This window comes from Oxyura jamaicensis, chromosome 5 (genome assembly GCF_011077185.1).
Source record: "Oxyura jamaicensis isolate SHBP4307 breed ruddy duck chromosome 5, BPBGC_Ojam_1.0, whole genome shotgun sequence".
NCBI lineage: Eukaryota > Metazoa > Chordata > Aves > Anseriformes > Anatidae > Oxyura > Oxyura jamaicensis.
The window spans coordinates 11630306-11774484 of NC_048897.1; the positions used below are offsets into that span (position 1 = coordinate 11630306).

The 144179-nt window shown below is 36.4% G+C and overlaps 2 protein-coding genes and 3 long non-coding RNA genes across 5 annotated transcripts in view; 2 read left to right on the forward strand and 3 right to left on the reverse strand.

Moving 5' to 3' along the window:
• Positions 1-5005: 5005 nt before the first annotated feature.
• LOC118167868 lies at positions 5006-7909 on the forward strand. The gene is made up of 2 exons (XR_004751274.1): positions 5006-5165; positions 7120-7909. It is a non-coding gene; the product is annotated as an uncharacterized LOC118167868 (long non-coding RNA).
• A 13026-nt stretch (positions 7910-20935) lies between these two features.
• Positions 20936-29863, forward strand: LOC118167870. The gene is made up of 3 exons (XR_004751276.1): positions 20936-20946; positions 23787-23795; positions 29525-29863. It is a non-coding gene; the product is annotated as an uncharacterized LOC118167870 (long non-coding RNA).
• SCFD1 (sec1 family domain containing 1) lies at positions 28156-71797 on the reverse strand. Its single transcript, XM_035327737.1, has 25 exons — positions 71638-71797; positions 68862-68932; positions 68024-68112; positions 67035-67125; positions 66364-66486; positions 65106-65193; positions 62775-62864; positions 61546-61601; positions 60560-60645; positions 58618-58717; positions 55169-55308; positions 54181-54271; positions 53766-53839; positions 53117-53198; positions 47298-47394; positions 43546-43616; positions 42468-42547; positions 41809-41871; positions 40792-40867; positions 39843-39896; positions 34851-34903; positions 33847-33880; positions 32527-32592; positions 29336-29404; positions 28156-28367 (listed from the first exon to the last, which is right to left on the reverse strand). Exons 1-25 carry the CDS (start codon positions 71666-71668, stop codon positions 28338-28340), a joined length of 1905 nt encoding a protein of 634 aa, XP_035183628.1. The 5' UTR covers positions 71669-71797; the 3' UTR covers positions 28156-28337.
• Positions 71798-71942: 145 nt separating this feature from the next.
• On the reverse strand, positions 71943-91792 carry G2E3 (G2/M-phase specific E3 ubiquitin protein ligase). The gene is made up of 17 exons (XM_035327736.1): positions 91684-91792; positions 90975-91102; positions 89318-89373; positions 87684-87781; positions 85945-86046; positions 85304-85428; positions 84120-84285; positions 82850-82956; positions 82488-82604; positions 81419-81543; positions 81179-81311; positions 80362-80487; positions 78898-79208; positions 78112-78293; positions 77764-77936; positions 76730-76929; positions 71943-75952 (listed from the first exon to the last, which is right to left on the reverse strand). The coding sequence occupies exons 3-17, from the start codon at positions 89349-89351 to the stop codon at positions 75720-75722; spliced, it is 2232 nt and encodes a 743-aa protein (XP_035183627.1). The 5' UTR covers positions 89352-89373; positions 90975-91102; positions 91684-91792; the 3' UTR covers positions 71943-75719.
• A 40186-nt stretch (positions 91793-131978) lies between these two features.
• LOC118167866 overlaps positions 131979-144179 on the reverse strand; it is a 185397-nt gene continuing 173196 nt past the window's right edge. Inside the window, exon 6 of the long non-coding RNA XR_004751269.1 lies at positions 131979-133464. This is a non-coding gene — a long non-coding RNA (uncharacterized LOC118167866). The remainder of the gene's footprint in view (positions 133465-144179) is intronic.

The window sequence follows — 144179 nt, forward strand, 5'->3', positions numbered from 1 at the left end:
GTCTGGGAATGATGCTTAAGGATGTCTGGATTTATCTGGTGTCTGGTTCTGTGTACGTGTGAAAGAGTGCTTGGTCAGACTGCTTCACTCTGCTTGAATCAGCCAAAAGCAAGACTTTTACCACATGCATATCCTTTGCAACAGAGGTTAGTTTTAAACTAGAATGGTTCAGACCCCTCCTTAGTGAGGTTTATCATTTACTCTGTTTGGGCAGGTAACTGCAGGGCTACCACATGTAAGAGGACAAATATAAAGATGCCACCTAACAAGGTATGTGGGAAATGCTGGTTTCCTTGAAGTGTAACAGTCTCAGTTTATGTATGGACATAGACTGATTCTGTTGCTGAAATAATGTGTCTGCCTTTGGCAGCAAAACCTTGTTTTTCAGGGGAATGTTTGATACAAAGGCTACCTATTTTTAAGATCTCTTCAGGCTTTCCACATCTTATGCTCTATGGTCAGTCTTTCTTGCACTGTGCTAGCAGGATGTTGGTTTTGCCGTTTGTGAGGCTGCTCTTTGTTGGGTAGTGCAGGTGAGGAACAAGTCAGTTTGATGTACGTGTTGGTATAAGGATGGGCTCCTCTGTTTTCCTTTCAAAGAATTAAACTTTGAAAGGAGAGGGCAAACAATATGCTGGCTTCTACCTCTGCCGGTTTCAGTCAACTAGGAGAGGTGATTTATTAACTAAAGAGTATTCAGTATAGTGTCAGAGTGAATAATTAATTTATTTAAAATATATTCAAGTGAGTGGTAGTTGTGAGCCACTAGAGATTTCTGTTAGTCTGCTCTGTTTTTGTGGATATTTATTTCCTTCTTTTAACACTGTATTCTCTCTTGGTAAGTGGATCTTAAAAACTCATTCAGACCATGAAATCAAAAGAGAGGAAATACTTTCTTGTGCAAAAAATGAGAGACTAAAAGATAGAAAAAACAATGCTTCCTTTATTTTAAAAAAGGCTTACTGAATCGTGAATACATATTTTCACTCTCACAACAAGTAAAAACTTCTTTTTTTCCTGTCAGCTTTTAGTAGTTTGAATGAGATATAACATTTGGAAATAAAAATCAACGCAGAAATTAGGAGAATTCTTAAAAACAGGTGTTGCTGTAACCCTTTGCAATAGAAATCAAAGGTACTTCCTTCACATATAGATGGCATATTTTTTCAGGACTAGAATCGGACCACTGAGTTCAGAACATTTGGGAAACATCTTAAGAGTACTATGGGTTATGACAATGTTTACCTTGATGTCTCTGAGACTCATACCCTGTAAAAAATATTTAAAGGCCTTAAACTTGTACACTTTGTTCTTGGATTTTTGTTTTAATTCCTTCTGGTTTTATTGAGATTTATTTCCCTTTTGACACTGTTGTCTATGTTGGCTCTTAGAATCTTATTCAGATCATGATATCAAAAGAGAGGAAATATTTTCTTGTGTCTTCCAGCTTGGCAGGAGGACCAGTTAATTCTTAAAATGTGAATGTGGCATGGGATTTGAAGTTCTTATTTTATTACCTTAAGTTTTATCAGTCTTTTCTATCTCTGAATTACATATTCATTTCTATATATTGTTACTTTTACTACTGCGATGTATGTCATTTCTTTTTGTAGTAACAATTTTGACAGTGATTATAGTTAGAAGAGTAAATAATAGATTAATGGTTCATATCTGATATAAAATTGAAGCTTTTTATTTGCATTTGACCCCAAATTATTTTTTTCCACATCAACTCTTAATTAAGAAATAAATACAATTGCTTGTAGAGAATATGTAATTTTATTTTGACAACATCAATAAGAAATCTGTTTTTCTGAAATGAAACATCTGATTTTGACATGTTTTTTTTTAGTTAAAGATACCTACTTTTAGGTAAAGGTAGAAAATCTGGATCTTTTTACCAGATTTAATCTTACTTTGCAGAACATCTCCCTACAGTTCGGTTTTCTGAATAATCCACTATTCATAAAGCTTAATGTTCCTCAGCTATTTCTGCAGTTTCATGCATTGCTCATAGCTGTGAAATAAGTCCAGTAAGAAATATTTACGTATATCTGTCGATACCGCGGGTGATTCTAATGCCCAAATAAAAGAGACACGCTGAATTTTTAAACTCAGTGTATGTGAAGCAGTCAGTATTCCCACCCTGGAAAAACTAAATTGCTGAGGGAAGATTTGTTTTTCAGAACAGAGGACAACTAGTACGGACATACAAATTATCAGAGCTTTATATAGGTCAGAAGGGGCTTGTTGGACTCGGTGGAGTTGGACTGATTGATCCTTGTGGGTGCCTTACAACTTGGGTATTCTATGACTCTATGATTTTGTAACCATGAATGTAAAGATAGAAAAAATACATGATAGACAGGAAAATATGGATTAAATTTGACAGACCACAGGGTCTTGAGGTTCCCTGGTGTGTGCCCTCCCTTCACTTTTCCTTTCAAACAAGCTCAGGCCCTGCTGCAGGAGGCTGGCCTCCTGAACGTCCTGCTGTGGGGTCGCCGCACTCAGACACAGACTGACAGCATTTGGGATTCAGGGACCAGGCTTCATCTGTGAGGGAGGCTATCACTGTGCCTGCACTGGAGAAGCTGCTTTGCTTCTCTACTGGAAAATGGGCCTGGAAAGAAAACTTCAGGTCAGCCCTATTTGACATGGAAATGCAGAAGAACATGGTTTTTAGGCTGGTGTTGGCACAGTGGCTCTTGATCAAGGCCAGCCGTAAGCCACTGGGAACGTTGGTTAAGGTTGGATCGCAAAGCTCTGTTAGCAAGAAGATCAATGATCAGTGCAAACAGATTAATCCGTAGTTAACAACTGCGGGACCAAAGTGTCCACAAAGCCAAAGACTTTTTGTTTTTCAGCTGTCAATGGCAGGCGTGATGGTCCCACATTTTTTTGCATGCATTTGGCTCACCAAGTTATCTGCTTTTATTAGCAGCAGTTGATCGCTCTGTAATGAGGTGAGCACGTTATAGCTTTGTCATTTTTTTTCCCCAAAACAGTACTTCACGTTCAGATTTTCTGTTTATATCATACCATATCACAAAAAGAACTGCTGCATGCCTCAGAAGTTGATTTATTGCAAGTGTTTCATGCTGAGAAAGATTTTTTTTTGTGAATATCTACATCTTAACCTTTACAAAGGAGGATGACTTTATATTCTCCTCACTTTTTTATTTGTAATGCAGCAGTTTGATCAACATTCATTTGTTAAATTCAAATTAGGTGTCTTCCAGAAAACAATGCTAAAGAAATTTTAAAATGTACCTTTTTAATGTTTCTGATTTGAAAGGAGTCAAATGCGTACAATTTCTTAAAAGAACATTAGTAGGAAGTCTATTCTTAGTTTTATAAACATTTTTTTTTTTTTTTTTTGCCTCAGTAAGGCCCACAAGACCTGGGATAAGGCCAGCATAGACCAAAAACAAGTTGGATGTTACATCTGCAGAACTTAAGGCCAATATAAATGCATTTATGAAATGGACGTCTATAAAAAATCTAGGGAAAACAGTTTTAAGAAGACCACCAACAAACTGATCACACATGAACATTTCTTCCATGTGTTTGAAAGAGAATAATTGCAGAGAAATTTGGACAATTTTATTTGTAGATTGTCATTTACTTTAAGGCAGGCCAGAAAATGGTGGTTTAGTGCCACTGTCTGGTCTGACAGAAATGTAAAGAATAAACTACTGTGGTAAATGGAAACGTGCATATTATTAAAAAAAAATCATAAGGAAAGCTGTTGTCGGAACACAAGTAATATATATACATTTGTGATGTTACTTTGTGTTACATCAATGAAGTATTTAGTTATTTAGCAAATGCTTATACCTTAATGCTTAATTTGCTATAAGTGTAACTGATTAAATGTATTTAAGCTACCACTATGAATGCAGTACTTCATCAGATTTTAATAATGTATTAGGTGCATGAAAGATATCCCAAATGTAAGGAGAAAAGAAAACAAACTAACAAACAAAACGCTTCCATCTGATAGGTAGAAAATGTAAGTGTCAATAAAAGACCCAGGAGCTGTAAGCCATAGTCATGTTTATGTGAGTCATTCTGAAGTTCGTGACAGTAAGCACTGCTCTATGTTCGCAAGGGTTGCAGATTTTGACTGTTTATTAGGATTAATACTGTACTCCAACTTTCAAAGAGAAATGTCACGCTAATGCCAGCATTTATCGGTATCCGGCAAAGTTTAGAGACAGTGAGTCCTTGCTCTTTCAAAATCAAACACTATGTGAAGCAGTTCTTTCCCCAAAAGGGGATTTGATCTCATTGTCACATCTGGCATATGCAAAGCCACATGTAACTGTTTTTTTCCATGCTTCCAGGAGAAAAAAGCTCAACTGAAAAAAACCCAAACAAACAACCTCTCCTCACAACCCCAGCTACAAAAAATATATTGTGCTGCAGCTGTCCCTCACTTGCTGAGTTCCCTCTTCTGTTCTTTCTTGATAGAGATAATGCTTTCTTTTAATTTTGAATAATTAATAGATATATTTTTAATATTTTTTTCATAATGATCAACCACTAGTTTAGTTAAAATTCTCAGTTCAATTTTAATGAAATGTAATGCTTTTATTTGTAACCTTGTAATTCAACTGTCATGAGAAATCAAAATCCAAACTGGGGTAATTTTGTAGGTATATATGCAAGACTGAGCTATTTTTCTCAGTAGGAAACAGTGATAAGAGGTGATTTTGCAGATTGTTGAAGAAAACAGAATATTTATATAGTGTATCTCCTAGACTAAGTTTTGCCACATACCTCAAATACAATATGAACCCCCAGTGCTGTAAAGCCTGTCAAATAAAACATGCTAGCTGTGATGCACCTGCATGCCATTGGCAGGTAGAAGCTGGAATGATTGAAACGGGATTGCTGGCTAATACTCTATTGGGAATATTTATCATCACCTTATTTTGGACTGGAAGTTCAGCTGATAAGATAATTTAGAAGTTAATCACCTTTGGCTTCCTCTGCAGGAATAATACAGAAGACAAAACGCTACTAACAGTCTCATTCAGATGCACATCAGTGAAAACTGGAAACCAGGCTTTCTCTTGACTTGGGAACTCCTCACCAGTGTGGCTGGTACCTGACAGGGATGAAGGTGATTGAGGAGATGCCAGTCCTCTGTTCCGTAAGTAAGTGCCTATACTGGTCTTGTGCCTGTTAACCCATTTGTTGTTTCCTGCCATCCCTGTGGGTGACCCTGGGGTTCTGGTGCGTCACGAATACCCTGTTCTCCATAACTGGTGGGATGCAAAGCATGGATTTCCACTATGTGTAAATACTACTTTCGCACACCACCATGCATATGAATTGTGGAAACAGCAGTTCAGAGTGTGAGATGACCTGTTGCACTAGTGATAGGTCAGATGATAAAAGGTTAAGGAGCAGACAGGAAAATTACAGATGAATCTACAGATTTTTGGGTGTTATACATGTAACAGCAGATTGGAGAAAGTAGTCTGTTCATGTAAGGGTATACATGTGCATAGGCTTTTTGTGAGGGTGTTTAAGAAACCAATGGAAGTACTTATAGAAATATGCATATCTACACATCATATATAGACATGTATTTACGAAGTCTGGAAACTACAAGGCTAAATATGATGGGTTAGCAGAAGGCTTTCAGCATTTATATTTTAAGGATAAGAGACCAAATAGCATGCAGAGAAAATGTTACCACTGAAAACTTTAGGAGCAGAATTTTCCAAAAATATTAGCATTGTACATCAGGCCTGTTACTATAAACTTTTGCTGGAACAGCAGTTGGTTGCAGATGTTTTTTTTTTTTTTATGTCTGAGATTGCTGTGGCAACAAGATGTCACCAGGAGTTTGGAAAGAGAAACAGTGAACTGCTGGCAATGAGGGTGAGACCAAGTGAGGAAAGAAAATAAAATGGAAAAGGCCGAGAATGAGGTGTTGAAAAAAGATGACAAGTGAGATACAGCCGGAGAGTAGAGGCAGGAGAAAGATAACTGGCTGAATAGGCTGTATTTGTTCTTTCTTTTGAAGCCTTGATCTTACTCTACTCTCCTGAAATGTCTTAAGGCTTTTGTCCAACCAGGAGTTCCAAGGAGTAAGCAGAGGAGGTCAATATTTATTGACATAACTGAAGTATAATAGTATTTTCAAGGCAGAAGGTTTTTAGCAACATGGCAATGAATCAGGATTCAAGAAAACGTGGCTGAAATGTCAATCCCACATCAGTTTCAGAGAGTTGTGAAAGCATTAAAAAATATTTAAAAATAGATATTATAATAGCTACTATGAACATTCTGTTTAGGTACAGAAGCACCTTTTGAACTGCTTGTTCTTGCAGCTGTTTTTTTGCAGCCTGTTGTTCTTCAAACAGGCAGTCAGTGGTCTTATGATTACTGAAAAATGCATGGAAGAGCTGAAAGAAAATCCACTCCTAGGATGGGGGTTTTCCCTCACTGTTCCCTGACCTATGAAACTCTCTCTTCAAAAAATTCCTCATAGCAGCTAGTTCCCAAGAGCCTGGAAAGAGAGTGGCTTCTGAGAAAGATGGATAGCATTCATCTATCAATAAATAAACAACATAACTTCTTAAGAAAAAAAAATCTAATTTTTTCCAGTGTTTATTCAGTGTTTATTATGCAAGTGCATATACACCTCTTCGGTCTCTGTGGATAGATATGCAATGACAAGTCTCAAGCAAAGCTTCACTCCCCCATTTTTTAGAGCTATGCCTCTCTCTGTTCCTAATGGAAAGTGGCTTTTATATTAACTGTATGGCTTTTTCCTTTCTCTAATTCAAGCACTATTGCTCATCATTTAAAAAGTGATCTCTAAAATACTGTATTACTAGTACTGGAAGTAAGTGCTTCTGCTGTAGATAGCCACCATTCAGTGTCTTAAAAGAGATTTCTCTTGTGAATATCACTGAAACAGATTGACTTGGCCTTGACTGAGTTATTTGGAAAAAGTTTGGTTCAGTGAATTACAATGAGAGGATAAATAAAGTGAGCAGAATAGTTATTTAAAATTGCAAAATATCTTCTCTGTGTGTACATTTAGGGGCAGGCAAAAAGAAAGGAAAATAAAAGTATTTTAATGTTTTTTTTCAGCATTTTGGAACTTCATTGTTCTTCTTGAGTGTGACACAAAGACCTGTATTCCCTCTGCGTCATGCATCTTACAATTGTTAGACAAGGATGTACTTCCACAATACTCTGCCTTTAGGGGCAAAGCCAGATTAAAGGATCCTCTGTTCTCCCCTACTGTTCTGCTGGCAACTTGTTATCCTGTACTACTGTTCACCACCCCACGCACACAAAGGTTTGTGAGGCAATGCTTACATGATCTGAAGTGATCCATGTTAAAAATAACTCTCAAAAAAGGTTATTTTCAGTGATCCCATTTATCCTGTGCTCCCACAAACAGTTGTTGTGGAATAACTGAAGGCGGGAAGTCGCAGCGGAAAAGCTGGACCACGCAGCCGGAGGTGGGAGGGAGCAGCTGAAGCCAATGTGTTGTGATCCTGTGCTGGTAGTCCCAACAACAAGATGGACTCTGCTGCCATTAACACCTTTGCACATATGGTTCTGATCCAATTCCTTCCAAAAGCAGTAGGCTTCATTACGTTGATGTTAATCAGGGGCTCTAGGAAGGTGGTCTTTTCCTCACCTTGACTCACTAAAAACTGCAAAGGTTGGGTGATTGGCGTTGTTGTTTTTGTTTTTTTCTCTGAGAATGTTTTGCTGTATATTTCCAAGTTAATAATTCTGCAATTATGTAAACCACTCTTTTCCATATTCACTTACTGGATTGTTTGTGCTGGTTAAATATTCTCATGTTAATGATAAATCTGAAATAAAAAATGAGCAACTGAGTACTCTGCCATAAACCCATACAAAATTCATGTCTCATTTGAATGCATGACTAAAGCAGTTGTCTTTTAAAAATAATACAAGTTTTTGGATGTGTTTAAGATATTTGAAATCTCAGCTGAGTGAGTTTTTTATGTCAGCGATTTTTTTCCTGTTTCTGAAACAAAAAATAAACTAGATAAAAATAAGCTCTTTTTAAAAATTATTTCTTTTGAATATTTATTCAGTCACATGTATTAACTTGCCCTGTGTTTGGAATAGTTATTCTCCTCAGCTGGGACTGTTATGTCTTGCACGTCCCAAGTGTCACGCGACAGAGTATTTACCTAGTATTAAAATTGGAAACAATTACGGATATTCCATTTGGTTGGGAATGGAAAACTTGCAAATGTGTGGGGATTCACTCCTTGAATTCACTCCTTTTGAGTGGGCCCTTAGCAAGCAATGGGTGCCCTCCAACCTGACTGGCTAGACAAATTTAGAAACTGCTGTAAAAGTCAAAAGCATTGGTTGCAAAGAAAAAGAAGTAGAGGGAGATACATCTCATTTCATTCTGAGAATGAAAACATATTGAGTCTTTTAACTTTTCCCTGCTAACTCAGTAATGTAACATGAAAATACTGCTTCTATTAATCTGTTATAAATCAAGACCTGCCATAATTTCCAGCTCTTTCCCTGTCCCATAGTCCTGTGGTCTGGTTACACCTTCTATTCTGGACCACAACTGTATTCATTCTCAAACTTCAATTCATAAAACTCCCCTGAATCATTCTGATAACATCACACCACTTCTACTGTCTGCCCTTTATCTGCTGTTGAGAAGTTGCAGTCTTTCACAGACACATCCAGGACATGGATTCAGAGGGGCAAAATGCCCTCCTTGTGCTTGTATCAGCTGCCTCCTTCATGTTGAGCATCTTATTTCTTACGCAGGCTTGTCAGGTGACAGCATTTGCTTACTGCCCTTTGCTTACTGCCAGATTTGCCAGCTGGAGAACTGAAAGCATGCTCATCAATGCAACCTGTTCTGCATAGAGAGAAATTCCAGTGTCTCTCCCTATTGGCTTCAGGTTGTTCATGTCTGCACCATCAAATCTGCAACAGCTGTATCCTCTTTACATCTACAGAGCAGTCAGAAACTGATCCTGGGTATTAAAACAGTAGGCGTTGCATTTAGTAGGTCCTCACCTACACAGGGATGTATTTTCAGCCTTCTGACCACCTGTCATCCCATCAAGTGCTGTGGGAGTTACAAAACCTTACAGGATTTGGCCTAGGAACAACGGGAGTGATTTGTAAAATGGGAAGTTGAGATGCTTATACAGAAATTGATCATTATGATGTAAAACTGACTGTGTATCAGTGTGGTCATCAAAATATTTTCTGTGGTGCTTTTTTTATTTACACTGCTTTTCACTGTTTCATGTTTTAGTGTGGGACTTTGGGTTTTCCTGAAATTCCCTTTTTTTTTTCTAGAAAGTACAAACAAACAAAAACAAACAAACTCTAACCATCAGCTTCCCACAATCCTTTGAGAAAGTAGCTGGTGCTAAGGCAATCAGATGGGAATGAATACAGAGTTCATTGGCCAGGTTATTTTGAGTTACAAAGCTAAAAACATCAGAAAACTTTTCAGTACGAACACCTGACCTTTTTAATGTCTTAATGTCTAAAAGGTGTCAGTCTCACTTTTTTATTATTATTATTTTTTTTAATAAAAATGACTGACTAGCTTTCAAGAAGAACTAGACATGAAATGTTATTGCTATTAATGATCTCAGATACATACTAATAAGTACTTCCCTCAACTGTCTGTTAGACAGTCATGTTTTTCTTCTTCTCTATTTTCTTTACATACTGTGTTTGAAATGCACTTGTAAATGGCTAACAGCTAAATCCTGATCTCATTATTCTTCTTGTGTGAGCAATTTGTTCTACAGCTGAACTTGGTGACACCTAGTGAAGTAAGGATTATCATCATCTCGAACAAGGGTATCAAAATCTGCCTCATTTTTTGAATCTCCTTTTTACTTTCAACTCAGAAAGGTTATGTTAAAAAGTAAGTAGGAGAGCTCATTTTCAAGATTTCAGAATAGCAGCTGAGTCACTAAGCAAGGAAAGTCATCCAGGGGAAAAGAGAAGAGGAGAACAGAATGGGTCTAGTTCAAATTCAGACTTCACAAATCCAGGCAATAAACACAGATGAGGCTGCACTCCTGTCCACAGAAACAATCTGAACACATGTGGAAACACAGGTTAGTATAAATATGGACATATTCTGTATGTCTAGAAACCCAAATCAAATCTAACTTAAGAGAAAAAGGTTTACATTTCTCAGCTTATATAAAAATGTTCATACTTTCTTTTCAAAAGTAAAATCCACGGACACTTCTTTTCTTAGGATTCATAAACAGAGAGAGACTTGTATGCAAATGCCCTCTTGTAGCTAGTCCCAGAGTGCCTGTGTCTGCCAAACTGCCAGAACGTCACCCAACATCTGCAAGGCTTAGCAGAACAAAACATACATACATAGGTTTACAGAACGTTCTTCCATCCTGTTACTTTGTGGTCTGGAAAAAATGATGCTTGAAAGCTAGTGAAATGTTACTAAGAAACTCTTGACTTATCATACTGTACTGCAGTAATTAGAAATAATTTACAAAGTATTAAGTATGGTGTGTCATTACATTTCTTATGCTTTGGTTAGACGTACAAAGTAAGAGATGAAGTGATTTATTTGCAAGAACACTGAAAATTACCAGTTCTGGTGGTTCTCAGATCATCAGGACAAACTGTGACTTCTGACAGGGTCAGAGGGAGCTGCGGGCTGGGGAGGCCACATAGATCCTCATCCACAGCACGGGGGCCTCTCATCCTTGATGCCTTGTTTTCCTCAAGTCTAAAACAGGGATAATAATCTAGTGAGGTTGCTGTAAGACATTGGTATTTTGTCCATGTTGCTGATGTTATTATTTGTGAGTTTGGTACCAGTATGGTGGGAGTATCAACAGACCGAGAGACCAGGCAAAACTTCAGAACATCAAACAAACATTTATTTACGTTCAGCTGTTAAGTAATTTTTCTGTTACCTACTGAAAAGCAACCACTAATCAATATCTTAGTCAGGCCTTAGTATACAATACTGCAAGTCAGATGCCACGTTGCTGGCCCTGATAGCATGTGTTTGATTGTTCTTTCCGGTGAGGCTGAGCTCAAGGGCTTCTTCTTGAGGGAAGCTCTAAGATTTTCTAAGCTTCACCATGTAGCACTGATGTTTATGTCCACTTTTCCATAGGACAAAATCCGCCTGGCCCAAAGGGTTATTTTCTCATTCACGGGCCAGCCTGTGTTCTGGCCTGTTGAGGGACATGTTATCACCTGGGTGCCACAGCCTGGATGCCAGCCTGCTCCAGCTTGTTCAGAGCAGTGTTGCCTCTTGGCACGCTGCATGCCAGCTGATTCCTTCTAGTAGCTGTGTTATAATACTGTTCAAATTTTTCAATTGTAAACAATTTTTATGCAACTGCACCAAACAAGCAGCTATCACAGGATGCTTTGCTTTCCACTGTCTTACAGTAAGTCTGGGTACAAAACAAACAGAAATAAAGCACAAATAGTTATTATTCCTATTTTAGGCATCAGTCTTCGTGCTGCATTGAGATCACCTGGTGGAGACACTATAGAAACATAAAATGTTAGCATCTTAGCATAAAAGTGTAGCATTCTGAACAGGGACATAGAAAACCTAGTTTAAAAATACAATAGAAAATGAAAGGTCACTAGCGCTTCAAGTGGGATGGCATGCAGAGCTACGACACATCATCTTTTTGAGTACTAACATAGATACTTACTATTTCGTGAAAAAATGGCTGCACCTCTGCAGCTTTGATATCTGATGTGTGCTGTAGCCACATGTTGCTTGTGTCTGAGGCAAATTGTGAGTGCGGGCACTATCCCATCACTTGTTCTGTTTTCCCGCTGAAGGAAATGGAAGCGTGTCAAGATGGAGAAAGATAAAATACCCCCTAATTGATTTCCCTGGGCAATCAGCAAGCCAAGACTGTGGAAACACTTTCCCTGATGATGGGCTCTGCCCCCCCTCCCCCCCCGCACCCCCACTCTGTACACCTAAGTCCATGACTAAGAAACACTGTAGAGCATAGCAGGTTTATTTGACAGATACAGCCAGGGAGAACTGTATCCTGGAGAGGACTTGCACACCCCTTTGCTTCTACTAACTTGAATTCATTCCCCCTTCTTTTTTGCTTCAGTTCATGCACCCCCAGCATGTTGATGTAGAAGCTGATCCTTGCCTAGCAAAAGGGGCTGTAGACTGCTGGTCTCAGGACACGCGTCCTCAGCTGCCATAGATTGACATAAATGAAGTTCTAGTAATTTACTTCAGCTGAGGATCCAGGGTTTGTGTATGTTCCATTAACCTTTCTGTAGTTTGATTACTTTCTTTTATTTTTCTTTTCAGCAAAGTGAAATTCTCTACTCTCAGACTAAAGATTTGCAGCTCAAATGCCTTTTTTTTTCCTGCTAAAGAATTCTTTCTGCCTCTGAATGAGTTACCGTATGTGAGGATGTTGTGAAGATATGGATGTAACCACCTCACAGTAAGTTGTCTGTTTTACTTCTCTTATATTGCGTTGCACTAAATCTGTTGATATTTATTTTAAATGCACTTTTTATTCAAGTAGAATATGTAAAACACATACTCAAGCATGTGAGCTTCTTTATTCAGGTGTATTTTAATGCAACTGTGTACCTAGAAAAAAATAATAATGCTTGGTTTTTTCTTTCTAGGGCTACAAAGTAATGGTATTCTTTGATGCTGTTTCTGTTTTAATCACCTACAATTCTTAGAAAAATTAGAAGCTTATTCTGGAGGATACTGTAGCAGAAATATTCTTGTTTAAATGGGAATTTTGCTACATCCATAAGCTTGGGCATAGAACGATTCTCATGAGGGAAACTAAAATTCATGACTCTGATAGGTTGCCTGAGTCATCAGATGCTGGTTCCTCCAAAATGCTTCATGAAACTGTCAATCATATACTTAAAAAAAAGTACATTGAAGTTTTTTAGAAAAGAGATGAGAGAGCAATGTGGCAGGAGGCTGGATAATAAGGAGGACTGGAATAAACGAGCAATGTGAAAAGTTATGGGGTTAAAGTTTGGCACTATTTCAGTCACTTGTTTTGCTGATTTCAATTGTCAAAGTAATAATGAAGTTTTCTGTGAAATATTCTCTCATGTAAGCTTTATTTCTGGAGATGATTTGTTTTGTTGAGTAAGTGGTAGCTAGAATTATTGATGAGTCCTTTATGTGAGGAAGAAGTTCTTAAGCTGTGGTACTTGGGAAGACCAAGCCCAAAAAATGATAAAAAAAAAAAAATGTTGTGGAGAACTGTTAGCTTGTAAATGAGGAGACAGTGTAAATGGAGCTGTTTAATTTGTGTAGAGAAGCTGGGAAGGGACCCAAAACACACTCTTTAGTTGTTTTGAAAATGAATGTATTAAAATAATTTTTATTAGAACTACCACTTTTGGAAAACTTAATTAGTATGCAATCTGTAACTCTTTTGTTTCATAGGTTGGTAAAATAAATGGAGCATTTCAACAGCAGGGTTTACAAGTGTGTGGGAGGTGCTAGTGAAGAATGAGCAGTAGAGTACATCAGAGCTATCTTTAATCAGCTGTGTACTGTGGAGTTGGGTGGGAAAGAGTAAGCCTTGGTAAAGTAAAGGGAAAAGGAACATCCTCCATTTTCGGTGTGGCCTAGGTGTGTTGTCAGCATGCTTGAGGAAGCACTGGAGCTACTTTCTTCACCCTTTATTCTTGCTGAAGGAAACTTACCCTATCTTGTAGAAGGCTGTGGGGAAGAAAGAGGGTCATCTTAAAGGTAGCTGCCTTTCTTTCTTGTAGACAATGAATCCCCTACTGCTCCCTCTGAAGCAATTCAGCTCTACGTGTTCTTAAAGAGACAAATCCTGTTTCACCATAATTACATGAACAAAACAAAATGAATTATGTTTGTTATGCCTTCTAGTGTTAGAATATGTCTTTCACTCTTCAACTCTGTGTAAAAATCTTGCTATAAACCCTTGAAAACCACTTCTCTGGGGATGATTACCAGCTGTACTGTACCTTGAGGTACATCTGCTAGATATAACTAACCATCCCTCGTAATAAAAAGCCTGAATGAACATTCTCCTGGGAGCTAGATAGGTATCAGCAGAGCTGGCATATCAGAGTTTGCTTGAACGGATTTGAGATAAGGAAGAGTGGGGAGAGGCAGGCAGATGTCAGTCTTCTCTGATAAGAAAGAGAACTGCACCGTGTGGCAACTAAGTGATCCTGCAGAAACAAGGCAGCTTTATCTGTGACATACCATCTGCTTCTCAATTAGTATCATCTTCAAATTGGTTCTTGGTCATCAGATTTCATGCTGTCAGACAATTCTATGGAAACATGCATTTCCAAAGGGCTTACTACTTGAAAGTGATTATGTTGAAATAAAAATAAAACCATTACAAAGACTGTATTTTAAAGGGCATCATTATTTTGAAATTCAAGCAAAGAGGTGTTTTCAGGGGGGGCGGGGGGGGGGGTTGTTCATTAATGAGTGTGTTATGCTGTGACACTGTTAGCTATATGTTTTATTCTACTGCAGTTACGGCCTTCAGTGAAATTATTTACTTAACATCCTTAATTGAGGGAACTTTACACTTGGAATAAGAAGAAAATAACATAATGGAAATCTAAGACTAGTGGGACTGAGGGAGAGAAAAAAAATGAAAATTACAAAGTTTTCAGAGTTCCAGGAATTAAATCCAAACCAAAGTCTTTTCAGACCTTTGGCTCTGTGAGTCGCCTTTTGGAGGGTTCTCTAGAGTACCATGTCACCAATTATCTACTCTAGTTAACGTAGAGGTTGCCCCAACGTCAGTTGGTTTTTGGTACGTGCTCTGAAGAATGCTCCAGATGCTGAGTTTCTGAAGTAAGTGCTTTGGATTAGTTTATACCCTTCTTGGAAAGTCTTTTAGTGCTGATGGAAGTACTCTGCAGTGCACAAGCAAGCCCATAACTCCACGTTTTAACAACAAACCCTTGTCCAGCATTCACTTTTCTGCCTCTTTTGTACTTGTAACCACAGCAGCGTGTTAGAAGCAATTAAGCCTAGGAGTTTTCCAGACTCTTGTTCTCATTTACTGCATCCTCCTGTTGTTGCAGCTGGTTACTATTGTGGGGATTGCTTCATGGAGCACCCCTCAGAGCTGTTGACACCCTACAGAGCAAAGGGCTCTGAGTGATTGATGGCCTGGAGAGTGGGATCACTGATCTTGCCCTAATTGTAGACACTGAAGGCAGATATCCTTGTCCTGAGTCACCTCAACTCAGTCAGCTCCCTCCACTGCCCCCCCCCCCCAAAAAAAAAAAAAAAAAAGTTTTTTTTGCAGGCTTGATGTGCTGGCTGACACCAGCTATCTTTTGAGTAGCTAATAGATACAGCAGTGGAAGAATAGAGAATAAATATAGAGTGTGGCAAAGGGGAAGTCCTTTGTAATAACTGGAAGAACAGCATGTTGCACTTCTTTTCAGACATCCTTTGAAAAACTCAGGTCCCAAGGCTGAAAATTTCAGCTTTGTGCGTGATTATGTGGGCGGCATCTTTGCTTTATGCAGCCTACATCTCAGGAGTTTTCCTCGGCGAAAAGGTACAGACTGTGTAGTGCAAGAGCCACTGCCAGAGCCCTGTGAGGAAGCAAGAGGAAGCAAGTATTCCTCATCGTGTAGGCCAAGGTGCTCCGTTCCCCGCCGTTCTGTTGTTGGCTGTTGTCAGGAATGAATTGCCTGGGAACCGGAGAAAATCCGTAAGATAAGAGCTGCCAGATCATGTCAAGAACACTGCTTTGCCTTAGTTGTGTCAGGTAGGTAGAGTGGGTAGTGCTGCTGGGGGAACTGGTCAGAGCAGGGCCTGCATGGAGCAGCCAGTCTGCATGGGCAGACAGGTGGAATGGGAAGTGATACCTGTGTCTGTTATCAGGCTTGTGGTTTTGAGGAATGAAACTGAATGTAGGAGGAGTAGTTTTACTAGCATTTAATGTCTTTAAAGTGGCTATTTGAAGCTTGACAGGTGTGTATGTTCTGTTCCAAATGTAAGACTGACTCAGCTCGTCTATAATTGTGTACTCGCTGCAACGCTTACAGTTCACATAGTTACAAATCTTTCCTCCAGGTTGATGTCTATTCTCTGCTTCTAGGTTGTGTCAGGAGACACAGAGTAGTACACAAGCATTGCTGTGCATACTGCAGCTGCTGCTGTGCTTCTTAATGGTGCTCATACAGCACATTGTCCAAGGAACAGGGTATTGCTGTGTGCACCTCCCATCACTTAGTTGCCCATATGTGTGTATTGGAAACGATCAGGACACTGAGTGTCAGCTCTGGGTCAGACTTGAGAATTCCAAGGTCTCTTAAACATCTGGTAGAAACTGATTTTTCTAAAACTCACCTGATTCTTGATAACATTTCTGGAAGCTAATTTTATTTATTTATTTTCTCTCTCAAGAAGTTTGAAACAGCAAGAAATACTAAGAACATGAGTATATGTAATTCTTCAGACAATTTCTAGCTGATGCTTCTGGGGTCTACTGTGTAGATGAAGCTCTTGCTTTTGTTGGGCTGACAGTGCACAAACCAGTTGAATTATGCTCCTGAACTAGCAAGTGATTCCCAGGAGGCTGGCTGTTAAGATATACCAAGACAAACACTACAAAATTGTGCTTTATGGTGTATTACAAGGGAGAGGCTAGCTCATCAGGCCTCTTCAAATGTTGCAGCAAGGTCCTAGGTGCCAGTTTACTTTTGTCTTTGTCTATGTGTTCTAAATTAATCTTAAAACTGTTTCTTAATCTTTCATTTTTGCCTTATATAATGCTGTTTCAGGTTTCACGGTTATAATGTTAAATCAGGGCGGAGAAAAACAATGAATGAACCGGGGTGAAAGGACAGCACTTTGCATGGTGTGTGCAATAACAACAGAGTTTATCTGGAAACAGAAGCGATGTGAAAACGCTAGACTATACCCCCTTTTTTAATGTCCTCTGTTTATTGTTAATCCTATAAAACAAAGAAATTATGACCTTGTTGTAAGGTTGTTGAACTTATTGGGAGAGATAAGTGCAGGCATTTACATGAGTACAACTCCACTGTTGTCGATTTGCAATAGTTATTTTTTATATTCTGATCACTTTTAATGGCACGTAGCTTCACTGGCTGTTTGTGGCTGCAATGTTCCATGTGCATGTTATTTAAAAACTTACTGTTGTGCTCACTAAGCTTTAATAGAAAACAGAGTGTTTTTAGGATGTGGATAACTCCAAGTTAATAAGCAGCCACAAAAAAAAAATGAACAGTGAAAAATATCAAGTTTCAGGAAAAATGTAGGTGGTCCTCCAGACTTATTTCACTGATGTCTGTTTATTTGATTTTTGACTCATTTCTCAGCGAGTTTGTTTGAATTTTTAAATTATGTTGGTACAGGCTTCTTATTAAATTGCTAATCCTATCCAAACAAGTCATGAAGAATACTCACCTGACAGTCTCAACGATCACTTGTCCTCCAGCAAGAACTGAGCAAAACTCTTTCCTTTATTGTGGTAAATATCTACTCAGTAATTTCAAAGGAAATTTAAGAATGCTATTTAGTTTTCTCAAAATTTAGTAATATTTTTCCCCAGTCTTATTCCCAAAATGCTTCTGCTTTATTTTAAGGATGATTAAGTTTAACTCCCATTTGTCAGATATTATGAAGGGGATCTTTCCTTATGCTTTTAACCGAACAATTCGCGTTGCTCCTTAGTGCCCAGATTGGTTCTCTTTGTTCTCCACGGCAATTTCTTCTCAGCTTTGTTCTGCCCACTGAATTTTACCTTTCCTTTTGTTCTGCTCCAGGATTATTTGTTCTATATTTATCCTGGGCTTAATCTGCAGGGCTGACCAAAAAGGTCAGAGGCCCTGTGTATGCATCTGTGGAAGAGGAAGAAATAGATTTCCTTACTGACAAACACGGCAGCCTTCTGATTCTCCTCTTTCCCTAGCATGAATTTCCTGTGAGCTCAAGCTCTTGGCAGAAGAGAGTACCCAATTCTTGTAAGATTTCTTATTTCTTACCTAGTAGGAAATTAATCTCTTCTCTCTGTTATGAAAGAGAAATTTCTGTAGAACAATATTTTAGGTTTCTAAGTAAATTTGCTTTTGATTTTCTTCCTCATTCATTTTGTAGGAACTGATCTTACCTCCATGTTTAAATTTGGCTTTTCACTTTTCACATTCACTGATCTCATCATGGCCAAAATAGCTTCCCTGATACATCTGTAATCTCTCGCTAGGGTTCCTTTTTATTTTATTTTATTTTTTGGAAAATTGAGGCAAATTAGAAAAGGCATGTGGGAAGTTTTCCTGCCTCAGAAAAATAAGATTAACTCACCTCTTGAACATTTTTCTAACTCTCTTGGCTCGTCATGTCTCCAAAATAGCTTGATATAGAACTTCCAGATGAGTACATTGACTTAATCTGTTACCTTTGGCAACTATTAGTGGTGTTGAGTAGACTTTCTTCTTGCTGATAAGCAATTGTTGTTGAAATTACTTTGTTGTTAGAACAGTTTCCACATACATAAAAGGTTCATAAACAAAGCCAAGGATAGTAACAGTAATCTGACTTGAAGTTTTGTGGTACTATGTAGAAATTCTGGAAATTCTGCAGAAACGTCAGATAAATTCGTTTCAGTGTGTTTTTTTCATTATTATTTTTCAATTTAGACTGTCAACCCTTTATTGTCTAATTTGGACTAGACACTATTTTTAATATTACCCTTTAAATTTTTCGGATGTGCTGTAAGTTTTTGCACACAAAACTAACAGCCAGGAGAACTGGGGTCTTGGACAAAGCTGGATTTTATGGCAGCATCAGCACTGAGGAATGCCAGGGCTGCAGCCTGTAAAATCCAGCGGGCGTTACGGACAGAGTGTGAGGAGCAGAATCACTTGAGGGTCAGCAAGAAATAATCAGTCCTTAGCACTGAAATTTTACCTTTGACTGCTTTCTTCCATTGGAGGTTTTAAAATGTAACTTCTGAACTTCAGAGTCAATCCCTTGACCTTTCCAATATTTACGAGGGGAGGGGTATTCAAATATTCTTTTCTCCTGCCACCATTTATGGCTTCAGTACATCACTGATTTTCAGGCATCAAAAAATGCAAAAATCCTTGCTTTGCTGGCACTTGCTGCTCTTCAGATTTAAGTGTTGTTAAGCCAATTGCACATTAACCTTAATCAAAATTCCATTGAAACAAACTATTTTAGTGTGGAGTAGACTAGTCCCTCTGACAGCATGCAGGGCATCTCTTTCAACGGCAGTACAAAGAATTGTTGCAGAAAAATGTGGCGTTATATCTGCTTGCCTGCAAGACTTACTTGAAGGCAGAGGATTTATTTTAAGATTGCCATGTCAAATGGTTCCTATTTATATGGAACAGAGTTAAGATTCTACTCATGATTTAAATGAAAAATATTTGCGTTTGTGGAGGCTGATTTTTTTGGAGGGCTGGGGAAGAATTTTCTACCTGAAATCTCTAGGATTTCTCAGGGGGAGGCACCTGCCATTAAATAAAGAGTGATTTTTCTTTTTCCTTTTTTTAATTTGCTTTGATTTTTTTTTTTTTCTCAGCAGAACCATTCAGTTTCTTCTCTCTAGTTCTTGCTTTCTTGTCAAGATGGTTTAAATAGTTTTTAATCCTCTGGCTATTAATGATGCCCAGTGGTATTTTAGTGAGTGCCTAGTGGAGGTTTGTAAGTGAGAAAGAAAATCTGAGTGTGAGAAATACCTGACAGAGAGTAAGCAGAGAAGAGAAATAAGTGCTGAAAAAAGGACTTGGTAAAGAAGTAATTTGTCTAGAAAATATTAGCAAGTTAGCAATGGGTGATACCATTAGCATTAATAGTGAAATAGCTTTAGTAGCCTTCCTTAGTTTCACAATAAATGTTGAAATTATAAATGCCACAGCTAGGATTAAAAAGCATATGCAGTTTATACTTTCTAGAAAATAAAAGGACGATAAATATTTGCTTACATTCAAATTACGTATCTTCTCTGTCTGTCATGGAGGTGAACAGTACCTCTGGGACCTATTAGTGGTGGCAGCCATCGTTTTGGCTTGGTTTCCCACAGTTGTTGAAGAGTTTGATTTTTTTATGTTTTTATTTTTTATTTATTTATATATTTTTTTGAAGACTCATTTCTGCTCTATTCAGCCGTAAGGAAGTGAGAGAGGCATTTGGGATCTTGTATCCATCTCCCACTACCTTGTTTTGTGTGCAGAGATACGTATCGTACAGTTCTCGGTGTCTGCAAGTATGCAGCTCTGAATTCTACCCGTAGTTGGCATTGTGGTTTTACTTGGAGAAAATGTTTTTGTGCTTACACGTGTGTATTAGTTCGGGATTTCCAAGAAGTGCTCAAAGGGACTGTTGGACTGTTAACATTAAACCTGTGATTAAAAAATAAAAATCAAGCTAGCTAGGACACAGATGTTGTATCTGCAAAGCACTGATGAGATCAAACACTCTAATATGGTAATGTAATGATAAGGTTTTTGATTATGGCATGTGAAATATTGATAGTTTGGACTAACCTGTTGTGATTTGTCAATAGAGAGATGGAAAACAGCTAAGATAGTACTTACTGTGTGTGCCCTCTGATTTAATAGAGCCCGTTTTCCTTTCGTCAGAGGTACCTTTCTTGGCATCCTGCCCTTCTTCCTCAAACAAATGTCTTTAGCTACACATAGCTTACCATCTTAAAGGCGCTTTAAAGATGGTAATTTAAAAGTCCTGTATAGCCAAAATAGTTCTGTTCCGGAACTACTCACAGCATGGTCTTTAAAACAGAACACCCAGCTACTAAGCTGTTCTGTGTCACCTCAAAACATCTGCTGGAAAACAAGGCTATAATAGATGCATTGTTCTAAGATGCTCTTTTTTCTTTTTGTTAAGTCTCGTTAAATAGCCTGTAGTTCATTTCAGTAGAACAGGGCCCTTTTCTCTTGCAGCAGGAAAAACTTTCCTCCTTCAAGGATATTACTGCATGTGTGAGTGCCCGTACTTTCTTTTACTTCTTTTAGGAGACTCAGATTAGGAGCTAATCTAATTCAAATGGTGGCTATTCCATCCTCTTAGCAGTTTTCCTACCATGTGTATGGCTCCCTCATTCTTCCCCATTCCTTCAGTTGCACCTGCATCCTGACTCCTCACTTGCTGAGGAGGGATGGTGCTCATGCGCTTGGTCATGCTTCATTCTCCCTTGCTCTTATTTCTGTGACTCTAAACGTCTGTCACTTCCTAGGTTCTGTTCTTCATCCACAATCCTTGCCTTCGAAGTGTGTGTATTCCTTCTACCAACACCCTGCTGTTCTGCAGTCCGTGGCGTAGCCATCCTGCAGCGGAGACAGTCAGATGGGCTGGGTGCTGTGCGACAGCATCAGCCTCCGTCCACAACTCCTCTCCTTCCTCTCCTTAGAAACAGTGTGTGAAATAAAACTAAGTGTTCCTCTTCCACAGGGATCTTCTGCAGTTAATGTTAGGTCTACAGGTTTAGAATTCAGAAGTTAAAAATAGAAACTAAAGGTAGGTTTGTTACTCTGAGAGCTCGTAACCCGAGAGGACCTTTCAGAGGTAGTCAGTGGAGAAAGATATCCTGTGAAAGAATCTCCTGTGGCCGCTTTGTTTTTCATCCTTTGATCAAGAGTGTTTGCCTCCAAAATGGCAAAGTTAAAGGCTATCTACAAAAAGGTCTGCTATGAACCAGCCCCTGAGAAATGACTGTATCTGTAGGCAAGCTGGAAACAACATTTCCGCTGCCAGATGAACTTCTGGACAGTTAAATTCTGATCGCAGTGAGGAAAGGAAAAAGGAACACCAAGTAATGAAAAACACTTTTATTTAAAAAAATCTATGTGAAGTTAATTGCATTCCATTTAAAGTATGGCTCATAATATCCACATACAAGTCAGGTTCACTTCTAGCAAACACAATAACTTGATGTCATTTGATTAGTAACAATTTTATCTTAATTCACATAATCACATAAACTCTTCTCCCACTTCAAAACAACTGACTTACAGATTTCTTAAATTTAGATACATTCAGACCTTTTAACTGTCAGATACAAGAAAAGTACTTTCATAAAGAAGACAACACGTTCATTTAATTACAACTGGGATATGGAAAATGTTAAGATCCCTAAAAGGATGTTTTGTGTTTAATTATGAAATATGCTTTTGTCTTTATGCCCGTGGGAATATTTATTGCATGTCTGCCATTGTGCTATGTGAAGTACAGACATTTCTGGTGAGTTTTAATGAATTTGGGGATGAACAAAAGAACACACAAAGCATTAGTAAGATACTGCATGTGGATATTTCTTGACAGCTAGTCTTTTACTGTTTGTCAAGATTTGATCCAAACGGAGCCGCATATGGCTGTAAGAGTACCAGTCTCTCTCGAAGATAGGAGAAACTGATCATGAGCATGTCAAAGCAGCTGACATGCATAAACTCGTGTTTTCTTGTGCTTTCTTTCAAAATATCTGGACTGTTAGTTGGCACAAAAGGTGATTTTAGTTTTCTATAAACGTCTGTCTGATATCTGGGCCTGGTTAAGGTTGTGTTCCCTTTGCATCCAGGATTTCCAGTAAATGGCAAAACAGCAAGGTCAGCCTAAGAGCATGTGGTATCTCAGAGCCTGGTGTCTTGAACTGTCTTATTTTTGTGCTTACAGCTTCTGCTGACAAAAGATCTGCAAACACTCTTTGGGTAGGCAGCATTCATTTTGCCTGTGATTCAGGGCTGTGCCTAAATACTTACGGTAGTTGGTCTGTCTTGTGAAGAATGCCACTGTGTCACTAGTCCCATCCGTGGCTCAGCAGGATGTGATTCTTGGATGCCACACGTGGCCACCGGCGGCTCATGGCTCCACGTGAAGGAGAGAGGGGGTGCGGCCCCTGTCCTTGGAGCATCATGGCCGCCGTGGAAGGATTGGGGAGCCTGACCCAGTGTCTCTGTAGGTTTGCTGACCAATGGCATTTAGGAATATCCATAATTTCAATCTCCCTCTTGGACTCATGATGCCCCAAGCAGTCCTTCTATGATCTCTTTCCTCTTCAGCAGTGCTACTTGAGTGATCAGTCCCCCCTGCTGTCTTGGGAAGGGCCTGATTCTCCCCTGTCCCTTTGTGAGACAGGCCAAAACCCCTTTGGTTACATATCCTTGCCCATGGTCGTGCTGAATTTAGTATTTGACTGTTCCAGGGTTTTCAGTGAACCACATAAGTTCACAGAGCCCTGAGCTCTGCCAACCCTATAAGCCCTTCCTGCTGCTTGTATCATCCCAGTACCTTCTGATCTGGGCCTTCAGCTGGGACAAGGGGGTGGCCCCTCTGGAACTGGTGCTGGCTTGTTCCTAGTCCCTCCGGGTGCTCGCTGTGACCAGCCAAGTCCCCCAGCAACCCAGCAGGCAGCAACGTGTGCTGGGCTGGCTGGCATAGGCCTGCGGCACACGTCCTCCTCGCTCTTGCTGTTCCTCAAGCCCTGGGATTTGACCAGTTGTGGGAAACCTTATCGTAGAAAACATGATATAAGATACGAAAATACCTCGGCGAAGCTGAGATCCAGGCTGTGCGGGGCTGAGGCTTGGCATTCTGGAAGTCACGGGGCTGCAGACACAGCCAACGCTGTTCTTCAGCGAGCAGGGAAGTAAGATAGTAATTGAGATGCAGCTGCAAAGAGCAGTCAGTGCTTCCACCCCTTCCCAGACAGCCTCACCTCTGTTGTGAGGAGAAAAAAAATGTTTGAGAAGTTGGGCTTGGAAATACTGACTGCACTCGCAGACTTCTTCAGGAGGCTGCTGCAGAAGTGGGCCCGTTCGCACACTTAGAGCACTGTGCGTGGCAGCTGCATCAGGAAAACTCGAATACGGAGTATAGAGGGGGTATGTTTGGGGGGTTGGTGAAAACACCTGAACAAAAGGGAATTACTTTAATGTGGCAATTTTAAGTAAAGGAAAGGAGATGAATTTGGTGGTTCGTCAGTGAATGTCCTTTGAGGTCATTTAGCTTTTCTGTTGTCTTTGTGAAAATATAGCTGAGCAGCATCAAAATGATGGAGACGTTTGTCCTTGATTTCTTACTGTGAAAACTTCTGTATGTAAGTCAGCCAGAGCTGCATTTATTTTCTTAGCACTGTTTTCATTCCCGAAACGAGTGTTTATGAGAAATAGGTAACAGAAAGTAAGGTCATCCTGTGCCAAAAGATTCCTCTAAATCTGACACCAGTTTGCTTCCGGAACTTTAGATGTACAAACATTGCTGCGGGTTTGGGAAGGCAACTGGCCGTTTCCTTTGATCAGGTATCAATGTTAGCATTTCAGGGCTAAATCCTTGTCTCTGCTGAGACACTGGAACAGGTTTCTAAGGCCTTTACGGAATTCAGGGCTTGTGCCAGTGTTGATGAATGGACTTCTAAAAACTGTCAGGCTTTGTAGAAAGCCTGGCTAGGGTACTGGTGAGCTTGGCACTGGGAGCCCAGATCCTGACCAGATAGGAATTGTGTATAGGGAGGCCAGGCCAGGAGAATAGCAGAACAAATTACAAATGACTCCTAAAGGAAGAAAAAAAAAAAGGAAAACATCATGGATTTGGTGTTTGTGGGTTGACTGCCCCAATTATGAAACTACAGTTTTCATCAGACTTCCACTGACTGTTTGACTAACCTGGATCCTATCCTAAAGTATAGGAGGGACTGTGCTTTTGATCACTTGTACTCCTGTGACTTGAGGGGGAGAGGAAAGGGGAAAAAAAAGACAAACTTAATTCTAACTAATAAGAGAGCGATATATATTTTTTCCTCACAAAAAATAACGGATTTGCTCTGCAAATCACAGGGGTGATAGCTTTTTGGGTCACCTGTTTTCACGTTGGGCCTTGAGAAATTCAACTTTTCCGAGAGAAGTATGGGTAAGGCCATTAGCAGTGCCTCTTCTCCCTGAGAGCACTGAGCTGGGAACACCACTGCTTTTTCTTGCCCTGTGCAAGGCTAGGTTTACAGACCTGATTCTTCTCATGGTTTGCAGAACCATCAGAAAGGTAGTGACATAGCTAGCGAGGGGTTGTACAACTTCCCAGGAAAAGTTGCAGCACAATCACATAGCAAATGTTGAGTCTACAAAACAGGTATTCTTATTCTGACACTTCTGGAGGCTTTCTGCTTGTCGCTTGTGTGATTGTGTTTTGTTTTGTTTCCTCCCTTTTCTCCTTCAAACTACTGCGTTACCCCTCCTATGGGAAAGGTGACTTCCAGACCAATGGAGACATTTAAAAAACAACAAAAACCATACACAGAAAGTGGATTGTTTTTTCTGTGTTGTACTCCTGATCTTCACCTTACTTGCTTTCAAAGAACTCATCTGAGCATGATTATGCTCACAGGAGGCTAGTTATCGAAAACTTCTTTTCACTGGGAAGAAAAAAGAAAGAAAAAACAACTACTTACTGTGGCTGGCTGGACTTTTAGGAGTACATATCTTCCCTGTAAATTACTGATTCAAAACATACTTGATGAGCAGGTCAGCTCTATAATCAGCAAGCTTTGTATGCATAGCAGCATTCCCTTCGTAACTGTGAATGATGGGATCATTTCTGTTCTCTGTGTTTTTTCTAGTTCTGTGTTTTAAGAAAAAAGCTGGTATCTTGCATTCTGTTCACCTTGATGTAAACATCATTGATCTTGGCAAATATTATTGGGGAGGATAGGGAAGTTGTACTGATTTTGTAACAAGAGCGTTTCATTGGTAAGGACAGTTAAATCAAGTAGTTGTGAGAGGTTTATCTTCCCCATTCTGGTTGGGTTTTTGGTTACTTTTATAATTTTGGCTTTGGTTACTTTTATATTTTTTTCTAGAAAGGCTGTACAACACGGCACTAAACACAACGTTAATTCACAAAATATTCAGCTAAATATTCTAAAATGGTCGAGTTAAGAAGGAAAATGAGGGATTGCTGTTTCAAGCTGTGAATCACTTCTTTAATAACCATGGGTAAGATTTGACTACAAACGTGCCAGTTTTCAACAGCTGCAGGCTAGACTGCCTAACATCTTCCTGAGAACAAGTACGGTGTACTTGAGACTCAGTATTGCTCTGCTTTTCTTTAAAAGGAGACCATAGACCCCAGGGAAGACCTGCTAGTCCTGAGACTTGAAAACTGAGCGTTAGTGACAAAGACCTACTGTAACCTTCCTTGTTCCACGGAGGTGGACCATGTAACAGAAAACCAGCATGTAATAACTCAGGTTGTATTCAATTGGAGATTTTAATGTTCACTGAGATCTTTAAGACTTGATAGTACACCAAAACCCAAACATCTACTTTGTAGAGGAAAGAGAGGAATGTTTAAAGTACTGAAATTCTCTTCAGTCATTTACTAACACCTAATTAACTAGTGCGTGTTGACACAACAAACCTGAGGAGTCAGCTATAAGGGTGTTGTAAATTAAACCTGTCTCCAGACATAGCACGAAGACCTGCAAATGAAGTTCGTGGACATATCAGCTGCAGCGCCTTCTGATAGCTCTTTACATAGCTTACTGAAACCTCAAATGCTGTTATTTACTAGACTTTAATTGATGGTCCAGTGGTCCACCATATCACACACAGACTGCCACGAGTTCTGGAAAAAAAGCAGTCAGCAGGTGTTTTCAGAGCTTGGCTGTCAGCTGTGAAGTTAAAATGCTGTGTAGGAAGCATAGCTTTCTTGTGACTACGTTGTTTCAGGCTTCTGAAACAAATTCCCACATGAAGCAATAACTACCATAAATGTCTAAATGTCTTTGTTTGTTTTCCAAATGCCTTTGACATTGTCCTTAACTAACAAATACAGTGTATAGGAAATTAGAAGAATAATGACCTGTGTTTGGCACTAAGTCCTTGTCGTCTGATCTATGGGAGAACATTCACATAAAACAACTATTGTTAACAACACAATAAATATATTTTGAGTTTGCAAACTTAGAAATCTGAAGTAGGAATGTGGATTAGTGTACAATACTCATTTGAGATAATTAAGTAACATTATTAGTTTTGATAATATGGTCTAATGTTTGCATATTTTTATGATGATTTATTTATCCTTATTTTTAAGCAATAGACCAACTGCAATTTTTGTATAGATGTTCTGAAAACAATCTACCTGGGCACAATCTATTGCCTTTAAAGCAAAATTAGCAATAAACACTGAAGAACAGTACAAAAAGATGCTGAAAATTTTACAGTAAAACAGTAACTCTGATGATCTTACTGTTTGTTAATAAATCTACAGTAAGTGTTTCACTTCTGGAGTATTTATACCTCTTTTTGAAGACATATTATTGCTTCTGAAAGCAACAGTGCTTCTTTCAGAAGGGATGTTTCTGTAAGGCAGAGACCTAGCGCTATAAAGAAATGTTGTTGACTTCTCTCAGTTCTTGCACATGCTCCCCGGAGCTTTCATTACGGGTAAAAGTCAATTATGTTGTGAGATTCTCTGAACTACTGCCCACTCCTAATCTGGCTCTACCGAATGCAATTGTTAATAAGCATGTTTTAAATATGCAGTTAGAAAAACAGAGCTGTATGTAAGAGCTGTACTGTGCGTAGGGCTTGGTTTATTCCCAAACATAACAGTCAAAGCAACAGTGCCGAAGAAAATTACTGAAGGCTTTATAGTTTGCAACTGTGACTGTGTAGACAAGTAGATGAATGCAAACATGTAACCTGATGAGAAAAGCCAAATTACTGTATCAAAAACTTGTACTGAAAGTAACTTCCAAGTACATCTTTAGATCATCAAGCAAAGCCTGCACAAACGTATGCAGAACTACAAGAACTTCAGTAAAGTAAAAGCATAACAACTAGAAGCCAGAGTTCTTTTGCACTAAGGCTGTTTGTCTGTGATCCTAAAAGGCAGTTTTGTCCTTTTCAGTTTTGTTAAGTGAAGATAGCTGGCTTTCAAGAACACGTCTCCTAAAGACAGACTTGACCTTTACTTCAAACTATTGCTTTGTTTACTGTAACAGAAATTATGAGATCTTGAAAATGCTGTGCTTTTCAGACAGCTGTCATACACCACAGTTAATATTGCATTTAGAAATATGAAATTTACCCTCAACAAAAATGTATCAGGTTTTAAGGTTTATTTCAGAAATGTTGATATACATGGTATTAATTACAGTTATTTTTTAAAAGTTATGTTAATGGAATTGTTTTGAGTTTTAATATAATGACAAAATTATAGATATGAAGATATCTGAATGCTGTAAGAATTCTTTTTGTCACATTGCCATCCAGGTCACAGTGTTTCAGTCTTTTTTCTGGCCAAGCTGGGACAGCTGCACATGAAGAGACAAAAAACAGGTTGGTAACTTTATTCTTTCAGTGCAACGAATATCCTGTTTATCAGTAAACATTTCTGTCTGATAACCTCTGGTAATTTCTTACCTCCAAAAGCATGCTAGTAACAGAGTATTTAATGTGTACCTTCACAGGAGAGGATCTGGGTTTCATATATGATATGAATAAATTTCAGTGTTAAAGGAATAGCACATAATGCCAGTCTTGAAAGAACAAAGAAACCAATAAGCTGACTGAAGAGCTGTAAGCTGATAGTACTGTTTCGTTTCCTTTGAGTGCAACAAGAATGAATTTATTTCTTCAAAATGTACGTCTAAATAACAATTTATTCTCTTGTTGGGAAGAAGTAAGACCAGAGGTAGCAGTTGGGTAGAAGTAAAGCCATACTGGGCTATTTTTGCTGATCAATGTGAATAATACGTGGTTTTCATTTGTATTGGAAAGAGTGAGAGAAGTAATGGCAATGATAAGTTCATTAACAGCATTAAAAAGACTGATTTTAATATAGGTGGGGGCAGCCTGAAGTTCCCCTTATGCCCTTTGTAACAACATTTAGGACAAAAGTTTCAAGATCACAGTTGAGTAGCAATTTTAAGCTGGAAGAGATGCTAGAGTAGCTTGGGAAGACATGCTTTTTGTGGAAAGTATCAAGAACAGAGTAATATTTTTTTTCCTGTTAGGATTTATGCTAAGGCAATTACTGAGTTCATCTGCATTACTTGTGAACTCACATGGACAATACAGGCCTACAAAAGTTAAGGATGACTCCAACCCCCACACTACAATCAGGTGAAAACAGAGTAACGAGTACCTTAACTTGTCACAGCAATTTGTTTTTTGTAAACAAAACAAAAAAAGAGCTATAAAATTAAAAAATAAAAATAAAGCTTATGGAAATATTTGATACCGTAAGCAGTGTTACAATGGTGTTGTCAAAGGTACCTACCTGCTTTATAAATTGTGTAGCATTAAAAAGTTCACTGCAGCCATAGAGAACATGTTTGCCTTGTTTACCCTAATAAAAAGAAAAGTCAGGAAGAAATTGAGTGTTAACAGAGCAGCAGAACTGGCTTTAACTAGGTGCCTAACAAAAACTTGTTTCTTGATGATTTTTAAGTCCTACGCATTTTGTCAGAAAAAAGTATAGTTGGCCTACCACAGGAAAAAATAATACTTAAATTGAAGTGGAAAAGAGGAGAGTTGAGGCATAAAGACGTGGAAAAATGTGGCATTATACACTTTTCAGCTCATTAGAATGTGAAGTTCTTTGATGCATCTATGAATGGCTTGGGGAAAGTAATAACCTTATCTGAAAGGTCCTCCTCTCTGCTGCCTCCCACAAAAAAAGAACAAACCCTGCCCCCTAGAACAACTGGGCATTGCTGTGAGAATAGTAACAGCGCATTTCTGTTGTATTACAGCCGGAAAGCTTCTGTCTGTCATTTGTTTCCCTATGATGATGTTGGAAACAGCATTTTTTTTATTATTATTTGTAAAAGGATTCTGAACATTACCTTGAGCTCTGTTGGATACATAATAATCCTAGTTTGTAGTGAACAGTTTGATAGTATTTGTTTGATAGTGCATCACTTTAGAAGTGAAAATCTGTAAGTAAGTAATACAAAGTTTCAAACTGAATTTACTCCCACTAGTGGGCTAATAATGCCATGGTTCCTTGAAGTTCAAGTATAGGCTTCAGAAATCTGTTTCACTGTTAAATTAATTTGCATTTTCCTCTATTAGTCAAATTTCTGCAATTAAAAACAACAACAAACAAACAGAAAACACCTTCGTGTTGGTGTTTTCTGCTGTATGTGAGTTATAAATGATAAATAGGAGAATGGGCAAGACAAAAAGTACGCAGATAGGCCTCTGTGCTAACTTACTTTTTACTGACAGGAAGTTAAAGCTTACTTACTAAAGAGCAAAATAGGACTGCAAGCCCTCCCAAAACAATTTTGTTCCATATATATTGCCGATTGTGCTGTTTCAGCAGGAAGTCACAGAAGCAGATTCTAACAGTCAGTAGCTGGTGGTCACATGCTAATGGGGGAGATGGTAATCCTGGTTCAAGTCCTCATCTTTATTAATTTTGAGTGGTTTGTGGTAATAAGCTATTCTTGTCTCTGAGCATGATCTCGAGCTTGGTTCTTCCCATGTTTCAGGCCAGTTTATTAACTGAGGCCTGAAGAGGTCTGGTTTTGATCTAAAATTATTTTGACAGATATATTTTGACAGATTCAGTTTTCAGTAATATGAATGAATAGCATTTAATGAAAAATAAAAAAAAATCAAACACTAGAAAGAATTGTGAAACAGGACTGTTGCCTTTCAGGCAGTTCTAAGATACACATTCCTGTACAATTCCAGTCTTACACAGAATCATTCATGTTGGAAAAGACCTCTTAGGTCATCTAGTCTAATGAGACAATACAGGTGAGGCAGGCTTCCCCCTTAGGAGGTCGTATCTCACTGATCAAGTACACAGTCTGATCAGGGAAATGTCCAGCACACTTCAGCTCTAACAACTGATCATGAAGATCACGATCATCTTTGTCTACAGGCTCCAGAACAACAATGAAGGAAAACATATGCCCTTGTTTCATTCTCCCCAAGATCTAACATTACTATCATTCCTGAAGCTTTCAGTTCCTTCTGTTCTCTCCATCTGCTTACCCCATCACTTCCTGCTTGCCCTCTTATTCCTCAGAAACTTCAGGTTCTTGCCACTTTTCTATGAAAAACTGAGCGTTTAACTTGCCATCTTATAAAAGTTCTGTATATACATATAGATGCATACACAGCTAACCTCAGCTATGTCACCATGCAGCTAGGTATCTAAGGAGTCTATTAGTCTCTGGCAAATTCAGGTTTATTTTAGTAGAAGTAACAAATACGCACGTTGTTGGCCATCTTTTGAATTGATATGGCACCTGAAATAGCTTTGGGTAAACTAAGGAGCAAGCAAAAAGTTTGACAATGCACTCTGCTACAGTTAGAATGTTCTAAATAGATTGAAGAATATTTTAAGTGCTAAGGTAAACCTAAACAATTTCTGTAACTTTCCTCTTCCTCTCTTTTCCCCTGTTCGGACCAGCTATGTTCCAAAATGGCTGCCTGAGGAGGAAAACAGCCTAGCTCACAAGTTCTAACTTCCTGTTTTGTGTTACTTATTAGAACAGAAAATTATGAAGTGCTTGTTACATGTAAATATTTTTCAGTTACTAATATTTCATATTTATTCTTTTCTAGGAAAGCCTTCAATGTAATCCACCACAGGACAGGAAGATGGTACCATGTTGGTGAGGTAACTGATTTTACTATAAGGTAAAATCAGGCAGGAAGAATGGTATGCTGCTGCTCTTAAATAACACATTTCCTAATTCTAAATTTTATCAAGGTAAGAGCTTGCATCTCATTCTTGCCCCTGCAAGAATTCTAATGATTTCATTACTTTTCTCCCTTCACTGTTTTTTTGGTGTGTGTTCTGTTGGGTTGGCAAGCTGAAACCAGAGATGTTAAATCCCTTGCACCACTATTACATAGTTGATTACACAATTCCTTTGTGCATATGATAACTTATGATTTCTACACACAATTGAATGATCTAGCACTTCAAGAATGAGTTGCCTTTAACTCATCAGCAAAAACTTCTAAATGTAGGTAAGTAATAAATGCTGAGATACTGATGTGTAGATTTTGTCCAGAGCAGTCATGGATGCCCAATCCCTGGAAATGTTTAAGGCCAGGTTGGATGGGACTTTGAACAACTTGGTCTGGTGGGAGGTGTCCCTGCCCATAGCAGGAAGCCTGGAATTAGGTGATCTTTGAAGGTCCCTTCCAACCCAAACCATTCCATGTTGTCAACATGATCTTTCCTTTGACAGCATATCCTCTGCATTCAGAAGTGCAACATTAACAAAAATACCAGAACCAACTGTTCTTCTGAATTAATAATCCTCATTTTATACCAATTTCTCAGATGTTTTTCTCTCCAGATGGCATACATAATACTAACATAAAAGCTAATTTTGTAAGATTTTATCTTCCAAATACTAAATATTAGAGAGCTTGCTAAAATTGGTTTCTATCAGTAAGTTAGATTAAGTTAATCATAACCAACAGAAGTGTACGTACCTTTATGTAGTCAATAAGATTTTGATATTCAATGTAGTTGCCTCCTCCAACTACAAACACTATTGCCTAAAATGCAACACACACAATCAGAATATAGTCAAATTCTTAACATCTCAATAGTAAACTATATACCACATCATTAAACATACAGCAAAAGTCATCTCAATCACACTTCTTAGACTAAGAACTGGATAAAAATTCACTAGCTCTCTAACTTGAAACAAAACAATAGAGTTTTACTAGGATGCAGAATAGCAAGCATAATGATTTTAACGTGTCACTTTATTCTAAGATGTCATTTTATTTCTAAGAAATATTTGAAACTTAGATAGTTTCAACATATTACATTTTTCTGTGGAGATGTCTCTGGTGTCCATAAAAACAGTTAAAGTATTTTCATGGATTCTTAAGAACTAATTTGTGAAATGAACAAAACACTTTTGTTATGAAGAAACATGTTTTCATTGTCCTTCCCTTTCCCACTTACTACTAGTAATAATAGCATTAAGGGCCATCGGTATTTTCTGGGCTATGTTTAAAAACAGACCAATTAATGAATAGAATACAGAGGCTTAATAGTTGCATATTTTTTGTTAACGTTCATTCTCCGAAACTGTTTGACCATATGAATTTTGTGCAGGTTCTATGTTACTGCTGTGATTTTTGCTATGACCATCTCTATGACACCACGAGGTATCATCACTTCTGTTCAAGAGGATAATTAAGACATTTCAAGAGAAATCAGTGACATCTGTCTATTGCCAAGGCAAAAATTTTGCCAATGGAACTTGGTAATAAATTACCTTGATAACGAATAGGTAAGACCGTTTCTATTTGCAAACATTTAGTCTTTTTCAACATAAAAGTTACGGGTATTTGTATACAATGAAAATGGAACAACTGCTAACTTTTTTTTCCTTCCTTAAATTACAGGGAGTGTTCAAAATACTGACACGTAACTCAGTGGTCAACATTACTGTTCAAGACTGTAGAAGTTTAAATTTAGAGAACATCTTAAAGCTCTGATATAAAAATAGGGGTGTTAATTTACTGAGTACCCAATTACGGTGTTATTAAATTACTCTAATTATCTCAAGAAGCATTTTCTTGATTTTTTTTTCCCCTTCCACTTAGTTATTGCTTACACTGTCCTTTGAAAAGACTTCAGACTACCAGCTAATTGCAGTTAATACTAGATGTAATAAGACTAAGTGTTTCTTGCAAACAGGACCTCTCATTTTTCTTAATCATCCAAAATGACTGGTACTTTAGAATTTATTTAATACCTGAACATCGGAAAGTAACTTCTACACGACTTACCTCCTGGAATGGATTTTTGTTTCTTGGAACTGAGCTATTAAAAAAAGTTTATCTTGTTAGATATTAATCAAAATCTGCACAATATCTTATATCATGTACAAGGTTATGAAATACTAAATAATATTAAACAAGAATTTAAAATAGAACACTAATTGCCTTTCTGCATTAATGTGAAGTATTTTATTTAAGTGATTTGTTTTGAAAATTCATCATTCATTCTACAGAAAAAATAAACGGGAGGTTTCCTTCATCAGTTTTAAGGCTGCTTGAGCTTTATTACAACACTTCATTTCGAGCATTTAAGGTCATACTCTAGTGCTGCTAGCTAGAAGCACAAATATAATGAGAGACATACGAGTAAAAAAAAAAATCTTCATTAGCACGGTTTATGACACAAACCCTGCGTCCTGGAATGTTAACTAGGTAAGTCAGACAGTTTGTGATGCCTGCAGATACGCTTATTGATGCTTCAAAATCTCAGAAATGACTACAGGAAGCAGGTACATGTCACAGCCACACCATTAGGATTACGATGTTTTAAGGAGGAAGTTACGGTTAGAGTGGTAGGGAAAATCCTCCAAAAATGTTATAAAAGCAGAACGAAACAAAGTTGCAATTAAATGTGGATTTTGTTTCATTTTGTCTTTGCCTTCAAAATCTACTTAATCTTTGAAGAAAACCAGGTCTGGATCTACTTTATCCATATTCATCCAGTAACAAACCCCTGCAATTAAATCATCTGATTGTTTTCCCGTAGCTCAGATGAAAGTTATTTTTAGAAGCTATGTTAAAATTAATATCATCTCCATGTCTTTTTTGCAGTGTTACACAAATTTATCTGGTTGATTCGGTTTCCAGTTGTGAATTCCTTCAATATCAACTGTATTGTCTTAGAATAAATAATAAGAGGTACTATGTACTCAGCAAGGAAAATAAGAATGAATTTTTTAAGTTAGCCTTTTCATGGTGTAGAAGGAAACAAGCAAAACTCATAGTAAACTTACCTGTCACTGCCTCGTAGCATCTTGGGATCAAAATATCGGTAATCATCCGTCTCCTATTAAAAAGCATATTTTAATCTCAAAAAATCCCTAAATTTTGGCTTATGAATTTCTGTAGGTGACATTAAATATCATTTAAACCAATGTAATTTCCTAATTTAGCAGATACCATCATTCAAAACTAATTGTGATGTCCACATATACTTTACTTATATACTTGTACGTAACTGAACCAGTACAGAAAAACAAGAGAGAGAATTACAAACTGTATCTGATTCGCCTACAATTGACTATTACACACTTTCCAAAAAATACATCAGTTGCATAACAAACAGAAAGGCAACATGCAGAAAAAAGTATTAAGGTGTCACCAGCTTCAGAGGACCATCACGCGGTTATAAATGTTCAAATTTTCCAGAGAACTGCTAGTGATTTAATACTATAAAACAAAACACTTCTATGGCAATGAATGCTAAATACGAGATAGATCAAGATCTGCTACAGTTACGAAACTTACCATTTCATTTCATGATTTATGACTACTATTAAACCAAAATTAAGCTTGTGAAGAAATGAGTTCCACAAGAATTTGAGAAGTCTGCCTAAACTATAATTTTTTATTTCCTTCATGCAGAACACTGAGACACTTCCAATGTTTTTATTGGCAACGAGCAGGATTTTTGCCAACTCGTAACAGAAGAAAAACAAAGCTTCTTAATAACTGCTTTTGACAACTGTGTGGCTTGCATCTGTTTCTATACTACGTTTTCATCCAGGTACTGTGATGTTTAATTTATGGATAAATTGCACGCAGGACTAAAGTGGTTTTCATCTGGGTGCTTACATGGCAAGACCTCTATGTTTTGGTGATTCTATAGAACAGAAATCTCCAGTAGTAGACAAGTTATCTAGGAAATTTACTACAGCTCACAAAGCTAACTATCTCTAATATTACAAATATTTAGTATACATCTGGTAGTATTGTTTTTGGTACACACAAAGAAAATAAATCTGATATTAAGGACCTCTGCAAATACATAAAATAAGTCTTTTATTCTCAAGTTTGGCTTTTTAAAGAACTTAAGATCTAATTTCACACTGAATCTCTGCAAAATGCTTTTATACACTCTACTGGGAATTTCAGGAGCATTTGCAGTCTGCCAGCATTCATGATTTTGGCAGCCTGTTTTATAAAGGTGGTATAGGAACTCTGAAGTAATGAGCGAACTAGGAACACACAGATACTACCAGACTGAAACAGAGAGGTAAACAAACCTTTTGCTTAAATAACTGCAGATTCCCTCCTAATTAAAATTCATTACAGACTAATGCCAGAACAAAAACCAGAGTTTTAAAAAAGGGGGAAGGGAGGGGTATTAAAAACACTTTTTCCTTTAATTATTTATTTTGTGTACTTTTCCTGTGAGTATTAAACTAAATCTGAAGTAGATGCACAAAAAATGGCAAACAAATAGAAATGTGATAAGCTAGTTTTTGTTTGTTTAAATACACGGTTCCTGCTGAAATCTCATCTGAGACTGCAGGAAAATAAAAATCTTCTGCTTTAAGTAATGTCTATTCTGCCAACAAAGACAATTGTATAGAGATGTCCTTACACAGCTGAATTTTATTCAGGAATAAATTTCAGGCTATTGAAATTGATTTTCAAGCTTTCAAATTAAAATGGAAAAAGACCCATGGAACTATCCTTGCAGCTCAGACTGTATTTGGTTTTCTGCTGAAGCTAACATGATTAGTTTGAATTAAGGAAGTCCCCCAGTTTTAGAACTTTTCTGTTTTAATGCATGAAAAGTAAACATACACTTTATCCCTAAGCCTGGAAGTTAACATACGCACTGAAAGAGATGATGTTAACGAAAATACAGTTCCTTTCGTATGTATCCTAAGTAAGTCAATTCAAATGTAAATACGGCATTGATTGACTAAATTCTTTGTGACTTTGTGATAGTAATATTAAAGTTTGTACAGCAAAATATTGTCTGTACTCAAGAATCAAATCATTTTATGGAAATTGTTCAACTTACTATCTATAGATGAAAGTTTGTATATATTTGACAATATGTTTTGTGTGTGTGGTCAGAAAATTTAAGGTTCAGTATCACTAAATAGAGGTTAAAAACTACGCTATTAGATTTATAAATAGAATATTCCTTTATGAATCATAATTTCAAAAGCAATTAATAAAAAACTGCTTTGATCAATGTTACTATTTTAAAAACAATAACAAACCCCACAATGATTACTTTAAGGTCATCATGTTTCAGAACAAATATTGCAAGACAAAGTCCAGCTGTAGTTAAACAATCTAGACAAAAATCACAGGATGGTATTACTGCCCCTGGGAACTGCTCTATCCATTCCTGCTCTGAGGAACTTGGAAAGCACAGGTGTAGACATTTGTCCTTCCTGGTAACTGGCCTTGTGAGACTAAACAAGCATAAAGACAATCAACATAAAGATTGATTTAAAGACAACCGTGGACAATTTTTACACAGCATAAAACATACCATTCAGAATAGATTCCAAATTTTAACTGACAGTATTGTGAATGTTAGTGGTGTAAGTTGCACATTTAATGAATGTAGTTTGTTGTTGCGTTTTTATTGGGAATATAATTTAAATTGTTTGCATTCGTTGTAATAACTGCTTGACTTCTGAATAATCTATTTTGCATAAAACTTTTATCTGTGTGTACATTTCACTTGATTACTGAGGTTGGACAGTAAGATTCAATGAACTGTAAAGGAGTTAATATAAAAATGAGATTTTTTTTTCCTGTGTCATGTCCCCTCCTTTTGTCTTTTGCCAGCAGGGCAATAGTTTTCTATTCTGGGGGTAGAAAAGGACCTCAAACATCTGAAGATGAGCAGAGGCCACACTGGTGTGTTTCTACACGCAGCCTTTTTACAGGTACAATTTCATTTTGGTTTCTCCTACAGCAAGCCTAAACATTCCACAATAGCTCTCTGACTTTCTTCTGTTACTTGAAAGGGGGAAACCTACTTACTGACAAAGTTGCTGTCAGTTTTCCTACATGTTAAGAAAATCTTGTCTGGTCTTCTGTGACTTGAAAATTAGGACTCCCTGTTTCGGGTCACGAATTCTTGTCACTGACACATTAGTGTAACATGAAATCACCGACAGATCATCTCAATCACTCCTTTTTCAAGTGAGAAGATCAATGTTTTCTCCAACTTACCAAGCAGATATGTGGCTGTTTTCCATGAATACAATGTGACAATATCAAGTCAGGAAAAAGAGAACATAGGACTTGTAAACTTTACCAAATCAATTCCTAAATCTGGAACCCAAGAAAACTACTGTTTATTTTGAAAATTTTCAAAATACACTAATTTACTGGAAAAAAAAAAAATAATGGTAACCTAAATTACCAGGAGTATTTTAATTTCAGATTACCATATTAAGTGTTCTGAGTGACCTCTTCTGGTTGACTAGATAAAATTAGCCCTGCACTCTTTCCTAAGTCTTGCAAATAGGGACAACAATCAACTCTGCTGCTGAAAATGGCAGATTTCTTGGTTTGTTGACAGAAGACATATTTTTTGCCTAACAATCTTGACATGCTATCTATGAAGTACAGTTTAAAAAGAAGACAATTACTTGCATTTTGATCATTTTCCCATTTTACTATTACTTATCTCTCTTTACATACTGTTAGCACCTGGAGCTGCAAGTGGACTAAGTATTTCCAATCTAGTGAGTTCTGCTACTCACCAGGCATACCCACACTTCTGTCATAAACGCTGCAGCACAGAATTAAAACCCACCATTAAACCTCTTGGCACTGTGTAACTCACAAGAGGATGCACAGACGAGGGAATTGCTAGCTAACATAGTGGCATTCCGTATTAAAGAGGTAAAGATGGACCAGTGGATGAAATGGCTGACCAGGTCTGAAGAGCCAAAAAGCGTCAGCTAACTAGCAGAAATCATTAAGCATCAGCATGAAAATTCATCTAGAATTATGAAAATCTGTGTGTTTTTTTTTTTTAATATTTCTTAAAACATTTGCTAAGCAAAATATTGCAAAAATTAGATTTTTTGTTACTAACCCAAAATGTTCTAATGATGACAACAAAGGGATTTACCTTAACCTCTTTCTAGGTATACCAATAAACCAGGGTGAGATACTACAATTTTCTCTGTCTGATTCTGATGTCATTAAATCAGGAAGACTGACAACAATATGGCAGACATATTAAACCTCTTCAAATTACTTTTAACGGGTGATTTTTCAGAACATGTTTTTGTATAGGATGGCCATAAGTAACAGTTCTGAAGGAACTAAATATGTAGTAAAAAAAGACAGCTTTGACTGTAAACTACGTAGAAAAGATATTGGGCTATTTTTAACAAATCTTGGAAATTCTAGCAAATGTCTTGGCTGGCTGTACACCAAGCACTTAAACGTTTCAAAACTTCAGTAACTTAGGCAAGTCTCAGTACATTTTCACAGGAACAAGACTTTTCTGACAACAAGCAAACTTCATTTCATACTGAAAGACTACTAAAATATTTTCCTCTAAATAACAAAACTTTAAAGATGTGGGAAACAAAGTTTTCTGCAATACTCCCATTCACAACTACTTGACTTTTGAACTTGTGCTCCTATATAATTACTTTGATACAAAGAAAACTTCAGACCGCAATTTAAGTTTTAGAAATTCAGGAGCAACAGAAACTCAGCATAGTACAAGAGTGATGGAAGCTCAGAACAGAATTGCCCCCACAAATCAGCAGTTCCGCCGAGACACAAATTGTCATGATTTAGAAACTACTTTTATGCCGAAAAATCTCACGAAATAGTTATGAAAATGGTTCTATTACTGAGATACACCAGGACTAGATTTAACTCTATTATCACGAACAAAACATAGCTCTGGCATATTACATATCACAGCATAAAGATTTCATGTGTTCCATCTCTTTCCTTGGGAAGGCAATTATACTCACAGGATTTGACTTCATCTCCATAAGGTTGTCCAATATACGTGTGACTGGTAGATTCTGTTAAACAAAATGTGAAATTAATATAATGCTGGAGATAACGAAGAATTATTCACAAATGCATTATTTATGGACCAGGAAACTCAACTGAATAGCTACACTTGCCTGGAAGGCCCATAGAAAGGATTTAACTTACTGTAATGCAAAATAATACCCTTGAATCGTGTTGGCAAACATTATTTCTGTCGCTCATTTTAATTCTATTTCAATAGCAACATAATACTTCCAAATCTTAGAAAATTTACTTTTCTTTATACAGTTTTGGAAAATTGCATTGTTTATGGTAGTCACTCATCTACTGCTTCAGTCCTTGTATTATAGCAAATAGAAAGCCTTCACAGAAAATCTTTGCTGTTCTCCCACAGTGAAGCTGGTCCACCTGCAAACTTAAGCCCAGTGCCCAAGTCTGTATTAGTGGAGGCTAAGTTTCAGGTTGCTGTCTGTTATTTAGGTGGAAAATTGGAAATGCTTGAATTGTAACTGAACAGAAGATGAATGCTTTGAGCCTTTTGGTCATCCTGGAATAGCTGTGTTTAATGTTGTTCTAAGCAAAGGTGCAGAGGACTCTTCATGTTCATGAAGGTCTAGTCTATTTTAAGTATTTCACAGCTGCTCTTTTTTATTGCTGAAATGAATCTTCAAGGCACATACTGAAACCTAATTCCTTACAAATGGAGGCATTCAAAGACAATTTAAACGTTATTCATTACTTATCAAAAAACTAAAAAACACAAAGTGCTAGATATATCCAACAGCAGAGGCATTGGCATTGTTTACTGTACAACTAACTTTATTAGTATGACAGAGGTAAAGGAAGGCGTTATTCTAAATGTTCACAATGCTCACTCAATAGGCTAATTTTATTGTTATTATTTGTATTGGTCTTTAAACTTACTTGTTGCTTCAGTACCAAGTTCTTCACACCTTCCATCACAAACTGTGATCCTGTATTCATTACACGTGAAAACAGACTGAAAACCAAAGTAAAGAGGATATGTAAGATTTTCTTTAATTTGCATTCAATACTGATATTCAATTCCCATTAAAGCTGATGCAACTTAGTTACTAATTCATTTAATTTTTCAGTGAATTAAGCTATTTTTCAAACCACATGGCAACCACGTGTATGGAAATATACCTGTCATCTAACAACTAGATCCTCACCTATCAGAAGTCTTGTGTTCTCTACTCTTTGATCCACTTAACAGTTTATTTTAAAAACTTCGTAGCGCAAGGATTTCAGTGTTTTCTTCAAGTGTGTGTCTGAATCACAAGAGTCAGCACAGATGCTCAGTGTATTTCCAACCGACCAAACAGTAATTTTGCCAAGTGAGAGATGGCATCAGAATTCTTTCTAAACATACTGTGACAGTCTTCTTATGACAGTGACAGTGTATTTCTGAGAGTACTGCTGGTAATGAGGATTCTGTATGGGATGTAAGCACCGACAGCATTGGTACAGCCATTATCTTGTCTTTTGGTGTCTTAAAATATCTACATCTTTGAATGATCTGACAGAGACCCAGTCCAGGAGAACAAACAGGGCTGTGTGTTGAATGTACAGGGCTGTTCTTATCTTCTGCCATTGATTAAATAAGGCTCAACATGATGGCTGTCTTAGCTTCATTTCAACATGCTGAATTATTCTCCGAGAGCCTGTACATTTAATGTGCAGGTGTACAAGTGTCACTATGGTAAGTTCCTTTCTGGATTTAGCCACCTTTCTTTCAATTTTTACTGTGCGTAAATCCTGTGCACTGTTAAGAGGAGATAAGTAATTTTGTTTGTAAATTGTTTTAATTTTTTTAAATAAAGAGAGAGATATTTTATTCTGAGCCATGTACAGCACTTTTGGTACTACTGAAATAAGTTAAAAGAATCCAAAGGCTTACAAAATTAATCAGAAGCGTACCCCAAAGGTTTTGGCGTAGTGTTTCCATAGCTGGTTGGAGCTGAAGCCATCTTGGTGAAAGCCCTGTGAAAGCAGGGGTAGAAATCAGATGCTTCATCTCATGGCATATCCTGCTGCAGAATGTTTCATTCTGGTCATTTGAGCGAAAATACTTTTGCTTCTCAAACTGTGTCAGAAAGTAACTACTTATTACATGCATCCCTCTTGTCTAGAGCTACAATGGTCAAAGAACTGAAAGGAATTAGATTTTATATTTAAAATACAAAGAATTTATTTTTATAACAGCAGTAACTACAGTAACTGATCAGCACCGTGGCCCTTTGGTAACAAATCACAAATTCCGTGGCCCTTTGGTAACAAATCACAAATTCCAGAGTCTGAATTAGCCCAACTTTTCACTGAATTCAGTGCATTGTTTCTGTCTTGGATAATTAAGGACACTGATATGTGTCACATTCAGTAGTGTTCTGGCATTATTAGAGTTCAGTTGTAAAACAAGATTTTGCATGTATGACCATAACAACAACAGCAAAAAATTATGCCAGAACAAACATTTAAGGATAATTTACAATGTATGAGAAGTAATACGTAATTTTTAATACCAGTTCTACCTTCTGTAAAATTACCCAATTACATAGGAGAAAAATGAAGTTACTTACTTCCACTGTTTTATGTAATTCAAAGGAGCAAGATTGCAACCTGCATCTGTCAATGCTTTTTTATACTGCTCCAGATCAATCTGAAATTATAAAGTAGAGAAATGCAACAGATTTACACTACTCTTAACTCCATCCATGTGGAATACAAGATGTCCTTACGTAAATATTACGTGTAAAGCTATAGCATTAACAACTAAAGTTAAAAAAAAATAATTATTATTATAAATTCCATCCTCTACCAAATATGAAAATACCCCTTAAAATGCAATTTGCTATGATTGCTATTTTATTTGATGCTATTTTGCTATTTTTATTTGCATTAAACTTAACTGTATTTGTGGAATTAAACCTGTCCACTTTCAGCTAGGGAAACAGTCTGTTATATCAGGATCTCTTAAAAACCTGACAGAATTCTGGTTTCTGTAAAATGTCATAACTGTGACTAATAACAACAAAGAGAAGTTTACATAGAAGTTCTTACACACTTATAAGAATACTTTCTTTGCCTAATCTAACATAATTTTTTCTTCCAGATAGAGCCAGTACAGCAGTTCACCATAAAATGATTCCATGTTCTGTATATTAATTCCTTATTACAAATTACTACATTTCTACAGTGTAATAAAAAATTTCCTTTCATCATAAGCTCAAAAGAACTATTAAGAAATTTCTCCTGAATTAGTCAGATACTGACATAAAAACATTTCTACATTATGTATCTGTTAGTCAACAAACCAAATTATTTTTTAATATACAAGAATAGAGTGAAGAGAGTCATATTGACATTTTGTTTAACCTACTTACATTGGGCAGTGGAGCAGAATGATGAAAATTGTGCCCAGATGTGTCTTGTAACTCTTGACCAAACGTTTCAAAAGACTATCTTCCTTCTTACTAGCCATTCCTATCCTTTGCAATAGCAGCTAATGCATTGTGAACAGATTACCTGGTACCAAATGTACTTAAAGTTGTAATATTGAGCTGGGCATTTCATACTTCTCTTCAAAGTAGAAATATCTATTTAATGCTGAGACGAAACAGAAAAATCCGGCTTGGTAAAGTTTAGTAAAGGACATACCTCTGAAGGTGCCTGAGCTGAGCTTATGTAATAGATAAGAAATAAACGCATTTTGTCTTCCGGAGTTCCTGCTGCAGTGAAATAAATAAATAAAAATTGTTACTATGCTATGTTAATTGCCCTTCAGTAACAACACATACGTACATTCAAGCCTTTAGTTATGATGGTAATTGTTACTTCTAAGCATGGCCCTGTTTGGCATATACAGCAGTAAAAGACATTTGGCAATTTTATTAAAAATTGGTTTAGGCTGGCTGACTGTTTCTGAAAGTTACACTTCTATACTATTCTTCAAGTAACATACAACTAAGTTACCGACTGACATTATGTCTTGTTTTATAAGGGGACTGTAAGCATTAACAGGCAGTAATCTGTGAAAGAGACTGAAGAAAGGCATAAAAGTAAAAGCCACAACACTTTTTTTTTTTTTTTTTGAGCTTTACAATTTGTTTATGCAGCTTTAGGGTTGACTGTACTGAAACACTTGGCTGCAAAAGCACTTATGTGAACATTTGGTCAGGAACAAGTGCTGAACTTCTAACTTGTTTTCAGGAAGGATTTCACCTCCTGAATCACCCACCTATTATCACAACATTCCTTGGAGAACACTGTTCCAGTTTCATGGGAACCATTACCAATGGCAATCAAAATTCATCTCTGCCAGATCAAAATGACAACGTGACCACCTGTGTCATCCTTAGACTAAAATCTACTATCTCAGATTTTGAACAGCGTCGACTTTTTTTCTTCTTAGAAGAGGATCACTGCTAGTAAAAAGCATAGTTTAAATGGAAGATTTCAGTAGTACAACGTGTCAAAACAAACGTTTCAAAGTTGCTTTTCTAACAAAGTGTTGAATTACGTGTTACCTTTAGGTATTCAAAATTTTTAAAATATTTTTAGTATTTTTATATTGAATATTTTAAAAATATATTTAAAAAAATATATTTATATATATATTCAATATTTTCACTTTTTTAAAACGTATTTTCAATATTTTAAAAAAATTCACTTTTCTGTACTTGTAGGGAAGAAAAAGTATTTATTTTTTTCCCATTATGGACTGTAGATAATGACAGCAGGGATCACCTAGTCTAATATGCAACTTCTGTTTGTAAGGGAGCATATATTTAGTTTGGCAGAAGTTACGAATTCCACTTCTTAGTGACCACTGTCATAATGAACATTTATGAATTGGTACAATTCTTTTTCTGGGAAATAAGTTTTAAACAGTAAGCCAGAAGATCAAGAACCGAAAAAAAAAAATTGTATCACTGGAACTAAAAGCCAATGTACCAGTTTATAGGTTATGTCAATATTTTCTGGAACTTGACAGCATTTCCCATGCCCCCAAAACTCATGGAGGTCTCACTTAGACATGAGTGGGTGATATTTTCTCTTACCAAAAATAATGCATTTTTAAAAATAGTCTTTGATTATATCATGCACACTTACCTAAGTCTTAGGAAAACCACTCTTTCTGCCAAAAGTACTTGAAGCATACTGCTGACCTAAACCATAGCTATGATAAACAATGGTAAGGCTCAGAATGGCTGCCTGTAAAGCGTTGGCTTTTTTTCCTAAGCTATGGTCTGTGACAGCATGGAAGGCAGGAATGGTAAATATTCTGAAGAAAACTTGAGAAACCTAACATAGAACAACTCCTAAATTCAAAAACTAGCTGAAAGCCTTTAGGGTTACTGCTTGACTATTAGAGCAAAGCAAAACCAGTAACTTCAGTTTTACCATCACTGTAAGGCAGCTAATTGCCACAAGTAGTAAGTTACTTTAAGATAGTGAAAATGGGAGGCTGAAGCTGTTAGGTGGTCAAGTCTAAGTGCTATTGTGAAGGGCTTTGCAGATATTGTTCACAAGACAGGTATCCCACAGATAATACAAACAAGTAGATCACCACTGCAAGTGTTGGCAGACTTGAGGCATTAGTACTTCAAAACAAATGTTTGCTGCTGATACCTCACAGCAAATCACACAATTGGAAGCTGGTCAGTTTTACAAGATAGCATAGTCTAAAATAACCACAGTACCTAAATTTAAATCCTTTTGTTATATAAATGTCTTAAATCTAGGCAAAGCATATGAAATTCCACAGAGTTACTGTAAACATCTCAATATTTAACTTAGGAAGGGAAACCGTAGCTTGGATGTCTAATCTTTCTCTTGTGTAAACCCAAGATCTTTGTTAAATATTGATATGATACATCAAGCTTGGAAAACAATTAGATATATATTGCAATCTAAATATGCATAGAAAATGTGGGTTCAGGTAAAAAGTAATTGATCCAGTAGGATGTGCTGGCAAGCATAATCATGTCTGTTTTAATATATAATCATCAGCTGTTCATGCAAACGTTGGAGTTGAAATCAAAATAGTACACCAACAGCTAATTCTGACCATAGAAAAGGACTTTGTATTGTTGATCAACAGAAGTAAAGATTGTCCATATTCTTATTAGCTTCCTGTTAACAACAGATTTCTACTGAATTACAGATTGATATCTGACATTACAGATTTTCTGAAAGTTAGTTACTAATCTTGATCCAATGAGATCTGTAAATCTTTAGCTCAGGCTTCTACCAGCCATGTATGACTTCTACTGCCTTTTGACTCTATAGCACAGACACTAATAAAAGATTTTTAAAAATCAACAGGTTTTATGTGTATTCCTTCCTAGAGGAATCATTACAGAAACTCCAAGCATACATTATGTTCAGTATACAGCTACAAGACTGTACATGTAAACGTGCTATAACAAAACATTTACTTAAAGAGCACACTGGGAAAAGAGCAAGGACTTGGGGTCTCTAAAACGTTAAGGTTTGCCAATACACTTGCCAGTATTTCCTATTGTGCACAGGTCTGTATTCATAACCTAACTTTTACAAGCTTCTGCAGGTTATTTTGTTCCAGCTGACTGCCACTGGATCCCACTGGAATCCAATACAGCGTTGTGACATACTTCACATTGTGAAAGGCTGCAATGACAGTTACGTGAGGCCACTGCCTCTGTGCTATGATACCACAAAAAGCCAAGAACCCAAGCCAAGAACCCATTCTGGTCTCAGCTCAGAAAGGCCCCTAGCAACTCTTGATGACAGAACCTGAGCATCATCCAGTGTGTAAAGCTTTGTTATGTATGAGCCATATACGAAACAGCTGTAACGCTCTGCTTCTAGATGATGAAAATGGACATGCCACAGCTGGGTCAAGGCATATAAAACCTCAGCGGGGTCTTTCAGCCAACCGGCCAATTTATGTCTTGGTTCCCTTCTCTACACCTTCTCACACCCCCTTTTTTTTTTCCCCTCACACAGACAAAAGCTACAGACACCACTACTCCTTGACCTAACCAAATCCTATGAGTTGCCCTGTTCCATTGTGGTTTTACAACAGATGCATTCCAAAACATCCAGTGGGATTCTAAAGAACCAGGACTGTTCAGAGCACACAATTCCATGCTGTATTAGTAAATACTGGAGAAGCACAAAAGTTAAAATCTTTTGATCTTTAGAAACAAGGGGTTAGGAATGGATTTTAACGGAGCTAAAGAAGTTGCCAGTATTTTGGAAATTACTCAGCCTAGTAATTAACTCTCTAGACTGCTACTAAAACCAGTAAAAAGCTCTTTCCTTTACACATCTTGCACAGCTTGCGTATACGTTCTTTATAGCGTGTACAGGCTTACTGCATCTCTTAACAATGTTTACGCAAAGTTCTGATTTGAAGTACTCACCATCTGGGTCAGAAATCATGTCCAGGAGAGATTTATCCAAAGTGGATTTGCTCATTATTTTTTCCTCATATTCAAAATACACGTCCAGCTTTCTAGCCTGTTTAAGAGTAAGTGTTAGGATTAACATCTTCACACTGTGAAGAATATTTCTTTCCTCTTTAAAAAGGTATATAGTTTTAGTTACCAAGACTGTTTTTAGAAAATTATTTTTAAGTAAATTGCCAGAAAAAATAACTAATGCTTGCCTTTATCAACTCCAGAAAATTGATACTTATGTAATTCTCACATTAGAAGCGAAAATGCAAGTTAAGCAAATTGTTAAGAGGTCTGACATGCAAATATTCAACTGGAAGAGGAGCTTTGTTTTCAACTATGCTTTTGCTGTAGCTGACAACTACGTGCCATCATAAATAGTATTACACTGTAGTAAGATAACTAACGTTCAAGTGAATATTATGTCAAACATATGCTGAACATCAAGTCTCTCCATCAACAAGACTATTACTCAATGCAGGCAAACACAAGAAACTCCTGAATACAGTAAGGCATCATTCCAGAGAAAAGTTGGCAGCTTTCCATTCCAATCTAAAGGGTTGGTACAAAATAACTATTCATTCTCACTAAAGATGGAAAACTTCATAATTAGGTTATCTGGCTCACACTGGAAACCAAGCTGCTCATTACACTATGACATACTTGTCACTTGCAATCACATCAATCACATGCAGACCAGGTTACCCCCCGCCCCCCTTTTTATTTTTAGGAAGGATGTCACAGGTACTGCATGGAATTAATGAGGCAAAGGCTTTATGGAAGACCTCACGTGACCATGCAACTAATGACTGCATTACAACGCATCTGCACAAACAGCCAAGCTTTGGCAATCAGCTTATGGAGGTAGCCCCTTGCTTCCCAGTATTATATACATAACAATTCCATTTCTCATTCACCATCTACTGCACGCACCAAGAAAAGTGGTTACTTGCAGTAGAGCAACTTAAATTAAAACTTTTCGTGGAAATTGTACTAGCACCTTCTAAAAGATAACTATCTCTGAGGATAACAGTTACCGTGAAGTGTGCTGAAGAACTGACCACTCGCTACTTTGAGGGGCTGAAGGACGTCGTCTTTTGTTTGTCATAATGACAACAATTACACAGAAGGTGTATGAAGTGACAAAAAAAGGAGGTGGAGCTTCTTTCAAGCTGTATTTGCCTTGAGCTCTAATATTAGAAGAGCAGTCACAGCTGTATTTTGGTAGTTACACTGTGTAAAGACTTGCATTAATAACAACTTATTTAGGTGAAAGATAAAGTGATTTTCAGTGGTTACAGTGCACTGCTTTAAAGTGGATAGAAGTGAACTACTAGCCTTCTTCCAGGTCCCTACTTCAGGTGTAATTTGGTGTCTGGCATGTCAGGCAAGTTCTGTGACTCCTCTCCATGGTACTGTACAATTCTATAGTTCTTGTTTGTGTTACAGTTTCCTTAACTGCTTCTGGAGAGAAACAACTGCAAAGAAGCCACCCCAATTTTTCTAGTCTTTCCATTACTTGCTTTCTGTGTTTTAAATACATTTGTAGCCCCTCATAAGGGGTTGAAGTCAATGTTTTTAAGTTTAAAATATTTTTTCCCAGACAAAAGGCATCCAACAAACAAAGGATTGTCATGAAATCTGGAAACTTCATCTTATTAAGATAAAAATATTGTTGAATTTGGCAGCACCTCTGTTATCTTAGCTGGTGTTCTGTTTAAGACAAATTTATTCAGATGGCATCTAAAACTATACAACATAAAAATATATTAATATATTTGTTTACAGATCAACTTTTAAATAAAATGATATAATTTAAACATGAGATACTTTAAATTATAAGAGCAGATTTACAGTTGTTAACTTATTTTGAGCACAAAATACTTAAAATTCTTCTCAGCTATGTGCCACTTTGTGATTGTTTAGCTAAGACTACCAAACAAAACAGACTACCTGCAGCTAAAAAAAACTCACTGGTTGCATATATTCACTACGTTTAGAGCCTGAACAGAAACATTAACGGTACATGTACTCTCTTAAAAAATTTGGACAATTACTTTCAGAGAATGAACTTAGCACTGTTTGGGCAAAAGAAACAGACTGGAAATCCTGAAAAACTGAGTTCCCTTATGTCTGTCCACAGTTGGGACACCAGAGCCCTAGCAATAAGCACTAACATAAAATTTTCAATACTTTTGCTGATGCGACATAAGCATGAACTAGCGAGATGGATCAATAGGGTGAGTCCACTCAGCTCCTTCATCGGTAGGTAACTAACCAAGGTTGCTAGCAAAGGCAGTATTTTTCTTACACATGTATGCTAGGAATTAGATGGACTACATAGAAAATTTCACATGGAGTACTGAATAGCCTTAAACATTAGTAGTTAGCTTTTGACGGATTTCCCAGACATGCCACATCAAGGAGAAAGTTACTTTCCAAAGCGCCACCTGTTCTAAGAAGCGCTGCTAAGAAGCAGTTGTTCCATTTAAGTAAGTGCCATTTTGCTCTTGTGAGAAACTCCCAGAGATGCCGGGAGAAAAAGCTGGGGAATAAGAGCTAAACAATCCTGGAGGTTCAATCACAGAATCATTTAGGTTGGCAAAGACCTCTAGGATCATCAATTCCAATAGGACAAGACAGCAAGGAAGAGGTTCTTACGGGTGCCATTCCTTTCCTGCCTCCTGCTCTTCATTTCCTAATGTGACATCTTGTTCCATGCTAACACCATTCAGCAGACCTTTCTGGTTTCAATTCAGGGACAAGATCTTTATTGTAGTTAAAGCTCCACAAGGGTGGGTGTGGGTGGGTGTGTAAGCTTCCAACTTAGCATCTCTAGAAATAAGCTGTTAATAAGCCAAATTTTATTTTAGGCTAAGTTACTGAGACACAAGGGAATCTCCACCTGAGTGTGGAACACCAAAAGAGGCATAAAATTCCTTCACTTTTAAGCAGAAGAGTGGAAGCAGAATCCACTGAAATCTCTTACAAAGTCATTTTTGTAAGGATTTGTAGGAGACTCTTTATCCTCTTTACAGTACAAAGGTACTTCCTTTATGAGAGTTAGAACATGCAGAAGACGACAATACACGTATCTTTAATTAGTGGAAGGAATTTCTAAAATATACTGACAGAAAACAGCTAGAAATAACAGCCCACAAAAATCAATGGAAAGCATGCAGCTAGTCAGGTAATTGTAGCCTGCTCCTATCAGGATGAAGAGGAGCTTTAGGAGAAGGCTGGAGGTGGCAGCCGGAGCCACTTCCCTTTGACTGAACTGTACCAAGCTACCCACAGAATAATGAAGGAAAGGTGACTGCAACTGAACTCAGAAAATACTCTCATTTCCTGGGAATTTACTTAATTATCAGTTTTGAATTACAGAGAACTGGCCTAGACCACCGTGATATGTATATCTTATTACATATACGTTTTCTGTTCACGTGGCAAGACAAAACAGAACCGTTAAAATAGTGGAATTCTTCTACAAGGTATGTAATGGATAATTGGGAAGGCCATCCAGATAATGAAGTTATTCAAAGTATCAGGCCTTGAGATCAAGTAAAACTGGAGAAACACAATAAGAAAATCATGTAGGTATTCAACAAAACCCTAACGTGAACAAGTGTTAGTAATCTGAGACAGATTAATCATTAATTTAAAATCCACAACTTAAATTCATAGGTACAGAATTCCAGCAATGATAACCTACCCCTCTCTGCATTTGTTTTAGAAAAGCAAAAGTGTACATGCCATAATTCGACATACTTCAGTAATCCAAGCATTCATAGGAGACATGCGAACGTGTATTACTTGAAACTCGGAAGTAGGTAGAAAGATACCCATAGTTATGGTCTTAAAATTGTTAACAGTTGGGTACAGTCCTTCAGTCCCCAGCTTCTTCAGAGAAAAAACAATCAATGCAAAACAAGGATGCCTTTGTTCTAAGTGTTGACAATAAGTAGTTGATGATTCATTTAGTGCAGAAAGTGATGCATTCTTTCCGTCATTTCACTAAACGCGAATTTGCCAGAAAACTGCCAGGACCTTTGATTATGTGATTAATTTCTGGTTTCCTCTTGCTGTGTCTTAGAAAATGATCCAAGACCACATGGAAAGCAAATGTAAACTGAGCACTAAAGAAAAATTAAACTCCGTCTAATTAGAGGACGTCTCATAGCATTCTTTGCACTGATTCTCATACATTTAAGAAGAAAAAAGTTCAAATATTTACTGTAATTAAAAAAAAAAACATAATGGGCAATGCAAAGAATCTATTTTAAAGTCTGAAGGTACTTCAAAATCATTTTAAAAGTGAAAATAAAATAACCTGAAGAAAATCATGGTGCCTCGCTAGCTCCTCGAGACCTGGGCACATGTCAAAAAAATTACCTTATCCTGATGTGGTTTCTGTATTTAACCAAATATAAAACTTGTTTTACCACAGCCTCAAGGTGCCATCAGAATTTCTTTAAGAAGTACTGGCTGAAATACTGTTTTTTTGTGAAAATATGTCTGAGGAGTGCATGAGGTAACATCTCATCCTGCATTTTAAAATTCCACAGCTTGAGTTAGAAAAATGCTTTCTCTAACACTGGAGAGTAAAAAGAGGGGAGAAAACAGACAGGACAGAGGAAGTGGAAGAAATTCTACAATAATTAGTGAAAAGGCTTTTCTGTTGGTAAATTCCAATGGAAAAAAACTGCATTGGCCTGAGTTTAAATAGTTCCTAAGTGTTTGGAGAAGAAGGAAGTCATTCTTTCTAAATCAGAAGAAAATGATAAAAGACAAATGCATCATCAACATACTGAAGGACCTGCATTCCCATTTGTCTCACAAACTTCTTTGACAGCTATACAGTAAGAAGGTAAGGAGCCTGAACACTTTGCAGGATGAGAATTAAGAATCATCTACGGAGAAATAAATCATCACTCCCTGGGAGCTCTTGTAGTAGCAGGCTCCTATCAGAGGAGGGAGCCTAAGGGCTAGTACTAGAGGGCTACAGCAGCAGGACACAAAAGTAACTCCTTCTACCTCTCCGTAATGGAAAAGCATGTCACTGCCACCCAATCAAGAAAGAACATGCGTATCTGACTGTTGCCAAGAGGACATTGTTGTTCAAAACTGATTTTACTTCCATTCCACATCCTACTCTGAAACCCGTCTTCTGCCTGACAAATTGTAAATAAAGTAATGCTGGTGTAGGCCTGTTCTTACTTTCATTACAAGAGCAGCACAGACTTAAGCAGGGAAGAGGACAAACATCCTTCTTCTTAAGTGTTTAAATTATGCACAGGACATATCTAACACAGGCCCTGCTGGAAAGACCAGTTTAGTAACTTGCATCATTACTGCCACACCCCTGGGTATCATTTTCATTTGGTGAACAGTAAACAGTACTCTTGTGATAAGCACACACAGAAGAGAAAATGAATGCTTAGACTCAAATCATAATTTACCATGACATGTCTCTAAAATAAACCAAACACTTCCATCGTAAACTTATTTTAGAAAGAATTTAACTCAAAATAAAGGTTGTAGCCATCATAAAAAGATGAGAGTGTAGTAGTAAATTCCAATACAAAGAAATTGTATTCACTTTTCATGCACAGACATTTAAAACCCATTCCCTCTCACCCTTCAACACTAAGTAACGTTATACAGTCCTTTTTGTAAGAGGTGGCAGAGTTGAGAAGGTTCACTTTCCTATCTTGCTTCATTTGGTCAAAAATATTGCTCCAGGCAAGAAGCATCTTACAGAAAATCAAGTCAGAGAGTAATCCTACCTTTATGTGCTCCAAAACAGCTGTTGCAACATTTGTATGAAGATCAATGAGCCTCTTCTTTTCCAGAAGTTCTGGAAGAGAGCTGAAAAGATTAAATACAAACTAACCTGCTGAGTAGTACCAGACACATGCTGGATCTTACAGAACATTGGACATCAAAATAATTATCATTCCTTTTCCCTTCTGATTTGGGCCTGAGTGAAGGGCAGAAAACTGAACATCTCCCTTCTCCAAGGCAGTAGTGTAATGAAAAACAGGTTTACAATTAGGAACAAGTCTAAACCTCAGTCTTCTAATGTCATTCAAAGTGGTTAGGAATACAGAAGCAGGAGAATACATTTCCCTTGCAGAGTTTGTAAGCAAATCTATGATCATTCAGCATTGCTGAGGAAACATTCCAAAGCCATGTTTAGAGGCCTAACATGCACATGCCGTGGAAGTTGCATGCACAACTACTTGTAAAGGATGCGGTCTTTAACTTTACCACCATTTAAGTTTTATTATTGAGCTGAATAGCCTATTTTAAAAACTATTTATTTCAAAGGATATCAAAAGTGAAATGACAGAAGGAAATATAAATTGTTCCCAATTCATTGAAAAATAATGCATTATTTTATTTATTATTTAACTAAGTTATTATTTAACTTACCTAACAGCTGACGTTAGTTTAGCTGTATTGTCAGAAAGCATGCTTATTGCTCCTTCATCCTCCCCTTCTATACCCTGGTTTTGAGGAATGGTTTGGAAAGAGGAATGAAAATAATTGTAAGCATGAAAATACTGCATCAAAATACAGTCAGTGCACTCAGAACCTATTTTCTCATAGCGATAATAAAGTCTGGATTGTATTTTACAGTTATTATGGAAGTTACATAAATGTAATGTCAATACATGCAAGAAAATGAACTTTCTCATAAATTATGGTACTTACAGTCCTATACTTAAGTTTACATTACGCCTAAGACTCAGCATGCACTGTTTTTTTTTTAATTTTATTTTTTGCAACTGGTGTAGTATGCTGAGCATCTATTAGGCTTTAGATAAAGTGCAAATATAAACCTTACCATGATACTTTTAAGTCTTTTGACTTCATCTTCTTGGGCTCTGTAGGATTCCAGTTCTTGTTGAACAGACTCAGCTACCTCTGGAAAAGGACTAATGCAACACTCTGCATTAGGCTCAGTTAAATCAACAAATTGAAACACTAGAACCAGACATGTTATATGACATTTTCAGGATGGTCTTGAAAATGTCAGAAGATTCAATACACGCATCATGACACAAAATGTCAGAAATATTAATACATGCATCATGCAGCATTATCAAGTCAGTGAGCAGAGTGACATCTTACTGTTTACTTAAACTAAGACACGTACTCACTGCATTGAATATTTTTATGTAATTTTGATAAAAATAGTTTCATGCTCTGTATCAAAAAGCAGGTACAATGAACGATACAATGATCATTCCATAAAGAAATAAATCTTCACAAATCTTCCCAAAAAGCTTAAAAAAGAATTACCATAATATGAAGGATACTTTAAATTTATACCCTCCTCACCATTTCTATTTTTCTTAAAATTTTCTACAGGAATTAGTTTTACATGTAGCAAATTCTCCCCCTAAAATTTAATACTTAGTGAAACACATAGCACAGGCCATATAAGTCACAATGGTTCTTTCTTTAAATTCAGTAGCCTTATAGGCAGACAGAACTTCGTATAGATATTTGTTCATCTGGGTAAGGGTAAACACAGCACACTTTTCTATTTCTTTATGCACTTCCTAACCCAGAGCCCTTTGTGCTCTAAAAATATTCTAAAAATCCTGTTATTTGTACACTTAAAATTAGATTTAAATAGTGGAGCCTATTAAAAACAAACAAAACCCACCATACTAACATCGTAAGACGACAGAAAACTTCTCCAGGCACACACTCGGATTCCTGAGCCTCATCTGCAGTGCTGTGATATAATCAATATGCCCAAACAAACCCAGGAAAAATTCACTAACTGTCTAAATCAATATAACCTTTGTACCTATAAAGCTTACCTGCCCTTATGCTTCTGCCAAAATTTATCAGATGCAGTTAAATCATAGGATTTCTTATTTTTTTTCTTAGGTCTAGCACCTGCTGGAATACTTTCTGTTCCTGTTGATTCTTCCAAGTTCACTCTATTCAAATGGAAATCCTGAAATAAAAGAAGGAATCTTATGTAACTATTTGATAGTTTTTATTTATTTAATCAATCTTTTATACTCAATTATCTTCCAGAATATTTTCTAGAAAAAATAGTAACAATTATTTATTAACATTTTGTAAGAGGATGGTAAACAAATTATTAACTAGATAATAACAATAGCAATGTAAGAACTCAAAAATTACTTCCACTTACTGACAAGCCATCAAACAAAGCAACAAACATCAAGCAAAGACATCTGATTTGTCTTGCAAGCAACCTCCTTAAACTGAACCAAGAGACATACCGTTTTCTGTATAGAAAATAAATTATTTAGCAATAGCTGAACGCTCTAAATGCTCACACCAAAACATTAAAGTAGTGAAAGTTTCTGTGTTGCATACAAAAAGAAGTTTCTAAGGTTGAATTTCACTTACACAACTATAGCAAACTTATCAAAATTGCAAAGAAGCTCATGACATCAGCAATGGGAATGTTTACCATGAGGATTACTTAGATAAACCCTCACAGATCTTTCCCTGTCTTTTTAAACACTAGTGAAACAGTGTATGACAAAACAACAGATTGCAACAAAGCTGCTATTTCTCCATATAGTTTTTCTTCTTCCACAGATACACAAACCTAGAAACTATGTCTTTTAGCTAGATGACAGTTATGCTCATGTACTGTGTCACCACACTGCTTCCTGTATACCTCTTGTTCCTTTCCCCCATTACTTTAGCCAGGGACAGTAAAACCCCTCCGGTTTTCAACACAGAGGTTAGCAAGTATCCTATTGCTGACTTTAACCCTTTTGAAGAACGTTTAAAGTTTCAGAGGTGGTCTTTGCTTGGCAAATAACGATAAAATGAGTTATATAACAATATAACTTTACAGGAACTGTCAAGAATCTTTTAGAATGTGTTATTTTTTCCAGAAATAAAACTCCATTTTATTATGTTCATTACAGTCGATCACATTAAGTGAAATTTTCAAATAAAAACAATTTAAAAATGTTTCTAGTTATCACTTGGCAAAGTTCACACTTAGTATTTCATTCTCAATCATCCATGCCTATATATAAGCAAAACCAAGTAGCTACTCAAAGGAAGCACATGCAGTCAATGGGTAGAAACCTCATCTTACACACAGCATGCTCAAAGCTTCAGTAAAAAATAGGGTATTTTTAATGTATATTTGTTCCACTACACAGTGAGATCTATGTTTTGGCTCAATTTAGCTCACCAGTGACCTGAGTTTCCCAGTTAGTTCTGGCAGTGACAGGTTTTACCAAAATGATTGATTCCAGTTCCCCTCCTTCGACCTCCATGTTTTGTCTGTTAAAGGCCTTCTATCCGTGCCTCCCACTTTTCCGTAACTACTCCCAAGGGGTATTTTAGTTGGAAATGGGGATCTCTGCATACAAGTCTGTGTATGTGTAGAAATACCATCATTACTATTTCAAATGACACAGCACACCATTTTGTGGCTTGCTTAGTATTTAGTTCAACACTCCACAGAATTCCTGGGCTATCGTAACTGAGAGCTTAAATGTAAAACAATTTATCTGGAAATACATTTTATGTAATTATCACCATTTTCAATTCCAATTTATGGCCTTTTGAAAGGCTACTGTGGTTACTTCATGAAATATTATGCTCAGTCTGCAAAGAACTTGGAACGCTTGCCTTTAAGGTGAATAACTTGAGTGGTTTTTAAATTAAACTTTTGCCCTTGTCATGGAATCACAGGCCACTTGGTTACAATTTTATTATATAAATTCATAATCCTATCAACTCAGTCAAAAATGAAAGGCAACATGCAACATTTAACAAGTTGTTCTAGGGAAACTACTAAAGCCTGATGCAGTACAGGTAAGTTTCCAACAATCCTCAAATTATTCTCCTAGTGTTCTTCCAATACCTCTCCATATTTGCAGCAGTAGTTATCCTTAGTTTCCACTACATCTTTGATCCCTTTGTATCTTGATGTACCAAAGTCCTATCCCAACACATGCCTGATGCTAGCCAATGGTACTTTATATGTAGCAGCTCAGGAAGAGGCAAGTAGGCAGAGCATGGCACGTATTTACTAGCTAGTCAGCAAGCATTTGCTTATTAAATGGCTCACAGGCAACAAACAAGTGTTGACAGTAAGAGCTGACTTTATGCAATAGCATCTGCACCTGTAAAATTCTAATTTGGGTCTCCATTCTCTACTCCTTCACTGATTTTCAAAAGAAAACTGTAGAAATGCAGTATTTCCATTTGCCGGTCTCCAGACAGTTCAACAGTTATTGGGGAAAAACAGCGCAAACCACGCTTTTCTCATATAGGCCTTTCCTAAAGAAAACAGGCCAAAAGATGTTTATTTGTAAAAACATCTTTTAGGTTAAGAGGAGAGGACTGTTCAAAACGAATGTATTACATAAAATAGAATTTAGAAGTGTCATAAGCCATCCAATATCTGCTAAAAAAATCTTCGTTGCAACAATACAATTTTCTAGACAACACTGTACATACGACTAGTTCACAACCAACTACAAACACAATTATATCGACACAGGTGCATGTGCATATCTGACATCTTCTAACTGCCTCAATAATAAAACCAAATTATTTTTCAAAGCTATGCTTTGAAATGATTTGCGTGACCAACTCCAGTGAATAAAAAAGCATCCAGAAAGTAATTATTCTTACTCATATCTTGTATTAATTACACTGTAACTAGGTATGAAATGCACAAATAGCAAATAGGTACATAGTATTTGCTTTCATTCAAGTAAATTTCCGCTAGTGGTTTTACAACATAAACTGAAGGAAATTGAAGGGTTTTAAGGCTATTTTCATTTGAAAATAAATAAATAAATAAATCTATTTTAGATTCCTCACAGCATGGTCATATCACTTGGCACCTCTATACTGAGCATCTACACCATCTTGTGGAGAAAATCAAACACAGATATTTTTGAAATACAAAGTAATACTAAAATCAGCTTTAAAATTCTTTATAAGCATTTTTCAAAAAGAAATTCAATTTATGGAATTTTGAGTTAACATAAAAGATCATGAACTACTCGAGAATAATCTAGGATTGCTGAATTACCCAACTTATGATAATATCAAACTTTCAACTTTATAATAATTTTAGAAGTTATTCCTACATAAACCTTCTCAAAAAACATTCCAAGTTGTTTTTAACTAAACAACTTTCAAATAAAAGACACAACACAGATTTTTGAATTAGAGAAAATTTGGTACTAAGTTTAATAACAAGCTGAGTGAAAAAATATTTTGGTAACAAAATCAGATTTATTCTTACCAGAACATCATGCACTAAAGCTTGGTATGTCCAAGTATGATGTAGAGGAGTTGCTAAATCTATGTTTCTGTCAACAAGGACTAATAGGGGCCTTTGGAAGCTGAAAAGATGACACTGCATTAGTACTTCTTTAAACATGTTCAGAACATTCCAGTAACATCTTGACTGTGATCAGCTACTTTCTACACTGCACTTTAAGTTAAAAGCCAAATTCCCTACTGCAGAATCTCTCCATCCTTCTCCCGAAGTGTCTGGAGCTGTTCAGTGCCAGAAATTCCACGAACCAGTGTCTTATTAACGATAAAAAACTTATTTAATTTTGTACTAAGCAAGATTACTATGCGTACTTTTAAACAGAAGTCAAAATACCAACCAGTAACTAGCTTAAGTATTAACTAATATGGTTTTGTGTGGATACACATCTGAGTTCTAAACAAGTGTTAAACGTAAGAGCTTGAATGGGTCATATTTTATCTTAATCCCCATTACATACCTCAAATACAAAATCCCTCTCTCAACAGTTTGCATTCATTTTTCCTCTTTGCTTGTATTAAAGTCCATAAAGAAAAGATTATGAACTCATGAGATGCATTATGGTAACTGCATCAATACTCAACTTTATGTAGGAAAAAAAAAAAATCCAGACATGCCTAAATACCTGGGCTTATAGCTACATGAAAAAATTATAGCGAAGATAGAATGCTGTGAATTTACAGACCATTGGTGTATCCATTTCCCTAAAGCACGTTAATCCTACAATAAATGTGACAGCTAAATTACAGTGTATTTGAACAGAGTAAAGGCATGTTAATTCCATGCTCTGGGTTTCCTTGCAATAAAGTATTTTCATGTAGATATATATAATCTCAAGAGCCTTAGTCACCTGCTTGTATCATTCTGAAAAGCAAACTCGAGATCTGAAGACATTTAACTGTAAAGGTACTTCCTTTGCTTTGTATCTTGATCTTCTGAGGGTAATAATGCTATCCTATCAAAAAATAACAAGCCATCCTTCTGAAGGAAGAACAATGCTTACAGTTCGGTTCCCATGAAAATCAGGGAACCAGTATTTCACAACTATTCTCTCTCCTAATGGTTTTCAACCTCATTTTATTTTGCCACATGAAGTTTTTTTTTGTCTTCTACCAAAGTTCTGCTTTGCATGAGATAAAAATATGTAATGACTGTTTTATATCCAGTTAGGAGATCATAACCATTGCCTTCAGCTACAGTCTTCCCAATATATCTCCTTACCTTTTCACGTGCAGTGAAAACTACCATAATATACTTTTCTAAGGCAGCCTGTCAAGTATTCAAACTACCTGTCAGCAAAGAGATGTAGGGCAGGCGACTGAGAACACATTTCAGATGCACGAAAGCACCTGCAACGTCTTTTCCCAGCCCTGTTTTCCCTCATACAAATTAAATGCTGATGACCATCCTTAATTGTCTAATTATCCAGCTGCCAGTCCTTATGCAGTCCTCCTCAGGTAGATACAGAGATCAGCTGAAAAAAATTTGCTTTTGATGTAACTACAACTGACAGCTCATAAGTGAGAAAATGGGTATTTCCTCCTTTATAATGGACTAAAGATTGATAACAGGTATGTTCAGACATGCAGCTGCACATCCTGGTACTGCAAACTGAGTATAATAGCAGGGGCTACATTTAGAGTGGGAACAAAACTGTCTGCTTCATTAAATGATTTTTGATTCACTGTCTTAGGACTGTACGTTTTTTTTCATCACAAGTTTCCAACCCAGTTATACTAAGAAGAGATAGGTAATCTTACTTAGAAGTACAGCTAGTTCCGTTAATACAAAATTTAAATCTAATCCTTGTAAGTAGTTTTCACCATACAGTGGTGACTTATCCTAATAAGATGTTTCTGACAACTTAACTATGAAGAATAAAAATACGTAGTTATTACTAATACCATACCTGAACTGGCCAGCTCCAAGTGTATCACCTGTAAAAAGACTGTTCCTGGCATCTCTTAGATTCTCTCTGAGCTTCTTATCTAATTTCTGTGGGGAAAAAAAACACAAACAGCTTTTAACAAACCAATGGCTTCTACACTTCTTTATCTGATCAACATGTTAAGACTGTGCTGGTTTTGTAATTTTTAAGTGTCTTAGCTGCAGGAAATCTACGTCAACTGCACAGTAGACCTGGCCCCCAAGAAATCTCTTCCTTCTTTTTTCTCCCTCCTGCATTTATATCTAGATTCAGGACTGCACAGAAGATAATACTTTATGTCCACTAATATCCCTCTCAGGCAATATCCCTCTCACTCTTTCTCTAAACACATTAATGAAAAAAAAGGCCATCAGGAGGCACCAAAGGGGAACCATGGTAGAAGCAGAAAATTGGACTGTCAGACACTGCCACAGTAAGCATCTCAAAAATTGTGACTACCCCCAGTATGAATGCATGCAGACTAAATGCTTACATTTTATCAACATTAAGGCTTCACTAATGAAGAAAGATGTGAGGAAGATGGAAGAAATGAAGCACAGTGATCTTCCCTAGCGAAGACAGTGCTGTAGTGATTTTTAATTGTGATTTAGTTTGGCAATTTCCTTCCTATTTGATGATCAAATTTACTTTGAAACAGTAAAAATGTCTTGTAACTCTGGAGTTTCTCAGTAAGGTAGATAAAAATTTCTTACTTAGACATACAGAAAAAAAATCATTCTGATTTAAGTTTCTTAACAACGGATTGCACAATTTTACAATTTCTACAGATGAGTTCCATGGTACTAAAATCAGAAAGAAAAACTGGTGTATCTATTTCCAATTTTATTTCCTTCAGAACGAAAAAGCTACAATACTACTACATCTCTATGTGGCACTGAGAAAAGCAAATAAAATGTTAGCAAAGTTTTATAACAATGATATTTACTTAGAAAATAATCATTCCTTACCACTGCCACCATTTCAGCTGCAGTTCCTCTTGAGCATCTGATTATAGGAATAGCTCCTAATAAAAGATATATTGACTTCCACTTGCATTATAATTTCAAGATTATATGTTAGTGTACTTTTCATAAAAACAAATTTTAGTAACATTTTGAAATGAAAAATTTCAAGTGGACAATACCAATTCTGTATTAAATTTTTCTTTTTCAGACTTATCTGTGAAACCAAAAATACTACATAGAAATATATTACATGAAGTTGTACAAAAGTAACTGAATACCTCATGAATGAATTTATGAAAGGTATAGTGTACTCTAGAACAACAGCTAACATACTGAGAATTGCTCAAATAAACTCTCATTATGGAAGCATTAAAACTTAGTTTCAAAAGACTATAAGTCACTTGAAAAAAACAGTAAGTAATACCACAACAGCAAACACAAAATAATATATCAGTTAATATAATATCTCACTGCAGGGGAACGTTATTTTCAAAAGCATATTTACACTGGATTTCAGGTTTCAAAATCTTTAGCTACTGTACCCCACTGACCTATATAAATATGAAAATCAAATACCATAAGTTTAAGTGTCTGTGTAAAAGGGCCTTAACTGGTATCATGTTAGCACTTGGAAGAATCCAGTTGGTTCAAGGGAACTTGTCTTGAACAGACTGCCCCACAGTCACCCCAAACTCTCTTGAAGGATTATTATCTCAGATTCACTGATCTCAGTGAGAACTTACATTAGATGTTGCCACTATGAAAACTGTACGAAATAAGCAACAATAAAATTCACAATAATGTAAGTAAATTTCATCTATCTTCCTACTCCAGGAATTATTTAAGTTAGATCCTTGCAGGGTTTGTGTGATGTTTTTTGTGTTTTTTTTTTTTGAGCTGCAAATCCAAACTCCTAGCACTGCTGACCTACAGTGCAAACTACAATTTTGTAAAACCAAAACCTTGTATTTCAGTATTCCTCACCCATTGATACTGAAGACTAAATGTATCTCCTCCCATGTTGGAGGGCTTTTATTTTCTTTTGCACTGATGCAGAGCAATAATTTTAGCAGGACCACTAAAGCTCTCAGCAAATTATTAAGATTTCTGTCACGTCTACTTCTGCCTTAACTCGGCTATATGAAACTACTAAGCTTCTAGCTACCATACTGAATATGGGTCTCTTCTAAAAAGAAGACATATTGAAAATATGCTAGAATTTGAAAACTTACCAAGCGTAACAAAAAAACAGAAGAGACTATCAACAATAGTGTCCATTATCGTTTCCATTTCGGTGTCTGTTATATCTGGTCTGTTAATGGCTAAAACAGCGTGGAAAGCAGTTAAAATCAGGGTTGAAGAATGAATGTGACATTAACACTGAGAAAGTGATCCTCTTCTTACCTAATGGCTGCTAACTGCCAACAGCTTTTGTTGCTGAAGATATCAAATTATTAAATGCCCCTCATCACTTGCATTGCTTTTTCCTCCCCTTTTTTCTCTTTTTTAAAGTAAAAAAACTATGGGAAAAAATACTTATTTCTCACTATCTACAGTCAAACTCTACACAAACTTTCCCCATTATCTCTAACAAAACTCTAACTTCTGGATTGAATTATTATTGTATTACTAGAAATCCCTCCTAGAAAACCACACCTTATGGAACAGGAATGGCCATCCTCTTGGAAATCACTTTTCAAATGTAAAATCCTCAAGAATTACCTATTTAATTTTAACCGCATACCATAATTCTCTTGTCTATATTTAAAGATTCTAAACCTTACAGAACCTCCTACAACGGACACCCCCACTTTTCTTAATAGATAAATATACCTTACATCTCCAGATTAAGAATAATGCCCAAGTTCCGAAACATTTCACACTATAAACAAAAACATTTCCCTCCCATATTTAGGTAAGACAAAGAATTGCTTAGCAACATTTCTATCAAATAATTAATACTGACAAGAACACAGTAGCGAAAATGAAACAACGAACCTAACGTTATCACAGGTCTCAAGCCAAGCACCTCAGGACTCATGCGATAAATGCCCTCCTCCTTTGTTTTAGTTACATTTAGGAAATACCTCAAATAATTACTTGCCTAATACTCTTTCTTCAAACAGGAACTCCAATGCTCTGAACATTAATAAGTCTCCCATCTAAAATTTATGCGTGGCCACTTATAATCATTCTCTAACATTAAAGGTGCTTTTTTCCCCCCTAGTTTTTGTCCTCTGAGAACTTGAGAAAGATGGGCTATATTAGCAGTTTTTAATCAGCAGCTATACCCAAGAAGTCAAACATCCTACTAGGCTACTAGGATGACATCAGGAACAGAAGCACTTCCCCTAAGTAACTTTCTCCATTCTACATTAAAGTTTCTGAAATATCAGCACCAATAAATGCAGATTGTTCCCAATATCCTCAAAGCTTTGACAGTAACTGTGGTTATCATTCTGCAGTTACCTTCAACTAATGGTCTCCCAGTTTACAGGGAGGAAATAATTCAATTTTTTTACTGCCCAGCCTTCCTTAATTTTAAAATAAAAACACCTCCTTATTGTTATGTTTGAGGCACTCATTTATGACGTTCCAGTTATCTGCAATCTGTCAGTACCTTCCAGTTTTGCACAACATGTGCAAATTTTTGGAAATAAAACTTTGCTGAAACATTAATAATGTTTCTGTGATTTAAGTTCTGTTACATTTTGAATATATTTCTCTCTCTCCACCATACAAGTCCAATGGAAATTTTCTATTGCAGAAAAGTAAGGTTAAGGCAAGGTTCCTGCATTTTCTTGTCGTTTTACAAAATCAATAGAAATTTAGTTAAAAAGCCTTCAAATAGCATCACGCAGGATGCCAGGTATATCTAATTCCTACCAATATTAGCCATTTACTCTTCCTTCTACACAGCTATAGAAAAACAGAACCAGAGGAAGTCTGATGGATTAACTACTCTGTCCTCTTGCACAAAGATGAGTGAAACTTACATTATTTCTTTATCCTAAGGCCTCCCAATAATGAAAATGTCATATTTGGATGCATTTTTTCATGTCTTTTCTAAGAAAAGTGGGTATTGACTAGTGACTGTCTAGACAATATACAGAACTCGATCAATTAATCTTTCTTTGTGTTTTCCAGCCCATTCACACAAAACCAAAATAATTACTTAAGAACTATGTAAAGGATCATGACTAAATAGAGGTGCCTAAACACAACAGCAACCCACAACATCCATCTATACACGTTCATAATATTTTCCTGTATTATCCTGTGCATAAGAACTCCTAGTATCTATATCTATGCTGCAGTTTCACTCTCCTAAATTTGTTATTTAAGATAAAGTATTTTTTTCAATATTAAACAGCTGTGTAGTAAAGATGCTGAAATTAAGGTCTAAGAACTGACTCCTTCATGACTTTAAATGATACGTCTAACAGATCATCTCTGAAGTCTGAGCAGAAGAAAATCATTGCCAGATGTTAGCTGTAACTTCAAAATTAAGTTTCAACTTTACACATCTCATTAGAATTTTTACATGAACACATTTTACTTACCACGATATGAAACAAGCTCTTTGTTTTGGTTACACAATACAAACATATCATCTTCTAAAGTAATAAAATTGAGATACTGATCAAACACCTAGAAATCAAGGAAAAATGGTCAGGACAGTTCAGAGTAAGGCACAAAAATACCTATTTGTGATTTATTGCTACATGTTTTTGCATTTGAATGTTACAGAACTACATATGAAAAGAAACCAATGTAAGATATAATGCATAAGTTCTAAAAGCCTGTGTCAGGACCTGGTGATAACACAGGATATGAGAGCACTTGAGGAGTGCTAGAAGAAAGCAGTCCAAGTTCAAGTATTTCTTTGGGCAAATTGTTAGTAGCAAACCATCACTGGGGAAAAAAAAAATATTGGATGATGTTAAAATATTTTTATTTTCTTTATGAAGAACTAGAATATAAATAGCACTGTGCTGGAGAGATCAAAGAGGGCAACAGCTACACATTAAGAGATTATAGCTCAGAAATTCTATTTTTTCTTTAAAATACTTGCACATTCAAAAAAAATAAACCGTTCTACAGCATAAACTGAGAATAGCGGGAAAACAGCTTTACAAAAGTCAGTGCACAGTGCTACAACAATTTACCCCTGCTGAAGACCTAAAGCTTAAACAAAACTAGTAGTTTTCATTTCGTTTCACAACAGTTTCTTTCATGCCAGCAGTACTCCGTAGGAGTAGTGAGAACAGGTGCATGCAGTTAAGTATATATGAAAATCATTAGTTTATAACATGCAGATTTTGGTACAGGCATTCAACAAGAGAATACATGTCTTTAAATTATAAAGGTATAGGAATGTACTGAGTAACAGTGTGCATGTATGGAACATCCACCCCTGTAGTACTCTGTGTATTTATAATAACAACTGCATTCATTCTGCACTTTTCGTGTCGCTAGTATCTAAAATCCCCACTCCATGCCATGCACGGGATGCACTCAATGAGTTAATGAAATCAGGAATTCTCTGAAGCCACCGTACTTCTGCTCTTATGATTCAGTACAGGACCTGCAGCACTTGGACTTTTGACTAAGATGAAGTATAATACCAAGCTGGATTAATGAGATGACCGTAGATACCTTTTCTCCCCCCAGTAAATCCATGGCCATCACTAAACCTAGTTGAAAATTTGTTCACAGTTCAGTCAGAAAAACTGCATGGCACAGATGTGGTCATGTAAGACTGCACTGATACCTCCAATGGTAATACCTATACCATTAGAGACTGGAGTATTTTCTTACCTTAGCCACTTGAGTTACAGCATTAGCACCTATGGCAGCATTGGCAATATCTTCCAGTTTACTTCTTGAAATGGCAGAAATAAAGTTTAAATAATAAGATTCATAAAGCTGGTTTCGAAGATCCTAAAAGAAAGCAAAGCCACAACGTTTTTTCCTGATTAAGAACTAATACAGGCCTTAATTATTAAAAAAATACACATTTACTATGTGATGATCTAATTATCTTTAGTCAAATGAAATTTTTTGAAGTACTTGGCTATCTGTTCATACAGATTGCATAGTCCAGCCACCCTACTCAAAGTAGGGTCAAAGCAATGAGGTGGTTCAGGATTGCGTCCAGTCATTTTGAATATTTCTAATGATGGAGACTTCACAACCCTCTGGGCAGTCTGTTCCAGTGTTTGACCATCCTCATTACAAAAGCTTTTTTTAAAAAAAAAAAAAAAAAAAAAAAAAAAAAAAAAAAACAACAACAAAAAAACGCGATTAAATGGAACTGTCTGGGCAGTATTTTTATGACAACGATGTGCTAATATCCATAAAATGTAAGCAGAAGTGTTGAGACACACAAAGAACCAGATACAGAACAGTCGCACTTCCATCAGTGCACATTTTTTTCCACAGAGAGCCTGTTGCATCCACCTGCTTTAAACATTTAGAATGCAAGTTACCTGGCACATTCTGTCGATATTTTCCTCTGTCGGCATTACAAAGTAAATAGCTGGAACATCTGGAATAGGATCCCGATCTGAATGCAAAAGCCTGAAAAGAAGAAAAATACATCTCTAGTGTGCTCTAGTTCTGGTTTATATAAAGTTATAAATTTTAAAGAAGTTATTTTTATATAAAGACTTAATCTAATTTCTCAGAATATATCCTTATTTTTAGTCAGATTTCAGAAAGGAAAAGAACAGGAAAAAATAGGAAAATCACACTTCCATAATTTTTGGTAGCTCAAAATGTTAATAGAATTCTCTGAAGTTTATTCAAGGTTTGAGAAAAGGATTCACAATATATTATTCCATTCAGGGGAAGGTAAAAAAAAAAAAAACTGCATCACAACATTCATACATCAATTATTACTTGACATGGTAACACCTGTGTAACTCATACTATTACACTTGCCTTTCCTGCTAACTAAAACACAGAAAGGCAAGGTGCTTGTGTGTTTCTCTAACATTTCTGCTGCTAAGTCAACACCTTCAACTGTCCTTTGATTTCTAGCCTTCACTTAGCAGAAGTTAATAAACTTTTGAAAAAAAATAAACTCATCTTCAAATTTCCTCCATGACTTTTACCACAGCTAAACAACACCAATGAACTAACTAAACGTAATATGGAGAAACATCTCTTAAAATAATACTTTAAATTTCTTAGCATAGATGAGACAAAGTCTACGTGTAAAAAGACAAGCAGAGATCATGCACAGTCCCATGTACCAAAAATATTTTAAAATATGAGAGGGATCTGTACAGACATCCTCAAAAATCCTTACTGGGCTTTTTTTTTTGAACAGGGGCCTCATCTACGTAATACAAAATCCTGCTAACAGTGGATAATATTTACGTTAATAGTTATTCATTGAGTATTTCCAGTGTTCTGTTCATGATTTCAGGGTAATATTTCATAAAATTACTAAAAAAATAAAATAAATACTTACAGATGCAAAGTGATCCCCATATCTCTCAGCTCTTTCACTGACAGCAGAGGTGAGATTATATCTTGGCCAAATCTGTCATAGATGAGAACCTGAAATAGATACACAACTTTTTATGAAGAGGTAAACAGCAGATACAAGAATTCAGGCTTAAGGAACTACTGTCCTAACCTTAGAAGTGCTAATTTACCGATTTATAATCATTAATTTATCATGGACTTCCATTTGTGCTTACAAAGATCAAAAAAAAAAAAAAAGAACAAAGAAACTCAATAATAAACTGGCCAAAATTCATCATTTCCTTCTGAAAAATGTCAATCAAACAGCAATCTGCTCTCAGAAATTTGTTATTGTGAATACAGAATTTCTCTGATTACATATGGGTGGAAAAAATGGGAGAAGCACAGGGAAAAAAATGAACTAAAGAAAAGAGACAAATTTTTCATGTGACAACTGTACTTTTTAAAGGTAATGAGAGTAACCTAAGCTTAGCTTGTCCTAAGCTTAATGCTACCAATAGTTCTTCATTTTCCATGGACTTCTTTCTGACTTTGTGAGTTTACTTGTAACGTATTGTGTATGTTTCTGCCAACATGTGAGACGTAAGTATATTTCAAAAATTTCCTCAGTTGCTCATTAATGTATTGCCCAAAGAATGAATGAGCCATTGGGCATTTAATTAGCCAATATATGAAATATGTATTTTTCTCAACAACTCTGATATTTAATTCTGTATTCTTAACACAAAGGAAAAATATTCTGTATAAATTAAAGACATAGAGAATATACTTTAGTATATGCTGTAAAAAAAATCCCCTATTCCAGTTCAAATAGTCCTTACCTTCCATACTGGCTCTCCTGTGCTGTTTTTAACAGGAGGAACATTGAAGTTCAGCATACGTTTCAAAGCCACTGGAAAATAAAGTAGAATAATGCTTAACTCTCTTTACATTTCAAGATACATTTCATTTACATTAAACACATTAGCAGATTTTTATAACATGTTTAATTTGAGAGGAAAAACATAAAATATAAGTGCAGCAAGTCGTATTTACATTGTTTTTATGCACATTTTGACAGACACGTAACGTATTAACTAGAATTTATGGGCTCCAGTAGACACTGCAAAAGGAAAAGAAGCAAGTCCCAAAGCATGAAGAAAGAATCTCTTTAATTATATGGGCTATATTCTATCACATTTTGCTTTAAAAATAGTTTCAGTATCTTTCTGATTAACTTCTAACTCTTAAGCAAAATGAAGCTTGTGAGAGTATGCAGGGCAGTTCCCCGAGTTTTACAGTATCACAGGACAGCTCAGGCTGGACAGGACCCCAGAAGATCTTCAGTCCAACCTCCTCCTCTAGCAGGTTCTGTGTGAGGCCACCTCAGGCTGCTCAGGGCGTCATCCAATCATTTCTTGAAACCTCCAAGCATGGAGGTGCCATAACCACTCTATGCAACCTGTGGCAGCGTTTGACTCGTGGGAAAGTTTCCTTATATCCAGTTTGGACACCTCTCATTTCAATTCATGCCCGCTGTCACTCACCTTCCTGCCATGCCTCACTCCAAGGAGCCTGGCTCCCTCTTCTCAGCACCCTCACAAGGCACTAGGAGGCTGCCCTAGGCTCCCTGCTGAAGCCGCCTTTTCTGCAGGCAGAAAAAGCCCCTGTCCCACAGCCTCTCCTCACAAGGTAAATGCTCCAGCTCCTGCCCATATTGGTAGTCCTTTGCTGAACACCTCTCCTGTACTGGTGAGCAACAGATTACTGGTGAGACACGGTATCCAGACGAAGCCTCCAGGGGCTGAGTAGGGGGGGGCTAACCATTCCCCTTGATCTGGCTGCCCTCCTGTGAATAGAAGCACCCTACCCCACGGTGCTGCTGTGCAGGGCACGCTGCGGGCTCACGGTCAGCTCCTGTCCATTGAGTTGGCTAGCACGAGTGCTGGGTCTCCCTGGAATCAAGCCTTCCATGTTGCTTAATACTTGCTTTTCTAAACCATTGAGCAATCCCAGAAGCTGCTTACAGACTGATCTTGAAACCTTCACTCCCTCGCTGCCAGGGACATCTCCCCTATCTGAGCTGTATGAGCAATTCTGCATAAAGTTAGTTATGCATTTTGGCACAACTGGATTTGAAGCGACTTCCCTGTAGAATTTGCCATTTAAATTAAAACTTGGCATCAGCTCTCTACAAAAGAGGACAACAATCAGACTACTGACGTGCCACAACAATCACCACAAACATTCAGCAATTCTCTAGGTTTATTTCCTGTATTTAGCATTTAATTTATGTTCAGGCCAACTACTCTGGGTCAAGGATCAGGTTTTTACCGTGATGTACTATAACACACTCCAACAGGTTACAGATCAGGACCCAAGCACAACAGATGGCGCACTCACAAGGTAGTACAAGCACCAAATGATGGAAGTCTCTTCATCTGGGTGAACACCTTTTAGTTCTTCTATCTACCTCCTTGCGTGTAACCTCCCCAGTGGAAGACAACGTGGGTATAAACACTGACTGAAATAATCAAGTAACAAGGTGAGGCATGAAAGAAAAGAGTACAGGTGCATAGGATAAAGGGTCAAAGACAACGGGCTTTATGAGAAAGGTATATAAAAGAAGGAAAGTATTGTAAAGGAACATCAAATAGCACCATCAATGGCAAATGGTCACAGGAATTAGATTAGACAAAGTATAATCACAGTACAGAAAAGATGGAAAAACACAGCATGCACTTAAGGTCAGAGACACAGGTTGGAGCTTTTAGACATTTGATTTCAGATATTCCACGTTAAATAAATGCACCCAGCATCCTCTATGCCCCAGGACAGGTTAGTTGTCAAGAAGATAACAAGACCATAGCTCAAACTACTGTCAAAAACTTCTGCAAGCACGGGAGGTAAACACAAATACCGAGCTGACGTGTTTCGTTTTAGAAATACGTTCAAGCAGATGGCTCAGTGCTCCACAACGCAGCACTGAGAGAGAGATGAAAGAGTCGATTATAAACTCACCGTAACGTGCCAGGAGGGGCAGAGTAACCAACCCTTTCACCCACAGCAAACCTCCTGTGCAACTAACTGGAGCTGTTACTCTCGTACTCTCAACTTGCTGGGGCTCAATGCGCGCTCCAAGGCCCCCATACGAGCAGGACCACAGCAGCTGAAGTTTTATGTTTGCAGTTTCAGGGGCCGCTTCCCGTGGATCTCTGTCCCAGCCAGACAGGCAGCCGCCACACGGGTGGCACGACCCCGCTGCCCGGCCGCAGTTCCCCCCGCGCCCAGCCAGCCCCTCCCCGGGGCACTACCACACCGCGCCGACACCTGCGGCTGCGGCCGCGTCCCGGGGCCCCGGGCTTCCCGCCGGCCTGCCGCTGCATCCGGCCGGGCGCCCGGCCCCCCGTGCCCCGCTCCTCCGAGGGGGCGAGGAGAGAAGAGGCCCACGGCAGAGCCCGGTCTACGGCGCCTCCATCCCTCCCCGGGGACCCGCCAGGGAAAGGGGGACGCCGCCGGAGGAGCCCTGGCTGCGGCATGAGGCCGCCCCTGCTCCCCTCCCCGCCCTGGGCAGGCGCCGAGCCCCAGAGTCGCAGGGAGCCGCAGGGAGCCGCTCACCTGTCTGCTTCTCCCGGATACCGGCCGCCATTTTCCTCCCCGCCAGCCGGGCGCCGCGCCCCGCCCAGGGCCGCGCACGCAGCAGCCGAGCGACGTGGCGGGGGCGCCAGGCGGGGCCAGGCCGCAGCGGGCCTGTGCGGAGGGCGGGCGGCGGTACCTCAGGGCTCCGGGGCCTGCCTTCTTCACCCCACCTGCAGCCTAGGCTTTAAGAGCAAGAGGCTGCAGGTGTTTTGACTTTACTCACACTCTGTGTGTATGAGGAGCAGCTGAAAGGCTGCCGGGGAAACAAAGCGGCTCAGAGGCGATCAGGTTTCAGTAATTTATTGAAAAAAGATAGAGCCTCTGCCTTACAGGGCATAGGACGCACTATGTACATACAGGCTTGAAACACGTTAGAAACAGCCCCACTCAGCCTTTGACAAAGATACCAAGGTAAACATGCAATAGCTGCATACAAAGATATATAACAGAAATTAACGAAAGTACAGAAAATAGGAATAACACCTCTAAAGCTAAAACCCATTAAACAAAAGCAAAACAGTAAAGAACATCACATTTAACACAATAGTAATTTAACCCCTTATTGCACTTTGAACATATACATGACAGTTATCTCCCACAATTTAGTATTTCAACACTGATGCTACACTTCTCATATAATATTGCTTGAAGCTGCAATATTACAGGCACTGATGGTGCAGTTGACCAAGTTAGAGCTGAAAGTATTTACAAAGCTATACTTCATTGCATAATACTCAAATTACCATAAATTTAAGAACATTATTAATACAATACAAAAGTAGAGAGTTGCATTGTTTTTACAAACGTTAATATTTTGTCAATTATTAATTTTCTGTATACACAGATTTTGACATACCAGAAGTTATTACATCTCAATTTTCTTTTATCCAACTAACAGGTCCCTTAAGTAGAAAACAGTAAAGTTTGAGCTTTAAAATGCTTTACCACAAATCAAGATGAACTTTAAAGCGCTTTTTGTAGCCTCCAATTTGATTTCCTTCTATTTGAATTACTTTTTAATACCATTTTAAATGCATATGCAGAATGCAATTGTGAATTAATGATTTTAACGCTCTGCTCAGTTACACCTCCAAAAATTTTGAAGTCTTCTAATTCCACAATTGAAGATGTCAATGAAAAAACATCAGGGCTGCAGCACATCATGCTTTAGACTTCAAGTACAAACATACTCATAATGAGGAAAAAATTAATATATTTCATTAAAAATGCTAACAGCTGGTTCTAGTTAGCATCCTTTACATGGATGAAATTAAGTTGGAAAGTTCCCATCCCTTGGCTTTCATATATCTAAAACAGAGCACGTTTCTGAAAATTATATTAAGAGACCATACCAAAAACACTAATAGTAACCTAGTATTGCTTACTAGAAAATGATCACCTGAGGAAATAGCTTATTTTATGTAAAAATTGTTGAGAGAAGCTTAGGGAGTTGATGCAGAAACTACTGAGTGAAAGTTCTTTGGCCAGTCAAACACAAAGAGGACTGTAATAGTTCTCATACTGTCTTGTCAAATCTTACGAAGGATGAAAATTCTATAGAAATAGAGGAAAATGCAACAGCTAATGCATACACACATTTACTCTTATTGCGTTGCAGAAATACTTAAAGTAAGCAACTTGCCTGATTTCCAGTGTGCCTCTGGTTATCATTTATATAAAATAAGGAAATTACCCAATGACATTCCACTTCAGTGACCTACCATATCAATTAAAAACCTGATGGTAAGTATAGCTAAAGAAATTGCTTCAAGTTTTCAAATAGATTTTGTCACAGATGACATTAATCTTTAATTAGAGATAAAAAAAAGAATAGTGCAGTGGGTACACCACTCATTTTCAAAGCGTAATATTCTATCTGTAGGAGATGAATTATATTTTTAAAAAATGAACATACTAGTCCTTGTTATGCAAATCAATTAAAAAGAAACTGCCTTCTTTGTAAGGGTAACATTATTCTGAATGCAAGTGAGAATCTAAAAAACTTTATTGGCTATATGGCATTCAAAAACTATGAAAAAGCAGCAGACATGGCATACTATTGGAGAAAAAGATCATAGGAGAATGAGAAATATTTAGTATATAAAAAAGACATGATATTGTGCAAGAAGTCATTAGCAGCTTAAAGTTCATTTTGAAAGGGACTTTACCACGATTCTGGCTCAAAATCAGAGAAGCACCACTACTCCTATCTTAATTAAAATACTCTTAAAACTCAACTGAAAGGATTTTTGATGAGATTATTTCAAAGTAGCTAAAAGAGAGATGTAATTGAACAAAGCTTTTGAATAATTAACTTAATACTTTGAAATGCAAAAACAAGTGGGCATGCACATTTATTATCCAATGATAGAGATAGTTCTGTATAACAAGAAGAAATGAAGAGATGCTGTAGCAATTTAAGGAAGATGTCAGAATACCTATATGTTGTTAAATGACCTGTGTAACTTAAATACACATCAATTTCTTTATCTTTAACCTTATAGCACAGTCCCAAATTTAGTGACTGCCACTTCCACAGGTCTTCATTTGCAGTATGCTGCTACAAAATTAGCTTCTAGTAATACAATTTGTTAATGAGAGGAAAATGTGATGAACCATAAACCAGAACCTGGATTATGGATTATTATTTTTTTTTAAACCACCACATTTATACAGGACACTAACTGTACTTTCTTGCCAAAACATTCAAAAGAAAAGCAATCCTGCCTGTATTTTCAATTTAAAACATCCTTTATTGATAAAAAGTGTTTACTTTTCAGTATTTTGAAAAATGTAATATATATATACACACACATATATGTATCTATATACATATCCAGAACAACCTGTGTTTGGGACACACTATAAGTGACCAAGCTGATATTAAGGGGAAAAAAATAATTCAGAAAAGAGACCTGCATACATTAAAATTAAAATTGTACTTAAATTTTCTTTCAATATCATAGCTTTAGTGCTAGTAATATTGTGTTACTATGTAGGAATTTCACTACTGATCTTTTATGGCTTAACATTATTTATACAAATACTGCAGAATTAAAACATTTTACACAGTTGAAGTCGCTCAAAATGCACCTAAAATTGAACAGTTAGTTTAGAATAAAATCTAGATAACTGTCAGACACTGACAACAGGCTTGATGGTAGACTGAAATTTAACAAATAGTTCTAGTGACTATTCATATGAAAATACTGACTTCTATGCAACAAAAACGTGTTTTGTTTTTTTTTAATATAATTTCAAATTCAATAACATTGTCTTACTCTTTCATATTTAACCTTGAAAGATCACTTATAGTTGCATATTTAAGACTTACATCAAGCTTTTAATTTTACATACAGCCAAAATAGTAAAAAAGCTACTATATAACAGTAGAATGCAAAAATGTGTGCAAATACTAAAGATTTTTTTTTGACAGAAGAAACTCAAGTTGAACCTGATTATTTTCTTTGCACCTGGTTATTTTGCCTAGGTTTTCTCCAAGTTTCAATTGCATTTTAGCACTCTAAACACAATAACCTAAAGACTTCAAGTTTCCTAAATGTCATAGTTCATAAAAACCAATATGTAAATGAATCATCAATATAAAAACGATTACTGAAAATAACATCAAACTGAAGAATTGCATCAGTGATTTAAGACAAAGCTCGACAGCAGTTATCTTAAAAAAAGCACCTGATTTGACTTTGAGAAATAAGTTGCTGAAGTATGTAACAATCAACATACTTCTACGAGACTGCTAGAATGTTACAATTTGGTAACACTTCATTTAAGTCTACAGAAAAAAAACAACACTATTTTAATTACTTCTGCAAGAGATTGCTGGCTCATAAAACCAACTTCAAACCAGGAAAGTGATTCAAAAAGAAAAAAAGATTTTAATTTGAAAACAGTTTTCCATTCTAGATTACTTTTAGCATGCCTTTGGAGGACAAGTGGGAAAACACAGAGAACACGCAATCCAAAAATCCAATAGCACCTTGCCAGAAGATACTCCCCAAGAAAACTGACGTTTCCAACAATCAGTTTAGTAGCAAAAATATTCATTCTCTTTCGACTCTGAGGGTGTTTCTGATGGTGAACTCCATTTTATTTTTAAAACTCTCATATGTCTTTGTTATTGGAAGCTCTAAGCAATTAAGGAGTCTGTTTCCAATGGGATAACTTACGTGCAGAAATTTAATAGTAGGTTCAGGATCAAAACCAATAGGCGGTATAGAAAAAGAACCTGTTACAAAGTACAGAATATCCTCCAATGTCACTACAGACTCACCACCTAAAAAAAAAGAATTAGATTATATCATTAATTATCACCCATAAAACATAGATTGCATGTTAAGTGTTATAGGGGAAAAAGTGAAAGCAGGGAACCCCTGTTAGATGAACGTGTAGTTACATGGCCAAAGAATAAAGACTGCAGCAAGAAAAATCCACTTGGGTTAGTTCTGAAAAATCTTAGGTCAATAGACAAAAAATAATCCATACTTCTGCAAGAAGAGACACCACATCTTCCTTCCCTTTTTTTTTTATACAATCTAATATGTTCACAGCACAGCCAAAGAGAAGGAGTTAAAATATTTATTCTATACCACTTCATTTTTTATTACTGCTCTCAAGTTTTTATTAAGCAGTTTTATTGAGCAGTTTCAGAAGTTATAACTAGTAAGAAAGAGGTAGGGAGTGGGAACAATTAGGAATTGACAGTTAACTCAAAATCTTCGATTTATCACAGTGAACTCTGAAAACCAAACCCTATAACTATACCAGCAATTAAATCATAGAATCATTGAATGGCCTGGGTTGAAAAGGACCTTAAAGGTCATCTAGTTTCAACCCCCCTGCTCTAGACAGGTTTGCCAACCACTAGAGCAGGCTGCCCAGAGCCACATCCAGCCTGGCCTTGAATGCCTCCAGGGACTGGGCATCCACAACCCCTCTGTGCCACCTGTTCCAGTGCCTCATCACCCTCTGAGTGAAAAACTCCTAATATCTAACCTAAATCTCCCCTTAGTTCAAATGCCTTGAACAGGGAATGGGGGAGGGTATTACTTACTTTCCACATCTTGCAAATAACCCATCCAAAAGTCAGCACCTCCAACTTCCTTTACACCCGATGAGCAATGGATTGTAAATAGATCACAGAGAATTTCTGCTGAAAGTCTTTCAGGTTTGTGGCAAAATATGCTAGAGAATGCAACTGGATGCATTTCCATTTTCTCTAGCACACCAAGAGTTTTCAAACCTTGCCTAAAACTATGAGGAGAGATGAAAAAGAAAAATGACCAAGCATGCATCAGAAAACTCAGTAGGTAACTAACTGAACTCCAGTTACTCTAAACGTTAATTTAAAAAAATCCTCATACTCTAAATTAGTGATTCATAGGTCTCAGAGATTCGGTCTGTTCAAATTTGTCACAGATAGCACAATAAATGTTCAGTATAAATCCAAACTTATTCATTAAAAAAACCTACCATCCAATACCTTTTTAGTGAGCAAATGAAGAATTTAGATTACAAGCAAGTTCAGAGACCAAATCAAAATAGTGAACAGTTGCAAAACACTGCTCTAGCTCAAGTCACCACTACATAGGAACACTGATGCATTTTAAATAGGTCAATTTCTACTTGTGGTACACACTCCTTAATGAGAGCTTTAAAAACATTTTAAATTTTAGAAGCGTTGAGAATTTAAGGCTCAAATTTGAGTTTTTCAGAATTAAAACTAAAACAAAAATATAAGGTATATAAATTTTCTAGTGCAAAGGTCTTTGACTGTTATAAACTGTAGAATGACAAACTCCCCTCTTCACAGTAAGAAAAAAAAAGAACAGAACCAAGTAGTAGAATAGACTAGACAACAAACACCAAAGACAAAAGTTAAATAGATACATAATGATTTTGGTCTTCCAGTTAAACTAACGAACTATTCAACAACCACTACTTGATCCACCGATAGTTACAGATTGTTTAATTCAATTAAATGGAGAATAATCATGAACATGTGAAATTCAGTTTTAGCAACATATTAGTTTGTATTTTAGCATGGAAAATAAGAGGAATGTTGAAAATTCACAAACCCAAACAAACCTTTCTAAGGGTGAAATAATTCTCTTGATTACATGATGGGTCAATAAGTCATTCACCAGCATATTCTTATCACACAAATCTGTTATAGGTCTTAAACATCCAGCAGCAGCAAGGAAATCATAGCACTCATGTATAATTGACTGTAGGCTAGACAGACTGTTTGAATATTTTATCTGTAACAAAGATAAAAGTTAGGAATTTGTTTACTACATGCATATATATGTACATATTTTTATGGAGAGGGGAGAGAGAGTGCATTTTAATTTGAACTAAAGTTACATTTAATAAGCCCTTCATATCTAAATATAACTTGAATAAGAATTTCCCAATATGTTTAGCTTTATTTACCTTTTTTATTGTTTGCGCTACATCAATATCAGCAACATCTTCCAAATTTGGCGTCACATTCTCCGGACCATAGACAAGACAGTCGAACAATATTTTGGAAAAGAAACCAGGAGGTGGACCGCCGTGAACTAGAGAAACTGCAATCATTTTCCCAGCTTCAAAATACAGATTCTCTTTTAGAGCTGAAAATGAAACAAAATATATTTACTATATACCCCTCAAAATCATTTTGTGATCCTTTTAGTTTTTATTAAAAAAATCACAATGTAATTCACTCTTACATTAGAAGATGCAACAAGTGAGGTTTGCCATCTCCTGTTGCTTGAAACAGTAAGACCATTAAGACATTTAATTTTGAAGCACAAGATCTCAAAGAAGTTAGCTTTGGGTCTTTATGGGAACATGTTATCACAGATAAATGTTCTATAAATTTAAGGAAAAGAAGTTCACTTGCAGGGAACAAAATTAAGAGTCCCAAGTATAATTACATGCTGTATTTTTCTCGTTAGTTATCAAGATTTCCAACTACACCAAATATTGCTTTATTCTAAAAAGTAAACAACAGTGAATTGTAATGTTTAATGTTAGAATTGCCCCGCAACATTTAGAAAAGCAAGAAAATCCACACACACACAAAAAAAAACATATAGAAAAGGAAAGCAAGAAAATCCACGAAAACAATTTGTGACCTTCGTGGCTTTGATCTTAAAATAACAATCACACTGGCCAAAGACAAAACCTTTAAAGTTACACAGTTCTTTATTTTTGAACAAAGCATTTAAATACCTTGAGAATCAAGGGACAAGTTCTTTGCAGAAGAGCCTTCAAACAATGATGAGTTCTGAAGATGTCCCATTAGTAGTTGGAAGAAAAGGTGTTTTGATCCAGTAGAAGTATCTGTCTTTATTCTATTTTTACAGTTTGTGAACTTTACTTCAATGGTGTTTGTAGGTCTGAAGTTACGCTGCCTAAATCCTTTTAAAGCAGTATTCCAGATATTTTCTGTATTGATGTTAAGCCTTGTAGTTTTTGTATTAATTTGTTGCTTCAACTCCTTCAGTATACTGGAAACTTCCCTTCTTTGTGCTCTTAAATGCCTAAAAGAAAATTGCATGAATTTCCAGATGAAACCTATGATTCAATGAGCAATAGTTATACAGACAGTAACCAAGAATCTTTTAAGAGAAACAAAAACTCTTAAAACAGTTTAGCATATTGAAGTACTGCCTAAATTATACTAGGAAAATATCTGGAGTAGATTCTTCAAGTTTAAAATAAATTGCTACTACAGAGTTAAAGTACATCTAAGAGCTAGGAAAAAAAAAAAGTAGAAATAATTACCTTAGCATAAAGCGAATAGTTATTTTGCCAATCCAGTTACACCAAGGAGGTGCCAAACAATTCTCACACCATCATGCTATGTTTGAATGATGTGAAACAAGTGAGAAATTGAAGAGCATACAATTTTTTTTTGCATTTGAAGAGATGTTTTGTAACCAAGTTAAAATACTCTTTCAATTATTCACTAATATACATCTTTGTCATTATAACAACAATATATATTTGAATGAGAAGAAAAATATTTAAATTCCCATTAAAAAAAATTACAGCACCAGCCTAAATAAGACCCCTTCATCGTTTTTTATTTTAAACTTTGCCACCAAAACTATTTTAAAATACTGTGTATACTGTAGGTAATTAATTCCCTCGTTAGGGTTTTTAGCACATATTACAGGTAAAATCCACAAATTAAGTACTTACAAAACAAAGAATTTCGTATCCTTAGAGTGAATATTATACATTAAAACATACTATATCTGATTTTAGCAAAATCACACATTATTTCTATGGTGCAAATGCAAAAACATTGAAAATTCAGGACATGTTTAATTTGAAAAAATGAATTAGGGAAATAAAAAATATATATTGAATGTCTAGCTATGCTTCCTCAAGGACAAATATATGTTTCTGGGTTTTGACCCCCTTGTCATCCAACATAAAAATTCTCAGTAGGTATCATGGTTTTCTCCTAACATGGCCTCCTAGCATTCAGAAACATTAGAAGACATTATAAAGTTATGGCTTCAGTGTACTCATTCCAGTATCTTAGTGACTATATATAAACACACACACATAGACATAGCCACTATGCCTACATATAGGCACACACCACATTCTGCAGGAAATAGGTATAAAGTCACATGCTAAGATCACTCTTTAATGTAAATATAAAAAAATATAAGTAAATACTTTTTTCTCAGGGACCAGTTCCTGTTTGACATCAGTGGAGATAAGGACATTGTCATTCTGTTGGATGGTGGAAGTTCAAGGCGTGAGCAGGGTGATAAGTTGTTCTGGCATATTATCTTCGGAGATCTATAAGCAAAAAAAAAAAATATTTTAAGAGCAGCTTAACATTTTTTTTTTGAAGGTAGCAATATACTTCCCCCACTGTTTCAGTACCAAAACTCATTTGTATGTTTATTCAAATAAGTCCATCGGTGTGTGAACTACAATTTCAGAAAGAGTCAGCATTTTCTTATTATGAAGTGGTTTTAGGATCTGTTAGGATCTGTTTTTTTTGTTACATCCTATCTATGAGATGGAAGTCCTGACTAATACAATATTTCAATTAAAAATACTAATTTCTACAGACTTGATAAGTTCTTATTACCACACAACCCCCCCCCCCCACAATTTATTTGCAAATGTTGGTAAACTAGATTTCGAGCACACTTAACATGCACAAACACAGATACAGAACCTTAGCTTTAAGTTTTGCCATTTGTACACTTGATATTACATCTAAATGGTAAATATTCCCTTTACAAGGATCTTATTTTGTCAACTTAAAAGCTGGCTTGCATGCCACCCAATATGAAAAACTACAGCAAATTTACAGTGTTCATAGCTTACTTGGATAACTGCAATCACTAAACTTTTTGGTCAAATTTTACTCAGTTTGCAATTTACTATAAAAAGTCTCTCCTACACAATAATCCATCACCTCCTCATATTTAAATTCTATCTTATAATATAATATGCTTTCTTATACAGAATTACACACTGGAGAAGAAAGCTGTGTTGAGATCCAGGTGACTGCCGAGGGTACTTTGGAGATGGCTCTTCCAGCAAACAAGTTGTCCCATCTGTCTTTTCAGAGGTAGCCAAGGAACGCTTTTTCTGTTTGCTGTATTTCCCTGCATTGTGAAATGATATCAACTTAGTGAATTTGCTAGCTGTAAAATATATATATTTTTTTAAGGTTTACCATCTGAAGAAGTCACCATCACATTTTTAATATTACCTGATTTTGCAAAGATACTTCTGCATTCCACGCAGTCCCAGTTTTGCTCCCATGATTTCAAAGATGAACAGGCCAAGTGAGTTCCACGGGAACCACAAGATTGACAACGCTTTATTTCCCACTTACTAAAATTAAAAACTTATTTAGAATTACACAGAAGAATGAAACTGATTAAAACTAGGAGCATTCAACAGTAAATTTAATCCAGACACTAAAATAACAAAGCATAATTGGTCGATATGGTAAAACTGTATAAGGGGAACTTTCTTCAGACAAGGTATATTCACAATTCATAGATACAACAACAAAAAAAAACAACTACCCATGTTCTAGCACCTTGTATTAAATGAGTATGAGTAAGTGTGGCTCCCTTGCCTTGCCTTGAAGTCAATAGCTTAAAGCCAGTATTTTGTCCTCATGTTTCTAGCCAGCAATGTCTTTTGTTTTTTGGATGAAACCACTATCCAGCTTTCCAAAATGTTGAATTCTTGAAAGTAGCATATCTGATTGTTTTTACACATTCTAAATAATACTCTTCATTAATGATAGGGTTTAAATATCTGCTAGAATTTTGTCTAGATTTATTCAGATTTGCTTAAATATACTGTAACAGAACATGACTGATACGAGTTAAAACACTGGGAGCCAAAAGATACAATTGTTAAAGGCTAAGGTCAATTAGTACGTACACCAAGAATGAACCAAGCAATGCTTGGCCAATCTGCACAATGCGTAGTTAACACCTACAAGAAAAAACCTACCACATGAACAGATCTTCAAAGTAGAAACTCTGCCTGACAGCTTTGAGTACTCATTTCAATAAAACATACATCTCAGAAACTCACAGATAAAGCATTGAAAAGCAATACAGAAAATGAACTTGATCAAAAAATAAGCAAATGGTAGAGCAGAATAAAGCCTTTTATAAGATCACTCAAACTTCTCCAAGCTATCAGCAATATTCTAGCTGCCATTCATATGCAAAGCAATGGCTCACAGCCTTGCCTCATTAAGTGGTTAGAACTACCCCTTCCATCCCCAAGTGATCTTCTTGGAAAAAATATCATACCTGTCAGGTTCATTATAGTCTCTTCCTTCTTTGCAGAGACACCTTCTAATGTCACAGTGTTGATAACATTGCAGCAGGTCTTCATACGCATTCTCTTCAAGTTCCCAAGATGCATCCCTATAAACAAGGCAGCTGGTCTGTTACTATATTTCTGATCATGTAACATTCTAGCAACAACTAAAAAACCCCAGAAGGTAAAGAAAAAAACAACCCAGGGTGAAGTAATTATCTTGCAACAGAGAAATTAAACATAACTATCTAAAGTGACCTCTTAAGCAAATCCATAAGGGTTCACTTGATTTGTATTACACTGGGTATCAAAGTAGGTTTGTATAAAACTGATTATTTACAAAGTTACTTACTTTTCTGGAATGTGTATGCCCATTCTCAACATTTCTTTCTGAAATTTGTCCTTGTTATTACATACTGTGCACCTAAAGAAAAATATCCCAGCACTCAAAGCTTGATACTGTGTCAGGGAAAAAAAACAGGGAAAAAAGAAAAAACAGAAAACCAAAACAATTATTGAATTACTAACATCCTTAGAATGACAATATAGGCCTTAATAACTATAGCCATAAAATTCATGGACACCATCCTGGCTTGGATGTTAAGTCTGATGACAATCATGATGCTACTTGACCTTGATGCAAATTATATTTTTTCTTCCTTTAGAGGACAGGCATCTCTAACACTCTCAACAGTTCAAATGCAAGAATCAGGATCATAAATGAAAGAATAATCCTTCTTTTTAGTCATATTCTCCAGCTTTAGGATGAGTTTACAAAAATAACCTCATAACTTTTTCCAACTATGGACTTAGGCAAAGGGAATTGATTATTGACAAATGACATTTTTAGCATTCAGATTCCGCACACAACGGTAGCACACAGGAAGGCAGCTACCTAGGTGGAACTTCATTTCTTAAAAAGAACCAAAGCCCGGAAGCGTGTCAGACATGCAGAAGCAGCAGGGAAAAAAGTTTAATAATATAAAAAAATTCCTTCTTGTAAGACACTAGTATCCTAAACACAATTCTAATATTGTCCTTCAAATCATAGAATCATTAAGGTTGGAAAAATCCAACCATCCCCCCCAACCACCGCTATTACCCACTAAACCATGTCTCTAAGCATCAGGTCCAACTTTTCCGTAAACACTCCCAGGGACAGTGACTCCACCACCTCTCTGGGCAACAAGTTCCAATGCCTGACTGCTCTTTCTGAGAAGAAAGAACCTGAACCACCCCCTTGCACAACTTGAGGCCATTCCCTCTAGTCCTATTGCTGGTTATGTGCGAGAAGAGGCTGACCCCCAGCTCCCCACACCTTCCTTTCAGGTAGCTGCAGAGAGCAATAAGATCTCCCCTGAGCCTCCTCTTCTCCAGACTAAACAACCCGAGTTCTCTCTGTCACTCCTCACAAGACTTCTATTCCAGTCCCTTCAGCAGCTTTGTAGCCCTTCTCTGGACACGCTCCAGGGCCTCGGTATCTTTCTTGAAAACCTAATGTATTTCCATGTCATATTATCCTTAAGTAATTCTACATAACTTTAAGCAATTATCCCATGTTTTTTAAAATGGAAATGTGATCTCCATGGAAAAAAAAAAAAGAAATGGAGAACCTGTATTACCTGCAAGCATTTTCGATGAAACCAAGCATTTTTACAACAAGGACTTTTCAATACACTGTACAGTGGAAGATGTTCAACCAAATCCAGGCATATCGTACACTGTGAAGGCCCTCTAGATTCTTTATCCGAAAAGATTTGAACTGGTTTATGTTCCCAACAGTAAGATCTACAAATAATAATGCAAGGTTTCCTTATGAAAACAATGTTTTAAAAACCTTCCTCACAAAAACTGAAGATAGCAAAATGAATTTCCTATGATACCTTTGACTAAACACTTTGAAACAAGCTAAAAGAGGCAGAAGTAAACAAACCATGTATCTAAGAGGGCAGTTCAATAAAACAATAGTAAGGAAAAAGAACATTGCCAACTGATAATATATCCCCCTTTCTGTCAATATTTCTTTTGGTCCAAATTACGTTTCCTGTCATCAGAACCTCTGTTTCTTCCTATATTCAAACGTCACCATGACAGTAATGGATCAATTTTGAGTTTGCACAATGGTTCCATAAAGTCTAGGTAGCATGGTGAATTCTAAAATTTACCCCATTTTCAAAGTAAGACAGGATGTGCAGTTGTAGAACAGATCTTTCTGAAAATGCATTATTTTTTACATGTGCTTGACTTCACGTTAAACCATGAGTTGTTCATTTAAAATTTAAATGCACCCACCCTGCAAACTCAACTCACAGTAGGCAGAATGAAAACATTATGAAAATATACTCTTGTAAAAGAGCATAAAACCACTATTAGATATTTTATACTGAATCCATTTCTCCTGCAGTCCACCTCTAATAAGCAGATCTAGAAGTCTTGTGTTTTGAAACACAATGGAATGGCATAGTGCATTTTGAGTGATGACAGACAAGCAGGACAAACCAAGGGAAGGAATATGAGGATTTTTACTTGCCATTTCCACAAACGCACAGGAGGTAGACAAACAAAGAAAATAAAGCCAAATGCCAACCATTCTCCTTCTTTAAAAGTGTATTAATAGTACATATAAAGAGAATTTTCAGCAATGTAAATTTTGTCTTCATGTTTTCCACAAATTAGACTCTTTTTTCCCTTCACATAATCCAGATAATCTAACAGCCTCTCCAGTGGCCACAATGAAAAAAAACAATCATCTTCTGTACAAATAGAACTGAAATGAGAAAACACACAATAAAATCACCAAACTTACCTGAAGTCTTCCATGAACTGGAAAATACATTCCTTTCGTAGCCCACAAGGAAAATGGTAACTTCGCTTGCATTTGGGAGCTACGCATCCAATTGAAGCACCCTTTTTCCTACAGATGTTACATTTCTGGGAAGAATATGTTTTTAAAATAAAAGAATAGTAACATCTAAAGTACAAATGACTATTTACTTGTGCTTTATGCATATTTCAAAGAGAAGATATATACTTATTTTATAGAATTTGATTACATATTGTTTTTATATGCATGTTGACAGTTACCTGTAAGCTGAAATACAAATTACCTTATCAGTATTTATAGTTTAGTTGCATCTTTAAAATTACAGCACATCAGCTTGAGGCTCAGCATAATGCCATGAGGCATTACGCATGTATGATTTGCTCTCATTAATTAATCTGCAACACAGAGGAAATAATAACAGAAAAATTCTACAACTTTTATTATGGCTTTGGGCTTCTAGGATCCCACTGTACTCATTACTGATATGTAAGATTCAGATGCCTGAATGGGCTTAACACACTGCCAATTGGAAAAAAAAATAAAACAAACCCCACAGATGACACTGTGTGCTTAATGAAGAGTTACTCTTTTTTCCTTGTAAAGACCAAGTACTTCATTCTTACCAGTTTTGCAGCTCTGTTAACTTCTTTTCTAATATCTGTGATCAAAAATCCGTCCACACCTTCATCTTCTTCTCCCCTCTGCCAAATACCACTTGACATCAACTATGAAAACAAAAAGTATTAAAAGATTTGTCTACTTAAAGATTTAAAAGTTACCTACACTGTATTTGTCAAGTAAAGGGAAGAGAGTCTAAAAAAGCTTGTATAAACATTTTAAGTAGAGCAGAATAGCCTCTTTCTGGCCCCCAATACATTGACATTAAAATCACTGAAATCTGCCATGAATAATTTACATTTCCAAGCACTTGATGGTATTCTAGACTGATGACATGGCAAATGGCCAGGTAATCTAACCCTGTTTATAGATGCACATAATGATTAGAAAATGATCCAAGGCATCTACGCACTTAGATGATATTCATCAGATATGGGACAACAGGGAACAGTAATCAGTAATATGAAAATAGTTTCATAACATCAAAGTTTTACATAATACTGTAAAGCTCAAGATGGAGTATTTTATCTTCCTTTTCAAAATATAGGGACTACTCAGATAATTGTCAAACAATTACTTTCATCAAATAAAGCTTCAGAGGAAATAAAATTAAATTAGTTTAGTTAATGTGAATGACAATTGTGCTGGGGAGATAATGGAGCACAGTAGGAAGTATCCGTACTGAAGTGCAACCTAACAGCAAAAGTAATTCACTTTAGAGGAGAACTGGATAATACATATTCCAGTAACTTGGCAAATCACAAGAGCTTGATAATAATTTAGAGTAAACAATTGCCTAGTAAAGCAGTTATATCAGAGTTCAAACAACTAAGTAGTTTCATAACTTGATACCTCTTATATTCCTTCCAATCTCATTTTATAGTTCTCTCAGAAGCAAAATTGCAATATAGTACCATTTTCTAACCACAGGATTTTGTCAATACTTTTAGTCTAATACATGTGATATTTTATACCAAAATTTATTAAGGATATTTTTCCAAGTGTGGGATATTTGGCAATGAAATAAGATGCACAGCTCTTTTTTTTTTCTAGAATTCGTTATATAGAGCTTGCAATATTTTAATAAAATCATGTTCATTTGTTTTTAAGGAGGTGGGAACCAAAGCCTAAAACATAACCGTAGGAAGTTTCTTAGAACAAAACCTCAATTTACTGATTTATAAAATATTTTAACATCTTTGTAATACTCAAGTGCTGCAAGTGTTCACTTTCCTAGTTGTTCTGCTCCATCAAGAAAAGATGTTTTCTACCTTTTCATTTGGCCTTACACGTGACTAACAAACAGACCTAAAATTCCTTTCAGCTGCTTAAAACTAATTTAAGAAAGAAATATCTTTACATAACCCCAGAAAACCTCCACCACTCTGCTTTATCTTTTAAGGATTTAACATCCGACCTATTAAGTCATCTGCAAAAATCTGAGGTTTAGAGTTTGGAAGGTAGTTTAAGTAGAAATGCATTTTGGAAAATTACAAGTGTAATAAATATCACACTGGCACAACTTGTGGCCACTTCCCCTCATCTCAAACCTTAAAGGTTTGTTGGAATTTATTTAATCTGCTGCACCTAACAGGTATACAAGCCTTCAATTTTACAAGTTTACGCTGACAGTTCAAGCTTTACAATGAAATATTTGGATGAGTTATGGCTATTTAATATTGGTTGTGTTTACTGTTTTGCAGGTAAAAACAAATGAACTTCAAGATCAGTATTACATACTTACCAAACAGTAATAATGAACAGTGAGATTGCATTCCACATAGGTCTTTTTTTCTCCATACTTTTCAGGGCAGTTGTCTGTCCATCCACAGAGAACACAGGCTAAAAAGCAGATCGTGGTTAGGATCAGTGAGCATACTGGAATTACTATGGATCAGCTGTAAAGCAGTAACTCTCATCTCTTTTAATTGCATGCATCCTGAAGTAGATTACATGATAAAGGACAGTACATACCGAACGGGAAATTCAAATTGTTGCTTCTCAACAATGGTAATTCATGACCCAAGGAATGATCTGACATGGAAGGGAAGAAGGCCTGACTGCAGAAAGGGTTAAACTGTCTGGGAGCAGTAAAGTCAGAGACAGCATGACTCCCTGTAAGGGAGTGAAGTTTTCCTTGGTGATGAGATAAGGAATATCCACAACATTGTCTTGTGGCAATCCCGGAATGCAAATGCTAAGAGGCCACCTTGGCGCAGCAGGATTGGTGCTGGGAGATGAACTTAACAACCAGCCAGATTGCCTGATACTGAAGCTCACGATTGATGCTGGGACAAGTGTATATAGTAACACATCTTTGCAGTCTCCTTGTAGAACTGATTACAGTGTTAGGACCTGTCCAATGCATTGTTCATATTTTTTTTTAACATGTTTAAACACAAATATGTTTAATTCAAGGGATCCAATAAAAACAACCCAACTCTCTTTGAGAAATGTTGAATTCAACAGTAAATAAAGAAGTAAGAGTGGGTACTGTTTATTTATTTTCTAGTTCCCCAGCATGAAAACACTTCACAAGTTCCACCTGCCTGCTGATTCAGAAGAGGACTATCACCCAAGCAAACTCACAAGCTGATTTTGCTCTCAACTAAAATGTTCTTCCCAGCATACCTGCAGATAATTATTAAACAGTCAAGAATGTTGAAATATGTGAAATATGACATTAATTTTTTTAGTATAATATACAAAGATGTCACTACCTTGGAATCCATGAAGCAGTTTAATTGTTTATTTGTATACTTATGTGATAGTATTTATGAGGAACATTACTGATATCATGACTATCAAGTCACATTCTCACAGTACCTTTAAAAATACATACTAGTTTCAAAACATTCAAGGACTTGAGACTAATATTATTGTCAGCTAAAACCTTGGGGGATTTCCCCATTTCTGGGGTTCCTAACCCACCAACACACTTGGACATACACAGACATGGAGTGTCTTCCCTTCAATTCTCAATAGATACACAAAAATACATTTTATACTCTAACATCAAGAACAGTCACAGGAGAGAGAAAAAAGAGGTACTGCTTCAGCCTAAAAAAGTTTCTTGAATGATACATCTCGAACAGCTGGATGAGGTGTGACAGCTGAACTTTCAAGGTTACTTTCTTAAAACATCTGCAGGAAAGACTGTAAGTATTCTGATTACAGCAAACACAAATCCAAGGAAGTTTACAAGTTGTTTTTTTTTTTTTTTTTTTTTTTTTTTTTAAATTCTGCGACAAGCGGTTCCAACACATCTTGATTACTGAAAATGCACCTGCTCTTTCAGACCAAATAAAGTAATTTATAATTGGTATTAGATATGTAGATTTAGGAATTACATAGCTATTTGATAAAAACCTTACTTACGTGGACTTTGAATGTCAAAGTTACTTTCACTCATTCTAGTGAGTTCTTCTAGCAGCCTATCATGAAAAGGAGGATAAGAGTTAAATACATCTAGTGCATTAAGAATGTCCACTGTGTACTATTTTTACAGTTCACTTTAAATTCAGAAAAATCCTTAAACTCAGTAAAGTTTTTAAAATGGGAACAAGAACAAAAAAGAACTAACATTAGAATTCAACTGTTATTGTAAGAGATGGGGGTTCAAAAAGCAGAATGCAAATGTTCAGAATACACCCACAATAAAAGAACATACTAAGTGTTGGTTATTTATTTCCTCAAAATATCAACAATATGCTTTATTTTCTCTTTGGAAAATTAGTTGCTACATCTGACTTCTATGTGTAGGCCTATGCATAAAGCATTTGTAGTTATTTTCAACATCAAAAAAATAACAAAATAATGATCCAAGGACAAAGATTGCATTAACACAAGCAATTCAGAAAAACAAAAAAAAGTAGACTGAGAACATCACTTAAGGTAGTCTCTGTTGTTTGCAAGATTCTAGTCAAAGAAATTCTGTTCAAGAACCAAAATAAGAAAAAAAGTGAGGAATCTAAATCACGGGCATGCATACAGGGGAATTTATACCATGTAGAACTATGTATTTTACATTCTAATTTGAAGACTAATCTATTTAGAAACATTGACCTAACCCGTGTTTCTTTCAAAACATCACATGCCCTTAAAAACTAGATCCCCAGGAAACATTAACATAGATATGTAGGGAACTAGCCTTCACTGTGTGTCGTACTTCCTTGACAACTTTGGGAAAAAAAAAGTAAAAGAGATAACACACACTTCTTCAAGGCTGTCTTAAGATGATTATTCTTTCTCTAGTGTGAAGTAGAGCAACCCTTTTAGGTACAAACTTGTAGATCTTTGGCTTGCCTCCTCTCAGGAGCTGAAGCACACCTTACATAAGATCTGGAAGACAAGCATCCTGGGATCATTGCCTGCAAGTCCATGCTTGACCTCACTGGTAGGTGAACAACTCCCTTGATACCTGCCCAAGTGCGCTGGGAGGCAACCAACCGCACCTCCAAAGGGGAAGCTTGATCGACTCTGAGCTATTGGACCTTTGCTATCTACGGTTCAGTTTAAATGACTGCCAGATACAGCTCCAAGAACAATCCTCAGGCTGCAGCAAGTGTTTGTAAATAGAGTCCTGCAGCCATTCAGCTGGCATTTTAGGAGGAGAGTTGTAACAAGGAGTGAGAAAGATGAAAAGGGAGCCGAAGGATTGTTACAGGCTAATGGAATACTGTGACATGAGATGTTTGCCAGAAAGCAATCTAAAATTAAAATAAGCAAAGCTGCAACCACTCTAGGTTGTGGCAGTGTACACAACAGTCAGGTGAAGACAAAAACCACAGCTTATACTTTTTCCTTTCTCTTAGGGTTTCCCAGGAACGGCCACTGCCAGTTTCACAACCCTGGACCTACCACAGCCTAGTACAACAAAGAAACTCCACATAAAGCCACTCAAGACCAGTTTTTCACGTTATTATGTTGCAAAGTGCCATAGGAGGAGAAAACACGTTTGGCTGGAAACAAGAAAAGAATTCCCTCCCTTCGTTTCCCCCGGCTCCAGCAAGACAAACAAACACTCGCTACTCACACCCGCGGATTCCTCCTCCTGCTTCTCTGCAGCCTCTCAGGAAGCGCACACGACAGCCCAAATTTGCAAGTCAAAGGATAGGCGAAGGCAGGCGCTGGGGCTCCATGCACAGGCCCTACCCACCGGTTCTGCAGGGACAAAGCGATCCCGTGTTAGCCTATTTGCAACACAGGCACACATTATCACCCGGTGCTTGTAAAACCAGGCCGTAAATAGAATTTATCTCTTTGCCTAAACGGGCTAAAGCGTCCTCGCAGCGATACTCGTTCTGTTAAGCTCTAGAGCTCTTCACTGCCCCGGGCCGTCAGGTGTTTTTAACTTTTGTTTGTTTTAATTAGGGGGACGGGGTAACAGGCAGAATTTCGGGTACCCCTTCTCCCCAGGGCACAAACCGGGGCTGCCCGACCCCGCCGGCTGCGGCCTCTCAGCCCGTGCCGTTTGCAGGCCGGGGGCCGCCTCCCCTCACCCTCCGATCCCCCCGGGCCGGACCGGCTTCCCCGCGGCTCGCCCAGCCCGAGCCCGCTCCCTCAGTCCCGCGGCCAAGCGACGGCTCGGCCCGCTGCCCGCAGCGGGGCTGCCTCACGGCCCCGCCGCGCCCCCCCGGGGGGGAAGCGCCCGCTCGGCGCGGCCCCGCCGCCCCCCTCAGGCCGCCTCACGCCCTTCGGCAGGCCGCGGGGCCGAGCCCGGGCCCGCCGCCGCCGCCACTCACCCGCCGCCGAGAGCCGGAGCCGCCTGCGCTAACTGACAGACAATTCAAACCCCAACATCCGCCGGCGTCGCGGAAGCCGGCGCCCGCCCCCTGCTCCGCCCAGCTCCGCGCCCGCCGACCGTGGTGCAGTGGTGCCGGGCTGGGGGCGGCTGAGGCGAGTCTCCGGGCTGGAGGCGGCAGGAGCTGGGGGGCTTGTGGGGATTCGGGGGGAAAGGGGCCCCGCTAGGCAGAAACAGCCCCCACAAATGGCTGCGGTCAGGTAGAAAGGGCCAGCAGCCGGGCCTGCGCTCAAGGATCAGTCAATCTCTTCCAGAAAGCCTGCTTTGGAGTACGCTGTTGACCACAGCAAATCAACAAGTAGCACAAGCAACAAAAGAAGCAGTGACTTTACAGGCACGACATACACACACGCTGCAGCCACACAAATGTGAATAGAAATGGGCCGTCCCTGTTCGTAAATGTTGGCTAATTAGACTTAAAGCACGCTAGCAGATCACCCACCTCATCCTGCCACCCAAAAGGGTCTTTCCCATACCTAGTGCAGAGCTATACTGTCCCTGGTAACTCATCTGCCAAACCTGGAGTCTGCAGTATCTGGCCTCCAGATGTAAGCTTGCCCCAGTAGGTGGGCCCCAGATCTATTACCCTGTTTGCAAGCTAGCCGCATATATAGAGTTGAGAGCTTACCCAGGAGCATGGTTAGGAGTAGAGTCTAATGAGAAAAGGCTGACGTGATCAGGCAGAGGTCTTGGCAAGATGACTGTTTACACACTGCTGAGCCCTACCTGCTGTCCCACATCCTCAAAGTTGTCTTCCTCAATGTACCTCCATCGCACCCTTTCCCCAGTTTTGGCCTTTCCCCTAAATACAATATAATGTATTTGCAGAATCACACAAGCACCCTAATATCCTATAAAAGTCTGTTCTTTCCCAAGGCTTGTGATAATTCTCTTTCTCCCTCACCAGTCAGAAAGTCCCAGTGGGAACTCCTCAAGGCTTTGAGTGGTTTCTTCAGTGGCCCAAGATTTCTGGTCTTTGGTATTATCCCCGTTATCTTCTGTTCTGCATGTAGTGTTTGCATATCTGGGGGTTAGCATACTTCTGTCAGTTGTCCAAAGCTTATATGTTAAATAGCTTTTAATCAGATATCCTCAGTATAAGTGAGTATTGCACATGTCCTTCCAGTGGGTAATTCTGAAAAAGAAGAAGGGCATCTCTTGATATGAAATGGCAAAAACTAGAGACTTTGTTAAAAAAAAAAAAAAAAAAAAAAAAAAAAAAAAAGATTTTTAACAAGTTACATTGGTATTCCTAAATGTGCCTCAGTATGGTGGGTGTCCCATAGTCCCATATCGTCTAATAACCTAGCACCCACCTGATACATGAAAAGTCCAGGATAAATTCATCCTCCTATGTGGATTTGAATCTACATTTTCAAGAATTGTTATTGTTCTTCCCGTACTTTCCTTGGCTTACTGACTATTCTAACATATAAAAGGAAGCGGCATACTGCCAATGGAAGTGAGCTTTAATGTTGTCTTTTGAGAGTCAGGGGTTAAACCCCAGTCTCCCACACTCAGGATAAATGTTCCAGCTAATGATTTATTGAATACAGAGGGGATTGTATTACTGTACTACCCCCATCTTTTGTAATATATACCTTCATTTCCTTTTCTGATAATTTCCAAGTACACTATAGTCCATTTTGAGACAGCTGACTTGTTCAGTTTATTTTTACTTTTTAAATTGCTGTCAGAAAAAAAATATATCTTTCACTCTTTATCAGTCATTCAGGTAGCGCTACCCAAAAGGGAGAAAAAGGTCTAAAGAAAGAATCACCATTCTAATGTTGCTTTGTTTGTTTTGTTTTTGTTTGGTTTTAGATGGAGCCTCAAACATTTTTCTTTATTTATGTAAACCTCTGACAAATAATAGCATCCTTCTCTAACCATCTGAAGCATGGTAGGCTGTCCAGAGCTCCAACTCACATATGGAGATGCTCAGTCATGGCATAGCTTTCCTTTCAAGTTTTTAAGGCCTAACCACAATGGAAGCATTTTATACTCCATTTGTATGATCATATATTAATAAAAATAAACTAATCTTTTTTTAAACAAAACAAAACAAAACAAAACAAACAACTGTTAGTAGAAACGTGGCCAGCTTAGCTTACCTTTTTTTTGTTTTATTTATTTATTTATTTATTTTTTACCATGGACTCTCTTAGTTCCTTTGTTTTCAAGTATTAGCTCACTATTTACTACCAAACACAAGTGTGTGGGTTTCCCTCCCCCCCTTTTATTTTTTCTAGTTCTATTATCTTTTCTGATTCTTGTTTGAATGTTTTGATCTAAAATCACTTCTGACTGTTCTCAGTGTCTTTTAAACTCAAACATACCACCTCTTGGCAGCAGGAATTTCCTCACAAAACAGCAATTTCAGGTCTCTTGGTACTGGGTTGCTCAGATAATAAGCAGGTATGTAAGCTGCAGTGGTTAGGAGTGATATTTCTCCTGCTGTGAGACCATGTGGTTTCACCCAGCAGAGCTCAGATACTGCCTGCATTGCTGTGTTCATTCTGGGTCAGGAGTTTAATGTGTCTATATAAATGCAATACCACTCTGTTCCATTCCTTGACCTTTCAAACGGGACATAAGCTGAATTGCTTATAATTTTTCCTCCCTGAGCTAAAAGTTTAAATAGCACTTCTCTTTTGATATATCTGAACACTGTGATCCATGACTAGCACTCTGCTAAGGGCATTTAGGAGACAAACCCTGGGGGAATAACTGCAATATTGAGGTGAAAGTGATTATATGCATTGTATCTAGTACCCTTTCTGAAGTTGAGAAAGCACTTGCGATGTGGTACATGTACATGTGATGACCAAAAAAATTGTAGATTATGTATCTAAGTATTTTTTACTTGCTTGTTCATTGAAATGTTGTGGCAAATTAAAGAAACTTATGAAGCTTCTCCTTTTTCATCTTGTAAATAAAAGGCAGGAAAACTTCCACTTATAGAATCATAGAATATTCTGAGCTGGAAGGGACTCACAGGGATCATCAAATCCAACTTTTAGGTCCCCAAAGGACCACCCAAAAATCAGACCATGTGTCTGAGAGCCTTGTCCAAATGATTCTTGAACTCCATCAGGCTCGGCGCCTGGGGAACCTGTTCCAGTGCCCAACCACTCTATTGATGAAGAACCTTTTCCTGATATCCAGCCTGACCCTCCCCTGTCCCAGCTACAAGCTATTCCCTTGGGTCCTGTCACTGTCCCCAGAGAGCAGAGCTCAGCGCCTGCCCCTCTGCTCCCCTTGTGAGGGAGCTGCAGGCCGCCATGAGGCCTCCCCTTGCTCTGGGCTGAACAAACCAAGGGGCCTCAGCTGTTCCTCATATATCTCCCCCTCTAGACCCTTCACTATCTTTGTAGCCCTCCTTTGGACACTCTTAAAGAGTTTTATGTCTTTCTTATACTGTGTCATCCAAAACTGCACACAGTACTTGAGGTGAGGCTGCAACAACACATAGCAGAGCAGGACGATCGCCTCCCTTGACCAGCTGGAAATGATGTGCCTGATGCACCCCAGGGCAGGCTTGGCCTTCCTGGCTGCTAGGGCACTCTGCTGGCTCATGTTCACCTTGCTGTCAACCAAAGCCCCCAGATCTCTTTCTGTGGGGCTGATCACCAGCATTTCATCCCCCAGTCTCTACGTATAACCAGGGTTGCCCCTTCCCAAGTGCACTTATCATCTCCTAATTCACCTGAACAAACACTAGCCAATAGTTATAAATGTTCTGTTTTGCTTGAATAGATTATGTTTTATGTTTGAAAGTTATATTTAAATGTCAGTAATACTTGCCTTGCAGAAAATATTTTGTAGAGTCCTTAATTGCAGGTTGTGGGTGATGCTGGATGACACTTCGTGAAGTATTTGATTAAGATGCAAACAACCAGTCACAATATCTTTTCAGCAGTAAGATGAATCTTGTCTTTTAAAGAGCAGAAGAACAGTGCCAGGCCTTACAGAGAAGTGATTTTATATGGCTTATTCAGGATCCAAGCACATAAATTATCTTTTTCTAAAGAGAAATACTTTTGTTTTAGAGACTTCAAAGTATTCCAAAATAAAATTGAATCCTTTTTTTTTTTTTTTTTTTTTTTTTTTTTTTTTTTGGTACAGGTTTAAGGGAAAATGTATTTGTGAAAATGCATTGTACTCTACTGCCACGTTGTCCTTTGAAGGTCAAAGTGTTTCTGTATTTCTTAAATTTTTAAAATGGTTTAGGGTTTCTTGAGATATTAACTTGAGTTTACAAGTCCTTATATAATAAGGGAGATAGGTAGCCTTGCTTATTTAGCTCCTAACTGACCTTAGTCAAGGATCTTATCTATATCTGCTAAATAGAATACATAACATTTTTTTTTGAGCATTTAAATCCAGGTAGGACAGGACTTTGAGCAACCTGGCCTAGTGGCAGATGTCCCTGACCATGGCAGGGGGGTTGGAATTTGGTGATCTTTAATGTCGCTTCCAATCCAAACCATTCAATGATTCTATGAAACAGAGTACTTATTTTAAAGGTGGGGCAGGGGATGTTCCTTTAAGAGATGATATTTTCTGTTTAGTTTATTATGGAAATATTAAAGATTTTATTAATAAACAGAAGTAAGCAAGCAACTGAAATCTATTTAAAAAATGAAAGTGCTTTACTCAGGTAGACTGTAGTCAGATGATTTATAAAGTAAAAATTAAGCAAGTCAGAAAACTGATTGTAGGAGTGCCCTTGTCCATTTCAGTACAGCATGAATCAGGTTTGCATCAGCCATCCATGAGGACTCAGATGAGAGAGCAGTCAGTGGATGCAGTAGAAAAAAAAATATCTCAAGTGCCTCGAAGTCAACAAAAAGAGTACATTAGATGATGGTTTGCTTTATTTGAAGAAAGCTTCTGTCCCCTCATACTACTTGAGTAGCATGTTAATTCTGCTAAAAGTTCATGAAGTTAATTAAAAAGTAATAAGAAGAAGAAGAAGAAAAAAAAGAGGATTTGTTATTCTTTGCTAATCTTTAATGAGGCAAAGAGCTTCAGATTTTGGAAAAAATGTGAACACAGCCATGAATTGTCATTGACAATCGACTATCATTTACAGTTTACTCTAAATCCCTTTCACCTTATAACCAGTCTATCATATTCTCTTTTCTTTGATACTGATGCTCTGAACATAATTCAGGACTAAGACAGCTAAGACTCTCAAAATTTCTACAGATACAGGGTCAAAGCTTCACACACCAAAAAGGAAGCTGATGTCATTTTTTTTTTAAATACATTTTTTTCAGTCCTTTGGGTTTAATTGTGACAATAAAGATGCTAATTTTGGCTTCTCAGACAATGGTAGATCCTTCAGTGCACTCTGGAAATCTTTTGTTTTCATAAGACCCAGTCAAGAAGAAATGGGAACAGGGTGAGTGTTCCATTCCCATGTGAAAGCAGAGTTTTACCTTAGGGAGGAGTATGTCATTGTTCTGATGCTGCACAAAGGCCTTTGAATTACATACGAATGAAGATCCCAGTTCCAGGATCCAGATCCTGTTACAATTTTGTTGTTTTGAAACACTTTTTCTCTTTCCAAATGATTTAGATGCTAATATAGGAATTTCAGCATGAAAGATTAGTTCTGGAGTCTGTCAAAAGTGGAAGAAAGATGGTGATGGCCCCAGTGAACTCTCTGCTGATGTTTTTCACTTAAGTAAAAGGAAAGAAGATATCAAGGAGTTATGATTCCTCTCTCTCTCTCTCTTTTGGTTCGTCAAAATAATCAGGGAGGGAAAGGCCTATGCAATGCTATCATGAAGGTTGTCGATAAATGTAAGGAAAATACCGGATGAACTAATACTAGTCAAGGAATTATTATTCACTGGTGGCATCTGAATATGATTCTTGATTTTCAGATTTGTTACTGATGATTCCATTGGTATTTACAGAGAAAGGAAATTTGACCTGTAACCTCTTTACCATTTCTGCTCAAGCACTAAGATGAGGTTACATTCTCAGCTTTCAAATGCCTAGATTACCTGAATTCTTGATTATTTTAATTATTATGATATCTGAATTCAGCGGTGCTACCTTTTATTAAGCATAAATAAGCATTTGTGATAAGCATTCTGTGTTTAATTTGCTATCCTCCTACTCCGTAGAGGAAGACCTTCTTTGAAGAATGTAAGAGCTGAAACTCACTAACACAATCCTTGATTGTCCAGACTTTTCGCATTTTCACATTTTGCCTAAGGCCTTAACGCTGGCTTGACAAAAAATTAAAAATAGCAGGACAGTATTTATTTTCTTGGATCTCTATCAAGAGAGTACTGCCTTTATTTTTTTCAAATATGCAAATATTTACAAATAAATAAAATTATTATAAAATTGATAGTTTTAAAATTCCAACTTGGACAATTATTCCTTTTAAAATGTCTGTTCTTCTGTTAGGCATTTTTCCTTTTTCTAATGCAGGATTGTAATAGGAGAAGAAAGTTCTCATATATAGCTGTAAGCCTACTGTATTAGAACTGTGCACAGGAGACTATGTCTGGGTTGTAATTTAAAAAGAAAATATAAAAGTTCAGTACTGGTCTTTTTAATACATTAAATAAAGCTGTGTTTCTTACAGATCTGTTTGCTGCATCGCTTGCTACAAAAAGTATAGTATTTTTTTGAAATTCTGCATTTACAGTGTTGATCTACATCATATTTATGAAGAATCAGAAAAGAAATGCAGCTGGAACTCATAACAAAACACATATCAAACTACTCTTACCAAATGATTATTCGAGAGAGGATTTCCCAAATTACTGATCTCTTGCTATTTTGCAGTTGGCTCATGTATGAAGATCTGAAGTAATTCTGTATCTCCATTACTTTAAAATTTGGAAAAAGACTTCCATGATTTCTTTGGGTGATCATGTCTGATAAGTACCCTATAAAATTCCAGCATTTTTTAACTGTTTAGCTACCAAGTCCCTCCCGGTTGTCTAGTAAGTTATTTTTAAATGCTCTGTCATTCCACAGGTATTGATAAAGACAGCATGCAGAATACAACGTTGGGAAGAAATAATTGAGCATATGGAATGGCTTGGGAAAGAGAGTGCCAGTAGCCAAGAGTTCATTCAATCCAGTGATTTTTCCTTAGTATCCTTGTCAATGGAAGATAGATTCGGTTGGGAGAGGGCTTGGCTGTGCAGATTCTTTGAATCAGCTGTGGTTGCTGCATTCTTTTTATACTTTTAGAAGAGCAGTCTGTTTGCAAAGCTTACTCACCCAAAATAATCTTTGGATAATTTCACCAATGAATGCTTTCAACATTTAAATTTTAGATTAACCAAGACTGTAACATCTAAAAGTACAGCTCACTATATTTCTACTGTAACAGCTAAAAGCACAGCTCACTGTATTTCTAATCTTTTGCCCAGTGCCCTAGATGTTATGGCTGTACAGTTTATGACTGTCATGGTAGTGACAGATGAAGCTAGAGGTGAACCTTTATCATCCTGGTTATAGAATTATGTTTACCGATATCAGTAAGTAATACTTTTCTCATATCTATGGACCACTCCACAATTTATTGATAGTTTTCAAATTAATATGTGGGAAATGTTTTGTATTTGACTTTACATAGAATACAACAGTATTTGGGACATTTTTGTTGCTCTGTCAAGGAAAATATGGGGGTGAATATTGGGTGTACTTCCTGAAGTCTATCATATTGCCGAACAGTATTGGTGTAAAAATAGCAATAAAAATTAAACCTTGGTTGATATCCTCACCCCCTCAAAGACCCAAACCCTCACAATATTAAAATTACTTTCATCTGTCCATTCTGACCACTGTAGGCTACATTTTCCTTTCAGGGACCCTGAATAAACATGCTGGTGCATACTGCTTCCCATGTCTAAAACTTAACAAGCAGATCTACATTTTAGTTGTTACATGAACAAGAATATCGAAAATGACTTCATCTGGATTAAAGGCTTTTGGAAAATAAGAGTTACTGCCCAGGACACTTGATCTATTTATTTTCTTTAGAATAAGGTAGATCACTGGGGAGTAGCAGTGTAAATTTCCTCATGCCATGCTGCCACTTCGATTCTATTGTACACTAGTAGGGACTGAATAAGCAGATCACCTTCTGAAGTCTGAGTCTTTGCATCGTCTCAATAGACTGCAAACCTGACTACTTTTAATGGCTGAGATGGTGGATGCAGTGATATGGCCCCCTCCTCTAAGTTATAAAAAGGAAAAATACCATTTCATTTCATATGTCTTTATGGAGTTCTTGTCACTACCAGTTTGTTCATGGATTGAGCAAAGATATCCAGGGAGAAAGATGGCCTCTCTCATCATGGTCCTCTGTGGTCAGAAGGCTGACCAGAGCAGCTGGGGAGACTAATGCTCTTTTCCACATTCTTTCTCTGGCCAAAAACTACCCTAATTTTCCCTTGCCTCAGTTTTTCAAGCTGTACTGTATAAAAAATGCTGTTGATTTTCTTTGTAAGATATTTTGAGCACCTTGGAAGAGATCTTGGAAGAGATCTTGGAAGAGATGTTGGCATTGCTACTAATTGAGTTCCTTTAGAATATAATTTAAACTCTTAAGCAAGGTTTTGAAACTGATTTACTTCAATACTATAAAAAGTCTAAAAGATTTTCATAAATCAATCAAGTGGATTGCTGTTGTTATCTGTTGTTGTTTCTTGAAGTGTGACAAATTAGAATCAAGGCTTGGAATATAGTTCCCTATGGAAGCATAGCTGTAAGTGAAAATGACAGAAAATCACCACTAGATGGAGTTAATGATTTTCTAAATTATTCTTCCAGCTTTAGATATAATAGAGTTGTAAAATGATTATGATCACTGAGTTGTTAAGTGGAATATGGTAATTTAAGTAGCTCACCTGTATCTTCTTATAATTGCATTATCTGTTCCTTAGGCTTTACAATTCTCTGTTTTTTTTTTCACTTCATCTAAAAATATTTTTATAATTTGATGCAGAATGACAATATTTTAATAGATTTCTTTATCAGACTTGCAACATCCTCTATCAATGCTCAAATTCCGTATTCAGGTCTCTAAGTTGTTTTTATGATTCTCTTCAATTTTGTCATTTCAAAGGGTGAGTTCAGTTCTAGTGGTTTCATCCTTTTTAGTAATTATAATTGATAAACAAGTTGAATTATCATATTTTTAATTTTTATTTCATATTTAAGTAAAAATAGTGTTATGCATTGAAAAACAACTTGAAAATCAACAATGATGAAATTCCAGTTGTTATCAGTAAACTGTGAGAAATATACAAACACAAAGATTCTTGCCTCAGGATCTGCAAACTTCATCTTTGTCTGGACTATTTTCATTTCAAGTGTCATCATAAGTTAAATTCTTTTTTTTTCATGATACATTACTTAGAATAGTCTATCTCATTCTCTTCCTAGCCATCCATTTTTATACTATTAAATAAAACTTGTTCTTACCAAGGAATTGTCTAGATGCGGCAGCTTTTTTTTTTTTTTCCATGGACCATTACTAACATGTCACTTTCAAAGTTGTGCAGAATATACAACCATTCTCAACTTCTCTATTTTCTGAGATTTTTGCCTTGCAGTCAAACACATTATGATAGTCCTTTGTAACAAACAAGAAAGGAAGACAATATTTCCCTTCAATGACATTGCTGTTCTTGAACTACAAATACCAGACAGATTTTTAGTAAAGAAACCCACGTCATTTTTGGCAAAACAAACATGTGACAGTATTTAAAAGGGAACTCTTTCACTATTTAGTGAATATAATCACTAGTTCACAGCTCTACCAATACTAGATCTTTTCTAAGTCAGCAGTTTTGTTTTTTTGTTTCTTCAAGAAACAAAGATACAAGAAATAAAAATCTAATCTTAACCTTAACATTTCTGTTAGTAGGCACATTAGTTAATGCTTTCAGGCTATTACTTTTGCCCAGCTTCTTAGAATATTAACTGATACTAATAAAGGAATTATTAATTATGCTGAAAATGCAAGATAACAATTTCTGATATGCATACTACATAGTGAAAAAACAAAAACAAACAAACAAAAAAAAAACAGAAAGATGTACATAATTTAAATATTATTGGGAAAAGGATGAGAAAAGCATAGCTCTAAAATCTGTTGTTGTCCGTAACTATATAAAACAATAACTATTTAGACACCAGATGACATGTATTTTATTTTTAATTATCCCCAGGAAGAAGAGAGACTGAAAATAACTGAAAAGATTTATATGAATCCATTAGTCTCTTACTTTTCTTCATCTTGTGTTTAGTGAAAAGTATAACCAAACCTGATGAAGAAGAAAAGAAAAACAGATTTTTTTTTTTTTGAGCTCAAAGTCTGTGCTTTGTTGAGCTAAAATCTGAGCTCTATTATTCCTGTATAATATGACTGTAGAACTCAAGCAGTTATATTCAAGCTTACCTATAGATATCTTATCTATTCAGGTTGCTGAAAGCCATACTGAGAATTTTTCTAAATTCTGATAATTACTTTTGGTCAAGTATTGTCCAAAGCACAATTATTTTGCAGACTAAATTCATGCTCTTTTAATCAGCTAATGCTGCAGGGCCATAGGTTGAAAAAATACACGGTACAATTACTTTCATACATAATGATGTAGCTAAGACTTTAATAGTTTGTGGTGTCTTTTCACATCTAAACAAGTAAATGGGTTTATGCAACATTTGTGTTGAATAAAGGTCATATACTAACAAATGAAATGGAATAAGCAATTTGTATATAAGCTTATTTTTTTAAAGTTTACAAAGATTATTTTTAAACCATATGTAGGCTCAGAGTTAGCTATATTGTGTATCTGATGATATAGTCATCTCTCGGAATAGTTTGTTTCACTATCCAATTAATTTCAGAATTTTACCATATGGATTTGATGTGTTTGCTTTATGCATTCATAGCTGTTATCAAGAACTTTAATGGCTTACTAACCCCCACCTATGAATAAAGCTTTTTCCTTTGTAAAACTAGAAGGATGAGGCAGAATAGAAGCAAGAAGAGTTTTTACACCTCCTCTTGTCAGTCTGAATGATTCACTAGTCATGGTAGGCTGTATGCTCTATATCAATACAATTAAATAATCAGTACCTGTAAGTTAAATCACTTCTCACACCCACTAGTAAAAATATGACAATAAAGCTATTCCCATTATAGTTTTCTTTTTTCATTGAAAGTAATTACATATAGTTTAGGGACTACAGCTACAAGACATAAAAAGATACCTAAAACTTTTTCTCTGTAGGTAATAAACTAAACAGAAAAAAAGATATATTTCTGCAGAAGTACAGTATGTTATTTTTACAGGGACAAGACACTGAGACATGGAAAAGTACCTTTTGTTTATTTAATTATAGACCCTATAAATGTCATTAGGATCCTAGACAAATGGTATTTTTGACTTGAGAATTAACTGCATGATGTAGTAGTTATAAAATGGACATATTTATTTTTTTAAGTGAAACATTTGTTTGACACTTGAACTATTTCAGTAGAAAGAAGATACTTATTCTTACTATGAGTTGCATGGCTTGATCTTTAAAGTACCTTTATTGGGTCTTGACAGCTCAACAGATCTGCTAATTCCTGGGGTTGCTGAATTAGATTTCTTGTTAGAAACACAGACTAGGTGGTGACCAAAATCTTTGCTATCTGATGACAAGGTTTTCTATCTCCAATGAAGTTGTTATCAACGTCGCAGTTATACTGAAAAAAAATATATAATTAGAGTTAGTAAGTGCTAGTATCTCTGAACTTATGGTTATCTTAATCTACTTTGAACTATAGGCTCCATGAAAAGTCCAGCTCCCTGTCTTTTTAGTTTGATCTTAACAGTGCCTTAAAGAAATAGTGAAAAATAATAAGGTTAATCTCTACAGGTTATTTTCTACAGTGTTTCATGCTCTAGAGGTGTAAGGCCAACCTTAGGCTCTCTGCATCTTGGAAATGCAGATAAAGGTAACTCCTACCTTTTATGTCATTTAGGCAATGACTATCTGAATAATTCAATAAGCTGTTTTTGACAACATCATGGTATTTTCCAACATAAATGGTTCTGTGGTTCTACAGTGAAAGGTTAATATTTTGAGGTGGCATGTAGCGTTCAACACAGATGAAAAAACATTATAAACATTCTGAATTGTCTTTTGATATCCTAGTTGGTCATTTTAATGGAGGGAGGAAAATGAAAACTACAATTAATGAAACTAGCCAACAACGAAGAAAGGCTAGAAGAGGAAGCATCTCAAGGTATTCTTTTGAAGAAAGGTTTTATTTTACCTTCCAAGTTCTTGTCAGCATATATATCTCTGTCATCCTGTAACTCTTAAACTAAGAGAAAAGATTTTAAGTTTCCTTTAGGGAAATTAATTTTGCCTGATTTAGAATTTTTGTCCTTTTGCCTGATTTAGAAGTAGCATAAATGTCTAATTAAAAGGCAAATGAGTTTCTGTCTCAATACAGATTCATACCAAAGTTACTCAAGCAGGGAAACTATTATATGAAGAGGAGGTTAGGCAGAGCAAGGATTTTGAGAATATATCTTGACAGACTCATTTTGTTGGCTTGCAGTGAAATGGACTGCAGACTTTATATACTGAAGTTTGAACATAATTTGATATTAATCTGTGAAACTTATGCAAGTTATTTTTATTTTAGAATATACTGCAATGCCATTTTAGAATGCACGATAGATCTTCAGTATTGATAGAGCCATAGAAAGAGGGTGAGGCTTTTGTGGCAGACAGTATGTGAGCCAACTACCTTGAATCCATAATGTCTTTTGAGATTCCTTTAAAGGCTAAGTCATTCACAAATGCAGAGAAGGTCTTCTAACTCTCAATCTTTTTCAACATGCCCTCAAGCCCTTCTAAACACTTAAGCTCCTCTGACATGGCATGCAAAAAGTGATATGCTGAAGAGGCCTTCATTCCACTAACATGTACAGTGGAGTGACCTTTGGAGAAGGTCAGTGCAGGGATGGTAGAAATGAATGCACAACAAACCCAATGATGAGAATTTCTGTCCGTATCTATCACAATAGATACTTGGTGGTATTTCATTGTTTTCTCTGCTGTGTTTTTAACCTCTGCTTCCAGACTGACAATAAGGCAGCTACATGTCTTGTATCACCTGGACAGGGTGCCATCTAAGCTTACTTTTCCCAGGAAAGTTGGACCTGATGGTCTTTAGAGATCCCTTCCTACCTGAGCTGTTCTATGATTCTGCGATCTGCACTGACATAACAAATTAGGATAAAATGTGTTGTGATGAGCATACTTGCAGGAAATTGAGAGGTGACCTGAGATGCCACAGAGAAGGTTGTTACCATGACTGAAAGCTTCTTCATAATTTTTCTTCTTCGATGTGTAGGGAAAAAGGAACTTTTCCCAAACTTGATGCTGATGGTTAAGCTACCCTTTGACATATCCTGGGAGAAGGAAGGGAAAAGAGATCTGCTCAGTTCATCAACCATTACCTTGCAGAGTAATTTAACAGGTTTAAATTGTACTTGAAACACGTGCACATAACCCAGACTAATAAAGTCTTTTGGATTGGGTAGAGTCTTGTGGATTTAGATGTGACAGATTGTTAAAACAGGTTATTTGGAAATGTTGGCTAGATTTATTGGAGCAGATGCTCCAAAGAGTTGGGAGTAAGAGGAGCATGCTGCCTTTTGAAGCCATGGGCTGGAGGAGGATATGAGTTGTAGCTGTGCTAATCAGTTCGGGTCATCCAATGGCAAGGCTTGACAGACCCACTTTCACTTCTGAGCATAGATGTTTCTTCCATTTGTAACAATACAACATTCTGCACTGATGTGGCACATTATCCATAGCAGGTGTTTTACAGCTCTGGAAGCATGGATAGTCCAGGGCTTTAGTCCTGAAAACACAGATCAGGCAAGATAACTGACCATAATTAGTGAATTTTGTGAAAGCAGTATTACAAACTGGGCAATTGGCAGCGAATATCTGTTTCCTTTGTGTAGGCAGATCTCTATTTCCTGGAGTGACTTAACTTGAACTTTAGTCTTGGGACAGTTTTTTAAACATCTGTTGTGATTTTTCCAGTATTAGGTGTGAGCCACATTTACATCAATATGTGACTCATATCAATAATTAGATGCTTCCTCACATAACTTATTGAATGCTCTGCTTATAATACATAAGTCAACTATTTCCTTCCTGAAACAGAAAAAGTACTGTGAGTAATTCTGCCATGCAACTTATGACTGTTATACAGGTTTTTGAAATAATTTCTATTTATTTATTTGTCAGATATTTCTCCTGATGCTTGCCAAAACTCAAGGTATGGCCTTATCTGTTTGAAACATATTTTGTATATTATCTCTTTGCCTTTTATTTATTAACAGTTAATGTAAGGAGAAGGATACAAATTAAGCTTTTAGCTGGAATGCTGACTGACTATTTTTCAAAGAGAAAGAAATCAGTGGTATTATATATGATTTTAAGATCCACAGCACTGGTGATATTTATGAACACATGGTAGGTGTGCATAAATGAGTATGTTTGTGTGCATGTAAAGTGGCATTTTATTGAAGAATCTGAGGTAGGTTGTCATGGAGATTAAAAGCTTTGAAATGCTATTCATGGGTACTAGTTGTGGTTGCTGGGCATAAGGATATTTGTTCTACTACTTTGAAACTTTCATTGTAAAAACAGTTATACTTTTATCTATTGCAAAGGCTATTCTAGCAGGCTAAGTAAGCAGGGACATAATAAAAACATCTAACTTGAGTGAAACAAACTTTGTGATATGTTTTAGATTAACATTACAATTTTACTTTCCAAACCATTAAGATGCTTATTTTTTACTGTGTAGTGTTTCAGGCTATTTGAGAAAATTGTCAACTTTCTCACCTCCTACCAAGAAAAAAAGAAAGTTCTGGTCACTGGTAAATGCAAAGGTTTGATTTGGTTGAAAATACAGAAATGAAAAACATCAAAGATGTTTTGCTCGCAGTTGCTTTTATAGTATTATATAAATTTTCAGCTTTCTCTGTATAAAAAGCTAGGTAATTTCTGATGCTTTTTTCCTTAAATAATGAGAATAAAAACTTATTGACACGTTTACCTTTGAAGAACATTGTTTTCTGTATGAGATCATTGATGTTTTGCAGTTAGTATGGTTGTTTTTCTAACCAATAAATCAATGAAAATGCTGCAACAAATGCTGCATACGTACACAACATCACACATATTCTGAATGAGTAATACAGTTTTCATAACAGACTTGAAGTGATGATTATTAACTAGAATTATATATATTTATATTTAAACTGACACTACAGAATTCTTTTGAGTCTTGACAGATATGTGGAATATTTAAATGGAGTAATTGTAGTTACCAGACCTCCTGGGATTAACCTGCTGGAAAGAAAGTGACATTTTGCAAAGAGAAAAATGAATTTATAATGTGGAAGAAAGCTAAAAACGAGGTTATGGCTTGCCTGTTTATAACCATTCAGGAGGAAAATATGTTTACACGGAGTCACTAATATGCTGTAGTGATATACTTCACTTACACTTAATTATAGAGGTGCTTTGAAAATAACTTATTGGGTTCCATGTTTTTTGAAATAGAATAAGCCATATTGAAAAGAAACTTATCAGCTATTTTATTTTTGGTGTGTTCATGTTTAGGAGTTGATTCTGTGTTATTTATGTTTTCATGAGGAATAACTCTAGTAAATTCAATGTGCTCTATGCCAACATAGAGAAATATATCCCAAAGGAAACAATACCAACTTCTCTGTGGCACAAACTAATTTTTGATAAATCCCACCCTTTCACCTTTTCTCTCAGGCTCAATTAGATTTTCAATTCGTTTCTTCAACGGCAAATACTGCCTACTGACACTTTCCTGTACTGGAGTTGAATAGAATCATAGAATCAACAAATAATTCAGGTTGAAAGAGACCTCCTGAGATCACCTAGCCCCACTCAAAGTAATACTGACTTAAATAGGTTACTTAGAACCTTGTCTGATTGAGTTTTGGGTGGTGGTGATGCCACAGCTTCTCTGGGAAACCTGTTTCACTGTTTGACTATTTTTCCTAACTACTAATTGGAATTTCCCATATTGCATTTTGTGTCCACCACCTCTCATTCTACTGCTGTAGGTAGCTGAAGACAACAACATCTCCCCGTTGCTTATTCTTCTTAAGACTGAATGAACCTACTTCTTTCAGCTTCTTGTTGTACATCACGTGGCCAGGTGCTGGCTGGTACAGTGAGCCAGTGTCCATGGAGATTGTGGTTGATTGCTAAGAACAGAACTAGAAAAACTCAGGATTAATGGAAAGAGGTTGTTTCAGAAGAAGGAAGTGACTAAGCGGAAGAGAGATCAACAGATCCTTTGGGATTTGCAAAGACCCTAGTATCAAGTACATAATGCCATCCATGTGCTGGCAGGTTTTGCTTGGACGTTAGCCCTTGCAGATCATTTCTCAACAGAATCTTGTGCAGAATACTACTCTATGGGATGGGAATGTTTTCAGTAACTTCTGTACTGTTGAGGAGTGGATAGAGACCCAGCTCTCCACTATAACCATACCCACAGTGGACTTGCTGACCCCAGACTAGTTGCTTGCTGGCCTGTAAAAGTAGATGGGGTAGTAAAGCCAGAAGGTAATGACAACTCTTTCCTCCACCCAGATGGACTTCCTGAAGACAGGATCTGATGCTAATGCATCATAGCCTTGGGCAGATCTTTGATGATCACTCTATTTCTGAAAGTAATTTGCCATTGTTCCTCCTTCTAATGTACACCATACGTCTAGACCAAAAGCTGCTGTCAACCCTGGAAAAATGGATGAAAGAGGCAGCTGAGGAGACATCCCAGGTCAATGCTGACAACCTGAAATGGTTGACAACCTGAAATGATGTCAACAACCAATGTTGACAACCTGAAATGATTTTGTTTCCACCATGGAGTTTCTGGAACAGCATTTGTTCTGCCGTCTTGCCCCTGACAAGAAACAGGCTCCCTTGTCCTATTATGGAAAATAAGACAGAATTTTAGAAAGCCAATGCAATGGTAGGTGATGTGATGCCTTATCCCTCTTTTCCTGATCTCCCAGTTGAGAGAAATGGTAACTGGAGCTGCCAGTTACTGTGCATGTACCCAATTATGCAGAGAGATCTCAGCACCAGACATTGTGGTGTTGGTCCTGTAGAGAATCCTGTTGTGTTTTAAATAACAAACTAATCTGGAAAGGTGCATCCATGACATCTCTTGGAGAACTTTTGCAGAACTCTAGAATGAAAGTAAGGTAATAAAATCAAGCATCTGTAGAAAAAACAGAGCTGGAAAAGGCCTTTATAAATTGTTGTCATTTTGACAGATGTTTTCCAATGTCTAATTAAAACTGACTGCAAACAATGAAGATTGGATGACCTTATAAACATCCTATACAAACATTGTAGTATTTTTATTCAGTCTTCATGCAACTGAAGCCTGTTATTTTGTGTCTTTTCAGTCGTGAAGTCAGGATAGTCACAGCTCTTCTGGGGCACACTTTCTGATATTGCAAGACTGATCATTTTCTTTTTTCTTTTTTTAGACTAGACAACTTCAGTTCTTTTAGTCTTGACTGGTATTCTAAGACTCTGATAATTCTCTCTGACTTTCTATAGACAAAACCAAAATTCTCTGTGGCTTTTTATAGGCTCCTTAAAATTGGAGACAGCATTCCAGGTGAGATATTTCTAAAGTTTAGGAGAATGGAATAAATATTCAATGTGTCTTACAGCTAATACATCTGTTTATGCATCCTAACATGATGATTGCCTTTTGTGCAGCCAGACAATTTGTTCACAGCTGTTCCATTTGTGATTTCCTGTGTTACAAACAATCCAGTGTAAGATTGTTTGTAACACAGTATCATGCTTGCATGATACTTAATCTCCAAACCATACTTTGTGTCCCATTTGCCATAGTATGTTAATACACATGCTGAGATAGGCAGTGTTTGCAAACAGTCTATACAGTCTTATGATTCTGATGATTTTGGGAGTTAGGAGCATTTTATACAATGCTTCCTAGAAGATTTATTTCTTTTATAGAAAAACAATCATTATATAGGCTAAAAGGAAAACTAACCCATGAGAACCTATGAAATTGCAATTTAAGAAAAAACTTTATGTTTATGAGTACCAAATTGATCTAAATTTATGATCTGTGTATGAGGATAATTTACAGCATAAATGAGGCATGGTGTATGAAAACTGTATCTTCCTATGACTTTTACATTAAATACAATAATGTATTTTTAATAATTTAATATTTATGTAATTTTTGTTACTATCCTCCAATCAGTCAGGACACCGAGTTATTTTCATCTCCTAAATGCCCTAGACTAATAAATCGATAATGTAGGACTAAAATGAGCTGAAACTCACACATGACCCTCCTTTTTCTGTTAAATGCCATTTAGGACCTAAAAGCTGAAGTTACTATCATTGCTTTTTCTGTAACTGTGGTTATTAGTTAACTTTAAATGTTATTATTGGGAATAAAAATGATGTTTCTCCATTTAAATGCAAAAATATATTCTATTTATTCCCACAGCACAGTCATTTTAGCCTTTACGGCAAGCTATGCTTGCTGAGAAATAGCACCTTCAGCTATGCTCTTTGGTATCTTTTTCCCCTTGCCCAGGCAGAAAATGGGGATTTTAGAAAATGTATCTCTACTGTAAATTGCTGCAATGAACCATGCAACCTTTTAATTAAATATAAGCATTTTTTTTTGCAAAACATTTGGCCAAATATTTCTTGAGGGTAGGGTGATTCCAATTACAAAATGATTTCTCCTTACTTTAGAAGTAACTACAGTAAATAAAAAGTAAACTAAGAAACACCAGCAACAAATACATACCAAGTGCCCTTTAAATTGCTTGATTCTGTTCTTGCACTATCTTCTGTCTTCATCAGGGTAGTGTCAGCACCTTGTAGTTGTGCATTAAGCTAAGTGTATAATGAGTGGTTCACTCACTTTCTTAGCTTCTCCTCAGGGGAAGAATTAAATGTAGAGTCATATATCCTGTTTTGGTGGAGTTTATTTTTTAATTTTTTGGAAGATTTATTCAGAATGTGCCTTAACTGCAGAAAGTTGTCAGAATGAAGGACTCAAGGGACAGAGAATTACAGAGCAGAACATTATTAGGTATCCTAGTAACTATTCTTTTAATCTTTTTTCAGCCTATACAACTACAAAAGGGCAGAAGATGGAATAAAGACCTATTTTCTTTATTTCATCAAGCTGCTTTTAATTCTACAAAGCAAAGTAAGCATTGCAATGCTTAAATGTTGAGGGCTTTGCTGAGTGGGGTCTTCTCACCTGTGTGGAGCAAGGCAAGTATTGCAATCCCACTTGCAAGCTGTCCTTTTCTTTTCAGGAGCAACACATGTTAGGACCAAGTCATTTTGGAAGATACAGGTCTTTCCTATTCAAGGAGAATGCACTAACTAGCAAACAACAGGTTTCAGGTTGTATTTTGCAGTTACTCTTGTTTGAGGCCACTTTGCACAGATGATAATTTTCATTGGAGATGAGAAGTTGGGCAAATACAGGAGTCAACAGATTGAAGACTGGATAGCTCTGCAAAATTCCTGACTGCCCAATACCTATTGATTAAAGAAGTCTTACTAAGATTTCTGTTGTCTTCTGTATTTTGTCTTCTTCCATATTTTTTTCTTTTGGATTGTCACTGTGATAAAAAGGTAACATTCTAGCAAAATGAGATAAAATCTTTAGATAAAACTTAATAGATGTCTCCTCTTCCCCACTTTAATGTTTTGCTGAATATTGGAGAATAAAAAGAAAAGGAAGAGAGGGAAATATTTGCCTAATATGAAAGAGAGAGCTACAAAATGAGCATTCAACTTGAAGAGAATGTCAGGGAACAACAGTACCTTATACTGCACTCTAAAAAAATGTAAAAAGTACAAAGGTTCGTAACATATTGTAAAGAAAATTCTTTAGAAATTGCTCTGTTATCTTGGAGGTAACAGACACACCATATGCTGTGTCTGGCAGTTGCTATGGCAACTACTTTTAAAATTTAACATGGGGAAACTATTGCCTAAAATTTCTATGACTTGGGGCCAAATTTTGTGTGATGCTGAGCACCAAGGAAAAGTAAAAAAGACATAAAGCAAACCTTAAAATATCTTTCTTGTTCACTTTTGGAATTTTATCTTGAAATACTTATTCTTGTTTGTTTCAGAAAATTGCAAGCCTGGACTCCTGAGAATGTTGAAAAAGGAATAAATGGGTACAGTCTTTTGGCTTTTTCTGACCAGAGGTTGATTGCAATTAAATTTAATATAGTGCAAACTACCTACAATGAAAAATAGGAAAAACTGAAATGTTCATTGAGGCATTTTGTGTATAAACTGTGATATTTATCTGCATGTTGTCATTTTGCCATTGGTTTATGTGCTTGGAAGTTCTTGCCTAAAAGTCAAAGGACAATGAAATTCTTGAAGGAAATAGATGGGAAGATAACACATCTAAACAATCGACCAGTACTTACTAGAAACTGTCATATGCAGTTTTGTTTCTTTGGACAAAGTAGTTTTAAGCTTTGAATTATGCTTGTACTATCCCACCAGCAGTCTGCATAATGCACTTTTGAGGGAAAAGAGGCTCAAAATATCAAATAAGGATATTTCTACTGAAAAAGACTAATACAAATAAAACTGAAAATATTTTATCTTCCTTTAAGAAGGTCTATTAGGCCATGGTACAGTGAATGCTGTTACAAATAAATGCAGCACCATGGTAACTGGGTTTCTGTGACCAAGCTGCATCATCAGGCTTACCATATCCCACATATCTTTTAGCGTGTTTCCAAGAGGAGTCTGCAAGGTAGAATGCAATTTAGTCAGAATGCAATAGTCATCTATTCGAACTCTTAAAAGAACTATCCCTACAATGTGGCCTGGAGTGATCCAGTAATGGGTTTAACCAAAATTCTCTGAAATTGGATGGAACCTGTCTGTAGACTTCATCAGGCTTTGTTTCAGGCACTGCTCATGTTGTTGACCTTTTATTGATAAACATCAGATTAATCATTACCAAAAATTTCTCACGTTTTACACACACATCATGTAACACCATCTTTTTAAAAATGTGTTTTTTAAAGACTTATATAAAAACAATCAATCAAACAAAACACAACTTAGATTATATTAGATCTTTGAAAGAAAGTTTCAATTGGTCTCAAGGGGATTTGTTTCATGCCATTAGGTCACAGAGTGTTGAGTACTTTCTGTAAGTTCCTCCTCCAAAATACTGTATCTTGAGAGCTATTATGCTGTGATTCTCTCTCTCACAAGCTGCTGCAAAATTGTCAGTGTGTTTATTCACCAGATAAAGAATTTAAACTTCAGACCTAGTGTAGTCACTAGTTCATTCAGCACTCTTGGAGTGGGTTAGATTTTTTACATTGTAAGTAAATAGATATTTTTAAATACACCCTGTTCAACTACGTGGTTCATTTTTCTGTCTTTCTCCCTTCTTTGTCCACTATTCATTGATGAAAGCATCTTAATTTAACTTCTTGCAAAATTCTTTGATGGACAGAAGCAATGTAAAAGGTTAAACTGACTTGCAAATAGTGCACTACAGGTTTTGAAAATGACAAATACATTTCTTATCTAAGAAATTCTTAAAATGTAGGGATCAGAAATGAGTAGCATTGAAAGCAAGGAAAAGCCTTTCTTTTTCTGTTACAAATCCCGTTTAAGTTTTGGGCCGAAAATTGTAAAAGGGCCAGAACTGCACTGAAGGAGGCTGGATTTAGTCTGGCAGAACCAGCTGTTAAAATCACAGCTAGTTTCTGGACCTACTAACAAAACCCTTTTTAGCACATCTTGTTCTTTGCCGCTGCTTCCTCTCCAGGGATAAGGTAAATGGCTCCATCTCCTCTTTTCCCTGTCCACGCAGATCTGGACCCGAAAGTCCCTGCTATATCTGTGAGAAAGACACTCCTTGCTGACTGTTCCCAACCCTGTCTTCTATCTCTGTTCCTGCATTGTCTGGCTTTCTCTACAGAAATGCGTGGAATTTCTGTAGAAATTTGCTCAGCAGCTCATTTCTGAAGGGGTTATACATGATTTTGCCACGGATCTGGCAATTCTGCATGCTACGTTAAAGTATTTGCTTGCAAATGCCGACCTGCTGCTGAGTATACATTAAGGCACTGATGTTCACAGTATAGCTGATAGCTGGTGGAAATGAAATAATCTGTATTGACACATTGGGAAGTTTCACATCTTTTTCCACTTAACATGCTAACGTGATAATTGCTAGACTGATGATTTTTCCAGTGACACGTCTCCTTTTGTCAATATTTAGACCTGTGTATAGAAAGCTTATCTATCACACCTGGCTAATTTTCACTTAATTTAAAAATAAATGGAACATGTTTAGTTTGCAGGGTTAGCAGAACAAAAAGAGGTTTTTATAAACATTTTTCTTGAAACATTCTTTGAAGGATGGGAAAAGATAATGACAAAAGGATACAGAACCTAGCTCAAATGAAGCCAGATTCCATAAAAGAGTCAATTATTTTAATGCCTAAATAAACCTAATTGAATATTGAAATTGAGACTTCATTTTGCTTACCATTTAATGCAAATGAAAGCAAAATATAACGCAAAATAAAAATAGCAATAACTATCCAATAGAATCACTTAGCAGCACAGCCTGTGAGGCAGACATATTTTTAGCTAAGTGATTCTGTGTATCACTGGGCATTTGTTCATAGGGTTTAAATACTGAATCCCAGGGCTTTATTATCTAAACAATTCATTCAGTTCTGTCATAGTGTTTGTTTGCTGTACGCTATTAGTGATTAGGTAAGAATTTGTCAGTGAAAGAACATAGGCAGTAGTATTTTGAGTATCCCAAAGGCACTGAAAATCCACATTAACCTTAGTTTTGTTAAACTTCAGTGCTATTTGCAGGACTGATCCTCAGGAATGAGAGTGACCAGACAGATCTGCAAGAATAGGTATCATGGCCTTTGAATGAATCACCTAACCACTATTTTGAAAGGTTGAAATATATATTTTTTGTATTAAATACAACATTTCATCTATATCCAACTGTAATTCCTGCCACAGTTCAGTGTTTCCATTCATGTCTTTCAAATAAGCTATATCTATTGGGGTTGAAGGTTTATTCTCTTATCTTTAATGGTAACATTTCTTTTGAGATGAATTATGTTCACCTACTTAAAGCTACTTTTATTCTGTATCCGTACTTAGATAGTTTTGCTTTATTGTGGTAAACATGGATATTCCACTCACATGGCAGAGAATTCAGTCATGGTCAGCTTTGACTTAGTCTCAATGGTTATGAAATCCTACATGTAATACAACTATTTCACAGGGTTTTCAGTGTTATACATATGATGTATCATAATGTTTTGAGATCGTTGGGTTAGCTACAGTTATTTTTCCTCACCTTTTTCTTCAGATAACGAAAAGCAACTTTTAGGTTCTGCTTTTGGGCACTTCTGTCTCACAATCTGAAAGATAGCTAGTATTCTATAAATACGCCACTGTGAATTTGCAACATGCACCTATACATAAAAGAGGCATAATTCATACTTTCTTCTACCAGGCCATCGTTATTACTAGTCTTTTTTAATGCTAATTTGTTTTCAATATCACAAACATATAATCTGAAAACAACTTTTTGTCTATTCCATTTTTATGAGATCCAAAGAAAAGCTTTTTCTCTGCATGATCACGGTCATCATGACAGCTTTGTTGTCCAGCTACATGCTTATTAATTTATCTTCAGTTTACTTTGCAATACATGGTGCAACTTGTGCTGAAACTTGGAAATGACTGCTTTCACTGCATATCTGACACAGCGCTTCTGTGCTGAAAACCTCCTCACTGTACTGTAGTTATTTCCCTGTGTTTTGGAAACAAATCTGATCTTTGCCATTTGACTGCAATCCTATTCTGTTTTAATGCTCCTTTATTATTTTTATTTAACATGTATTATTTCATATATTATTTCTCAGTAAATGGTTTTAATTTACCCTTCAAAGAGTTGCAGTTACTTATGAAATGTCTCAGATAGCTTGTCTTTGATCAGGCATTCTGTATGTAACTTTTACTGGCTATTCAGCTCCATATACTTCACCATTTTTGTGCAAGCCTTAAAAATCAGAAATGTGGTTAAGTGGAAAGAAAATGTGCTTTGCAATCAATAGTCTTGATAGAAATATTCTGAATTATTCTGTCTTGCAAGTATTGCAAAGGACTCTGCAAGTCTCTTTGATGCTGCTGAAGGATTATGTTGTAGCTTCCTACACCCTGCAGACACAGCTGAGTATCTGATTTCCTGAGTGGTAGTGCTTTTTTCAACAAAAATCTGGAAATATTGCCTTCATTTCTTTCAATTCTCTATCAGGCTCCCATCCAGACTAAGAGATTCAGATGGCTTATTTTTGGCAGAAAAAAAAAAAAAGAAAATTCCCCCAGTCCCATAAATTAGAAGTGTTGGAACATCTGCAGAATGCCAGTTACTTAAAAAGCCAGGGTTACAATTGGTTTGTACCCCTTCACCTGACAGTTCCAATGAACTTCTGGAACAATGAAACTAAACTGCAGTCTATGAATCCAACATGATCAACTTTCAGATTTTATCACAGCCCTGTGAGACAAGGTGCATTTCGATGTGTTTCACCTATTAATATTATTTGCATAGATGAGAAGCTGAGGATTTGTTTTAATAGAAATATAAATTCCTAAGTTTCAGGTTTCTAAAAAAAATAACATATTTAGATATTCACAAGAGTTTAAAAAATGAAAATTAAATACAACTATAAAATGTGTTATTAAATAAATATTAAAAATTATTAGAGTTTTGATCCAAAGGCCAAGGACAGGGCATGTTGTACGATGCCTGAATGCTTGTGGTTGATAATGCTGTAAAGCATGGTACAGTTTTGAAAATCCATGCCACTTTTGGAACCACCAGAATTCTGCATGGTTCTTCTGTAGGTATATTTGCACAGCAGGAGAACATTAGGACTCTGGTAGGGAAATGCATAAAAGCAACAGAGGCTTGCTTTGCCTTAAGACTGGACAATGTTATAATCACCCTCCACAGCTTTGGGAAACAAGACTCGGTTTTGCATTTAAATCTGTTTGGCAATATGCACTATGTCTCCCAGCCACTTGGCTTTTTGTAGAACTTGCTGTATTCAAGGGGTTTGAAATACTTTAAAACAAATTGAGCTGAATGGGGATCTTAAACCATTTCCTGATTGGTGTGTCTTCTAGCCCCTAATGTGCCTTTCTAGGTCTTAGTTATTTCCTTTTCATAAAAAAATAATTGCTCTTAAAAATGTCTGGTTGGATTTCTTTTGTAAAGAGAGCTGAACTGAGGAGATGTGGGCAGATTAACTGGACTGCTTCGTTTAGTAGGCTCTCTGAGCTTTGAAGAATGCTTCAAAAGTATGGAATAAAGCTCTTTTTCTTCCTATTTTTACATGGGCTAACAACTTCCCAGTCTTTTAATTTGCTATCCTGTTGCATTAGAGTTCATTATCTTTGTGTTACAGTTTAGTAATTCTGTCTGAGTTTCTATCCCTTCTCTCTTCTGAGTCACTGCTGAAAATGGCAATACAAGTAACAGCAGAAGCTTGTATACAGACAGAAGATATAATGAGAATAGCACTTCTCGTGGGAATTAAATGCTGCATCACAGAGTTTCATTTGCAAATATCTGCAATGGAAAAGCATGTTTAACAGTGCATTCAGATTTAGTGTTTGGAGTCTCTTCTGTACTATGCTTGCACTGTTCACATTATAAAACAAGGGATGCAGTTTGAAGTTGGTTGAGGGATAGATATGTAAATTTGGAGGAAAACAAAGTCAGAAAACAGTTTTAAGGTACAGTAAAGATAAGAGTGACTTTAAACCTACAACTGAATTCAAAAAGCAATTTGCAAATATTGTTTAATAATATCTGTAATTTAATTGAGAAGTGAGAAATTTCAAAGAACAAAGACTTCAAGTGACTTGAAGTTGTCCAATGCTTTTTTGGCCAGGTGATGGCAAACTATAGGTCTTCAAATAACAATTCCTATATTATTCTATGATATCAGAAGATATTAGAAGACTCTAAGTGAGATCATCATGTTGGCTTTGAACACACAGATCATGTTGAGTGGAAAACCTGACCAGTGATATCCCAATCCAGATTAAGTTTTTTGCAACATAATAAAAGGTGGAGAGAATATGTATGGACAGTTCATATGTGGAACTGCTAATAAGTGAAATGACTACCTAATGTCATAACTAAATGTATTTAAAGAGTTACTATCTGAAAATGAAAAAAGGATATAAAGCGTGGAACAAAATACAGCGGCTCTTGTAGGACGTGTTCCCTGTGACCTTCAAAGGATCTTCCATCAAATCCTTTGCTTTTTTTTAATATGAAACTTGAGAAAAACTTAAAATGTCAATGTAGGTATTTTTTCTTTTAATGGCAAAGAATGCAAAACTTCCAGAAAGGTAATCTTGACTTTCAAAGAGATCTTGTCAGCTCTGTTGATGTCAGTATCAAAAGAAGTTAATAATTATCTGAAGAAAACACATTTCTCTTAGTAACTTTTTTCTCATACAAAATTTCTCAGGTTAATCACAGGAACAGATCTGCAGGGGTATACTGTGCACCTTTACTTTTGCAGCACACTGTCTAAATGCTAGCAAGATTCTTACAGGCAATTACAGCATTATACCTTCTCTGGCGTGACTAAACTTATGTTTGATAGGTTGCAAGGAGAAAAACCTAGCAGTTATCTTAAACATATATTTCTTGTACAGTATAATTACCAAAGGAGTGGGTTGCCTTTTTGCTATGTATAGGTCACATGTTAGGCCATGTTCTATATCATTTAAAGGAGACCATAGCAGCTGTTGAAAGTGAACAAGTAATCTGTGGAAAATTGTAAGTGAATTTCGCTGCTATACAATTAGTTTTTACTTGAGAGAAATAAAGCTCAGCATTACTATTAAGTGTCATGTACATTTCAGCCGGGATAGGCTATATTCTGTGGAGTATTGGTACCGACTTTGATCTGTGCCCACTTCTAAAAGACTTCTAGCTTCACTAAACTTGTGAATCTTCCAGAGGAGTTCCCAACAAGAGTTTAATTTCTAAATGAATTGTCATCAATGTCAGTTCTGAAAATCATCTAGATGATGAGATGATGAAAGAAATAAAAATGCCATACTGCAAATGAAGCAATTATTATTATTATTATTTTCTATAAGGAAGAAATGAAATTCTAATACAGTAGTTCCCTCTGGATGCTCTTTAAAATTTCCTTCAGAATGCAATAGGATAATCCTGTCTACCACCTCCTTCGGTTGGGATTGTGCATGATGATTTAGACAATGACATCTTTGGTTCTGCTCAACAGGAATTATCAGCGGAGTAGCGCAGAGCAACATTTATTCATTTATTTATTATGTTTCATTTTACAGAAATTTTTAGGGTTTTAGAGCTTAAAAAGGCACATCTTTTGCCTATTATGTTTCTTTCAAAGCTACACCCATGAAAAGTAAAAGTATCTTGGAAATGCTATAAATTCAATTTTTTTTCACATACTAATTTGTTCTGCTTTGGATTTCTCATAAAGACAAATCAGGCACCACACTTCTGTGCCTTAGTTTCCTCAGCTGGAAAAGGAGGGGAAAAAAAGACGCTGTGCTAACTCCCACATATATTGGGAGGAAAAATGCATTGGATAGGTTTGAACGGAAAGCTTTACTGAGGATATTTACAATAACCTTTATTTTGCCTGGCCTCTCATCAAAAGAAACACAGGGTTAATTCTGGAAGCTAATTCTTGGAACTATGCTGTTGTATAAATCTAACCTTGGTATTATTCAGTGCTATGTTCTAAAAAACACCACACTTTTTTCCTTTTTTTTTTTTTTTTTTTTCCAAATAGTACTGCACCATAATTACAATTGCCGTAGAGGCAGGAGCTAAGCAATTAAATTCTCCATAGGTGTCGCATGTAATTGTTCCTAGCGAATCAGAAGATTAAACATGGCAACAATGCACAGCACAAGATAGCCTAAACTCAGTTTTTCCTGCAGAACTGCAAATAGTAGCAAATCAAAAGGCTGTTCTCCTTAATTACCACTGTATGAGGCATCAAGCTAAAAGCAGGCTCACTCTGTAATGTTTTCTATACAACTACAGTATGTACATACAATGCAAGCCTTTATGCACCACCTAATAGACAATATTATACACACAATTATTGCTAACTTTCATTTTACAGGGAGAAATCACTGGTGAGCCTAGGACATTGGCCTCTCAGCTTCCCCAGCAAGCAATGTGTTGACTAAACTAAGGGAACAGTTTTACTTCCTGAAGCCAGTAGAGACTATTTATACTTAAACACATTTCTTCACAACTTACAGCATGTTGTATTAGGTGAGAGTCTGTGAGCTGGATGGGCTGCACTCTCTGCGAGGTTTGCAAGCTGGAACTTGTGGAGCACTTCACCAAGTTTACACATTTTTTCTCTCTTTTTATTCAGAAATCAGCTACCCTGCTGATCAGAAGTCCGTTTGGGACTTGAACTCAAGTCATCAGGAGTCAAAGAGCTGAAACAAATAAAAATGATGTCGGTTTTCAGGAATAAAGGACATTCTTGTACATTAATGTAACATAAGGAACCAATCAATAAATACATTATTATTTTTTTTGCTCTGAGCCAACATAAGTATTGGTGCAAGCTGAAATATCTGTCATCCACTTTTGCCAGGATTATATATAGTTTCACGTCATTATTTCTTTAATCAGCTTTTCAAGTGCTGTAAGGCAGCAAGCTATCCCAGTAATGAGTTTCTTCCTATTGTAGGTTAACTGCTTGTTGAGATTTCCATTCAGTTGGAGAAACCATCTTGCTCTCTGACATGTTTTTACTGATTATCAGGGTTACTGGGTACACTGTGCACTGAATTTTAATTGGCATCAAGCTATATATTTTTAGTGAGAAAAATGGGAAGTGCTTCTTATGAAATCCTTGGGAATTCAAGTGATTTCTATGAGGAGAAACTGATTCATAAGATTTACTGATTCACACATCAGAAGAAAATTAAAAATCAACCTTCCTATGTATGAAATGTTCACCTGAGGCATAAACAAAGGAAAGAAAATTGTGAAAATCCTTATTTGAACATACAATTATTCATGTTGTTATAGCAAGTATTATTTTAATTGCTGTAAAAAGTCACCAGCTGGCAAATGGATTTTAACTTTCAGCATATTAACCTGTTTTATCTATGAATTGAAATAACTCAATTGTACTAAAAATACTCTAAACAACTACATTTTATAAGCATTTCTTTTAGGCATATTAATACAGCAAATGATGCTTATCTTGATCTTACATTAATAAACTGGAATGTTGGAGAAAAAAAAGAGGAAAAAATGAATTTCTCAGTAAATCGTCTTAAGGATGGAAAGCGAAATAAGCCTAGGTACTTAAATACCGGTAACCACAGAGATGCACAGTTTCAAATTTTATAATGAGAGACAGAAAGAAATACATTTAAGTTGGAGTACATCAAACGCTTGTTAATTATGGTACAACAGGTACATCCTTCTAAGGAGCATAGGTGCTATCTTTCCAGCTCATAGTTATGAAATCTATTACTTCAACTTCTTGAAAAGTCAGAAATTATAGTGTGTGCCCTCGAATCATCACAGTCTAGCCAGCTGCGGGGAAAAAATGAATTCTATAAAGCAGCTTGTAATTCCACATATTTGCCACCAGTTAATTAAAAGGTAATGTCCGTAATCCACATTTTCATTAGTAAAAGGCAGGTAAAAGGATAAAGAGAATCATTAAGGAAAAAAGAATCATTAAGAAATACTGTAGCCAAGGTAACACCGTGTATTTGTGGAAATGAGATATGTAGTTTTTGCAACCATTTTATTAGTGATGACCGCTCTATACAAAATATAGATCTTCATTATATCAGCAAAGAAGTTACAGCTGTATTTATTCCTTTAGAAATGTTTTAAGCACTGCAGAATAAGCCTGAAGATGAAATGCATGTAGATTTTTTTCTCATTTGCATGAGTTGATAAACTACTGTTAAGCTACAAATAGTGGAAAGAGAAGAAATGAAAAATATACTAATGAACATATTGCAACTCTCTCAACGACTCTCTCAATGCCTTCAAACATAGGCTGATATGTAGTTATTTGCACAGTTATTAATAGTTTAATTTTATTAGTTCACTGCAGAAAATCCTGATTTACATCTTGTGCAATTAAGTGATGAGTCAGACTCAATCACATACTAATCTCGATTACTCTAATGCAAAATTGAAGGTGACCTGAATAGTTCTTTTGACACTGAACATACAAAAAGCATTCTGAAAAATCAAAATTTTGTATTGAGAAAAGTAGACCCCAAAAGGCAGAACTTCACCAGCTCTTTGAAAGTCAGTGGGGTGACTAAATCCTGATTGCAGTGACAGCATAAATAATGAACTTAATCTAGATTTTCACTACTGTCAATTTTAGAAATGTAGCCTGTAGCCATCTGATGAAAAAGGTAATCCTGCAAATACAGAAAGAATATTTTAGGATGGGAAATAGTCTAACTTGTGTGCTCAATAGCTACGTGGGAATTTGCTGCAGTAATTACCCTCCTATCATTAGTGACAAGTAATTGCTATAGCAACCCCACTGCCACCTGTCTCACACACTCTTTCTCTCTCTCTCTTTCAAACACTCTCTCTCTCTCTCTCTCTCTCTCCATATTCACATTATTGAAACAAAAGCAGAAAAGCCAGTAGCTTAACGTGATTTATTGAATCACTGCTTTTTCTAATCAACAAAATATAACCTCTTCCTCCCTTGCCAACTCCTCATAAATATTTATCAAAAATATAATGTTTGTGTTGTAGAAAATAGTGCTGTTTAACAAAAGTATCTTCATTCAGCACTAATTCTTTGGGGGAGAGAAAAGAGAACTCTCACAGCTTGAGTTCTTTTTTTACTTTATTGTACACACTGGGCCGGAGACTGATTTCACAGGTATGGATGTGAATTCTAACAAAGGCAACCACATATATGTAAAACTGGCTTGGCATTCCCATCAGGGCATCTGAGAATAGTTCTCTTTCATTTATACTCATCTAAAAGACCATCTACAGCTGTTTTCTGTGGCTTTCTGTGAGCACCAGGTATTACTTTATGCATTTACAAGCAAGCATTTACAGTTTGTACACAGTGTTTTAGTCTTGTCAGCAGCAGGCAGGGACCAAAGAACAGATAGCAAGGTTTCACTATGGCATCACCTAATCCTGCTTCCAGTCTTCTGTTTTGCTCTTGACAATATCAGTGGAACCTGTCTTTGAAACCTTAACATAATTAGCATTATATCAGTTTATCTGTATTTGAAAGAACCAGAAATTTGCTCTTCCCTGTGATTAGGCAGCACAAGAAGAAGCAAGAACTGTTGCCGATCCTTTTCTTCTGCAGTTTACAAATTCCCAGTTTTGCACCCCCATTTACAAGCATTCTCCATAAAGAGATGCTCCTGCTACATCAGCATAGGACATAAAACTGGCTAAAAGCTTTGTCACCGCTAGATGTCACCAAAACACCAATAAAAAGGGTTTAGAAGTACCAACAGCTCTAGATCTCTAACCCTATCACTCAGCATGTACAAATGCGAAGATGAATTAAAACAGCATTTTAAATATGAAAGAACAGTAAGGAAATGCAGGAACAGCATGTCTTGACATAAGCCATTTGCATCCCACATGTTTATTCCACCTCTTGCGATCAAAAGAGACCATTCATATTTAGTTCTTAATATAAGTGATTTTTTTCTAATTTAAGACATAGATTTTCTCATTCTGCTCACTCCATCCAAAAATAACTCTGTCCAACAGTTCTTAATGATGCTAAAGAAGAGAATGGAGATCCCTACTGAAGTACAACGGTACTATTTTATTTTATTTTATTTTTCTAAATAAATCATAAGGGATATTATTTCAGATAGAAGCTTGGGTGCAAAAAGTAAATCCATAGTAATATATTTATGGAAACAAACCTTACAGTCTTCAGGTTTTTGCTGAATAGAAAATAGATTTTTAAAATTTCATATCAATGAGGTAGTCTTAATTTTAAAATTACTGTACAGACTTTTACTAAGGGCAGTATCAGGTATGTGCCCCTTAAATACACAGAAAACCCATTCCATCCACTAGCAATCTGAATGTTTTATCTGCTTCCTTTAGAAGAAACCTGTTTGCAATCAGCTTAGTTTTTAGTGTGGAATGGTTGGCTGGTCATGTGAAGCACAGGCAGACCTCAGCTTTCAAGCAGGAAATCCATGTACTGTCCCTTAAACTATTTGTCTCATCCATTTCTGATTAAATTATTCATTCTTTCTCTGATGTTCTATCTCAAGACAATATGGCCTGTCAAAATACAGGGTGTACAAGCAGAAAGTAGTATTCATTTTGCAGCCACTTGTAGTCCTTCTGTACTAAACCTTGAAGCAGTATATATTAATCCTAGGGATTAGGTGGTAGAAGATGTCCTATATTTTGTCACCCATATATCTTGAATTATTCTACATATTTGAGAATTAAGTGGCCACCTATACTGTTAATGGAAAATTTGTGCCTTTTAACAATTGGGAATAATTTAAAGACAAATGAACAACAAAAAAAGAAAACTTTGCAAAGATGTAAAACGTGACATGCTGTCTCAAAAACTTTATGGAAAGAGTTGTAACATTAACATAACATGAAAATTTTAGTAATGTAAATTATTACATGGCTATGTAATGGCACGCTGATGTTCCATGTTTTTTTTTCTTCTCCTCAGAGTACTGATAATGTCATCAAGATTAAAAAGATAGGTTACAGAAATGCACCCTTTGTGATGTTATTTATCAGTATTACACATCCTGCTCACAGTTCAATGTCACAATGTCAATATACTGAGGCAAAATCCTAAATCTGATGAAAATCTTGCATAATAAAATTGAATCTTAAATTTAAAATACATTAAAAGAAAGCTCACATCATCCTGTGTTATATCAGGCTGGTATCAGAGTAACATTGTATTTATATTAGTATATGATTTCAGATTTATGGACCTACAGCCATGAAATAAATAGGTGTTCTAAATATTTTGCTCTATTGTCCTTCCTATCCTCACCCAGGTTTCCACCAATGATAAATCCAAACCTAATCTCCACATATGCACGTTGGCTTAAAATCATTTTATGTTCATCACTCCCTTGCATCAACCTAACAACTTAAGATGAAGAGGAGAAAAATAGTTTGCTTCAGTAGCCATCAGAAATAACACTGTGCTATGAAGTAGATGAAGGAGATGTAGAGTGCTTTCTTTACATGACCAGTCCACTCATCCCATGCCCAAAGCTGTGACATACTCAGACTTTCTTGTAACTCTGCTCTACTATAAGTTGAGACTGTTTAGCTTTTTACCGAAAATACCTGTCTTCCTATGGATTCAGGTCTCTATATTCCTGAATAGTCCTATATTCCTATATTCCTATAGTCCTTCAGAAAAACAAATTCCAGAGATTTCCTGAAACTTACTCTCAGAAATTAACATTTCATTCCATTATTTCTGTGCTCAGTTCAGCCAAACAAATAAATTAATTTTACTTTCAGTGATGAAGAGGCTTTATACAATTTACCTCCTGAATGTCGATGCCCAACTAAAGACAAAGACCTGTGACAGGTAAGCATTATAATCCAACAATGGGTCAAGAGTCAAGTGTTTAATAGAACATGAACTTACTGTTTTTGCACCTTCAACTTAAGAAGCTGACCTCTCCTTGGTTGTACCAATGCAACAACTCCCCCTAAAGGTGGAGGCAAGAGCTTCCTGGGGGTTATTCTAAGAAGTCATATTCTCATAGTTTAGTTGATGCTTGCAAGAAAGCTCACAACAGTGCCTTCTTATTTGCTGACAGAAATAGTATCCACAGGTCTTAAGTTTATGGGTAGAAAGGATGGTTATTCCTCTAATGTAATAGAAATAACAGAAGAAAATATATCCAGTTCACACCTGACTGTGCGTTCTGCAGACCTAAGATCATTCTATTAAAGTCAAAGCCCATTAGCAATGTGTAAACAACATCTTAGACACTGACTGTTCATGTTGAATATATTTTTAAATGTTTTCAGTTCTCATTCAAGGCAGAAATGTCAACACTTTTGCCAGACAGTAAAGGGCAGACATTAAAGGGTGCTACAATCTTGAGGCTGCCATCTGGTATCTTTGAGTGCCAGTCCTGATGGAAAGGAGAGGTGATACTTAGGAAGGATGCAAAAGGATAGGCAGTGGGAGGGATTGGAGGGGGAGAGGCTTTGTCAGGAATTTCTGTTGCTCTTTCACATTGACTTTTCACTAAAATCTTGCACATAAATGATATTTTTTGTTGTTGTTCTAGAGATGAAAACTGCTGACCTCTCAAAATCTGCTTGGTATCTTATGAAATCTCAGTGCCTTCTACATGTGATTCAAATACAAATAAAGGATTGATGGCATTTATAACGTCTTCTACAGAAGGCATATTGATGGGGATTCATGAGTCACAAACAAATTGCACATGTGAAAGCAAACTGTATTGGAACACATTGCACTTCCATCCAGAGGCTGTTTTATGAAGCTAAATACTATGGCTTACTCATTATGGGGGAAAACTCTATTTTAAATGGTAGTAGAACATATTCTCTGACACAAATGAACGAGGAAAGTTCTTTTCCCTTTCCTCTGTTGGCAAAAGAGGGAGAATCACTGCCATCCCAGTAGAATGGCAAAGGTCTGGGAATCTAAGAGAATGAAGATTGTGTTGTTTCCTCCCCACTGGACTTATGCTGATATAAGGGATTCCCAAGTCACTCCCAGATAAGTAGGGATGGAGAAGTCAGAATCTATTTTATCTTTTCTGTCAAAGATCAGTGGTTGTATTTCCCTTTCTGACCAACTTCTTCTTAAAACCCTTAAAACATAAGATCTACATTTACAACCAGAAACGTTTGGTGTGATTCTAGATTTCTAGCTATGATGACAGATACTTGGAATCATTTTGCCCAAAACTCGGGAATTATTTCTCAGATAGGTACACTAAACGTTCATTCAGCTTATTGAAAGGCTAACCACTTTCTAGAAAGGAGGTGTGTGTTCTGAGCCTCTATTGTTCCTTACAGTATGGTCAACCAAATTTCAGAATAAATTGTACTTCAGGCACTTAACTGAATACTAGTATATTTACACTCTTATAGATAAAAGCAAAGATAACAAATATGGAAAGCATTAGATCAAGATGTTAGTTCTACAAATCAGATCAAAATCAGTAGAGTGCTTGGTGCTGCAAAACTAACCATTAAAAACAGAGGTTTCCATTTGGAAGCATCACTCATAATGTAAGTTAAAATATCTCCCAAGATAGGTCATGTGGAAAATGATGCCAAAATAACTGGTAAGTCAGTAGCAATCTGCAGACTCTTTCCATCTCTTGGCAGACTGATCATATTTTTAAAGTGAAAAACTGGGGTGTTGTGTTCAGGGGTTCTCAAGGAAACATTCTGGCACAGGGAAAAGGAAGCTGGCCAGGAATTTGAAGGAAAAAAAAAAAAAAAAAAAAAAAAAAGGGCACTCTTCATCTCACTTTCACTGCTAAAATAGAAAACTGGGACACTGTGTAGTAAGGACAGGTTGGGATAAATTTTTATCACTGTGTCACCTCTTCCCTGTCTCCACTCTCAATCTCATTCATTCACATCTAGCTCAAGTCTTGTCCTCAACATGTGCATGTCAACATGCATGCCACCAATTCTGTGCATGATTTTGCTTTTGCTGCGCTCAGTTTTGACAACACAACTCAAACATTCTTAACTCAGAATCGCCCATAATTTTCTGCTCATTAGCTTAAGACCTCTAGCTGAGAGAACAGAACTTAAGCTTTCTCTTCAGAAATACTCTCTCTTTTCATGTTATGATTTCCTTTTCCTCCTTTTTGATCATTTAGCACTCAGGACCAACATTTCAACACTGAAACTTCCATCACTTGACACTCAGGGTACTATTCTTCTTTCTCTCCTTTCCTACAATCCCTTCTACGATCAAAGACTTTGGTTTGTAAACTTACCTTCCTTTATTATTAAGTCCATACCTCAGCATACTCCTGCACTTTACACATACACACTCCCTGTCCTCTTGTTGACTGAAAAGTTTGAACATATGGTTATAAAGGCAATGATGAATTTTGTATGCATGGAGGTTACCTGTGTGAATTACAGACTTTATTATCTTTTCTTTCTCTCCATCTCTCCTACTAAAGTGTTGCAATATGTTTCACAATATTTCAGCAGAATCCATAATTCTGAGATTTACAGGGAGTAAATCTCATACTTTATTACTAAAATTTAATGTGTTCTGGAGGAAAAGATAATAAACTGTAACAAAAGAGTTACTCTCCAGGAAAGATGACTAGAGCAATAACAGAAGAGGAATGCCAAATATTTTCCCCAGTTATGACTTGGAAAATACATTAGACTTGAAAATATGTAGTAACTGGGAGCCCATCATGGTAACAAGAATACTATCAATTTATAAGTGGTCACACATTGTAAGTGGTCAAAAGTTAGATTTTCAGGTAGAAAAGATGATATCCAACAAAATTGCAGAAAACATTGATTCTCAGAGCATAAACACCCTATCTTCTGCAACCTATTCCCTGATTAACAATGGAAAACTTGAATGCTTCTGAATTCAGCAGAGATAAAATCCATTAACTTTACGCACACATATCTACATCTTTACAGGATCAACACCTCAGAGTAGAAAATGCAGACTTTACAGTTTAAATCTGCATAGTGGACAAAGAGCTCCAAAAGAAGGACTGAATTCACAGTCAAATTCATTGTGACTTTCACCCTATGTATTTTTAATCTGCTCCTTATATTATTTGATATTAGTTTAGGGTTATATTTGGAAGGTACTGTATTTAATTTGCATTCAATTTAAGAAAGCAGTTGTCCTAGAAGTAGGTTAGAGGTTGATGAATACTGATGAATATTTATCCCAGCTATGTTCTAATGGTATAATTATTTAGCAGGGAGGATTTTTAGGAAATTCAAGAAGGAAACAAAATGTAGAAATAAATATAAGCTAATTTGAATATAGGCATGTAAGTATGGTTGTGTTGTGGAGTCTCAATTTGTGGACATAATCAACACATGGCTGGATACAGTCCTGGGAAACCTGCTCTAGCTCAGCCAGCTTCAGCAAGGAGTGGGACTAGATGATCTCAGGAGGTCCCTTCCCACCTCAGCCATTCTGTGATTCTGTGATCCTCCCAGGCTAATTTCTTCTACTAGCTAGAAATAACCAAGTTTTCCTACTAAAACGTTGTTGCAAAGTAGAAACCAAAAGCATGAGATAGATCTCAATATATCCTGTCTATAAATATGATCTTGTTACCACAGGAAATAAACTGTCAGTTAATTAAATTAATTAAAAAAATAAAACCACAGCTCAGATGAAAGCTAGCTTGGAAGTAGCCCAGAGGTCAGAAATTGAAATCTTTGATGTATGCTCAATCTTCAACATATGTCCTTGCATGGTGCTGTTTATAAGTTTCTGAAAATGGTGAAGACACTCTGCATTTCCAGTGGGTGTAGGAACAGCAGAAACAGTCAAGGAAGTGAACTTCCCAGATGATGCAATAGAAGTAGTGTCTCCTATGCCCATCTGAAACTTCATTTAACAAGCTAAGGTTTACAGTAAGTCTAACATTACAATGCTAAATTCATTCAGAGGCTAAATTGGTTTATTGCAAGCGAAAATGGTATTGCAAGCATTAATGTCATTTCTGAATTTCACACCATAAATCCTTTGGTAGAATAGAAGTCAGGAGTTTGGGCCTTGAACTATACCTATGAAAGCTATAATAAAACAATGAAAACAATCCATGCTAAAGCTACAAAGGTGATTAAAAAGACAAGAAGTTCCAAAATAATTTTGTCAGTACTAAGGAAGTCTATATAAGAAATTAAAGTTTTGAAAGAAATTAAAATGGTCCATGAAAGAAATTAAAATTTTGAAAGAAATTAAAATGGTTCATGAATAGTTACTGAACACATTAGTGTTCACTAATTTGAAAGAGTTTGGGCCTCATTTTTCAGAACACTTTAAATAACAAGCACAGATCCAACTCATTTCAGTCACAGCTGTGATCATTTGGCACTTCTATGTATCTGCCAAGGATGACTCAAATAGGTACACAGAAAATGTGGCCATTTTTAGCAGCCATTAGGAGCCATATGTGAAATTTGGTTTAAGTGTCTCGATTACCATCACATTACAACTTTGTGGTAGATTCAGTTCTCACTGTCACAATTCAAATTCCTCATCCTTCACCTACAATTTCCAGACATATTCTGCTCCTACAGACTTTCCTAGTTACATGATAGATAAATCAATTTTCTTTTGGTCCTAGTTATATGATGGATGAATCAGTTTTCTTTTGGTAATTTATTCTCTTTCACAGTTTATCCTCGACATGCTCCTAGAACATGGTGTAATGCATTCAATTAGGCAAATGTGAAAAAATTATATAAAGAACAGGTAAATAAGAACTATACCCTAAAAGTTATGCATGAGTGCTGAACTGACTTTACTGAATTAACCTCAGTTCTTGGGTTTCCTGAGCTCTGAGTTTCTAATTTACAAAATTAACACTCTTGCTTTGCAGTTCGTACAATTTTGTTTTGTTTTGTTTGTTTGTTTTTCAGAAGACATATAGCAAAAATTATCTGCATTGTAACCATGTTGTGTCTTGTGTGTAACTACCAGCACAGAACTTAGGTGGTATATATGGAAAAATAGTTGGCTGGTAAGTAGTTGACTATTTTCTTCAGCTGATGTTACAGCCATTTTCACAGCATGCTTCAGAGGTATTTTTTCACAACAGAAAAATTCTGGAGTAATTAAGGAGGAAATAGTACAGTTATGTCAGTAGATTGCTACCCTGTAGCTAATGAGCCTGTGGTCTTAGCAGGCTTATTAGAATAGATGCAGTTTGACGCTAACATGCCTAAACAATTTTTACATTTGAGTTGGTCTTTGTAAACAGGAGTTCATCAGACCGTATGGGCCTACCAGCTGCTAGGTAGAGTTGAAGCATGTCTAATGTTCAGTGTTGTGCAGTATTAAGTTGAAACATGCCTTGTGTTCAGGAAATTATATTGCCCAGTTCTAAAGGGTTCTTACTAAAAACTAGAACGTGATATCCACTAATATAAGATGAACCGTAGTATCTACAATTTCATAACCTTGTATTTGGCTGGACAAAATTCAGTGGACAAAAGTAAGGTTTCTGCTCCAAAGCATTCGTGATCTAATAATTCCATGTGACATGCTGTGAGAGTTTTAAAATACTAGAAAATCTTTAAATAATATTTATCTATTATCCAACACCTGACATGAGAATGTCAGTCCAGAGATTAAAAATTTAGCAAATTTAAGTGCAAATCAAAATTGAATATTAAAATAGTAAAGCGTTAGTCAATCTTAAGGCTATACATTTTCTAAAATCAGTGTCTGTTATGTGTAGGAGCAAGTGTGAAAACGATAATATAAAATTATTACCTTTTTGTTCACCTAATCCGTATCTGATTTCAAACACATTTAAAGCACAATGAAACTTCTATGATCCTAGATTATTTTCTCCCCTTTAAAGAATTGAGAATTGAGCTTTTTTTTTTTTTTTTTTTTTTGTGTGTGTGTGTGTGTGTGTGTGTAATGTATGTGACTTCATATTGTCAAGGGTGTACAATCTTTCCAATCTTTTATAAGTAATTTCAACAAAATATTAAATGAGAGATAGAGAAACCTGTCGATTTTTCATATGGAATTGATATTCCATATTCTAAAGCGGAAACAGTATCCTCATTACTGTGGTTTTCTCAAATGAGTTAACAAAAGACTGGGGAAGAAGTTTAGTATGGTTGTCTTTCATTATATTAATAATATTTTATAATATATGGCAGTGATGCATAACCTTTCATGTATGTTTACAAAGTAATGACATAATTGTTCATGCTTACATGATAATTAAATGTGTTGATGTTTACAATTAGATGTAATAACATAAAGATGGTCTGAATGTTTGCCAATGTATCTTCTATCTGGATCTTTTAAAAATAATATACAGTAGCAACTAATTAGGTGACTAATCTTTATGGCAATTTACAAATGGTTTGTACAATACACACACAAGCAGACACACATACACATATTAACATTCTTACCTATCTAAACATAATTAGTTGGATAAAGTCAGTACATTTTTCCATATAAGTGCCTTTCTTCTGTCTAAGGCATATTGTCCTTATAGAACACCTGACTGGATTTAAATTGAAATACAATATAAGTAATTGTGAAGTATTTTATAATAAAGTTTACATTATTTGACATTATGAAAAGAAAATTTTCTTAGCACTGTGATTTGTATGTACATTTTAGAGTAGTAGCATGAATCAATCAACTCCTGTAGAGGAATGACAAAAAGGGTCATTTATATGTCTGACATAGAATTTACATAAGAATAGATTTTTTTTTTTTTTTTGTATTTTGATAAAGACGAAGGTGTTTCTTGTTCACTAAGACTGAAAATCTTGAATGTTTTTTTCTTGCAGTGACATTATAAAGGACAAAAGGCTATAAGTACTGTCGCTTCAGAAAAATGTACAACACAATATTTAACCATTGCAATTAATCAAAATTTCCTTACAGAAAAGGGATAAATTGTGGGCTATTTAAATATCTACAAATGAATACTAATATATTGCTATTTTCAAATGTTTTTTTTGGGGGGGAAAACTTGTTTTAAGTTTTTAAGGGTTGGGGATTAATGCGGCTACAGTACATTTCTGAACAAACAAACAGTTTATTAAAACTGACCTGTAGGAAACTTAAACACAGCAGGAACTTAATAATCTTTGTTCATTGCAGCTTTACAGAACCCAGAAAAGGGGACAGTGCGTAAGTACTGCTTAACACATTTGATATGTTACAGTTGTAAAACTGTAACCATGAGCAGCTAATCTAATTTTTTTTTTTAAAAAAAAAAAATCAGAAGTGATTATTAAGCTTCAAGGGAACTGTGAACAAGTGTTAGTGATTGAAGAATATGTGGGACTTCCATTCAAACAGTCAAATTAAGTGATCAGCCCCTATTTAGGAGCCTTTTCAATATATTCTATGCCCCAGGGAATCTAGATCCAACCAAGAGCCATGGCCTGTGGTTGTTCTGCCTACATTTGCAACAGCTTGAGGTATGCCATCTCACATGGCTTAGGGAAATTGCTGCCAGCATAAACCAAATAATTCCCTCCCTCTGGTCTTCAAGAATAGCTGGAAAGTGTAATCTCTCATTATCAAACCTTCTGCTTTATTCCGTCCTGCTGTAGCTCAGTGTCATTGGCCTTGTTCACAGTCATCTCATCTTTGTCACAGATATATTTTTTTTAAATGTGACAGAATCACATTTAGTGATCATGAGCTTGACAGATACATGTCTGTAAAAGAAAAAAATATAAAGGGTAAATATGGAAAGATTTCATACAAGTTTAATACAAAATTTATACATTTTTTCCCATGAAGGTTCACACATTTCAGTTGAACAGATAAAACATTAATTATGATGTTATGCAATATATTCTTCTTTTGAGTAATAAAGGTGGCCTCTTTCTTGAAATTTCCTTGTATTCGTGTTCATTCTCTTCATTCTAATGTATATTTTTTCAAACATATTCTTTACACCAGCTTCAAATTTCATCATGAAAATCAAACCTTGAATTTCAGCTGTGTCAGGGACATCATTCTATTGCTTTCATATCTGTAGCTAGGTCTACTGTAAACTGATAAATGAGTGCTCATTTGCTACTGTCATATACCGGCATTATTTTACCATTCATACAGACAATCTATCACACATTTAACCAGCTAAGGACTTGCAGACATAATTACTTTACCTTACTCAAATTACTTCACCTAAATCTAATAAGCAACAGGGAGGTGCTGGTGCACCAGTCTCACAACATCTAAGCAACCTGAAAATATTCGGTTTCACGTGTTTTCTTCTCCTGTCATATAATCCTGTGATTCATTGACTTGTAGATGAGAATCTGGCCTCTTCCTGTTGATTTACTGCAGACTGAATTAAAAGTTATCTTGTGGACTACACACAGAATACTGTGGAATGATTCAGGAGAATTGTTTTCCTGAACCTTCGTAATGTTAGTATTGGATGGGAAAGGATGGAGTGCCAAAATGGAAGTGTGAAGTTTCTCTACAGAAAATCTGAGAAACATCTGAGGGATTTCTATTTACAAATACTAAGTAATTTGCCCAGTTTCTGGCTATGAGATCTGAATGATGATATTCAGTGCTGAACTTTCACTTACTCAAACTGACAAGGCAAGCCTGCAAGTAGCCGAAAGCCCCATGATCTTTTGTTGACTGCAAAATCTCTTAAGCAGATTCTCTTTTCCTTTTGATCTGTAGCAATATTCTATGTTAGTGTAATCAGTAGGAACAGGATCTTGCTTTCTGAGTAGTGGGGGAAAAGGGAGAGGATACGCTCCAACATCTTAAAACAGATGCATTAGAAAGGACAGAACCAAACTGCTGCTGGAAAATCTGGAAAGAACATTGTGTTTGACACTTTATGGCAACTCACTTTCCTGAGAACATTTCTATATCCAAACCCTAACAATTCTACATAAGGCTATTTACATGTAGTTTTTTTTTTTTTTTTTTTTTTCTAGTAGCTTTCATCTAAAGAGTGTTTATTAGATATTTAGAGCATCATGTAAGTATAACAAATAATAATGAGAAAAAAAGATATAGCTGAATTTATATACCCCAAAATATAGAGGTTGGACTAGATGATCTTGGAGATCATTTCCCACATGAATGATTCTATGATTTACTGAGAGTTGCCCCACAGCGACAATACAAGAATCTCATGTCACTTACACAAACTCAGTGCTCTTATCTCTGAAGAGTGACATAACATATTTTAAAGAAGATATCACATGACAAAGAAATAGCCAAAGCTTTCCAAACACAGTGCTCTCTCTCAAGCATACTCTGGAACCCATTTTTATTTGTCCCCATCTCTGCTAGATACTTCCATCTCTAAATCTCAACAAACACCTTTAATTATAATTGGGGAAAAACTTCTCTGCCTCTCTCTTCCTCCCCTCATCCACGACTGATTTTGAATATAGCCCAGCTTATTTTCCCTACCCCTCAAAAAACCAGCACTGCAACTAGAAACTGTCTAAAATGAGGGGGGAGAAAAAGAAAGAGCAGACCAGATTATCTTCCACACTTCAATTGTTGCACATTAATTCACTTCTACTATGCATATCTATTTTTTCTATAGGACAAAGGCCACCTTGTGTCATACTCCCTAGTTTTGGGAATAATATTAAATTAATTGGACTATATTTTGTATCCTCTAAGTTAAGTTACTGGATTTATTCCACTCTTCAATTGATTTTACTTCAAGAAGAGATTTAGGCATGGGAAAATTCCAGGCATCATCTGAAGGCAAAAAGATCTGTGGGGGTGTTGGGTGATCAGAAAGAATATATGAATCTCAAATAGGATGAATATTGGTCTAACAAGATTCTGTTTGAGCCACTTCTTCCAGCCATATGATTATCTCATGTTTAGGTTGGGATTCATTAATATCTGAGCTTCCATAAATATGCATCTTCCCAGCTGAGAAATTAATAAAGAAGATAAATTAAGAGAGTGATTATGTGAAAAGAATAGATCAAACTGATTGCAAGCTAGGATAAGATCTAGGTAAGATAGGATAAGAAGATCTGTGATCTTCTGTTCAGTATAGGTTTCATGACGCTGACTACTCCAAAATGTAGTAAAACATTTAATCATTCCGTTTAATCTGATCAGGGAAAATGATAAATGAAAGAAATATTTAAATATAGTGAACAGTTTATCAGTCTTTTATTAACTATAATGCATTTCTCTGTCCTAATTGGCATGTAGCTGATGAGCATTCACAAAGTAGTCTGCTGAAAAGTATAAATATACGCTGATGTGTTTTAACTGCCAAATAATATTTTAAGGTTCATTAAGGGTCATGATATATTTTCTATTAAAATGAAAGAATCTTCAAAAACAAAAGTTACTACTTTGTGAAGCAGGATTATTAAGTCAATCAAATTTCTCTATTCTGATTTCTGAAATAAGCAAGGGAAATTTTTCTTTCCAAGGACACAGAGAAGTAGTCACAATTAATTTTTTGTTGTTTTTGCCAAAGAACGAAGAGAACTAAGTAGTAAACATGCCCTAAAGGCAAAATGCATAATAAAATTCTTAACTTTAGCGTGAAAGACCTTTCATAAGTATCAGGAGCTGAGCATTAGATTTCTAAGCAACTCAGCATGAGTGGTATCAGCTGTCAAAACAATCCTAGAAGAAGGACCAGATCTTCCTTTAAGTTACTTTTTCCTTTTAGTAGTTAATTTAGAATAATGAAATATACCATTTCAAGTATCAAAAGGAGCTGTAGCTTATACACAGGTAAAACACAAGACCTTGAGACGACCAGATACATTATTTCTTGGAAATTCAGTGATGCATCACTATCAAACCACACCTTATTTATTTATTTATTTATTTATTTAATTTGTTAAAATTACACACACATAGACAAATATCATAAGGAATTGCTACCCACATAGACAACATAATTAACACACTGTGCCTGGTATGGCATTTGCCAACCAGCATATTTTCTAGGGCTGTTCAAACCTTCCCTACTGTGTCAGTCAGTTCAAAGCTGCTATTGCAGAAAGATAGATATTTTTATGTCAAAAGTCATTTGACCAACACATTCACTTTCCTTAGCAACTACGCTTAAATGTGTTGTGACATTTCATCAGTAATAAGATTTAGTTCAGTAGTTGAAATGATGACAGACTCCAATTAACAGTCTTTTTGGTGAAGACCACACTGGTTATTTTGAGTTTCGTGTTATGTCTGTTAAAGCTCAAGTTCAATGTTCCCTTCCCATAGCCTTTGAATATGCAAATATGCATGGGTGAAGATATGTATTATTTATAAATGAAGTCTAAATTGTTGATCTCTTTTGTGCAAAGTTTTTGCCTGGCCAAGAGGATTTTTTTTTCATTCTTCTAACTGTCCCCATTACTTATTTGCAAAGTAGATGATCTGTAAAGATTGCCTGAACACAAACAAGATCAACATTTGTCTGGCATAATATGTCACTATGACATTCTCCTTGCAATACCATTACATGATGCAATATTTTGCAGTGACACCTACTAGTTTTCTCAGGTGTCTACATTTCTCTATGTGAAGTTTAAGGTCTGTTATAAACCAAATGTTGGAATGTGAGAATGTGACTATATGAACAACCAAACCTGTAGACAACGGATTACATGGACACTGCAAATTCAGCTCTTACCCAATTTTTCTGCTTAAATGCATGGGTGATATTATATTTTCTAACATTTTTTGAACTTACAGTTTTTGTAAGCATCTTACAAGGCAGATGTTTTGCAACAAAAAGGGCAAATTGAACAGGTTAAAACTCCCATCCAGTGTTGGTTTAACAATTCCTACTTTCACTGACTTTGTTACTGTTTTAAAATATACCAAAATTTAAAATGAACCTATTTAGTCCCTGATGATTATGTTAAAATGGCTTGTTTCCATTAACAAAGATAATGTAATTTCTTTATTTCGGTTTTTATTGTGAATCATATTTAGGAGGAAGTGGGGTCAGTATTTAAAGAAATCTCTTTAATTTTATCGTTTAAGTGGTTATTATAAGCACCTCATCAGGTGTTAAGAACTCTTGAGTATTTCCTTTTGGAAGATTGAAGAAGGTAAATAATGTCTAGAAGCAAACAGAAGAAACTGTTTTTCAGTGTTTCCAGTGATTAGAATAGCATAAGCTAGGCCCTAGCTACTGAAGCCTGCTTGATATTGGATATAAAATTGATATTTGGAATACAAAAAATGACTTCATAAATTTTATATAGTGCTCATAATTAGCTTATCAGAACACCCACAACTGATGATTTCTGGATTCTCATTTCACACGTAATGAGAATAAGGTTTTAGGAACTATGTATATTTTTATGTTGTTACTGAGTTCTAACAGGTTTTCTTTACTAAAACTGATTCATCCTTGGTATTATTATTATTATTATTTACCCATATTTTAAAGTACATATCATAAAATGACACTACAGGAATGATAAGCATTATAGATCAATTTACAAAAGTACATTGTTGAAGCTTTTGAGTGTTTGGTTGGATGATTCAAATTCAAGGGCAGGGAAGTTACCTAGTTACCAAATCAATGGATTTGGCTTTCTTAGGAATGGGAGAAAATATTAGACTCTATTTGTGCTGTACTAAGGGAATTAGATTGGGGGACACAGGTGAATATTGATAGTATATTAATGAATTAGAAAAGTTTGGGAGAAGCAGTGTAAAAGAGCTTTCCATCTGAATGGATTTATAAAGCAAATTTCTTTGACTGTTGAATTTAAGACAGTGATATATTTTTGTTTTACTGAGACTGTTATACAGATTCTGCAGTCAGATGCCTGAAAGCCACAGAAACTAGACAAGAAGAGCTGCAAGATTATCTGACTACCACTAAAGGTCACATACTTTGCTATTTTATCAATCATATTCTTAACTTTTATTTGTATTTATTTTCATCATAAAGAAGTATACTTACATACTTATATACACTTACATACAACTGCTTCTACTTCACAGTGCATGATATTCAGAACAATACAATATTTCCTTTGTTTTCTAACCATTGGGGAAATATAAGAAACCAAGAGATATAATAATAAGAGGAAACACAAAACAAAACCTGAAGGTGGAATGTAAATATACAATCCACCCGAGCAAGTTTCTGCACTAATAAATAGGTGTTCATTCAAAGTTCATTGTGGTATGTACATTGTACTTTTCTTTACTATGTACCGGTACATGTGTGTATGGGAGAGAAAGTGATGTTTCTGAGAACTAAAGGTATGGAGGTATGGAGGACAGTTTACTTTTAATAAAGTAGTCAGATGAATCTATTTAAAGGGCAAAAGAGTGGAAAATTTTTTAAGCATGCTAACATGAGTGGATATAAATTGAGTTTTGAAACTGGATGATAAACAACAGTAGCTGTTTCCCCCTGTGCTCTAAAGACAACTCAGCCAATCATGACCTGGAACTTCTAAAGAGAATATAGACTATATGGATTACAACTACCTTATGGTAATTATAAGTTATGGCAAGTTATAGTGTTAAGTCTTTAGAAATTTGGATGCTCCTACCATATTCAGCAGCAGGCCCACAGTTTCCCATTTTTTTTTTTTTTCCAGTTGGATGCTTATAGAAGGCCTTCCTGTTGTGTTTGACATCCCTCACCAGGTTAAACTACTGATGGGCTAGATTGCCTAGATTAATGTGAAATAGTAGGATGAGATAAGTTACATCACAAGCAAATGAAATCTATGCCATTTAGGCTGCAAAACCATCCATTGAAGTTGTAGTAAGGGGGAAAAAAGACAAAAGACTTTTTTGGAGTGCAATGCGGACTGCAAAGTTCTGAGAGCTGGAGCTCCACACAGTGCACATCTGTGTGAATATGGTTGTCCCGATTGCATATGCCAGCTAGATCCTGGAAATCAAAACAGATGCCTCTGCTGTCACAGCATGGATAATCAGTAAGCCACACAACTGGCCCAAAGGTAGTTAGAAGCTGATGCCAGAAAGTCCATCAGAGTTGCGTTCTTGATTTAACATGTCAATTTAATGTGAATTATTATTATTTTTTTCTTTAAATGTAACATCTTTAAGAAAATCATTTGCTTTGTGTAGACCAAGACAACATGGAAATGAACCTTTGTGTAAATGAAAGATCAGGGTAATAACAAAAGCCAGTATCATGTAATATCATGTAATGGTGAGCTAGTGGTGGAAGCAAACAAAGAAAGAAAGATTGAAACAAAAATGCTGAGAGGGATTTTTCAGAGGTTAAAGATAGCAGTAAGTTATCTGACTCTTGAAACCCATTTGAATTAGGAGTCATATGGGAGCACAATAAATGCTTCATCTCCTAGGAAAAAAAATAAGTGTTATTGAGCATGCAGGTTATTCATTCAAAGCCTAGGAATTTCCTTTTCCCATCACCTATACCAGCCATGGTAACTAGGTTTTGGGGTAGGGAGCATGGATTTGAGCATTCAAACTACATTGTTCCTCTTACTAAGGTTGTAATTTCCTTATGTGGAAATTTGAGTAGAAGGCAACTTTTCTTTGTTGTACCAATCTTGTCATAGGTACTCAGTAAGAGATGGCTACTGATTTCAGTGACTATTATAATGTAGATTTTATCCTTTTATCCACTTTTATTACTGTTTTTAAGTCAAGCAACATAAACCCATTCCAGGTGGGTTCTGGTTTCCGTAAAAACTAAATTACAATTTGCTTTTTATGAAACCAGTCGGTAATGATGGTGTCCTGGGCAAATGATGAATAGTTATTTTGGCTCGTTTCGTAAAAATGGTGTTTTCGTATTTCATAGTGAGCTGAACAGAAGAACTGTAAGGGAATTCGACTGAAACTGGCATTTGCTACAAAGTCATTCTGTACTCACAGGAAAGCAGTATCCCAACAACTACACTGTTACTAGTTCATTTCAATACAGATGTTAAAAAAATCACACTTGTTTTCCATCTTTCACCTTTGCTCTGAGATATGAAGCGTGGTCTAAATTACACATGTACATTTCTAAATCTTTGCCTTTTTTTTTTTTTTTTTCCCTAAGCAAGTGACTCTTTAGCCTTTATTGCTATTGTTTCATAGCACTTATTCTCTTCCATTACTGTTTTTTTTTTCTCTTACATACTTGAATGACAGAAAGCTGCACCCTCTATCACATGACCTAAATATTCACTTACAGAGAAATATTTTCAAAGCAGTGACCTTCCAGAGCAGGCTACAAATTTGATAGTAAAAGCCATTCTATTGATGCTTCTCCTTTCCTTTGTTCCCTTCTCCTAAGGAGAGTAGATTGGAAATACAGCAATTATTCTGCCTGGAAATTGAAAGGGATTTCTGAGCAACCTTGCACAATTGAGCTGGCACATGTAAAAACTGTTTCTAACTCACTGAGCTGGCATATACTGCTAAATCAGCACTGGCAGGGCTCCAGACAGCCTGTCACCAACACTGGTTATTGCAGTAAGTACCAGTTCTGAGTATTGTATCCAAATTGGTTTTATTGAGTTGTTTCCTTCAGTGCTGAAAGGTCTGGCTTAAGAAACTAAAGCCTTGGACTAAAAATAAAGAGACCACAGTGGAAGTAAGTGTATGTCAGCTGAGCCATGGTAATTGAGTATGCTATTAATAAAAAGACTGTGCTTAAATTCCTTTCAATGCCCATATTCTTACATGGACAGACTTTTAATTTTTTACAATTAAATCAATTGTTTCTCAATTATCTTTCTAAAATAGTTCAGAAAATAAAAACGTAGACCAAAACATTCAAAGAATGATTATAAACTGCAGTACCTATGATCTGCTCAGGCCTAGCAAGCAATCTATTTTACTTCATTTTTTTTTTTTTTTAACTTCTTAGTTGGGATAGGAGGGTATTCTTAAGGAAATGTTCTCCTTTACAAGTAACTAGGTAAATCTTAATATTATAGTCTATTAGTCAGTTTCTCATTTCAGTTTAACATATGCCATATTTCCTTTCACTTCCTGCAGACAGGAAAGATTCACAGAGACAGCAATCACAATTCAGCTAATCATGGAAATTTACTAATCTGCGGTAATTCAGTTGCATCTGGTCTGTATGCTTGATATATACAAAGTGACACCCACTTTGCACAAGATGTGTCCCATTTAAATTTAGGTATATATTAAGAAGCTTTCAATATACTTGATGGCAAATAATCTCTGGGTCTACAGTAGGGTTCATATATTAAATATCACTGAGTGTAGAGAAAGAGAAGGTTGAAGAGGTAAAAACAGCAGGGAAGCATGCCGTATCAGAATAATGGAGCCTGTGACCATGCATCCAGGATGTCAGAAACCCTACGTAACTCTGTAAAGCCTTTGAGGTCATCACTGCACTTAGTGCCCATGTTTACCAGATTAAAGGTAATCTAAGTCACTATCTATGCTGCAGCACCTTCTTTGATTGCATAGTAGGCATACCCATAGTCCTTTGGAAAATAGAAATGGACCATAAAAAAATCAGTCTACCCTTCTTTTGCAAAACAGAATGAACTGTATCTGAATGACTCCTGATGTACTTTATCAAGTCGAATCCAAAAAGGCTCCACCAAAGGATTTAAAGGTGGTCTGACACATTCCAAACAATTTGTTTCGTTAACAGATGAAAACTTTTCAGTTGCAGACTTCTACATTATCTGCTCTCCAGTTAAGGCAGAGACAATGAAAACCTCTAACAGCTTGCTGGGAAATGCTAGAATGCTTGGTTATCCCTGTCTGCAGGTTCCAGCACATACTGGAAATGGAATAAATCTTGTGTCGTAGAGTAACAGTGAAATTCACTGGGCTTGAGACAATGGCAAAATAAATTTATTAATTTACAAACAAACAAACAAAAGATAACACAGGTATTAAGACAATAGGTACAGAAAAGATGTTTATACCTGTACCTAGTACTTAGTAGGTTCCAAATTTTTTCTCACCCTGTCAAGCTAAAACATACTTCAGAGCTTCTGGCTGATGTACAGCCCTGCATCTTCAAGTTGTATTAATGAGAAGGAATCTGTCAGAGGGGAGTCATACTTATTTTTACAGCAGATTACCTTTGAGAGCTATTCATGTTTAAAATCCCCCTCCCTCCCACTCTTTCTGGTTTTCTTAATATTAACTCAGTGGTGAAAAGTTTTCTTTCATCAATCCATTGCCTTCCTTTCCCAGCTTTGATCATGCCAGGATCTTCTGGGCATGGACAGATGCCATTATAACCTGCTCAAATACTCAGAGGTGAATCTACCAAATCAAGAAGGAAAATGCTGTTTTGCACCTGCTAAAGTAATGCTCAGTAATTGGTACCTTCATATTTATGAAGATAAATTGAAATTTATGTTACGTGTAAATCTGTAAATTGACAATCAGACTTCTGCAAATGGGATTAATACTTGCTTTTAGGACTGTGTCACTTCATTGATCTTTGATTAAGATGACGTAAAAATAACTGACTTTGGGGTGATATTGAGCTTGGGATGAACTAAGCGACCAATCCTGTCTTTAAAGCTATTGAAACAAATGATTCTACAGAAGATTCTACAGTCTGCTGATGCTATCTTCATCCATATGTTATTATACTTTCCATTTACATGTTGGTTTTCAATGTGTAATTTAAATTTTCTTTCCTGAAATTTTAGGCTATTCTTTCTCATTATATCTAACATAGGTTGGGTTAATAGGTTGGGTTAATAAAATATTCCCTCCTTGCTGCCTTCTCTCAGTTTCCTTTAGCTACCTTCTTCCAACTTCTCATTATATAGTGTTTTCCAGATCTCTATCTTTTTTAGTTCCTCTTTTCTGCATTTTGTTCAGATGCGCATAACTTTCTTGATATATCGTTCCCCATGACTGGATGGAGTTTTCCAGCAGACCAAAAGTATAATTCAATGTGCCTTAAACAACACTGCATGAAATCTGCTGTTTCAGATCATATTCTGCAGAACTCCTCCCTCACCTGATACTTCCCATGCTCTGTATAGCTGATGGTTGTTGCCTGTATGTAAAACTTTGACATTTGTTCTAGTTGAGCAGCAATCTCTTTTCCGTTCATTAAAAACTTACTGAATTCAATTATGTTTTCCATTATGTTTGCAATTCCTCCCAAGTTGTGTCACCTTCAAATGTGGTAACTGTTCTCTATTCTATAATGCAAATCCATAACACAAATACTGAACCAAACAGGACAGATCCTTCTGGAAGCTGTACTGATATATCATTCTAGTTAGTGGGAGGACATTCAATTTACTTGGTAGTAACTTTGTCACTGTATCTTAATTTGCTTCTGAGGATGTAATGGAGGACAGGGTTGAAAACCTTATGATGTTAACACAAATTACCTCTCCTTCTTATAATGACATACAAACAAGCTTGTACATTTTGTCAGCATCTGTGTGGGTATATTCAGCCAACATATTTT

What these genes read in the sequence shown, in the direction of transcription:
- SCFD1 (XM_035327737.1), bottom strand. Translation starts at nt 71,668, where the DNA reads ATGGCGGCCGGTATCCGGGAGAAGCAGACAG. An exon ending in AAAGACTTAAAAGTATCATG is followed by an intron (nt 53,840 to 54,180) that starts GTAAGGTTTATA and finishes CCTCAAAACCAG; the next exon opens with GGTATAGAAGGGGAGGATGA. An exon ending in CTACACAATTTATAAAGCAG is followed by an intron (nt 28,368 to 29,335) that starts GTAGGTACCTTT and finishes CTTCATGTGCAG; the next exon opens with CTGTCCCAGCTTGGCCAGAA.
- G2E3 (XM_035327736.1), bottom strand. Translation starts at nt 89,351, where the DNA reads ATGAGTGAAAGTAACTTTGACATTCAAAGTCCAC. An exon ending in TTAACAGAGCTGCAAAACTG is followed by an intron (nt 85,429 to 85,944) that starts GTAAGAATGAAG and finishes TATTCTTCCCAG; the next exon opens with AAATGTAACATCTGTAGGAA. An exon ending in AAGTATCTTTGCAAAATCAG is followed by an intron (nt 81,312 to 81,418) that starts GTAATATTAAAA and finishes TTCACAATGCAG; the next exon opens with GGAAATACAGCAAACAGAAA.